Source organism: Anomaloglossus baeobatrachus, chromosome 11, assembly GCF_048569485.1.
Source record: "Anomaloglossus baeobatrachus isolate aAnoBae1 chromosome 11, aAnoBae1.hap1, whole genome shotgun sequence".
Taxonomy (NCBI): Eukaryota; Metazoa; Chordata; class Amphibia; order Anura; family Aromobatidae; genus Anomaloglossus; species Anomaloglossus baeobatrachus.
The window spans coordinates 19,902,475-20,046,653 of NC_134363.1; the positions used below are offsets into that span (position 1 = coordinate 19,902,475).

Here is a 144,179-nt window from a genome sequence, read left to right on the forward strand (position 1 = left end):
GCCTGGAGACAATGAGCAGAACATGAGGCCGGGGTCACAGAATCCCAATATATTGGATTATTCCATAATTGTGAGAATATTTTTACCCTGACAGATGAGGAGAAGATAAATCTGCTTCATAGGGTCCATTCTGGATTAGGATTATCTGGAAATCTGAGACACCGAGAAGATGGAAAACACAATAATGTGTTACTGTCATTAGAACGTTCTATTTGTATGTATTTACCTGATCATTCCGTTACACAAATACTCTGCTCTATGAGGGAATTATTATCCGCTCTGTGCCGCAATACCAATAGCTGCTCAGAATTTTGCAGCATATCCTCCATAGATGCTGATTAGTCGGTCACGTGACCCTATATATCCCGATAAACAAACAGATATAGTCAAACCTAATAACTAGGGATGAAGGAACCCGTACAGTAAAGTTCAGGGTTTGTACCGGACATCGAGTATCCGGGGCTCGGACCCCAATTTGGATTTTTTTTTTTAAAAGTTCATGTCCAACCTCGGTGGTGCTGTTTGTACAGTAATAAAATTTGTTGATAGACTGTAGTACCATAGATTTGGCTGCAACCTCATAGATTTGATAGACTTCATGGGTCATTACTCTGGATTACGTTGAAATTACCAGGGTTTATTTTTCATTAATAACTTCCTTAACCCCTTCACAACCGGACGATTTTTCGCTTTCCATTTTTTTTTTTCACCATTCTTTTTCTGAGAGACGTAACTTTTTTATTTTTCAGTCAATATGGTCATGTGAGGGCTCATTTTTTGCGGAACGAGCTGTACTTTTAAATGAATCCATCAGTTTTACCATATAGTGTACTAGAAAACGGCAAAAAATTCCAAATGCAGAAAAATTGCAAAAAAAGTGCAATAGCACTATGGTTTTTGAGATATTTTATTCACTGTGTTCCCTATATGGTAAAACTGATGTATTGGTGTGATGCCTCAGGTCCGTGCGAGTTCGTAGACACCAAACATGTATAGGTTTACTTTTATATAAAGGGTTAAAAAAAATCGGACGTTTGTCCGAAAAAAGTGGCGCACGTTTTACGCCATATTCCGTGACCTGTAGCGTTCTCATTTTTCGGGATCTATGGCTCAATGATGGCTTATTTTTTGCGTCTCGAGCTGGCATTTTTAATGGTACCATTTTAGTGCAGATGCTACGTTTTGATCGCTTCTTATTGCATTTTGTGCGAAAGTTGTGGTGACAAAAAAACATCGTTTTGGCGTTTGGAATTTTTTTGCCGCTACGCCGTATACTGATAAGATTAATTGATTTTATATTTTGATAGATCGGGCGTTTCTGAACGCGGCGATACCAAATGTGTGTATATTTTTTATTTTTTTAACCCTTTAATTTTCAATAGGGTGAATGGGGGGTGATTTGAACTTTTAGGTTTTTTGTTTTTTTTAATTTTTTAAAACTTTTTTTAACTTTTTTTTTTTATTTTACTAGTCCCCCTAGGGGGCTATTGCGATCATCATTCCGATCGCTCCACAGTATCTGCTGATCACAGCTACAAGGCTGTAAACAGCAGATACGCTCTCTTTCTCTTTTGCTGTGCCGCTGGCACAGCGAAAGTGAAAGCAAGTCAGGTGTAGTACAGGAGTCATCTCATGACCCTGTGCTACCATGACAACTATCGGGAGTCACGTGATCACGTCACTTGACTTCCGGTATCGGGCGGTAAGTAAATGTTTACCGCGATCGCGCTTATAATGGCGCTGTCACATATTGACAGCGCCATATAAGGGGTTAAACGGCATGAGCAGATAACGATTCTGCTCGTGCCTAGCAGGCACACATCTCAGCTGTGAAAATCAGCTGAGATGTGTGCCGATCGCAGCATGATGCTGCCGGCAGACCGCGGGCAGTAAGATTATGACCGCAAGGACGTAATTTTACGGCCCGCGGTCGTTAAGGGGTTAATGAAGCATGTGGAGGAGTGTTTATTCAAATACATTTTTTTCCTGTATTTTTTTTTTTTTAATTTATACTTACTGGGTTAGTAATGGAGGTGTCGGATAGATGTGTACCCATTACTAACTCATGAGCTTGATGTCAGTGTCAATTCACTGCTGACATCAACCCCAAAAGTATTACCCCAAATGCTACCGCACCAGCGCAATAAGGAAGAAACGAGCAAAGAGCCAGATTTGGCCATCTAATGGGTACGCCACTCCTGGGGTGTCTGCGGGCAACCAAATAATCATGGGCCTTCCCACAATGGTAATATATACCTCAGCTGTCTGCTTCAACTTCTCTAGTTATCAAAAATAGCAGGGACCCTATGTCTTTTTTCATTATTTTTTCCTATCTGCATTGTTTACATGGCAATCGCACCCGTTATTCTTCCTTTTGCAGCCTTCTGGCCCTTACTACAAACATTTTACAGCCATTTTAACACTAGAGGTCCCAGAGAGGGGTCATTTTACATTTCTACTATTGGATCCCTATGGAGTTTGACATTTCTGGGACTTCTAGTGTTAAAGAACGCAAACATGTTGGTGTCCAGGGTTACGTTTGGGTGAAGTTCAGGTCCCAGGCTGAACATTTATTTAAAATCCAACCGAACTCAACAAACCTGAACTTGCACTAATCCGCTCAGCAGTATCAATAATATATTATGATTGTTATAAAACTTTCTACAACTTTCTCTTAGTCTAACTTATCAATTTGAGGAATTTATACAATTACAGTTATTTATTTATTTTCATTTCACAATTTTTAACTTTGTAGTGCTGGGGTCCCTGCACTCCTCTGCTGCCACACCCATCTGCCTGGCTTTAACTTGGCTGGCAATCAAAATACAGGGAAGCACATTATTTTTTTTAATTATTTAAGAAAAAAATTTAAAAAAAATGTGTGGGCTCCCACCGCATTTTGATCGCCAGCCAGGTAAAACCAGGCAGCTGGGTTCTAGAATTCTCAGCGTGGGAAGGCCAAAGCATTTTGGGCCCACCATGCTAAAAACTGCAACCTGCAGCCGCCACTGAAAAGCTCGCAATGTTTCTTAGTGAGATTTCCAAGCGCTTTACCTGGCTCATCCAGCGACCCTGATGGTGGTGGCACGCTGGGTAATAAAGGGGTTAGGGCCAGCTTTGTATTAGCAGCTGGAACTAAGCCCGAAATTCATGTAGTTACACCAAATTAAACATGGCTACCATGAATTTCTAGTGAACAGTAAAAAAAAACCACATAAAAAAAATTATTACAAATAAAACAAAACAAAGCAAACATTTAGAGACTCCATCTTTATTATAAAAAAATCCTTAGTCCGATGTGGTCCAGAAGGAGGGCAATGTCAGCTCTGCTTCATTGCTCTGTACAGACAAGCGTCTCTATGAAGCAAGAAACAGGCTGAGGCCAGAGTTCCACTTGCGTATGACTTATGCGAGTCTCGCATCGGTATCAGCCTGCACAATCTCTAGATATGAGCGCCTCAGCTTCATGGAAATACATGCAGCCGACCCGCTCCTGGCAGGAGAGTGTGCAGCTGTGCCAGGTGATACCAATGCGAGACTCGTACGAGTCATATGCAAGGGGAACCGTACCCTGAGGGTATGATTCCACTTGAATATGACTCGTGCGATACTTGCATCGGTATCACCTGGCATGGCGCACACTCTCCACTCTGCTGACAGGAGCACTTCAACTGCATGGAAATACATACAGCCGACTCGTTCCTCTCAGGAGATTGTGCGGCATGCCAGGTGATACCGATGTGAAACTCGCATGAGACATATGCAAGTGGAGTCATACCCTGACAGTGATAGTCAAAGTTCAATCGAGTCCATGGCTAAACCATGGACTCGGGTGAACCCTGATGTGACCGTGAACTTGGCCAAAAAAAGTCGAAGACTGCTGAGTGACGAGCACTGTATTGAATTCCCCCGGAAGATAATGATCGGACCCGGAAGCAAAATCAGCTGGGAGACAGCAGGTCTGCAAGATGTGTTGCTGGGACCAGTAAGTATAATCATAATGTTTTTTAATAATGTGCTTATTTTTACAGCCTCTGGACCCGAACTGTAACACAAGCTTCCCAGGAAAACTCATGTTCGGGACCTTGTGCATGAACATTATGTGTTCGGTACGAACCCAGAACTTTACAGTTCGGGATCGACAATCACTATTGTCTAACTCTGCCTCAACAGACATTGACTCAATCAACTACTGGATATATTTTATGCTTTATTTATTTTTGTAACGGCTATTCAGTAACTAGATAATGATAGCAAAGCACCTTCTGTAACTATTGTGGCTACCCAGATATTTCAGCAGATCTTACCTTGTATATGATTTACTGTTGTGCTAGCAATATTATATTTACTGTATCTGTACAGGATATTAAATATGTTCTTGGGGTTTGCTGATGCACCTTCACAACCCTGTGTGGTTACTTTTAAGTGTTTTTCATGTTATCATTTGGGTGTTAATAAAGATTATTGTAAATATTTTCCCTATGTGGTTGTGCTAGCACTATTAAATGCGGATGTTTTTTCTCTCCTATACAATTCATTGGGTTTTTTTAATCCGCATTGGTTATAGCACTCTAATTAATTATTTTTCTCATGCGGTATGCCTATTTAATCTTGTCATCTTTCTGTACTATCTGCCTCAACCGCCAGGGCTGCAATTGTTTGTACTAGGGACTTTGTCTGCCTTTCTTGGCCATACCACCTTCCTCAGCCATCAACATTGCACTTGTTGGCCTTAGAGACTTTGCCTGTCTGTACCTGTACCCGTTCTTGCCCAGGGTGTCAGCTGCCATGGTCCCGATCACTGTCCTAGGAGTTGTACCTGGCGCCTGCCTTGGGGCAGATGCTTAGTCAAGCCCTCCTACTATTGGTTAAGCCTTGGTCCCCCATGTGGTCCAGTAGGTCAACTCCAACTCATCGCCTCAACATCACCGAGGCAAGCATAACAGATTACTTAGGACATGGAATCTGCTGTCTATGACTTTCCAGTCTACGCTACTATTGGGTAAGCCTTGGTCCCCCATGTGGTCCAGTAGGTCAACTCCCACTCATCGCCTCAACATCACCGGCGGCGAGCATAACAGATTGCTTAGGACATGGAATCCGCTGTCTATGACTTTCCAGTCTACATTACAAATCAGCGGCACATATATAAGATTGTCTCAGCACTGGAGCATTTTATATAACATCCAAGTATGGAAATTATTATTATTCCAAGATCTACTCACTATAATAAACTTTGTTCTTGTTAAAACCCTTTAAATATTGGTACATTGTATCCTCTCTGTATTATACTATGATGGTCTTCTATGGGTTGGTAACAATAGTGCTTAGTTGACAGTCGCGGGGGCTTCCTGCTGCAATAGGCGCCCATTGTATTTGTTACTGGTAATTGTGCTGCATCGGCGATTGATCGGCACTTTGCATCGGCGATTGATCCATTTAAAAGACTATGTCAGTGACTGACATTCACACATAAATGGTTAAAGAGCAGCAAGGGACGGTATTTCTGGACTATGTTGTTACAGACAGATGCTGTCTGTAAATCATACAGTTTTGAGGATGAGTATTTTTAGATTTTTTAGTTGAATGTTTTTATGGCCACTAAAATACAATTATAAACATTTCATAAGTGTTTAAACTTTATTGTCAAATATACAAATATATATATATATATATATATATATATATATATATATATATATATATATATATATATATATATATATATATATATATATACAGTGCCTACAAGTAGTATTCAACCCCCTGCAGATTTAGCAGGTTTGATAAGATGCAAATAAGTTATAGCCTGCAAACTTCAAACAAGAGCAGGATTTATTAACAGATGCATAAATCTTACAAACCAACAAGTTATGTTGCTCAGTTACATTTTAATAAATTTTCAACATAAAAGTGTGGGTCAATTATTATTCAACCCCTAGGTTTAATATTTTGTGGAATAACCCTTGTTTGCAATTACAGCTAATAATCGTCTTTTATAAGACCTGATCAGGCCGGCACAGGTCTCTGGAGTTATCTTGGCCCACTCCTCCATGCAGATCTTCTCCAAGTTATCTAGGTTCTTTGGGTGTCTCATGTGGACTTTAATCTTGAGCTCCTTCCACAAGTTTTCAATTGGGTTAAGGTCAGGAGACTGACTAGGCCACTGCAACACCTTGATTTTTTCCCTCTTGAACCAGGCCTTGGTTTTCTTGGCTGTGTGCTTTGGGTCGTTGTCTTGTTGGAAGATGAAATGACGACCCATCTTAAGATCCTTGATGGAGGAGCGCAGGTTCTTGGCCAAAATCTCCTATTAGGCCATGCTATCCATCTTCCCATGGATGCGGACCAGATGGCCAGGCCCCTTGGCTGAGAAACAGCCCCACAGCATGATGCTGCCACCACCATGCTTGACTGTAGGGATGGTATTCTTGGGGTCGTATGCAGTGCCATCCAGTCTCCAAACGTCACGTGTGTGGTTGGCACCAAAGATCTCGATCTTGGTCTCATCAGATCAGAGAACTTTGAACCAGTCTGTCTCAGAGTCCTCCAAGTGATCATGAGCAAACTGTAGACGAGCCTTGACATGACGCTTTGAAAGTAAAGGTACCTTACGGGCTCGTCTGGAACGGAGACCATTGCGGTGGAGTACGTTACTTTTGGTATTGACTGAAACCAATGTCCCCACTGCCATGAGATCTTCCCGGAGCTCTCTCCTTGTTGTCCTTGGGTTAGCCTTGACTCTTCGGACAAGCCTGGCCTCGGGACGGGTGGAAACTTTCAAAGTCTGTTCAGGCCGTGGAAGACTAACAGTAGTTCCATAAGCCTTGCACTTCCGGATGATGCTCCCAACAGTGGAGACAGGTAGGCCCAACTCCTTGGAAAGGGTTTTGTACCCCTTGCCAGCCTTGTGACCCTCCACGATCTTGTCTCTGATGGCCTTGGAATGCTCCTTTGTCTTTCCCATGTTGACCAAGTATGAGTGCTGTTCACAAGTTTGGGGAGGGTCTTAATTAGCCAGAAAAGGCTGGAAAAAGAGATAATTAATCCAAACATGTGAAGCTCATTGTTCTTTGTGCCTGAAATACTTCTTAATGCTTTAGGGGAACCAAACAGAATTCTTGTGGTTTGAGGGGTTGAATAATAAATGACCCTCTGAATAAACTTTTCACAATTTAAAAAAAAAAATAAAAAAGAAATAACATTCTTTTTTGCTGCATTTCACACTTCTAGGCTGATCTACAGTCCAAATGTCACAATGCCAAGTTAATTCCGAATGTGTAAACCTGCTAAATCTGCAGGGGGTTGAATACTACTTGTAGGCACTGTATATACAAATATATATAAATATATCATCATATCATCTGGACATCAGATTCTGGCTCAATCCCTGATAAACTAATATAAAGAAATTGTGATAAACTCACAGCACTGATGAGACAAGAATGGTCTGTCGGTCAGGATTTGGCTCAGAAGCTGATATATAGCCATCAGGACGAAGCGCAGAAGTCTTAAAAAATAAGGGTCAACTTTGCAAACTTGAGTCTTTACATAAACTTGATGTACTACTTAATAAAAGGTTAAAAACTTATGAAGTATTTATAATTGTACTTCAGTAACCATAGAAAAAGATCTGGTGGACATTTGTACAGTCAGCATGCTAATTACACACTCCCTCAATATGTGCGACATCAGTGGCATTGTACTGTGTAATAAAACTGCACATGTGCAATGAGTGGTCTTTTATTATGGCCATACTAAGGCACACCTGTGCAATAATCATGCTAGCCAGCCTAAGGCACACCTGTATACTATATGACACTCTATACAATATATGCATTTTCCTTTTTGTATTGAATTGCTGAAACAAATTAACTTTTTGATGATATTCTAATTTATTGAGATGCACTTGTATTAGTGTTAGTGACCTTGTACAGTGGAATGGCTTTAATCAAAATAATGTATTACTATTTATTTCATTATTTATTTACTGTAGGATATTTTCTTCATGTCTTTATTCTAGGTTTTAAATTAAGCTGTTAAGACAATTAAAACAAATCTAAATATGGAGAATTAATCTATTAAATTTAATTTTAAAAGAATATAACAATTTAACAATATTTTAAGTTCCCCTTACTTTACTGTTTTAAACAATGTACACATTAGTGTCATGTTGTAATTTTTCCTTCTATTTCTACTTTGTTTTATACTGTAGTCAAGCCACCTAAAATATATATATATATATATATATATATATATAAATATATATATATATATATATATATATATAGACGATATATATTTTTTGTAATTCACAAATACTTTTGCTTGACACATTGTGTCCAATTTCTAAACAAAACGGAATATTGATGCAACATTAGTTACAAATCTACCAGATAGCACAATAAGCTTTACTGATTGATCTGAATCAAAGCAATACATTTTTGGCAACACTTAGTGAATGAACACTTACATGCCGAGTCCCGGGTGCAATGTGGCACAGCTCTGCTGTCTGCGGCTGGCATTTGCGGGAGGGAGTGACTTGGATATTTCCCAGTAAATGCAACTTCCTCTATTGTAGAGTATTTCATAGCTAAGATGACGCATGAAGAAGAGCGCAGCATTTTCTTGCCTCTTGTAAACCTTTGTGTGAACGAATATAAAGGAGTTGTCTCAGACTGGACATTGAGCTCCACTAATGTGTCGATCTAAGAGATGTCCACTTCCTAAGAAAGTTAGAAGAAAAATGTAACAACCGCCAAGTAGACATCGGTGGTCACTGCTAGATACTTGGCTCAAATATTATTTCCCCACTTTATAACCAAGGAATACACTCCTATTACAACATTGTTTTATTTTTATTTATTTGTTTATTTAATTATTTATTGATATTTGTTTTGTTCAATAGAGCACCATCAATGACCATTTGTGCTGATTGATTTCGTTGCTCATACTTATCTCAGCACTGACTTAATTTTCCTTTTTTTCACGACACCTATGAATTAAGTGTCCCTTACTTTATTTTTTGTTGGGTTTTTTTAGCAAATATGTTTTTCTTTTTGTCTATTCTTTATAGCACCCGGAATAAACTATATATTTTGCATTTATGTCTATATTATTTTTATCTATTTTTTTTCCTTTTGTATACTAGTGCATCGCAATAAATTAGAATATCATCAAAAGTTAATTTATTTTAGTAATTCAATGGAAACAGAGAAACACATATATTATATAGAGTCATTATACACAGAGGGATCTATTCCTATATATTACAGTCATATGAAAAAGTTTGGGCACCCCTATTAATGTTAACCTTTTTTCTTTATAACAATTTGGGGTTTTGCTATTTCAGTTTCATATATCTAATAACTGATGGACTGAGTAATATTTATGGATTGAAATGAGGTTTATTGTACTAACAGAAAATGTGCAATCCGCATTTAAACCAAATTTGACCAGTGCAAAAGTATGGGCACCCTTATCAATTTCTTGATTTGAACACTCCTAACTACTTTTTACTGACTTACTAAAGCACTATATTGGTTTTGTAACCTCATAGAGCTTTGAACTTCATAGGCAGGTGTATCCAATCATGACTTAATTGACACTCAGCTGAACAACTCTTTGCGTATAATATCTGGTGCTATTAGACCTACACCTGGTCACTGGTTATCTGTGCTGAGTCATATCGCACCCGCAAATCTAAGAAGACAAAAGCTCCTACTTAAAGAATACACTAAAGTAGGGAATAATGAAAAACTTTCAATACACCAAAATATCAGAGATGTTACAATACAACGATTGAAATCAAGACACCAACCCATCCGAACTGCAATCACCTTGCATGAACAAGACTTCAATTTAGAGGAGAAATGGTGAGAACCTTGGGTCAATGTAGTAGACGGTGATCCCCAAATGTTCCCTAATTTACAAAACCCTCCACCAGGCTTCAATCTACCAAGGAAAACATGGGTTACTCTAAATCGTATCAGAACAAACTTTGGCGTCTGTGCAGATTTTATGTATAAGTGGGGAAAATATGACTCTCCGACCTGTGACTGTGGAGCAGATCATCAAACTATCCAGCACATTGTTGAGGAGTGCCCCCTGAGATCCTACCATGATGACAAGAAGGATTTCTATAGTGTAAATGATAACGCTATTGCATATATAGAAAATCTTGATATTCAAATTTGATTTTTATGATTTTGATATTTTTCAATCACTGTCTATTGTCTGGTGTTTATTTTTATATGATGGTAAGATATACATTCATACGATTAAATAAAATCCAATCATGAGAAAAGGTATTTAAGGTGGCCACTTGCAAGTTGTTCTCCTATTTGAATCTCCTATGAAGAGTGGCATCATGGGCTCCTCAAAACAACTCTCAAATTATCTGAAAACAAAGATTATTCAACATAGTTGTTCAGGGGAAGGTACAAAAAGTTGTCCCAGAGATTTAAACTGTCAGTTTCCACTGTGAGGAACATAGTAAGGAAATGGGAGAACACAGGTACAGTTCTTGTTCAGCCCAGAAGTGGCAGGCCAAGAAAAATATCAGAAAGACAAAGAAGAAGAATGGTGAGAACAGTCAAGAACAATCCACAGACCACCTCCAAAGACCTGCAGCATCATCTTGCTGCAGATGGTGTCAATGTGCATCGGTCAACAATACAGCGCACGTTGCACAAGGAGAACCTGTATGGGAGAGTGATGCGAAAAAAGCCATTTCTGCAAGCACGCCACAAACACTCGCCTGAGGTATGCAAAAGCACATTTGGACAAGCCAGTTACATTTTGGACGAAGGTTCTGTGGACTGATGAAACAAAGATTGAGTTGTTTGGTCATACAAAAAGGCGTTATGCATGGAGGCAAAAAAACATGGCATTCCAAGAAAAGCACTTGCTACCCACAGTAAAATTTGGTGGAGGTTCCATCATGCTTTGGGGCTGTGTGGCCAATGCCGGCACCGGGAATCTTCCTAAAGTTGAGGGTCGCATGAATTCAACTCAGTATCAGCAGATTCTGGACAATAATGTGCAAGAATCAGTAACGAAGTTGAAGTTACGCAGGGGATGGATATTTCAGCAAGACCATGATCCAAAACACCGCTCCAAATCTACTCAGGCATTCATGCACAGGAACAATTACAATGTTCTGGAATGGCCATCCCAGTCCCCAGACCTGAATATCATTGAACATCTGTGGGATGATTTGAAGCCTCTGTACATGCTCGGCGACCATCAAACTTAACTGAACTGGAATTGTTTTGTAAACAGGAATGGTCAAATATACCTTCATCCAGGATCCAGGAACTCATTAAAAGCTACAGGAAGCGACTAGAGGCTGTGATTTCTGCAAAAGGAGGATCTACAAAATATTAATGTCACTTTTATATTGAGGTGAAATGAAATAGCTGTTGCAAAGATTATTAATTATTATATAATTATTTAAAAATTTTAGAAAAGCCACATGTGGTTCCTCCTATTATGATACACAGCCAAGATAAGAGCATGGCTGTTGGCTGCAGCCTGTAGCCATGGGCTTTATCTGTGCTGGTATCAGTAGATGGGGGATCTTACGTCAATTGTTTTTATTTTTTTATTTTATACCACGATAGACCCGCAGACTGCTCCTGTGATTCCAATCAATCACTGATGCTGTCTGTGGGCGTGGTCTGACTGCAGGCAATCAGTGACACTGGTGAATGGAAAAAGCAGTGAATAAGTATTAGAAATAATTATCGGACCCGGAGGTAGCGCTGCAGCCGGGGGATAATTGGTAATTACGTACTGCTTTAACCCTTTTCCTTCCTTTTTTATTTTTACAGTAGCCAATTACAGCCATGCCAATACTTAACATGACTGTTATGGGCAGGGAGAGGATGGTTTTTGCCATCCGATCATTTACCAATCCTTGGCAAGATCACCGACTTTTGCAGTAAAAGATTGAATGTCTGATCCCGATCCGACCAAGGATCATACAATTTTAACATTTTCCAATCGTTGCCAATCAGGATTGCTCATTTCTAGCCAGGATGCAAGACAACAGCGCTAACCACTGAGCCACAAAGTCTATCAGAATGAATAGTCCGAACTAAACGTCTCCACTGAGATATTTATTTTAGAATGAGACATTAGTTACATTCATGATCACATGACTACATTAAGACTTGTTGATTTTGGTCTCAAAATCACCCATCATTTGGCCCATAGTTTTCACTTGACGGTCCCTCTTAGGTGATAGAGGCATGTGTGAAATATGGGTCATCCCTTTATAAGAATGTTTGTATTTATATTTATATTTGTGCTTTATAACAGGTCACAGAGGATACAATGAGAAAACCAAGAAACATACATTTATGATAGCAAAAGCCGAGGCAGATACATTTTTTATGTTATAAAAAGAAACTATTGGCCTCCATGAATATCGATGATGATTTTATTGTCATTTTCATTGTTTTGTTAATGGACATTTTCATAATCGTGATTTGTTTTTACTTCATTTTCTACAGGAGCGGAGTCTGCAGGGGTCACAGGCTGTAAAATAAAAATATACAGTCAATAATACAATATAAGTATAAATATATAATAAAAAACTATTAAAAAAATATTAAATTACTAGTAAACAATATAATTATCTACACAGAAAAGTAATTCTTATTAGTAATATATATATATATATATATATATATATACACACATTAAATCTCAGCATGAGATTATCTACCAGCTGAGCAGTAAATGCAGCCGCTATGTCTAGGTTTGGGTTTAGGATAATCACGGCCTCCTCATGTTCTTTGTCAAATTCTTCCTGAAGACCTAAGACTAATTGCTAAGGAAAGCTCATCAGACATCCCTATATAAAGTCTTTGGCTTTGCTCCATCAAACTGTTTTCACTAATTGCTTGAAACTGCTCAAAATATCTAGGCAACTTTGAGTTGTTACAAAATCCAAAAGGATATCCATTTTCCATAATCAATTTTTAATTTCCTCACCCTAGCTGTGCCATGATCATTTACTAGATATTGAATATACTTCTTTGACCTCCGAGCACCCACTATTCCAATAGTTGAGCCAGACCTAACCTTATTGCTACAAAATCAAAAAGGATATCCATTCTCCATAATCAATTTTTAATTTCGTCACCCTAGCTGAGCCATGATCATTTACAATAAATTGGAGATATTTCTTACTCCTCCGAGCACCCTCTATTCCAATAGTTGAGCGAGACCGAACCTTATTGCTACAACATCTTAAAGGATATCCATTCTGCATCATCATTTTTTTAATTTCCTCACCGTATGTGTGCCATGATCATTTACTATAATTGGACATATTTCTTTGACCTCTAAGCACCCACTCTTCCAATAGTTTAGTCAGACTGAACCTTATTGCTACAACATCTTAAAGCATATCCATTCTCCATCATTTTTGGAATTTCCTCACCCTAGGTGTGCCATGATCTTTTACTAGATATTGGACATACTTCTTTGACCTCTGAGCACCCACTATTCCAATAATTGAGCGAGACCGAACCTTATTGCTACAACATCTTAAAGGATATCTATTCTCCATCATCATTTTTGGAATTTCCTCACCCTCGGTGTGCCGTGGTCATTTGCAATATATTGGACATATTTCTTTGACCTCCAAACACCCTCTATTCCAACAGTTGAGCCAGACCGAACCTTACTGCTACACAGTTTTGTGACATTCATCATTCTTACACCAGGTCTGGCCAAGTTTTTTTTATTTTTTACTTAATGGGTGGAGATTTACATGGTGGGGGCGTGGCCAACTATAGTCAGGAAATTCATCATTATTTATACCACAAAAATAGCAATAATTATAATGGAAATATATTCCAGTCTGTGACTGGTGCACATTTCATGCGGTGGTCAGATGTACCAAATTCATTGCAAGGCCTCTTAATAAATTTAGCGCATTTTATGCCAATTCACCATTCATCAATAATGGAATATAAAATATTAATAATGGAATATAAAATGGCAGTCTTGTTGAATTGGGAACAATGTCTGTAATTTCCAAAAAATAGACTTTTAGAAGGGACTGAGCCGATCAGTTGTCCAGAAACAAATTGCCATTCAGTAAAGTAGAAAATGCTAGATCTAAACAGAACTACTTTATCAGAGGACATTATATTAATCTTGTTACCTTCAATTGATCGTATGTTTCTGTAATCTCTGATCTCCTCAGGTCGGTATATGTGGCTTCAGTCTGCAGGAACAAAAAGTATTTAAAAAAAAAATCTTCAGTTAAAGGGGCTGTCCACTATTCAGAGAAACCCTTGTTTTTCCTAATTTTTGGCCTTATTAAAATTAAAAAAAAGCTTACGCTTGCCTCCTGTGCCAGTGCATTTCCAGCAGTGCCAGTGATCGCGTTCCTGGGGCTCAGATAAGGCTGTTGCATCATGCCAGCGCTGAGCCCAATCATTGCCGGCATCCCTTTTCTGTCTTCAGATGTATAAGTCATCAACAGGAAGTGAGATCTCTAGCTGCCGCCCACTTCCTGTTGATTACTCATATGTTCGGGGGCAGCAAAAGGGATCCCGGCAGTGATTGGGCCCATGGCTCACATGATGACCCAACATGATGTGAGCCCCAGGTGAGTGAATGCTGACACTACTGACATGATACCGGCAAGGGAGGCGAGTATAAGCTTTTTTTTTAATAGAACAAAACATGGTGACTGAGAAGGGATTGTCCTAGTAGTGGACAACACCTTTAAGAGAATTATTAAGACAACTTGAGAACTTTAGATAAAGGAAAGTCTACTATGTTAGATTGAAGAACATATAGTGGACCTCTTGTAGCCTCAATTTGTAGTATTCATACAGGAATCTTTTCAATAAGCTGAGAAAACCAATCTTATATATTTAATGTGGATCCTCAATGTCTTCTTTTAAAGATCCAACAAGGGTTGGACAACAAATCTACAATTGGGTCCTTTTTTAGTCTGTACTTTACTTACCTTAATGTGTTAATCCTGAACGTCCAATCTTCCGCATGTAAAAACATGGCCCTTCATGTTATACCCAGCATGGAACACATTATCAAGGGTAGCTCTTTACCGGTGGATCTCCATTAATGTTTATCAATGAGAAACCTCCGCTTTATACAGAATAATGTCTATATACAGTTTCACTTACCTCTGTTCTCTCCTGTTTCTTGAGTTTATTTCTTTGAAAACAAAATATGAAGAATGTTATATCTATATATTTATATTCAAACCTATCGAAGTACAAAAAGATTAGAAATGGGATTCTACTAAATCCAAAAATTGGTGAATTTCATATCAAATTGGATTTGCTTAGAATAGATGTTTCATCTAAAGTTCCTCGTCTTCCAGAGGAAGCAACTGTCATTGTAATTGGTCTTCGCTATAACTCCGAGTGTCCTAAGAGACTTCATAGGGGTAGAAATATGTGGTATGAGGTAAAACATTTGCAGCATTAAATAAATATTGATCAATAATATACTTTACCTCCAACAAACGTACACAAGCAGGACAAGTAGAAGAAGGCAAATTGTCACAATGGTTGTTGGAATGATAATGTGTCCGTAACTGCTGGAAACTGAATATGTAGGTGATTGAACAATTCATTAAAATTTCAACTAAAAGAGGAAATAATTCAATCAATATTAATGATTATAAATATGGCTATATTGTGCTGTAAAACCTATTATTTTTTCGTTTAGTAAAAAAAAACCCTGCAACTTCAACTGTTTGTCAAATAAACCAAAAAACCAATTTTATGATCCCCAACTAAAGAAATATTCGCAAAGCGTTTCCTGTAGGAGATGATGAGTAGAGCTGATGTTTTTTAACCAATTATATGGACTTATGTTTGATTTACAGATTAGATAATTTGGCCTATCCTAACACCTAGCCAAAAGAGACAATAGGCACCTTACAGGGTTGATAGATGGAAGAAAGAAAAATGCAAAAGACTGAGATGATGAGTGGAGGACTAGCAGAATATGGACAGATACAACTAGGGCCAAATGGGGGAAAGTTAAGCGCTTCATTGATAAATAAATTTGCATGAAACAAATGTGATGCATGTTGAATTTTCTCCCAAAATTGAGCGAATCTGACTAAATTGAATTTTGAGAAATTGTCTCAACTCCAGCTTATATACAGTTCATTTGCTGTGGTTTATCATTTGAAGTGGTGAATAAAGTGCACAATATAGTAGGTCTATCCAGCCAGTATTGTCAGGACCAGCCAACCATCTAGAGTTTATTTTAGCCTCATTGTGATGACCAGTCAACCATCTAGAGTTCATGGTTGCGTCATTGTCAGGACCAGCCAATCATCTACAGTTCATGTTAGCCTCATTGCAAGCCAGCCAGCCATCTAGAGTTCATTTTAGCCTTATTATCATGACCAGTCAACCATCTAGAGTTCATGATAGCCTCATTTTCAGGACCTGACAACCATATAGAGTTCATGGTGGCCTCATTGTCAGGACAAGCCAACCATCTAGAGTTCATGGTGGCCTCATTGTCAGGACCAGCCAACCATCTAGAGTTTATGATGGTCTCATTGTCAGGACCAGCCAACCATCTAGAGTTTATGATAGTCTCATTGTCAGGACCAGTTAACCATCTAGAATTCATTGTGGCCTCATTGTCAGGCCAGCCAATCATCTAGAATTCATGGTGGTCTCGTTGTCAGGACAAACCGACCATCTAGAGTTCATGGTGGCCTCCTTGTCAGGACCAGTCAACCATCTAGAGTTCATGGTGGCCTCATTGTCAGGACAAGCCAACGATCTAGAGTTCATGGTGGCCTCATTGTCACAACAAACTAACCGTCTAGAGTTCATGGTGGCTTCATGACTTTATCCTTACAGAGAATGTTTGAATAAAAAATCCTATTCCTTTTATTCGCTTGGGAGAAAGGAACTTCTGATGCCACGTTTTTTCCCCACAAACCCAATGAAAACACCTGAACACTTAGCAGAGCCTAATGTCTAATCTTATTGTTAGGGTAAGACAGGTACTGTAACATCTGTTGAAATGTGTGAGTAGTTTTAGGTCATGGCTGGATTTACTGTGAAGCCAATGGCCCCCAGGAAGAACTATTAATCTGACTGATTTTTACAAAATTTCTTATTAATAGGAAATGAGTCAAGGAAAATAAAATAAATTATTTGAGGTTTTTTTGTAAATTGGAAATATTTGATCAACTTTGAGAAGGAATTGATTTTAAGCAATTTCTGGTTCCAGATCATTTACCTGTATGGTAGACAACTTCAGAGGAGGAATCCCCAGCGATGTTGTGCGTGATACATGAATATTGTCCGGAGTTCTCTACATTGTCGTCTATGGTCAGAGTCTTCCCTGTCTGATCCTGTAATATGGATCCATCCTTCATCCAGGTGTAGTGAGCTACATCAGGTCGGCTGCTTAGGAAATCACAGATCAGTTTAGTGAATTCACCTTCATTCTTCACGGTGATGTGAACTCCAGTAGCTGCATCTACAGAAAGAGGAAAATTAAAAAATCCCAATGATGATGAAGAACATATATTTATCTAGTTATAAAATTTAGAAAACAAAAAAATGTATAAATGAACCACAGTAGTGCGGCCATCAAAAGAGAATAGAAAATTTTGTAATTTTTAACACAACTCAAAGTTGCTCATTTTGCTACTTTTGGCATTGCTAGCTGTGTTCCCATATTGAGTATTTGGTGAGTTTTTGATGTTGGTGAACCTCTGCAAAATTTGTTTTCCTATTGTGCACCGTATTTTTTGGATTATAAAACGCACATTTCCTCCCAAACATTTGAGAGGAAAATGAGGGGTGTGCCTTATAATCCGAATGCACCTTAATGGGAGCTGGTGGAGAGATTACAGGAGGCAGGCACTGTGCTGCAGCCTGCGGGGTGCTGTGTTGGGGCCTGTGGGGAGCTGTGCTGGGGCCTGCGGGGCACTGTTCTGGGGCCTGCGGGGCACTATGCCTGGGCCTGCGGGGCATTGTGCGGTGATGCTGTGGGCTGGTGCGCTGCTGTGCTGCCATCTGTGAGGCAGGTGCATCCTGAAAATGTCGGCAGTGCAGGCTTCAAATAATGGAGCCTGGAGGTGGCACATGAGCAGATGGAGCTTTCGGCTTAAGCTCTCATCTGCTCAGGCGCGGGGTCCAGCCCATTGATCTCCAAGCAGCAGACTTAAGGAAAATGGCACTCAGAGGTGGAGCATGTGCAGATGAGATCTCGGTTTGTCTTTGAGCCAAGAGCTCAATCTGCGCACGTGCAGTCTCCAGGTGCCATTTCTGTGAAGCCTTCACAGCCAACAGTTTCTGAAAGTTGCCTACTCACAGCATCTGGGAGACCTACTGGCCACACTGACCACACCATCCACAGCATCGAACTGCTCCGTCACTGCTCCTGCCTCCTGTGACTCTGCTCCACCACTGCTGCCATCTCCCGCTGTAAGAAACCATCGGATTGTAAGCCTGATGCCTCTTTTTTTTCTTTGTTACCTTTTTTTTACTCTAAATCTGGGATGCGTCTTATAATCCAAACCAAAAAATTTGTTAAATTGCATGTTTTAATTTCTTATTTCACAGGCTCCCGGGGACGGTGTTGTGCAGCCTGGTGTTGAGCCCTCCATGGGTAGGGGGTGATGGTCCCGGGGCCCGATAATTGCGAGGTTCGGGCGTGTTAGTGCGGTGCGGTGCGCAGCCCGATGGCACTGTTGCACTTACTTTAACAGATACACCGGAGTCTCTGGTAAACCAAAAAGGATGGTGATCGGTGCCCGCAGCCGGCTGCGTCTGGTCCCCCCTCCAGGTTGGTGGTTCACGCCTTTCTCCTGCACCTCTTTTTGTAGAATTTGACTGCCTATGCTTCAGCAACGGTAGTCCGCTCCCCAGCTTTATGTGTGTCAGGGAACCCGTTTGCCCGCAGGCGCTGGCCCGTGGGATCTCTCTGCCTGTGCGGTGGCTTTCTATCCCCCTGTATGGGCTGTTGCTGTCTTTCGGGTCTTGGGACGGGAAATGACCTAAGGTCCAGACCTCAATCAGTAAATTCGACGTGGTCCATGGTTTCTGGACCTCGTTCTAGGTCTGAGTACCCCTCGGGGTGCTCCGGTTTCCAGTTGGTTCCCCGGTTTGGTACCGGTGGACCACTACCCTGTCCAGGTCCCTTACGGTTCCACCAGCCATCTTCCCGGCTCCTGCAGGCAGGAACCACCATCTGCCTCCTGGCCACAGGGTATCTGGGGTACGACCCAGACCCCTGACAGACGTTTACTACTTTCCAACTACTCCACTCTCCTCTTCTAAGAGATCTGTTGTGTTTTCCCGCCTCAGGCTTTCCGAACTCCTCAGTGAGCGTGGCCAACCGCCTGACTCCACCCTCTGGTGTGAACGTGGGTTTTTTGGACGAGGGGTGACTCAGGGTTTTTAGGTTGGCTGCTGTTACCTTGTTAGTGGAACTGGTGTTTGTGCAAGGGCCTACCTGTGACTACCTGGCTAGTCCAGGGCGTCACACTGCACTGTTGCTCCAGATTGTATACTTACATAGCACAGGAATCTCCATCAGGGCTGATTCTCCTCTTCCCCCATCATTTATTACAGCGCAGGAATATGGCTCCACGTCTCTGGTCACATTCCTCACTGTGATCTCTCGTCTTGTTTCTGGTAATTTGGTTTTGTCCTTCCCTTTGTACCATTCATACTTATTCACTGTAGTCTTGGCGATACTGTTGCATTCTAAATTCACATCAGTTCCTTCCATCCCTTTACGCATCCCGAGGAAAATTACAGTCACATTTTTTGGTGCATCTGTAAAAAATAAAAATGTATATATTGAATAACTGTCACCATCAGGGTATTGTTTGCAGCAAATTACTAATTAATAGACATGAGTGAATATATTGGGCACTGTTCGTTATTTGCATGAATATTAAGGTATTTGGGATATTCGTTACTCATTAATTATTTTAGTATTTGCCTCATGTGTTTCGACTCTCCTCACTACATGTATGGTGCCTCATTTTCAGCCACTAAACATGCAGGGATTACCAGCCAACCACAGTAATACTATAGCCATCTTAGCTGCTGGCATTACTTTGATCGGCAAGAGCAGTGAAAAAAAATTACTGCTGTGCTGCCGTGACCCTCAAACCAACAGTTCGGCAATCTGGCAGTCAGGTCACCGGATTTCACACTTGGAGGCTCCCCCCTGTTGTCAGTGAACTCAATTGAATCTGCTGCCGTATTGCCAGACTGTCAAATTGCTAGAAACAGCCACAAGGCAGTCTGGCAATCAGACAGCGTTTTCAACTGAATGTCAACCTAAGTTCCCACGATATCAAGTATGACCACTGGTGACCTAGCTGACGGTTTTCTGGATTACTGTGCTGCCGTGTCCCGTAATCTAGCAGCCCGGCAGCAGGTTCACCGGGGGTCACATTTGGTGCTGTGGGAACTTACAGATTATGCAATGAGAGGGTCTCATGGACATCTCTCCATTGCTAACCCAAGTCTTATTAAAAGCTGTGATTTTTAACAAATCACAGCTAATATCAACTCCAAATATGACCCCCAAATGCCATCGCTCCAGCGCAATCGGAATGAGCCAGGTAAATGGATGCGCCAATTGTGGGGCAGCTGCAGGCTGCTATTTTTAGGCTCGGGAGAGCCCAATAACCATGGACCTTCCCAACCTGAGTATACCAACCCCCAGATGTCTGCTTTATCTGCTCTGGGTAACAAAAACTGGCAGGAGCCAAAAAATTTTTTTAATCATTTATTGGTATTGGAAATACTGTGATTGGCCGGCCTCTTCACATCATAGGGTCTTACATAAGATGCTCACTGTTCTCTTGAATCAGTTCAGAGAGAATTTATCAAGGAGGGAGAGTTCAGATTATAGCAGGCATATAGGCAGGGTTTATTGCCTCACAGTCCTTCTATACATAAACTTACATAAATAAACTTCTGCTGCAACCTAAAAACAAAAGTGCTTTTCAGGGCTACATACTGTCCTTTCTTTAGTAAAACTACTGTTACTTTAACTCTCTGTAGGGATAGCTGGCGGAGGAGGGATAGTTTGGATTAGAGTCATATAGGCGGGGTTTATTGCCTTACAATCAATATATACTTATACTGCTGCTGCATCCTAAAAACAAAAAATGTTTGTCAGGGCTACATATTTTCTTTTTCCTGTTAATATTGGAAAGTTTGCCAATTTATATAAACCTAATTTTAAATGCAGAAGGATTGCTGTATGGGACAGGGAAGTAGACGTGTTGCTGATGGTGCATGCAGAAGCCGAGGCCGTGGACTAGGTGAAACTATGCCTGCTGCTGGAGCACAACAAACATGCTCATCCATGAGACCTAGCTTCCTATCCCACTTTGCAGGGGGTTAGGTAAACCACTCCTGAAGCTATAACAGTGTAAACAAGTGATCAGCTGGATGGCAGATGCTTCCAGTATGTTTCCAGGCACCACCCTGTCTTCCACATGGTTCAGCCTTTCCAGCCAAGTGTCTAGACTACATAAACCTCACCCTGATCCTCCTTCATCCCACTTCAGTGAGTCCCAGGAGACAAGTGATCCCAAAGTTGAAAACTCACAGGAGCTCTTTACATTTCGACTTATTGATTCTGGCCTCTCACCCTGCACATTTCAAGAAGGACATGAGGAGATTGTGTGTAATGATGCACAAATATTGCAGGAGCCACGGTCAGAAAAAGACGACTCTGGGAAAAGCCAATTGATAGTGTCTGAAGCAGTACATGGTGATGAGACACAGTTATCAACAAGTGATGATGTTATGTCAGTAAGTCAAAAGAACCAAAGTGCAGATGTGGAAGACAAGGTGGTGGACGATGAATTAATTGACCCAATCTGGGAAGTTTCTATGTAGAGCGAGGACAGCAGTGAAGAGGGGGAGGAATCTGCAGCACTGCAGAAAGAGGAAGTTGGGTGGCCAGGGGGAGAAGGTGGGCAACTGGTATGTGTTGCTCTAATATGGTTCTGCTTTTAATTAATTTAGGAGGACGCATGGCACAATGAAATATAAAATATAGAGTAGGACCCCCCTTATTGAGATTTGCTGTGGCGTGGCAGGGGTGGCTCAAAACAATTGATCAATTATTTGCTAAAAATCTCATTTTGTATTATGTATTGTACAGTTAGAATAAATCTGTGTATTTACACTTTTCTATGATGCATGCCACTCTCAGATCATGCTGGCTCCTTTTTCTCTGTTATAATTGTAGTTATGCTACATTAATCTGGGGTCTGACCACTATCACGCCATGCACGCATGATGTTGGTTTGCAAACATTCCTCCTGTGGGTGGCTATTCACATTCAGCCACCTCGCCCTTGTTAATTAAGCACCATACTTGGGTCTGGTCCACCTTTATTTATGGTTGCTGGTCTGGCACTGTGAAGGTCAGTTCTGACATTGTCCTAGTGTGTGTGGCGTCTGCTGTACATGCTGGGACCTGGGCTGCCTTTTGCCCTAGTTGCCTCTTTTTGCGACATGGAAGTGTTACATAAAGGTCACAGGTATGTGTTGCTCTAATATGGGTCTGCTTTTAATTAATTTAGTAGGCCACATGGCACAATAAAACATAAAATATAGAGTAGGACCCCCTATTGAGATTTGCCGTGATGTGGCAGGGGTGGCTCAAAAAAAATGATCAATTATTTGCTAAAAATCTAATTTTGTATTATGTATTTTACAGTTAGAATAAATCTGTGTATTTACACTTTTATATGATGCATGCCACTCTCAGATTGTGCTGGCTCCCCTCTCTTTATGCTTAGGAACATGTCATGAAAGCACCCAACAAGGTGGGCTAAGTGCCTCAGTCCTCAATCAGTGTCTGCGGGTGAAAACACTGCCTCTTCCACTGTGCTATGTGCTTGCCAATCCCCTGTCCAGGACGCAGGTGCGAATACCTCCAGACCTGCATCTAAGGTTGCAAATTTTTATTCACCACCACATTAATTTTTTTGTACCAGTGCAGCGTTCATGTGTCTCAACTCCATGCTTCAGATATTTGGGTTTGTCAGGTCCAGTCAGACTAAAAAAAAAGACCAGTTCCAGACTGGACATGACCCAAGCTTAAGATGGGATGGCTGCCGATTTATTGAATATTTTTGGAAGATCATTTCTTGAGATGTAAAGGTACAAAGATATGTAGAGTGACAGAGTAAAAGTGGATAATACGTACAGTTGATATTCAGATTTACTAATTTATCAAATCTTTGTCCATTAGGATATGTAGCCGTGCACCGAACAGGCGTCCCATCATCCAAATATGAAGGAATATAAGTAAGAATTGATTCTTCTCTCCAGGATCCTCCAGGAATCTCCACTGACTGATTCAGAACTTGACCCGGTTTATTCCATTTTAGAGAAGGAGGACTGGAGCGGCACGTGTGCTCTACCGTACATCGCAACGTGGTGGCTTCTCCTTCGGTCAGCTGCTTAGGCACATAAAGCTGAAGGTTTATTGTATCTGTGGAAATATTTTAAGTCAGACACCATGGCTCTCTCTGTTAGAAAAATTTGCATAGACAGAGAAAATCATTAATAAGACCCATCAAAGATTTTTTAGTAATCTTCTAGTGCCTCAACAGCTTGAACAATCCTGAGGTCCTCAAAGATGCTTTCTATCTCCAATGTTTAGGTATGGTAAACATGACCTGGCAATATGACCTGACCTGGCAAGATTCTCTGGATAAGTATCAGTACCCAGATACCAAACATGTATAGTTTTTTTTGTCATTTATCACTAAAAGTCCCAGAAATTTCAAGCTCCCCCCTGAAGTCCCGAAAGAGGGTCAAATGACCCTTAGTCCAAACTGAATAGAACTAACTAGAAACTAAATGGCTAAACTCAATGGAAAACAACAACCTCCTGTGGTGCGACAGTAATGGCCTTAATTACAGAACAAAAGACGGTGATTATAGGAAGTTAGCTAAAATCCTTCAGGTCATTCGACCCGTCTCTGGGCTCCAAAGGTACAAATGTTAAATGACCCCTCTCTAGGACTTCTAGTGTTAAGTAGTAATGGAAATTTGAGAACATTTTTTTTTTGCTTTTGTCGATATTTTTCAAGATCTGTAATGTTTTCATTTTTTCACAATTTTGGGCTGTGAGAGCTTGTTTTTTTTGGCCCTGAGTGGATTTCTTTACTGATACAATTTTTGGGTAGATCAAATTTTTTGATCGCCTGTTATTGCATTTTATTGCAATGTTGCTGCAGCCAAAAAACATAATTCTGACGTTTTGATTTTTTTTGTTACTCTGTTTAACAATCGCATTAATTTATTTTAGATTTTCAGAGAGCGGAATTTAACAAACGCAGAGATGCCAAATATGTGTATTATTAAATTGTTTTCATTTTTAATTAGGCAAAATGGGTGATATAAGCTTTTGTTTGTTTTTTTTTACATTTTTTTTTTCACTTTTTACTGTATTTAATAGACCTCTTAGAGGACATGAAGCTGCAGTCATCTGATTGCTTGTCCTATGCATAGCAATGCATCAGCACTGCATTGTATAGCTAAAATCACAATCTCCTATGAACCCCAGATAAACATCCAGAAATTGGCAGAAATTGACTCTGCCGATAGCTGTAAAGTCACATGATGGCTGATTAAATCATCTGTCATGTTTGGGCAATGATTTGGGCTTGGAACTTGACATTTGACATAACTGTCCATCATATATTGTGAACAGATTAAGGGGAAATTAACACTCTGCAAATTTTTGAAGAGTGAATTCAGTCTATTTAACAGAGTAGACAAAAGAAGCTAAAAGGGTTCTTTGGTCAAATGATATCGGTAACCTATCCTTGGTCTTCAATATCAGATTGGTAGGGTATTTACTATCCACACCTCAACTGATCAGCTTTTTAAACCCAATATCCCCCCATGATGGACTTTTCCATGCCTGGTCACTACAGGCAGTATGAAGGAGCTGATCCTGTATTACAGCAGACAGACGCTGGATGCGTTATATAGACGACTTCTGCCTTTAGATACAGCGAGCAAAGCCAGCTCCAATCACTGCAGTTTAATCCTTATAATACTGCTATGAATTTATCCATCTATTTTTCTCAAGGTTTACACTTCAGAACCGAAATGTTACCATTATTGGCTGATAGTCCACTTATTGTGTCTCCAGTTGTTGATTTTAATATGGATTGTTTGGTTTGTGCAGGAAGGCATTCCACCCATATTGCTCTGCTGCTGCTCCTGCTATTATCTATTTATCTCTCCATCTGTTCATCCATCTATCTATCTATCTGTCAATCTATCCATTCATCTATCCATCTATCTATCTATTTATCTATCTATCCATCTATCTATCCATCTATCCCTCTATCTATCCCTCTCTCTATCCATCCCTCTATCTAGCTATCTATCTATCTATCCATCTATCCCTCTATCTATCTATCTATTTATCTTTCTATCATATCATCTAATCCAGTGATGACTTTCTCTGGATTATATTGTCATGAAGCCTTGATGTCTGTATCCAGCTTCTACAGGGTCCTGTGTTGCTTTCAATTTTTATATTTCTTTCTATCTAAAAATATAAAAAATGAAGCAGCGCTAGTATAACGTTTCCATGAATACTAAGACCCCCTAAATAACTAACCAAAGAAAAGGAGGACAGAACTCCAGTAGTCCAAATGGAAAAAAGACATAGAAGGACTCTTTATTAGCCCAATGCAACTTTTGTAATATTTAGGCTCATTCACACTGAGCTTTTCTCTGTACGCAGCATCCAGGGTGACCCCTGTGCTTCTTTCAGTTTCTATCTATTTTTCTATCTGTTGTCTATATGGTCCTCAATGACAAGATTGGCAGAACTAACTGTTTTTATTCAACATGTTTTCATGTATTCTGCCCAAGTTACCAGCCGCGTGTGTCCATTATAATCTATCTGTAGCCTAACCTGCTCTTGGATTATTTGCACACATCCATCTCACTTCTTACATTTATATATAAACACATAACAAACATTAGTAGAACACATCATAACAATAGACTGATACAATGATAGTATACAAGCGGTAGGATTTCCAGTGGTTCCTGATATTAGTTATATACTGTACATATATATATATATATATATATATATATATATATATATATATACCTGTGACATCAACTGTAACTGATTTTGAATGTAGATTATACGCATTTATTTCTCCTTCTTGGATGATATCTGTTTTTATCTTCTGGTACCACAGAGTTTATCCTCAGGGTGCAGCTGTTATTTCCCGGTACCAGTGAGGTCCGATCTTTATAAAACTCAATTACTGAAGATGAGTTCTTAGTGTTTAAGATCTCTGGATCAGTATGAAAAAGAGTGAATAAGTACCAGACAGTGCTGGACGCTCCTGATCTCCCGTCAGGATGATATGTACAAGGAATCTCCACACAGGAACCAATAAGAGCACGAATTTTAGAAGGGAACGTCCACCGCTGACATAGAGAACCCAGATAGAAGCCTGGAGACAATGAGCAGAACATGAGGCCGGGGTCACAGAATCCCATTATATCAGATTATTCTGTAATTGTGAGAATATTTACCCTGACACTTTATAATGGCTGAGTGTTATGGCTGGGTATCAAAATTGGGGGGATCACATGGCATTTATTAAAACGTTTTTATTTAAATAATTTTTAAAAAGCCGCATGTGGTTCCTCCTATTTTGATGCACAGCTAGGGTAAGCACATGGCTGGAGGCTGCAGCCTATAGCCATGGGTTTTATCTGTGCTGGTCTCAATAAATGGGGGATCCTATGCCAATTGTTTTTATTTTTTTATTTTATACCACAATAGACCCGCAGACAGTGCCTGTGATTCCAATCAATCACTGATGCTGTCTGAGGGAGTGGTCTGACTGCAGGCAATCAGTGACACCGATGAATAGGAAAAGCAGTGAATATGCATTACAGATAATTATCGGACCCGGAAGTAGCTCTGCCACCGTGGGATAATTGGTAAGTATGTACTGCTTTAACCCTTTTGCCTCCTTTTTTATTTTTACAGTGGCCAATCACAGCAATGCCAATACTTGACATGACTGTTATGGGCAGAGAGAGGATGGCTTTTGCCATCCGATCATTTAACAATCCTTGGCAAGATCGATGATTTTTGCAGTAAAAGATTGAATGTCTGATCCCGATCCGACCAAAGATCGTACAATTTTAACATTTTCCGATCTTTGCCAATCAGGATCACTCATCTCTTCCCAGGATGAAAGACAACAGTGCTAACCACTGAGCCACAATGTCTATCAGAATGAATAGTCCAAACTAAACGTCTCCACTGAGATATTTATTCTAGAATTACACATACGCTACATCCATGATCCCGCCTAGGTCATAGAGGCATCTGTGAAATATGGATCATCCCCTTATTAGAATATATATATATGTCTAAAAGTTTGGACACACCTCCTCATTCAAAGAGTTTTCTTTATTTTCATGACTCTAAATATTGTAGATTCACATTAAAAGCATCTAAACTATGAATTAAAACATGTGGAATGAAATACTTAAAAAAGTGTGAAACAACTGAAAATATGTCTTATGTTCTAGGTTTTTCAAAGCAGTCACCTTTTGCTTTGATCACTGCTTTGCACACTCTTGGCATTCTCTTGATGAGCTTCAAGAGGTAGTCACCGGAAATGGTTTTCCAACAGTCTTGAAGGAGTTCCCAGAAATGCTTAGCACTTGTTGGCCCTTTTGCCTTCACTCTGTGGTCCAGCTCACCCCAAACCATCTCGATTGGGTTGAGGTCTGGTGACTGTGGAGGCCAGGTCATCTGGCGTAGCACCCCATCACTCTCCTTCTTAGTCAAATAGCTCTTATACAGCCTGGAGGTGTGTTTGGGGTCATTGTCCTGTTGAAAAATAAATTATGGTCCAACTAAACGCAAACCGGATGGAATAGCACGCCGCTGCAAGATGCTGTGGTAGCCATGCTGGTTCTGTATGCCTTCAATTTTGAATAAATCCCCAACAGTGTCAGCAGCAAAGCACCCCCACACCATCACACCTCCTCCTCCATGCTTCACGGTGGGAACCAGGTATGTAGAGTCCATCCGTTCACCTTTTCTACAAAGACACGGTGGTTGGATCCAAAGATCTCAAATTTGGACTCATCAGACCAAAGCTCAGATTTCCACTGGTCTAATGTCCATTCCTTATGTTCTTTAGCCCAAACAAGTCTCTTCTGCTTGTTGCCTGTCCTTAGCAGTGATTTCCTAGCAGCTATTTTACCATGAAGGCCTGCTACACAAAGTCTCCTCTTAATAGTTGTTCTAGAGATGAGAAGGTGTGTCCAAACCTTTGGTCTGTACTGTATATATTTGTTCTTTATAACAGGTCACAAAAGATGCAATGAGAAAACCAAGAAATATACATTTATGATACCAAAGGCCAAGGCAGATACATTTTTTATGTTCTAAAAAGAAACCATTGGCCTCCATGAATATCGATGATGATTTTATTGTCATTTTCATCATTTTGTTAATGGACATTTTCATAATCGAGATTTGTTTTTACTTCAGATCCTACAGGAGTGGAGTCTGCAGGGGTCACAGGCTGTAAAATAAAAATATACAGTCAATGATGCAATATAAGTATGAATATATAATGGGAATATATAAAAAAACAAAATAATTAAATTACCAGTAAACAATATAATTATGTTGTACACAAAAAAAGACGTTCGTACTATTAATATATATACATAAATCATAGCATGAGATTATCTACCAGATAGGCAGTAAAGGCAGCAATTATCTAGGCTTGGCTTTGGTATAATCACGGCTACCTCATCTTCTTTGTCCAATGCTTTCTGAAGACCTAAGACTAATTGCTAAAGAAAACTCATAAGACATCCTTATATAAAGTCTTTGGCTTTGCTTCATCAAACTGTTTTCACCAATTGCTTGAAATGGCTCAAAATTTCTGGGCAACTTTGAGTTGTTACAAAATCCAAAAGGATATACATTCTCCATCATTAATTTTTTCAATTTCTTCACCCTAGGTGTGCCGTGGTCATTTACTATATATTGGATATATTTCTTTGACCTCCAAGCACCCACTATTCCAATTCTTGAGCCAGACCAAACCTTATTGCTACAACATCTTAAAGGCTATCCATTCTCGATCATCATTTTTTTAATTTCCTCACCCTAGGTGTGCCATGATCATTTACTATATATTGTATATATTTCTTTGACCTCCAAGCACCCACTATTCCAATACTTGAGCCAGACCGAACCTTATTGCTACAACATCTTAAAGGATATCCATTCTCCATCATTATTTTTTTAATTTCCTCACCCTATGTGTTCAGTGGTCATTTGCTATATAATGGAAATATTTCTTTGACCTCCGAGCATCCACTATTCCAACAGTTGAGCCAGACCTAACCTTATTGCTACAAAATGTTGTGACATTCTTCATTCTTACACCGGTCCTGGCCAAGTTTTTTTTTTAATGGGTGGAGCTTCACATGGAGGGGGCGTGACCAAGTATAGTCAGCAAATTTAGCATTATTTACTCCACAAAGATAGCATTATATATGAAATATATTGTAGTCCGTGACTGGTGCACATTACATGTAGTGGTGCAGTGCACTGGAAAGAAGGACTACATTCATTGCAAGGCTTTTTAATAAATTTAATGCATCTTTTCCAATTCACCATTCATCAATAATGTAATATAAAATGCTACTCTTGGTAAAATGGGGACAATGTCTGTAATTTCCAAAAAATAGACTTTTACACAGGATTGAGTCGATCAGTTGTCCAAACACAAATTACCATTCAGTAAAGTAGAAAATGGTAGATCTAGGCAGAACTACTTTATCAGATGTCATTATATCAATCTTGTTACCTTCAATTGATCATATGTTTCTGTAATCTCTGATCTCCTCAGGTCGGTATATGTGGCTTCAGTCTGTGGGAAGAAAAAGTTGCAAATATTTTTTTCTTCAGTTAAAGGGGCTTTCCACTGCTCAGATAATGTGATGCTCGACACTATGTGGCATAATGTAATGCTTGTTACTAGGTGGTGCTAGGTACCACTTGCATGCAGTGTGAACAGAGAGGTAGTCAAACAAGCCAGGATCGGGAACCAGGAGGACATGACAAGACACAGGGAGGAGGCAGAGATGACATCAAGATACAGGCCAAGGGTCAGGATACCAGGGGAGTACATTTAGTATACAGGGAGCAGGAGGAGACGTGGTCAGGAGAAGGTCCGAGGTCAGAAGCCAGGAGGTAACGCCAAAGTCTGGGGGGCGGGCAGAGCAGAGTCAAATGCAGTCCAGGGTTGAGAAACCAAGATCAAATAACTGTACACAACAGAAGCCAAGAGCACTCACTGTGGAACCAGGAAATACGACTGGTGAAATTTCTGACGAGTTTGCTCCCTAATAAAGAAGAGTAATCACAAGACTGAGCCGATAAGTTGTCCAGACACAAATTACCAAACTTAGCTCCTACTACCATTTAGTAGAATATGCTAGATCTAGGCAGAACTACTTTATCAGATGTCATTCTATCAATCTTGTTACCTTCAATTGATCATATGTTTCTGTAATCTTTGATATATCCAGGTCGGTATATGTGGCTTCAGTCTGCAGGAACAAAAGTATTTAAAAAAAATTCTTCAGTTAAAGGGGCTGTCCACTACTCAGTCAAACCCTTGTCTTTCCCCATTTTTGGCCCTATTAAAATAAAAAAAAGCTTATGCTCACCTCCTGTGCCAAGCCATTTTTTGCAGTGCCAGTGATCGCGTTCCTGGGGCTCACATGAGGCTGTTACATTATGTGAGCGCTGAGCCCAATCATTGCCGGCATCCCTCTCTCTGCCTTCAGATGTATGAGTCATCAACAGGAAGTGAAAGATCCAGCTGCCGCCCACTTCCTGTTGATTACTCATATGTTCGGGGGCAGAAATAGGGATACCGGCAGTGATTGGGCTCATGGCTCACATGATGACCCAACATCATGTGAGCCCCCGAAGAGTAAGTGCCGACTCCACTAGCAGGATAACGGTACGGGAGTTGAGTATAAGTTTTTTTATTTTATTGGAGCAAAAAAATGGGGACTGAGAAGGGATAGTCCTAGTAGTGGACAACACCTTTAAGAGAAATAGTTACACAACATGAGAACTTTAGATAAAGGAAAGTCTACTGTGTTAGATTGAAGAACATGTAGTGAGCTCTTGTAGTCTCAACTTGTAGTATTCTTAAAGGAAACGTTTCACCTATCTGAGAAAACCAATCTTATATATTTAATCTGCATGTTAAATGTCTTCTTTGAGAGGTCCAACCTCTAATCAACCATTTTTAATCAACTTTTGGGTGTTTTTTTTCTCATTCAGAGAGTTTGTAGTTTATTACCTTCACGTGTTAATCCCCGAACATCTTATCTATCACATGTAAGAAAGTGGCCCTCCATGTTATTATATCCATCATGGAAGACAATATCAAGAGCCGGTCTATAGTTATGGATCGCCATTACTTTTTATAGATGAGAACCTGTGCTTTCTACAGTATAATACCTATATGTCACTTACCTCTGTTTTCTCCTGTTTCTTCTGCTTGTTTCTTCGGAAACAGAAAATATGAAGACTTGTTAGTGCTGGTGACTAAATGTTAAATAATGAAGTAAATAAAACTAAATATATATATTTTTATTATTTTTTTTCTACTCACTTAATTGGGCACAATTTGTTAGGGGTGTACTCAGTTTTGCTGTTGGCGGTATAGACATTAATGGCTGTGTGTTCGGTTCTGAAGATGGCACCAAATTTACACTTTATACAAGCTTGGCACTGACTACTGTACATTGTATCACAGGGTCAGAGCTTCAGTGTTGTCACAGGAAAAGATATAAAATATTTACAAAATGTGAGGGGTGTACTGATTTTGTCATATACTAGACATATCTATATATATAAGAGCCGTTTTGATTACTCGTGGTTACTCACTAATCCCTCCTCTCCATGTGACGTCATCACAGCAGAGCCATCCCACACATCTACTCGTATGCACCGCCACCGCCTCCTCCTCTCCTGCCATGCCTCCTCTCCTGTGGATCTGCCCGCCTGCTCCTGGCCACGTTCCAGAGCTTCGTGTACCCGATGCCTGCCGTGCACCCGCTGGGAAACCCACCAATATTCAAGGCTACAGTGTAGTGTAACGCTGATTAGCCAATCACGGTGATTAACCCTTACACCGCCAGCCTGCCAGGAAAGTCGCCAAAATTCAAGGCTGCAGTGGAGTCACAGTGATTAACCCTTACACCGCCAGCCCACTGGGAAACCCAATATTCATGGCTGCAGTATAGTGCCACGGGGATTAACCCCCACACCCCCAACCCACCGGGAAACCCGCCAATATTCAACTCTGCAGTGTAGTGCCACAGTGATTAACCCTTAAACCCCCAGCTGTATAAAGCTAGCTGTATAGAGATCGGAGCACTGTATACCCTTGACCAGGGATGTGAGCTGTATACCCTTGGGGGAAAGCTGTATACCCTTGGGGAAGTGTAGCTGTATAGCCTTGGGAGAGGGGAGCTGTATACGCTTGGAGGGAGGGGAGCTGTATACCCTTGAAGGGAGGGGAGCTGTATACCCTTGAAGGGAGGGGAGCGGTATACCCTTGAAGGGAGAGCTGTATACCATTTGGGGAAGGACAGCTGTACACCCTTGGGGGAGGACAGCTTTATACTTTAGGAGGAAGCTATATACAAGGGAGCTTAGCTGTATACCCTTGGGGGAGGAGAGCTTTATACCCTTGAAGATGACAGCTGTATACCTTAGGGGAGAGCTATATACTAGGGAGGTGAGCTGTATACCCTTGGGGAGAGCTGTATAACCTTGGGGGAGAGCTGTATACCAGGGAGATGAACTGTATACCCTTGTGGGGGAAAAGAGCTGTTGCCCTTACAGAGAAGAGCTGTATACCCTTGAGGTGAGGGAGCCTGTATACCCTTGGGGGAAAGCTGTATACTCTTGAGGGAGGGGAGCTGTTTGCTCTTCGGGGGAAGGTAGCTGTATACCCTTGGGGGGAAGGGAGCTGTTTATCCTTGAGAGGAGAGCTGTATACCCTTTGGGGGAAGGACAGCTGTATAGCCTTGGGGGAGGAGGACAGCTATATACCTTTGGGGGAGCTATATACCAGGGAGATGAGCTGTATACCCTTGGGGAGAGGAGAGCTGTATACCCTTTAGCCAAGTGTTAGCTGGCTGAGCACAGCTAGTATATATATATATATATATATATATATATATATATATTGTGAGGTAGCACGGTCGGCTGCGCAGCAGAAGACACGGGATCCAGGCATTAAGGTTCACAGCACACGGTTTTAATGTCCAAACAAAAGTCCACAACAATATACATGTGCCTCTCCAGCAGAGAACTCAGGGAGTTGTGTTCACTTCCTCACACCCGGCACACCTGCCCTTGTTCCTGTTTCCATTTAACCCTTCCTTCAGCCTGTAGGGAAACAGCATTAACCCTAGAGTGGATTCACTTTCTATCATGGAGTGAGCACAACCGAGGCGAGACATACCGGCCGTCATAGATAACCCCGGTCACAGTCTCACATACCCCCCCTCAGTTCAAGCGTGCGGGGTTGAACTCCCGCCATCAAACATGGGCCACGGGACAAGGCATCGGCGTTGCCCTGCAACCTACCGGCCCTATGTTCAACCGTAAACCGGAAGTTCTGCCGAGAAAGGAACCACCGGGTAACCCGGGCATTCCGTTCCTTGGCGGACCTCATCCAGACCAGTGGAGAGTGATCCGTCACCAAGCGAAACTGCCGTCCCAGCAGGTAATAGCGTAGGGACTCCAAGGCCCACTTGATCGCCAGGCACTCCTTCTCCACTACGCTATAATTCCGCTCGGGAGGGGTGAGCTTCCTACTTAAGAAGGTGACGGGGTGTTCCTCCCCCTGAACCACCTGAGACAGCACTGCCCCCAGGCCGACCTCCGAGGCGTCAGTCTGTACTATGAACTCCTTCCGTAAATCAGGGTGTACAAGAACGGGCTGTCCGCACAGGACCCCCTTCAGGGCCCCGAAGGAGTCCTCGGCCTGCGGAGTCCAGCGCACCATGACGGACTTCTTGCCTTTGAGAAGGTCCGTCAAGGGGGCTGATAGTCCCGCAAAATCCTTTACAAACCTCCTGTAGTATCCCACGATACCCAAGAAGGCCCTAACCTGCTTCGTGGTCAGGGGTCTAGGCCACTTCTGGATCGCCTCAACCTTGTTAACTTGAGGCTTAATCACTCCTTGGCCTATCACGTAGCTCAAGTAGCGGGCTTCCGTGAGTCCCAACGCACATTTCTTGGGATTGGCTGTCAATCCAGCTGTTCGAAGCGCGTCCACCACCGCTTGTACCTGTTCCAAGTGGGTCTGCCACTCGGAGCTGTAAATAATGATGTCATCAAGGTACGCTGATGCATACGCCTGGTGGGGTTCCAGCACTAAGTCCATCAACCTCTGGAATGTGGCCGGAGCGCCATGTAACCCAAAAGGCAAGACAACATAGTGGAAGAGACCCTCTGGCGTAACAAAAGCGGTTTTCTCCTTGGCGGACTCCGTCAGTGGCACCTGCCAGTACCCCTTGGTCAGGTCGAGCGTGGTAAAATATCGCGCCTGTCCCAGCCTATCAATCAGCTCATCCACCCGGGGCATGGGGTAGAGATCGAACTTGGATATTTCGTTCAATCCCCTAAAGTCATTGCAGAACCTTAAGGAGCCATCGGGTTTTGGTATTAGGACAATCGGACTAGCCCATTCACTTCGGGATTTTTCGATGACCCCCAGGCGTAACATTGTCTTTACTTCCTCCGATATGGCTTGTCGTCGAGCCTCCGGTACCCGGTATGACTTCAGGCGTACCTTCAGGTGGGGCTTGGTGACAATATCATGTCGTATCAGACTGGTCCTACCGGGCAGCTCGGAGAAGACATCGGGGTTCTGCTGAACCAACCGTCTGGCCTCTCGCCTCTGTTGCTTGGTGAGGGCTTCTCCAATCCTTACTTCCGGTTCGTCCTCTCCGGAGGCCGCTGGAGCCGGATGTGAACGACCCGAAGAGGAGGGAGATGGGGAAAAAACAGCCATCAGGCTTTCCCGTTCCTGCCAAGGTTTTAATAGGTTGACATGGTATATTTGTTCAGGTTTCCGCCTACCGGGCTGCAATACTTTATAGTTAACCACCCCGACTCTCTCCTTTATCTCGTAGGGGCCTTGCCACTGAGCCAGGAATTTACTCTCCACCGTGGGGATTAATACCAACACCCGATCCCCGGGTTTAAAGGTCCGCACGGTGGCTTGTCTATTGTAGCGGCCACTTTGCGCGGCCTGAGCCTCCTGTAAATGCTCCTTCACAATTGGCATGACCACGCTTATGCGGTTCTGCATACCCAAAATGTGTTCAATCACACTTTTATGGGGGGTGGGCTCTTGCTCCCATGTTTCCTTTGCCAGGTCCAACAATCCCCGGGGATGTCGCCCGTATAACAATTCAAAAGGCGAAAACCCCGTGGATGCCTGTGGCACCTCACGGATGGCAAACATCAAATAGGGAAGCATCATATCCCAGTCTTTCCCGTCTTTTGAAATCACCCTTTTTAGCATGGTTTTCAGAGTTTTATTGAAACGCTCGACTAAACCGTCCGTTTGAGGATGATACACAGACGTACGCAACTGCTTGATCTGGAGTAGCCGGCATAGCTCTTTGGTCACTTTAGACATGAATGGGGTCCCCTGATCCGTCAGGATCGCCTTGGGCAACCCCACCCGGCAGAACACCGCAAACAACTCCCGAGCTATAAGCTTGGCTGCAGTATGTCTGAGAGGTATCGCCTCGGGATACCGGGTGGCATAGTCAACGATCACTAGGATGTGTTGGTGCCCTCGAGCGGACTTTACGAGGGGCCCCACCAGATCCATCCCTATCCGTTCAAAAGGGACTTCTATAATGGGTAACGGTACCAACGGACTGCGAAAATGGGTCAGGGGTGCGGTAAGCTGACACTCCGGGCAGGTTTCGCAGAACCGTTTTACCTCCCCAAAGACCCCGGGCCAATAGAACCTTTGCAATATTCGCTCCTGCGTTTTCTTGACCCCTAGGTGGCCACTCATCAGGTGTTTATGAGCCAAGTCGAGGACCCGCCGGCGATACGGCTGGGGCACCACCAACTGTTCTACCCCCACGCCCCGTATTTCATCTACCCGGTAGAGTAAATCTTGCTTAAGAGCGAAATGGGGGTACCTTACCTGGGCACCGGGCAGCTGTGCCACCCCGTCAACTATTGTCACCCGACTCCGGGCATGTATTAACGTAGGGTCCTGGAGTTGGGCTGTCCCAAACGTATCCGGGGACGCCTCCAACTCCGGGATGGGCTCGACCATCTCAGCCTCTCCTGCCAATACCTCTAGGGGTGACCTATCGGGTTCACACTCTGTCCCTATCATGGTGACCCCTACGGCAGGCGTCCCGGATTCAGGATTGTAGGGCTCAGGTCCCGGACTGACCAATATCTGAGGGGACTTAGGGGGTCCCCTCCATAAAGTCCAAAAATAGGGCAGATCCCTTCCTAGGATCACGTCATAAGGAAGAGTGTTAAGAAGTCCCACCTCATGTTGCACCTGACCGCAAGGTGCTGTGATGGTGACAATCCCCGTGGGATAGTCTCGGCGGTCCCCATGTATGCAAACCACCCCCACGGTACGTCCTGTGGCCTTTACTTTAGCCCTCAAGGTGGATCGCACAAGGGTCACTAAGCTTCCGGAATCCAACAATCCTGTAACCGGACATCCATTCACCTGTATTTGGCACAAGTGGGGCTCCGTCTCTGGGGAGACCAGGTCAGCGGTACACACCACCTGAGCATACATTGAACCCCGCCGGGTAACCCCACAATCCATGGGCTCCGTGGTGAGGGGACACTGGGCTTCCATATGTCCCACCCGCTGGCACCGCCAACATCTAATGGGGACGGAAACCCCCTTGACGGGTTGTCGTTTAGGGTACAGAACCTTCCGGACCTTAGGAATGGCGGCCGCGGCCTCAGACGGGGCGGTAGGGGACTCCTGCACCGTTGTCAGCGGTGGGTCCTTGGCCCTAGGCTTGGAGGGGCCGGACCGACGGGCGGTACGCAAAGTCTCAGTGTCCCGTATCAAGTCCTGCGTAGCCACATGCCGCTCTACCAGGGACACTAATTGGTCCAGGGTACTCGGGTCACCCTGTCCTACCCACCGTTGAACGGTGACGGGTAAAGTGCGCACAAAACGATCCACTACTACCCTTTCCACCATTTGCGCCGGGCTCAGAGTGTCAGGCTGCAACCACTTTTTTACAAGATGCAACAAGTCATAGGCCTGGGAGCAGACGGGTTTGGCTTCCTCATAGAACCACTGATTTACCCTCTGAGCCCGTACATAGGTATTCACCCCCAACCGAGCCAGTATTTCGGCTTTTAGGGGCACATAGTCAATGGCGTCCTCGGTACAGAGGTCCAGGTACGCTTTTTGGGGTTCCCCCGTCAGATAGGGCGACAATACCTCAGCCCACTGGGGGGTCGGTAGCTTTTCCCGCTCGGCCACCCGCTCAAACACCGCCAGGAACGCTTCCACATCATCCCCCGGGGTCATCTTTTGCAATGCTTGTCTCACCGCTTTCCGGACGCTGCCGTTGTCACCCGGTCCCGGGGTTGTTGCTGCTGGTCCGGCACGGATCGACTTGGCCAGGAGAACCATCTGTTCTTGGTGCCTTTTTTCCTGCGCTTGCAAGGATTGCTGCTGACGTTCCAACGCCCGGAGCAGGTGTGCATTGGTCTGTTGTTGCTGTGCATTAGCCTGTTGTTGCTGTGCATTAGCCTGAGCCAGCTGCTGTAGTATGTCCTCCATGGCGTCACCGGGTTTGGGCTGTAGTATAGCCGCTCGAATCCAGGACATGTGCTACTGGGTCACCAGGGATGGATGCTACACCTCACCGGCTGGTATGCCCGCATTCTCCACCATATGTGAGGTAGCACGGTCGGCTGCGCAGCAGAAGACACGGGATCCAGGCATTAAGGTTCACAGCACACGGTTTTAATGTCCAAACAAAAGTCCACAACAATATACATGTGCCTCTCCAGCAGAGAACTCAGGGAGTTGTGTTCACTCCCTCACACCCGGCACACCTGCCCTTGTTCCTGTTTCCATTTAACCCTTCCTTCAGCCTGTAGGGAAACAGCATTAACCCTAGAGTGGATTCACTTTCTATCATGGAGTGAGCACAACCGAGGCGAGACATACCGGCCGTCATAGATAACCCCGGTCACAGTCTCACAATATATATATATATATATATATATATATATATATATATATATATATATATGCTGTAGTGTGTTGTAATCACAGTCACCGCTGTGACTGCAACACAAGATAGAAGAGCATGGACTTGGTTAAGATATTTGACCAAGTATTTTTGTTTAAAGGGAACCTGTCAGTTCCCATATGCCTTGTAAGCTACAAGAATGGTGATGTGTAGAGTTGAGCGCGGTTCGTGGTTCGTGGTTCTCCAGTTCGCGGCTCGAGTGATTTTGGGGCATGTTCTAGATCGAACTAGAACTCGAGCTTTTTGCAAAAGCTCGGTAGTTCTAGAAACGTTCGAGAACGGTTCTAGCAGCCAAAAAACAGCTAAATCATAGCTTGGTTTCTGCTGTAATAGTGTAAGTCACTCTGTGAATCAAACTATTATCACATTTCAGTGTATAGTGTGCGTGAACAGCGCCTTCAGATCACTGCTGTTTCTATAATGGCGATCGCCATTTTTTTTTTTTTTTTTTTCTTGTCTTCCTTCCCTAAGCGCGCGCGTCTTGTGGGGCGGGCCAGCATGTCAGCCAATCCCAGACACACACACAGCTAAGTGGACTTTGAGCCAGAGAAGCAACGGCATGTGTGATAGGATCTGCATGTCACATGTCCCTGCATTATAAAACCGGACATTTTCTTCACGGACGCCATTATCTGCCTTCTGCGTCTTTGGTGTCAGACATCACTGTCGCAGCTCCGTCTTCCTGAGTCCTATAGCCGATACAGCTGTATGCGCTGCATACACAGCGTTAGACAGCTTAGGGAGAGCACTTTATAGCAGTCCTTTTAAGGGCTCCAACCGGCAGGGTCAGAGAGCCATAGGTGACAGGTCCTGCAAACAGCAACAGCGTCTGTGTAGCCCAGGTCAGGGATTTCCTACCTGCATTTCACCATTAGGAGGGAATAGAAAGGCAGGCTTCCATTCCTCTACCCAGAGCACCACAATCCTGCCACTGTACCCTCTTGTCCTCTGCACACTCCAACTGATAACTAAGCCATTATACTAGCAAACACTCAGTGTACCTAGTGGCATCCTATACGTGGCTATTGGACTTTGCTATAGTCCCACTAGTGCAAAGACATTTGCAGAGCGCGTCTGCCTGCATTGCACACTACAACTCATTCTAACCAAGCCATTATACTAGCAAACACTCAGTGTACCTAGTGGCATCCTATACGTGGCTATTGGACTTTGCTATAGTCCCACTAGTGCAAAGACATTTGCAGAGCGCGTCTGCCTGCATTGCACACTACAACTCATTCTAACCAAGCCATTATACTAGCAAACACTCAGTGTACCTAGTGGCATCCTATACGTGGCTATTGGACTTTGCTATAGTCCCACTAGTGCAAAGACATTTGCAGAGCGCGTCTGCCTGCGTTGCACACTACAACTCATTCTAACCAAGCCATTATACTAGCAAACACTCAGTGTACCTAGTGGCATCCTATACGTGGCTATTGGACTTTGCTATAGTCCCACTAGTGCAAAGACATTTGCAGAGCGCGTCTGCCTGCATTGCACACTACAACTCATTCTAACCAAGCCATTATACTAGCAAACACTCAGTGTACCTAGTGGCATCCTATACGTGGCTATTGGACTTTGCTATAGTCCCACTAGTGCAAAGACATTTGCAGAGCGCGTCTGCCTGCGTTGCACACTACAACTCATTCTAACCAAGCCATTATACTAGCAAACACTCAGTGTACCTAGTGGCATCCTATACGTGGCTATTGGACTTTGCTATAGTCCCACTAGTGCAAAGACATTTGCAGAGCGCGTCTGCCTGCGTTGCACACTACAACTCATTCTAACCAAGCCATTATACTAGCAAACACTCAGTGTACCTAGTGGCATCCTATACGTGGCTATTGGACTTTGCTATAGTCCCACTAGTGCAAAGACATTTGCAGAGCGCGTCTGCCTGCGTTGCACACTCCAACTCATTCTAACCAAGCCATTATACTAGCAAACACTCAGTGTACCTAGTGGCATCCTATACGTGGCTATTGGACTTTGCTATAGTCCCACTAGTGCAAAGACATTTGCAGAGCGCGTCTGCCTGCGTTGCACACTACAACTCATTCTAACCAAGCCATTATACTAGCAAACACTCAGTGTACCTAGTGGCATCCTATACGTGGCTATTGGACTTTGCTATAGTCCCACTAGTGCAAAGACATTTGCAGAGCGCGTCTGCCTGCGTTGCACACTACAACTCATTCTAACCAAGCCATTATACTAGCAAACACTCAGTGTACCTAGTGGCATCCTATACGTGGCTATTGGACTTTGCTATAGTCCCACTAGTGCAAAGACATTTGCAGAGCGCGTCTGCCTGCGTTGCACACTACAACTCATTCTAACCAAGCCATTATACTAGCAAACACTCAGTGTACCTAGTGGCATCCTATACCTGGCTATTGGACTTTGCTATAGTCCCACTAGTGCAAAGACATTTGCAGAGCGCGTCTGCCTGCGTTGCACACTACAACTCATTCTAACCAAGCCATTATACTAGCAAACACTCAGTGTACCTAGTGGCATCCTATACGTGGCTATTGGACTTTGCTATAGTCCCACTAGTGCAAAGACATTTGCAGAGCGCGTCTGCCTGCGTTGCACACTACAACTCATTCTAACCAAGCCATTATACTAGCAAACACTCAGTGTACCTAGTGGCATCCTATACGTGGCTATTGGACTTTGCTATAGTCCCACTAGTGCAAAGACATTTGCAGAGCGCGTCTGCCTGCGTTGCACACTACAACTCATTCTAACCAAGCCATTATACTAGCAAACACTCAGTGTACCTAGTGGCATCCTATACGTGGCTATTGGACTTTGCTATAGTCCCACTAGTGCAAAGACATTTGCAGAGCGCGTCTGCCTGCGTTGCACACTACAACTCATTCTAACCAAGCCATTATACTAGCAAACACTCAGTGTACCTAGTGGCATCCTATACCTGGCTATTGGACTTTGCTATAGTCCCACTAGTGCAAAGACATTTGCAGAGCGCGTCTGCCTGCGTTGCACACTACAACTCATTCTAACCAAGCCATTATACTAGCAAACACTCAGTGTACCTAGTGGCATCCTATACGTGGCTATTGGACTTTGCTATAGTCCCACTAGTGCAAAGACATTTGCAGAGCGCGTCTGCCTGCGTTGCACACTACAACTCATTCTAACCAAGCCATTATACTAGCAAACACTCAGTGTACCTAGTGGCATCCTATACGTGGCTATTGGACTTTGCTATAGTCCCACTAGTGCAAAGACATTTGCAGAGCGCGTCTGCCTGCGTTGCACACTACAACTCATTCTAACCAAGCCATTATACTAGCAAACACTCAGTGTACCTAGTGGCATCCTATACGTGGCTATTGGACTTTGCTATAGTCCCACTAGTGCAAAGACATTTGCAGAGCGCGTCTGCCTGCGTTGCACACTACAACTCATTCTAACCAAGCCATTATACTAGCAAACACTCAGTGTACCTAGTGGCATCCTATACGTGGCTATTGGACTTTGCTATAGTCCCACTAGTGCAAAGACATTTGCAGAGCGCGTCTGCCTGCGTTGCACACTCCAACTCATTCTAACCAAGCCATTATACTAGCAAACACTCAGTGTACCTAGTGGCATCCTATACGTGGCTATTGGACTTTGCTATAGTCCCACTAGTGCAAAGACATTTGCAGAGCGCGTCTGCCTGCGTTGCACACTACAACTCATTCTAACCAAGCCATTATACTAGCAAACACTCAGTGTACCTAGTGGCATCCTATACGTGGCTATTGGACTTTGCTATAGTCCCACTAGTGCAAAGACATTTGCAGAGCGCGTCTGCCTGCGTTGCACACTACAACTCATTCTAACCAAGCCATTATACTAGCAAACACTCAGTGTACCTAGTGGCATCCTATACGTGGCTATTGGACTTTGCTATAGTCCCACTAGTGCAAAGACATTTGCAGAGCGCGTCTGCCTGCGTTGCACACTACAACTCATTCTAACCAAGCCATTATACTAGCAAACACTCAGTGTACCTAGTGGCATCCTATACGTGGCTATTGGACTTTGCTATAGTCCCACTAGTGCAAAGACATTTGCAGAGCGCGTCTGCCTGCGTTGCACACTACAACTCATTCTAACCAAGCCATTATACTAGCAAACACTCAGTGTACCTAGTGGCATCCTATACGTGGCTATTGGACTTTGCTATAGTCCCACTAGTGCAAAGACATTTGCAGAGCGCGTCTGCCTGCGTTGCACACTACAACTCATTCTAACCAAGCCATTATACTAGCAAACACTCAGTGTACCTAGTGGCATCCTATACCTGGCTATTGGACTTTGCTATAGTCCCACTAGTGCAAAGACATTTGCAGAGCGCGTCTGCCTGCGTTGCACACTACAACTCATTCTAACCAAGCCATTATACTAGCAAACACTCAGTGTACCTAGTGGCATCCTATACGTGGCTATTGGACTTTGCTATAGTCCCACTAGTGCAAAGACATTTGCAGAGCGCGTCTGCCTGCGTTGCACACTACAACTCATTCTAACCAAGCCATTATACTAGCAAACACTCAGTGTACCTAGTGGCATCCTATACGTGGCTATTGGACTTTGCTATAGTCCCACTAGTGCAAAGACATTTGCAGAGCGCGTCTGCCTGCGTTGCACACTACAACTCATTCTAACCAAGCCATTATACTAGCAAACACTCAGTGTACCTAGTGGCATCCTATACGTGGCTATTGGACTTTGCTATAGTCCCACTAGTGCAAAGACATTTGCAGAGCGCGTCTGCCTGCGTTGCACACTACAACTCATTCTAACCAAGCCATTATACTAGCAAACACTCAGTGTACCTAGTGGCATCCTATACGTGGCTATTGGACTTTGCTATAGTCCCACTAGTGCAAAGACATTTGCAGAGCGCGTCTGCCTGCGTTGCACACTACAACTCATTCTAACCAAGCCATTATACTAGCAAACACTCAGTGTACCTAGTGGCATCCTATACGTGGCTATTGGACTTTGCTATAGTCCCACTAGTGCAAAGACATTTGCAGAGCGCGTCTGCCTGCGTTGCACACTACAACTCATTCTAACCAAGCCATTATACTAGCAAACACTCAGTGTACCTAGTGGCATCCTATACGTGGCTATTGGACTTTGCTATAGTCCCACTAGTGCAAAGACATTTGCAGAGCGCGTCTGCCTGCGTTGCACACTACAACTCATTCTAACCAAGCCATTATACTAGCAAACACTCAGTGTACCTAGTGGCATCCTATACGTGGCTATTGGACTTTGCTATAGTCCCACTAGTGCAAAGACATTTGCAGAGCGCGTCTGCCTGCGTTGCACACTACAACTCATTCTAACCAAGCCATTATACTAGCAAACACTCAGTGTACCTAGTGGCATCCTATACGTGGCTATTGGACTTTGCTATAGTCCCACTAGTGCAAAGACATTTGCAGAGCGCGTCTGCCTGCGTTGCACACTACAACTCATTCTAACCAAGCCATTATACTAGCAAACACTCAGTGTACCTAGTGGCATCCTATACGTGGCTATTGGACTTTGCTATAGTCCCACTAGTGCAAAGACATTTGCAGCACGTCTGCCTGCGTTGCACACTCCAACTAATTATAACTAAGTTGCATTGTCAGGGATATTTATTCTTTATTATTCTGCTGTTAATAAAGCTAGACCACCACTGCAATCTTCACCACCTCTCAATTTTTACTACCACATTTTCAGTCCACAATCTTGTCGCAATCAACATGAGTGGCAAAATGACAGATGCTGGTGGAAAGGGGAAGAGGCGTGGTGGAAAAGGCAAAAAAGGTTTTGTCCGTGGGGAAGGTGGCAAAGCTCCATTATCATCTGCTGAAGATAGACCATCTACCAGCAAAAGTAAGATGTCTACTACTTACCGTGGACAATCCGATGTGCTCCCTTTGTTACGGACACGAACAACAGGAACAAAGGTAGATGATGGGCAAAAAAGGAAAATGCTTGAATGGATCTCAAGTGGTCCAACAAGTGCCCTCTCTGCCACTTCAAGTACCGCATCCAAAAAACACCAGTCCTCTGAGTTGTCATCCCAATCAAACTTGCTTTCTCCCAGCTCTGAAGTCTCCATCAGCCCTGCACAGTATGGTGGAACTGAGATGGCTGAGTCTGCAGAGCTGTTCAGTCACACTATAGCCTGGGAATCAGAGGTCTGCTCCCAAGCTACAGTGAGTACAGAACAGGAAATGGTCTGCAGTGATGCCCAGAACCTTTGTGACTCAGATTCAGGCCGTGAGGACCAAGTTTCTGAGCATAATGTTGACCCTTTGTCACAAACTGTAACACCTGTGGTTATAGACAATGAGGAACATACTGATGAAGATGAGACGCAGATACCCGATTGGGATGACAACTTAAATATTCGGTCAGGGCAAGAAGAGGCTCGGTCTGAGGGGGAGGGGAGTGCAAACACAACAATTGATGATGACGTTCTAGATCCCACCTACTGTCAACCCCCAGTCAGGCACTCGAGGAGGTCAACAGAGGCGGTGGAGGAGGATGCAACCGACGACGAAGTTACCTTGCGCCTTCCTGGACAGAGTCGGAGCACTGGTAGCACGTCTACAACTGCATCCTCAGCCACCACTCTGCCTATGAGCATTATTCGGGGTGGATCAACAGGTCGCATGGCCTCTAAGCCTTGCCTAGCCTGGTCCTTTTTTCACATCGAAAAAGATCGCCCAACTCATGTGATATGTAACATTTGTCATGATTCTGTTAGTAGAGGTCAAAACCTCAGCAGTTTGACAACTTCTTCCATGAATCGTCACATGACTAAATATCATAAGTCCCGGTGGGAAGCTCACCGTGCTGCAATGCGGCCTAGTGGAGCGAACCATCCACCGCCCGCCCCTTCCACTGCATCCGCGCGCTCTTCATCTTCTAGGACTGTGGGGACAGCTGCCACACCTGTTTTTCCACGCAAAACTTCCACCACTGTAACCGCAACAGGCAGTTTGCTTGTAAGGTCGTCAGTTGGTTTGGAAGGGGAAACAAGTGAGTGTGTACAGCTCTCTCAGACATCGATAGCACCAACGTTGGATGAAGGCAACATCATGTCTCCGCCTGCACTTTCCTCACAAACCTGCATTTTTCAAGGGACACCCTACTCAACACCGTCTACACACAGCAGCCAGATCTCTGTCCCTCAGATGTGGTCAAATAAAAGGCCACTTCCTCCGACCCATGACAAAGCTAAGAGGTTGACTCTATCCCTCTGTAAGCTGTTGGCTACCGAAATGCTGCCTTTCCGCCTAGTGGACACACAGGATTTTAGAGACCTTATGTCTGTCGCTGTGCCCCAGTACCAGATGCCTAGTCGCCACTACTTCTCTAAGAAAGGTGTGCCCGCGCTACACCAGCATGTCGCACACAACATCACCGCTTCCTTGAGAAACTCTGTGTGTGAACGGGTGCATTTCACCACCGATACTTGGACCAGTAAGCATGGACAGGGACGTTACATGTCGCTGACTGGGCACTGGGTAACTATGGTGATAGATGGTGAAGGGTCTGCTGCACAAGTCTTGCCGTCCCCACGACTTGTGTGTCAATCCTCTGTCTGTCCAAGTTCCGCCACTGCTTCTGCATCCTCCACCTCATCTGGGTCCTCCACCTCCGCCCCAAGCCTGCCTGGTCAGGCCACCAGCGTTCTCACTGCGCAGAAGGAATCACGCACCCCTCATTACTATGCTGGCAGCAGAGCGCAACGGCATCAGGCGGTCTTTAGCTTGACATGTCTTGGTAATAAGAGTCACACAGCTGAGGAGTTGTGGTCAGCTTTGCGGTCCGAGTTTAATAAATGGTTGTCTCCACTCAAACTGCAGCCTGGTAAGGCCGTGTGCGACAATGCTGCAAACCTGGGTGCGGCACTTCGCCTGGGCAAGGTGACACACGTACCTTGTATGGCTCACGTGTTGAACCTTGTCGTGCAGCAATTTTTAACACACTATCCCGGCCTAGATGGCCTTCTGAACAGGGCACGAAAACTGTCAGCTCACTTCCGCCGTTCAAGCGCCGCAGCAGAGCGACTTGCATCGCTCCAGAAGTCTTTCGGCCTGCCGGTTCATCGCCTGAAATGCGATGTGGCGACACGCTGGAATTCAACTCTCCACATGTTACAGCGACTGTGGCAGCACCGCAGAGCCCTGGTGCAATACGTCATGACGTATAGCCTGGGCCAACGAGATGCAGAGGTGGGGCAGATCACCCTGATGGAGTGGTCTCAGATCAAGGACCTATGCACCCTTCTGCACAGTTTCGACATGGCGACGAATATGTTTAGCTCTGACAATGCCATTATCAGCATGACGATTCCAGTCATTTACATGCTGGAGCACACGCTAAACACTATTCGGAGTCAGGGGGTGGGACAACATGAAGGGGAGGAACTACAGGAGGATTCATATGCGCAAGGGACAACAACATCACGAAGGTCCAGACGTTCATCATCACCAACGCAGCAGGCATGGGACCATGGGGGACAGGGATCGACAAGGGCGCATAGTAGCAGGCGAAATGTTGAGCAAGGTGCAGGAGAACATGAAGAAATGGAGGACGAACTGTCCATGGACATGGAAGACTCAGCGGATGAGGGAGACCTTGGTCAAATTTCAGTTGAAAGAGGTTGGGGTCAGATGTCAGAGGAAGAAAGAACGGGTAGCACCTCTATGCCACAAACACAGCATGGACTTGGTCCGCATGGCTGCGCAAGACACATGAGTGCCTTTTTGTTGCACTACCTCCAACATGACAGTCGTATTGTCAAAATTAGAAGTGATGATGACTACTGGATTGCCACACTATTAGATCCCCGGTACAAGTCCAAATTTTGTGACATAATTCCAGCCATAGAAAGGGACGCACGTATGCAGGAGTATCAGCAGAAGCTGTTACTAGATCTTAGCTCGGCTTTTCCACCAAACAACCGTGCAGGTGCAGGGAGTGAATCTCCCAGTTGTAACTTGACAAACATGGGACGGTCTCGTCATCTTCAACAGTCTACCCGTACCAGTAGGACCTTTTCTGGTGCCGGTAACAGCAATTTTATGGAATCTTTTCATAATTTTTTTAGACCCTCTTTTGCAAGGCCACCAGAGACAACAAGTCTGACACATAGTCAACGGCTGGAGAGGATGATACAGGAGTATCTCCAAATGAACATCGATGCCATGACTGTGCAACTGGAGCCTTGCTCCTTTTGGGCTTCAAACCTACAAAAATGGCCAGAGCTCGCAACTTACGCCTTGGAGATTTTGTCGTGTCCAGCTGCCAGCGTTGTCTCTGAACGTGTATTCAGTGCTGCTGGGTGTGTGCTGACAGATAAGCGCACGCGTCTGTCCAGTGACAATGTGGACAGACTGACGTTCATCAAAATGAACAAGTCATGGATCCAGAAGGAATTTACTACCCCTGTGTCATCCTGGGGAGAGTAAATGCTTGTGGATTTGGAATGTGCTTGATGCAAATCAAAACATCCTGTTTGCAACTAGGGCCCAAGTGCTGCCACTGATGGGGTGGGTGTCTGTGTGGCCCAATTTTTGGAAAAAAGGGAGACTCCGCTTGGAGTAACCCTTGCTTGCTGTGTTTTTAAAAGAAGCCAAGATGAACAGAGCTGGGATCAGGAAAGACTTTGCTACCTACCCCGGTGTCATCCTGGGGACGGCTAAGAATAGCGTATTTTTGAATGTGCTTGATGCAAATCAAAACATCCTGTTTGCAACTAGGGCCCAAGTGCTGCCACTGATGGGGTGGGTGTCTGTGTGGCCCAATTTTTGGAAAAAAGGGAGACTCCGCTTGGAGTAACCCTTGCTTGCTGTGTTTTTAAAAGAAGCCAAGATGAACAGAGCTGGGATCAGGAAAGACTTTGCTACCTACCCCGGTGTCATCCTGGGGACGGCTAAGAATAGCGTATTTTTGAATGTGCTTGATGCAAATCAAAACATCCTGTTTGCAACTAGGGCCCAAGTGCTGCCACTGATGGGGTGGGTGTCTGTGTGGCCCAATTTTTGGAAAAAAGGGAGACTCCGCTTGGAGTAACCCTTGCTTGCTGTGTTTTTAAAAGAAGCCAAGATGAACAGAGCTGGGATCAGGAAAGACTTTGCTACCTACCCCGGTGTCATCCTGGGGACGGCTAAGAATAGCGTATTTTTGAATGTGCTTGATGCAAATCAAAACATCCTGTTTGCAACTAGGGCCCAAGTGCTGCCACTGATGGGGTGGGTGTCTGTGTGGCCCAATTTTTGGAAAAAAGGGAGACTCCGCTTGGAGTAACCCTTGCTTGCTGTGTTTTTAAAAGAAGCCAAGATGAACAGAGCTGGGATCAGGAAAGACTTTGCTACCTACCCCGGTGTCATCCTGGGGACGGCTAAGAATAGCGTATTTTTGAATGTGCTTGATGCAAATCTAGCTGTGAAGTGTACAACTGGGGCACAACTGCTGCCACTGAAGGGGTGGGTGTGTGTGGGGCCCAATTTTTGGAAAAAAGGGAGACTCCGCTTGGAGTAACCCTTGCTTGCTGTGTTTTTAAAAGAAGCCAAGATGAACAGAGCTGGGATCAGGAAAGACTTTGCTACCTACCCCGGTGTCATCCTGGGGACGGATAAGAATGGCGTATTTTTGAATGTGCTTGATGCAAATCTAGCTGTGAAGTGTACAACTGGGGCACAACTGCTGCCACTGAATGGGTGGGTGTGTGTGGGGCCCAATTTTTGGAAAAAAGGGGAGACTCCGCTTGGAGTAACCCTTGCTTACATTGTTTTTAAAAGAAGCCAAGATGAACAAGTCATGGGTCAGCAAAGACTTTGCTACCTACCCCAGTGTCATCCTGGGGACGGCTAAGAATAGCGTATTTTTGAATGTGCTTGATGCAAATCAAAACATCCTGTTTGCAACTAGGGCCCAAGTGCTGCCACTGATGGGGTGGGTGTCTGTGTGGCCCAATTTTTGGAAAAAAGGGAGACTCCGCTTGGAGTAACCCTTGCTTGCTGTGTTTTTAAAAGAAGCCAAGATGAACAGAGCTGGGATCAGGAAAGACTTTGCTACCTACCCCGGTGTCATCCTGGGGACGGTTAAGAATAGCGTATTTTTGAATGTGCTTGATGCAAATCTAGCTGTGAAGTGTACAACTGGGGCACAACTGCTGCCACTGAAGGGGTGGGTGTGTGTGGGGCCCAATTTTTGGAAAAAAGGGAGACTCCGCTTGGAGTAACCCTTGCTTGCTGTGTTTTTAAAAGAAGCCAAGATGAACAGAGCTGGGATCAGGAAAGACTTTGCTACCTACCCCGGTGTCATCCTGGGGACGGATAAGAATGGCGTATTTTTGAATGTGCTTGATGCAAATCTAGCTGTGAAGTGTACAACTGGGGCACAACTGCTGCCACTGAAGGGGTGGGTGTGTGGGGCCCAATTTTTGGAAAAAAGGGAGACTCCGCTTGGAGTCACCTTGCGGTGTTTTACATGACTTTAGAAGGGCGTGCCATGCCTATATCTGTGTGTCCTCCTCTTTTTCCTTGTCCAGCTGTTTTGTTTTCGCATGAGTACATGTCCTTGTCACTTTCCCATGTGTTTGTGTTGTGTTGTGAGTTGTTTGTCACCTTTTGGACACCTTTGAGGGTGTTTTCTAGGTGTTTTACTGTGTTTGTGATTGCCTGCCATTGTTTCCTATGGGCTCGAGTTCGGTTCGTCGAACGTTCGACGAGCCGAACTCGAGCCAGACCCCCCGTTCGGCGAACCGCCTCGAGCCGAACCGGGACCGGTTCGCTCATCTCTAGTGATGTGTGGCATAAAAACCTTTTCCTACCCATCTCTGTGTTGTAATATTGTGTAAAATGAATTTATAAAAAAAAAAAATTATAAGTTACATGTTCCCTATGTAAATGAGCAGAGGTACTCGTTCCTTAACGTTGCTTTGTCTGGTTTGACTTCTTTGCGTTGCATCGCCCCTGTGGGTGTGATACCATTGATTTACATGAGTGAAGTCCCCGACAGGTCCTGTAATACCCGCGTGTGCGCACTTCTCATTTCCGCAGCCTTCTTAGGCGGGTGTTTGCTTGCTGGCTTTAGATGCGCACTGCGCATGATCGGAACTGCAGGAATCTTCAGATCACGCGCAGTGTGCTTATGAAGCCGACAAAGGTACACCCGGCTAAGAAGGCTGTGCGAATGAGAATTGGGCACGTGCAGAATTTTCAGGAGCTGACAGGGATGTCGCTAATGTAAATCCATGGTATCAAACCCACAGGGGCGTGAAACCATTGAAAGAGGGGAAACTAGACGGGATGAAGCGACACCCAGGGGACTAGTCCCTCTCCTCATTTACATAGGAAACATGTAAGTAAACGATTTTTGTTTTTTTTTATAAATTAATTTTACACAATATTATGACACAGGGATGTGTAGGAAGGGTTTTTTAGGCCACACATCATCCTGCTTGTAGGTTACAAGACATATGGGAACTGACAGGTTCCCTTTAATTAAACCAGTTTGGGCTTTTATTTTTGGAGAGTTCTGTAGGTTTGGTAGTGGGATGAAACTCTCCCTCCAGCCTGGGTTTTTTAATATGCTCATGTCCGGGGAAACACATTCTGGGGGATATATAGAGACATTCATAAATGACACCTGTCACTGTATATATATATTCAAACCTATTGAAGTACAATGAAATTGGAAATGGGATTCAACTAAATTCAAAATATGGTGAAATTCATATGAAATATAATTTGTTTTAAATTGATTTTTTAATGTAAAGTGCCTGGTCCTCCATAGAAAGAACCTGTCATTGTAATTGTCAGAGTGCCCTAAGAGAGTTTATAGGGGTAGAATGATGTGCAATTAGTAGTGATGGGCGGACTCAAAGATACCCGGGATTGGGGGGTCCAACATGATTTGAAAAAAAACCTTGTTCCAGCTCAAAATTGATCCCAGATATCTGACTGGATGCTAGTCCACATATGAGTCGATGGGGATCAGGATCCTGTACTTTAACATGGTGGTAGAAGGTATCAGGGAATTGGAGCAAGCTTGTTATACTTACCGAGTAGTCTGTGCAGCTGTAATGCAACTTCCGGGGCTGCTTATTAACTTCATACATATGCATTGCTTCCCATGCCCACTGGCAGTCCCTACATCTCTGATTGGTTGCAGTCAGATGCGCCCCCCACTCTATGTGACAGTGTGTCTGACTGCAACCAATCAGAGGCATCATGTGTGCATCTCTTTTGGTTTAAAAATAAATATAAAATTGGCCTTAAGTCCTCCCATATTATTATAGCCAGCACAGATAAAATATATGGCTACAGGCTGCAGCCCCCAGCCATGTGCTTATCTTGTCTGTGCATCAAAATAAAAGGGACCGCATGAAGCTTTTTTATTATTTAAATAATTAATAAAAAATTCGGCATGCAGTCCCTCCCAATTTTGATACCCAGCAATGATAAAGCCTGACAGCTAGGAGCTGGTATTATCAGGCTTAGGAGACCCATGCTTATTGGGCCCCCCCAGCCTAAAAATAGCAGCCTGCAGCCACCCAGGATTGTTCATCAATCAGATGCGAAAATTCTGGAACTTTACTTGGCTCATCCCAATTGCCCTGGTGTGGTGGCAATCAGAGTAAGGAGTTAATGACAATTCACAGCTGCCACTAAGCCTTAGATTAGTAATGGAAGGGTCTATGAGACCCTCCATTATTAATACTGGAATTGAAAAGAAGATAACACAAACAACAAAAAAATCTTTTATTTGAAATAAAATACAAAAAATACCCTCTTTCACCCCTTTATTAACCCCCCAAAAACCCAGGACCAACTTAATCCACACAAGGTCCCATGACAATTACAGCTCTCCAGCTCTGCTACGTTTCTGAAGGCACAGCATGAGGACATAGAACATAACCACCCACTTTGAGCTTCAGGCAGAGACTGAGCTGCAGCGATGAGCGGTGACATCACTCAGGTCATTTCCAGTCACAGCTATAGGTTCCTATGGTCCTCCACCTATCATCACAGGTGGTAACCTGACCTCACGTGACCTCACTGAAGTCAGTGACCTCACCTCGGGTGAGGTCACTGAGTTCACAGACTTGCATTTCCTGGCAGAAAAATGCATTTTTTTTCAAGAGATGCAGATTTGGTGCTGAAATTTCAAAAGCATATTCCTGCAACCAAGCTACATCTCGTGGCAAAAAAACTGCACCTGCAGGAAAAAGGTGTAAAAGTTTAATCACTAAATTTGCATCTTTAGGCATAAAAATGCCAAAAAATGGTTTTCATGCAATTTCGGTGCAGTTCTCTGACAGAAGGTGCAATTTTGGTGCTTCGTCATGTTTGGTCATGTTCTATGTCTACACTCTGGGCTTTCAGTAATGTAGCAGAGCTGGAAACATCGTGGGACCTCTTGTGGATCATGTCAGACCTGGGTGTTTTGGAGGTAATAAAGAGGTGAAAAATGGTGTTTTGTATTTTATTTCAAATAAAGGATTTTTTGGATGTTTGTGTTAATTTATTTTCCCTCACAGTCTAGTAATGGGGGTCTTATAGTCCCTCTTCATTACTAATCTAGGGCTTAGTGGCAGCTGTGAGCTGCAATTAACCTCTTATTACCCTGACTGCCATCACATCAGAGCAATCGGTATGAGGAAGGTAAAGTTCCAGGATTATCACATCTAATGGATGCAATAATCCTCGGCAGCTGCAGGCTGCTATTTTTAGGCTGGGAATGGCCCAATAAGCATGGGTCTCCCCCAGCCTGGGAATACCAACCCCCAACTATCAGCTTTATCATGGCTAGTATTAAAATTGGGGGGACGGCACCCCGTTTTTTAAACTCATGTATTTAAAAAAAAAATTAAAAACCCACATTCGAGGACAACCCATCACTAGGAATGAGTTCAAAATTTGCAGCAATAAATAAATATTGATCAATAATATACTTTACCTCCAACAAGCATACACAAGCAGTACAAGCAGTAGAAGGCAAATTGTCACAATGGTTGTTGGAATGATAATGTGTCCGTAACTGTTGGAAACTGAATATTAGATGATTAAACAATTGATTAAAATTTCAACTATGACAGGAAATAATTCAATCAATATTAATGATTATAAATATGAGCTTTTATTTATGTGCAGAAAATACTATTTTTTTTTCATTTTGTAAAAAAAAATGCAACTTCCACTGTTTGTCAATTAAATCCAAAACCAATTTTTTTATTTCAAAATAAGGAAATATTCGCAAAGTGTTTCCTGTAAGAGATGATGAGTAGATCTGATGTTGTTTTACCAACTTTAGGGACACATATTTAATTTACCGATTGGCTCAGTTGGCCTTTCCTAGAATACAGAAGACCAAGCCGGAAGAGCCCCTAACAAGATTGGAAGATGGAAGAAAGGAAAATACAAAAGACAGAGGGGATGATCGGAGGACTAGAAGCATATGGACAGGCACAGCAAGGGCCAAAGGGGTATAGTTAACCTCTACATGGTCAATTAATTTTGCATGAAATATATGTGATACACTTCAAATTTTCTTACAGAGTTGAGCAAATTTGCCCAAATCAAATTATGGGTGATTGTCTCAACCCCAGGTTAAGTACGGTTCATTGGCTGTGGTTTATCAGTTGAACTGGTTGGAAGAGGGCACAATAAAGTAGGTCTAGCCAGCCAGTATTGTCAGGACCAGCCAACTATTTAAAGTTCATGGTTGCCTTATTGTCAGGACCAGCCATTCAGCTAGAGTTCATGGTGGCCTCATTGTCAGGACAATAAAACCATCTTGAGTTAATGGAGGTCTCATTGTTAGAACCAGTCAACCAACTAGAATCCATGGTGGCCTCATTGTCAGGTCCAGGAAAACATCTAGAATTCATGGTGGCCTCATTATCAGGACCAGCCAACCATCTAGACTTCATGGTGGCCTCATTGTCAAGACCAACCATCGAGAGTTCATCATGGCCTCATTTGCAGGACCAGCCAACCATCTAGAGTTCATGGTGGCCTCATTGTCAGGACCAACCATCTAGACTTCATGGTGGCCTCATTGTCAAGACCTATCGTCTAGAATTCATGATGGTCTCATTGTCAGGACCAGCCAACCATCTAGAGCTCATGGTGGCCTCATTGTCAGGACTAGCCAACCATTTTGAGTTCATGGTGGTTCATGACTTTATCCTTAAAGAGAATGTTTGAATACAAAGTCATGTTCCTTTTGTTACAAAAACCAAAAGGGTTATATAGAGGTAGTCATAAACAGTAAACCACCACTAAACTACTCTCATAAAAATATTTTATTAATAAATATTAAAAAAGAACATATGTAGTGTTCTTATCTTACAATTTCGTACATCAAATAGACATATATATACAAGTGCAGGTGTAAAACATGGTTAACCCACGCCTAAGCACAGTTGTAGACAGTGGTTTATAGAGAGGGGGACAGATGTTAGTACGTCTCTGTCCAGCTAGTAGTCGTTTTAATGTACACTGTGCCTACCTCCTTGTTTGTAGATGTATATGTTGCTTATACTCCACTACAAAGATATCTAACTCTCGCTGTCCTTGTCAGCCTCCAGCAGGGATAACCACCACCAGACAAGTGAAAAAAGTGCAAACAGATGAACCATAGACAAACAAACAGTGGCAATGCGTTAGCTGTCCAGGGTTCTCATATTAGGCATAAATTCCCTAATTAGGATTGCTGGATAATATTAGGTAGGAGCCTGGAGTTCCACTAGGCTAATGGATCCCCCTGCTCTCCTGACGCGTTTCTCCCCCCCTAACGCAGTAAAAAGGGGATCATCAGAGGATTTTTTGTGAGTCACTTCTCAAGAAAGGACACCTAAAGGGATGAACGAAAAAATATTGTAAGTATATAGATAATCACACGACTGCATTGTTTTAGGCACATATAGCTATATAGGTACACTTACAAGGGACCAGTTCTCTTAATTAGAGTGCTAATAGGTGTTCCCTCTTAGTATGTAGTTGTATGAGCGGACCGTTCAAATGCCCAGGATAAGGATGAAGCTTATTCAATAGTTGGTCCCTGTAGAAATGTGTAGGAAAAGGTGGGCGGGTAATTTCATATTATTCGTGTACTCAGGCAAAATTTCTCATACACATAACGTCTGGAGTTCTACCTGTATATATAGAGATGTAGTGGTATACACTCTTTTAATCAATATATAGGCCGGTTTTTTCTCCACTACAATTCACCAGGAGACGTATGGTCATATAATTATCATAGGTTATGTATTCGTCCCTCCTGTAGGGATAATAAGATATATGATTATACATGTCCTCTATTTGGGATATACTGTAGAGCGACACACATTTCCTGTATTTTGTATTAGATTACCTCTTGGTGGGACCAGAGTGGGTTTCTCAACCTTCAAATTACTCCGTGAATTGAATAAATAGGTGACCTCTTTTCAGGCAACAGTATAAGGTATGACAGACAGTATGTCCTGTAAGGGAATAGCATCATTGAATTACCACCTTTGTTGTAGACCATACATATGTGTGACTTACTGGTACTGAGGGGTATACCTGCAAGGGCTATCAGCGGTGTGTAGGTACAAACACCCCCTACCACAGGGATATAAAATGATGAATCGCTTCCTGCATTTCCTGCAATAAAACAACATAACGGATACATGTAGTTCTGGTTTCACTATCAGCCCAAGAAAGCATATTAGTACCATTATCCCGTCTTATGTGTCTATATATATATATATGACAGATATATTATAGTCACTGTCAAAATAGTAATAGTTTACTCCTCCTCTCTCGTATTGACATGATAATGGACAATTGCAGCTACCAATTGTGGCAGAGGTCCCAAAATATTCTTACGTATATACGTCTATTTAAATATATGAGAGGTTAGTTTACCTTGCCTTTAGGAGGGAATTTCTCTATGGCATAGTATTCCCATGCATTCCCATATCATTGTCTCACAGAGGTGTATACCTTCTGTGAGACTGCACGCAATAATGTCCAGTGCCACAAAGGCTATTTTGTTCATGCAGATGTATGGCTTCTAATTGTAGGGGCCACTGTCTGCAGCAGAAGGGTATCAGTGTACTAAGATAAACCCCCTATGACTGGTTAGAAAGCATACCTTGTTCTTGGAGCTCTACCAGTAAGGACTGTGAGTCCCGAGTGAAGCACACTCTAGCACACTGGGAGCTCACACTTGATCCCTGCCGTCTCAGTCTGTGCCTGCTGTCTGGACTGCTGCCCTGCACGCTCTGCGGGCCTTTTATTAAAGGGGTCCCGGAGGTGAGTTTGCTCCGTCCGAAAACCGGAAGTAGCGCGTGGCCGGAAGTGATGTAACGGAACTTTCACGTTCCCATGTCACAAGCTAGATCATGTGATCCAAACTGGGCGGGATTTAGGGAAACAACTTCCTCCAGTCCTATCTGTAGTGTGGAACGCATATGCGTTCCACAGGCACAGCAGTGTTGAAAATATGGCGATATTACTGTAGAACTTACGTACAATAGGCAATGCGTAGCGCTGCTTGTAGGAGTAAAATCCCCATAGATGATGTATATATATATAGATAAACAGTTAGTTTTTGCTTATATCACAGAATAGATCACGTGATCTGTGATAAATAAATGCAAATGATGTGTCATCCTTGTTGGTATGCCAAGCATATATATGGGGTTTTCAGAGGAGGACTTGTAATATATATATGTGTTAGTGCTAGCTCTATTAGGGGCATGCTTATGATGTCATTCTTGGTGGTATGACATACACATATAGACAGAGGAGGGCTTGTGCTCTAAATGGTGTTGGCAATATCCGTATTCGGGACATAATAGTGTTTGCCATATCCAGGGATTCACTCCTATTTATATCTTATAGGAGGCACCAGTTTCGTGGTGCTAATAGCTATCTTAAGGATTTCTATGCACTGTTCTTTGTAGACCACATTCCTCCTGAGGGTAAAGGGGTGAAGAGCGCATATATGTATATATATACACCCATTGCTGAAAAAAGGGTTACATTCTTGCCAATTTCCACATACCAACGTATAAGCGTAGATCCAACTACATATATGTGCTATTCCACTAGTGCAGTCTCAAAAAAGTATATGTTAAATATGGTAAAAATGACCATGTGCGGGGCATATCGTATATGCACAAAGCTTATGCCTATCATTATCAATCTGAACGACCCTAGGAAATAAGGGGGGGGGGGGGATTTATGGGGTATAGTAATGGGCCCTGGACGAAAGGGCTGGACTAAAAGCTAAATGAAGCTATGAAAGCTTATGATCTCATTGAGACCGTCAGGGGAGACCGAATCTAGGAGGAAAGTCCATCTCGCCTCCCGCTGCAGTATTTTCCTATCCCAGTCTCCCTTCCTAGAAGGTTTAGGTATAACCTCTAAAGCCTGAAAAGAGATACTTTTTAGATCCCCGCCATGGGTATTGTTGACATGTCTGGCTATCGCTGTATCCCTTTTGTGCCGGATATCTCCTACGTGTTCTCCAATCCTGGTTCGTAATTGTCTTTTGGTCTTTCCCACATATCCCATGGGGCAAGTGCAGGTACAAAGATAGACCACTCCTTCAGTTTTGCAGTTTGCAAAGTCTCTAAGTCTGAATATTCTGTTGGTTTTATGGTTCAGGAAGGTTTTTGACTGATTAATATAGGGGCAGTAGGTACACCTCCCACATCTAAAAGTACCTACTGGTCTTCTTTCCAGCCAGGTACCTGTGCCTTTTGGCACTGTAAAGTGACTGTGGGTTAAATGATCCCTAATGGACTTTCCCCTCCTAAAGGTGACACTTGGGTAATCAGAGATTAGTTCACATATGTCAGGGTCGGCTTTCAGTATGGACCAATGCCGTCTTATGATTTCCATCACTCTCCCATTTTGATCATCGTATGTGGCTATCAGTCTCGTGATATCTCTCTTGTCCTCTTTTGGTTTGTGTTTGAGCAAATCTCTTCTATTTATGTCCTTGGCATGGTGGTATGCCTGTTCTATGGTGACAGCTGGATAGCCTCTGTTATGGAAACGCTCTTTCATATTCAGAGCCTGTATCTCAAATTCTCCAAGTGATGAGCAATTGCGTCTCAGGCGTAGAAATTGCCCTTTAGGAATGCCTTTCTTGAGTGGTATCGGGTGGTGGCTTTCCCATCTGAGGAGACTATTTGTCGCTGTCGGTTTTCTATAAATGGATGTACTCAAAGTTCCATCTCTGTTCTTTATTATTTTCACATCCAAGAATGCTAAACTGTCCCCCCCTATCTCATATGTGAACTTAAGTCCTAAATCGTTGTTGTTAAGATATCCCATGAATTCTAGGAAGAGGGAGACCCCCCCTGTCCACAAAATAAGGACATCGTCTATATACCGACTCCATAGATTAATGTGGGGACCATAGGTAGCATCCTCTTCTTTAAAGACATACCTATCCTCCCACCATCCAAGGAAAATATTTGCATACGTGGGGGCACAGGGGCTCCCCATGGCTGTACCCCTTATCTGATGATAGAACTTACCCCCAAACAGGAAGTAATTGTGCGTTAGTACAAATTGTAACATTTCAATCACAAACTTATTGTGCAAGTTGAGGTGATTACCCCTTGTCGATAGGTAATGCCAGACAGCTTCCAGGCCTCTATCATGAGGGATGCTACTGTACAGTTGTTCTATATCTATAGATATCAGTATGGTCTCAGGTTCCAAGACGATTCCCTCTAGTTTTGCTATTAAGTCATTGGTATCTCTGATATATGATGGTAGACTTACCATGAATGGGCGGAGGATTTGGTCTAAGTAGATGCTCGCATTTTGGCCTAGTGCGTCTATCCCAGAGACTATGGGACGACCTTTTAGGGGTGACAGGCCCTTGTGAATTTTTGGGGTCGCATAGAAGGTGGCAATTACTGGGAATTTAGGGAGAAGAAAGTCTGATTCTTTCTCCGAAATCAGCCTCAAATCTAGAGCTCTCTCCACGATGTTTCTCAACACATCTAGGTATTCATTTGTAGGGTCTACAGGTAATGTCTCATAGGTGGTCATGTCCGACAATATCCTATGACACATGATGGGGTAGGTGTCTGTGTCCATTATTACTATATTCCCACCTTTATCTGATGGTTTAATCGTGAGACTGTTATTTTTTTCCAATCCCATAAGTGCTTCCCATTCCCCTCGTGTTAGGTTTGGTTTGGTGGATCTTATTTTGGGTTGAATGGCACACAGATCTTGGGTAACAAGTTTTGAAAAGATATCAAGACTGCTGCAGTCTGTCACCGGGGGCATCCTAGTGCTTTTAGGTTTTAGGTTAGTAAATGGGCCTTTACCTGTATGGTTACTATCTTCTGTGGATAGGTCTGCCAGCAATCTGACATCCTCTAACATTTCCACAGGTATCCCCAATCTTGCACATTCTGCCTTATCGTTATGTTTAAAGAACTTCTTCCATCTAAGTTTCCTTAGAAATAACTCCACATCTTTTACCCAATTAAACGGATCAAACCTAGTTGATCCCCTTTTTACTGCGTTAGGGGGGGAGAAACGCGTCAGGAGAGCAGGGGGATCCATTAGCCTAGTGGAACTCCAGGCTCCTACCTAATATTATCCAGCAATCCTAATTAGGGAATTTATGCCTAATATGAGAACCCTGGACAGCTAACGCATTGCCACTGTTTGTTTGTCTATGGTTCATCTGTTTGCACTTTTTTCACTTTTCTGGTGGTGGTTATCCCTGCTGGAGGCTGACAAGGACAGCGAGAGTTAGATATCTTTGTAGTGGAGTATAAGCAACATATACATCTACAAACAAGGAGGTAGGCACAGTGTACATTAAAACGACTACTAGCTGGACAGAGACGTACTAACATCTGTCCCCCTCTCTATAAACCACTGTCTACAACTGTGCTTAGGCGTGGGTTAACCATGTTTTACACCTGCACTTGTATATATATGTCTATTTGATGTACGAAATTGTAAGATAAGAACACTACATATGTTCTTTTTTAATATTTATTAATAAAATATTTTTATGAGAGTAGTTTAGTGGTGGTTTACTGTTTATGACTACCTCTATATAACCCTTTTGGTTTTTGTGAGAATCTATATGGCGGGCTTCCTATCAGGACCCCTTAATACAACGAAATGGCTGGACAATGCGGATGAGGTTTTCTCAGAAAGGACACCAGCAGGACTAGATAGTACTAGAAACACCTTGAGAAATATTTTTTCGGACCTCCTGTTAGCGTATAAACTAAACATCAAATCGTGGTGGGAGGTGCAGTCGCTTGAACAATACGTCAAACAGAGAATTGTTCCTAGAGGACTTAGGATCAATTTGATCCCTGCTGAACGGTCTAGGACAGATAGTCTAATTAAAAAGTGGGAAGAGGAACTGACCAACTCGTCTATAAGACTAATGACCATTCTGGTGGAGGAGGAGAAAATTACCCTAGAGAAGTCTTCAAAAGACCTCCAGGCACTTAGGGAGGAAGCCCTGAAATTTAAGGGAGACCCTGATTTTGATAACAAAGAAATAGCCCTTCAGCTGGCAGTTGACAAATATCAACAGAATCTTAAAACAAGAAAACATAAACACTTCTTGAGAGATCTGGGAGATTTCTCAGGCAGTAATAAAAACTCAGTGGCACCCATAGGTAGGTTGTCAGCTGACCTCTCCTCATCAGACTTATCTGACGCGGAACTCCAAGGCCAGCAGAATAGAAGTAGGAGTAGAGGTAGGAAAAACTTTAGAAATAGGAATAATTGGAACAGATCCAACTATAAACCCAGATCATGGAATCAAGAGCAGCCTCGATCTACCTTACCCTCATTCTTTGGATTGCCGGCACAGGGGACTGGTCAGCAGACTGCACCAACATACCAAACTGGCCCCACTGCCCCTTTATTACCTCCAACACCGTCACTAGCTCCTCCAGTACCATCATCCTCTTTTTTAGGGGACAGAGACCCATACAATCTAAGGAATCAGATACAACGAAACCAAAAGAGAAGATAGCCCCATTGGAACCTGCGGGACACCAGGTAATTAACCTGTCACACTATGTACTTACGGATACAGAAAAACGTGTATTAAGCTATGGTTTATCCTTCGTACCAACAACTAGGTTTGATCCGTTTAATTGGGTAAAAGATGTGGAGTTATTTCTAAGGAAACTTAGATGGAAGAAGTTCTTTAAACATAACGATAAGGCAGAATGTGCAAGATTGGGGATACCTGTGGAAATGTTAGAGGATGTCAGATTGCTGGCAGACCTATCCACAGAAGATAGTAACCATACAGGTAAAGGCCCATTTACTAACCTAAAACCTAAAAGCACTAGGATGCCCCCGGTGACAGACTGCAGCAGTCTTGATATCTTTTCAAAACTTGTTACCCAAGATCTGTGTGCCATTCAACCCAAAATAAGATCCACCAAACCAAACCTAACACGAGGGGAATGGGAAGCACTTATGGGATTGGAAAAAATAACAGTCTCACGATTAAACCATCAGATAAAGGTGGGAATATAGTAATAATGGACACAGACACCTACCCCATCATGTGTCATAGGATATTGTCGGACATGACCACCTATGAGACATTACCTGTAGACCCTACAAATGAATACCTAGATGTGTTGAGAAACATCGTGGAGAGAGCTCTAGATTTGAGGCTGATTTCGGAGAAAGAATCAGACTTTCTTCTCCCTAAATTCCCAGTAATTGCCACCTTCTATGCGACCCCAAAAATTCACAAGGGCCTGTCACCCCTAAAAGGTCGTCCCATAGTCTCTGGGATAGACGCACTAGGCCAAAATGCGAGCATCTACTTAGACCAAATCCTCCGCCCATTCGTGGTAAGTCTACCATCATATATCAGAGATACCAATGACTTAATAGCAAAACTAGAGGGAATCGTCTTGGAACCTGAGACCATACTGATATCTATAGATATAGAACAACTGTACAGTAGCATCCCTCATGATAGAGGCCTGGGAGCTGTCTGGCATTACCTATCGACAAGGGGTAATCACCTCAACTTGCACAATAAGTTTGTGATTGAAATGTTACAATTTGTACTAACGCACAATTACTTCCTGTTTGGGGGTAAGTTCTATCATCAGATAAGGGGTAAAGCCATGGGGAGCCCCTGTGCCCCCACGTATGCAAATATTTTCCTTGGATGGTGGGAGGATAGGTATGTCTTTAAAGAAGAGGATGCTACCTATGGTCCCCACATTAATCTATGGAGTCGGTATATAGACGATGTCCTTATTTTGTGGACAGGGGGGGTCTCCCTCTTCCTAGAATTCATGGGATATCTTAACAACAACGATTTAGGACTTAAGTTCACATATGAGATAGGGGGGGACAGTTTAGCATTCTTGGATGTGAAAATAATAAAGAACAGAGATGGAACTTTGAGTACATCCATTTATAGAAAACCGACAGCGACAAATAGTCTCCTCAGATGGGAAAGCCACCACCCGATACCACTCAAGAAAGGCATTCCTAAAGGGCAATTTCTACGCCTGAGACGCAATTGCTCATCACTTGGAGAATTTGAGATACAGGCTCTGAATATGAAAGAGCGTTTCCATAACAGAGGCTATCCAGCTGTCACCATAGAACAGGCATACCACCATGCCAAGGACATAAATAGAAGAGATTTGCTCAAACACAAACCAAAAGAGGACAAGAGAGATATCACGAGACTGATAGCCACATACGATGATCAAAATGGGAGAGTGATGGAAATCATAAGACGGCATTGGTCCATACTGAAAGCCGACCCTGACATATGTGAACTAATCTCTGATTACCCAAGTGTCACCTTTAGGAGGGGAAAGTCCATTAGGGATCATTTAACCCACAGTCACTTTACAGTGCCAAAAGGCACAGGTACCTGGCTGGAAAGAAGACCAGTAGGTACTTTTAGATGTGGGAGGTGTACCTACTGCCCCTATATTAATCAGTCAAAAACCTTCCTGAACCATAAAACCAACAGAATATTCAGACTTAGAGACTTTGCAAACTGCAAAACTGAAGGAGTGGTCTATCTTTGTACCTGCACTTGCCCCATGGGATATGTGGGAAAGACCAAAAGACAATTACGAACCAGGATTGGAGAACACGTAGGAGATATCCGGCACAAAAGGGATACAGCGATAGCCAGACATGTCAACAATACCCATGGCGGGGATCTAAAAAGTATCTCTTTTCAGGCTTTAGAGGTTATACCTAAACCTTCTAGGAAGGGAGACTGGGATAGGAAAATACTGCAGCGGGAGGCGAGATGGACTTTCCTCCTAGATTCGGTCTCCCCTGACGGTCTCAATGAGATCATAAGCTTTCATAGCTTCATTTAGCTTTTAGTCCAGCCCTTTCGTCCAGGGCCCATTACTATACCCCATAAATCCCCCCCCCCCCTTATTTCCTAGGGTCGTTCAGATTGATAATGATAGGCATAAGCTTTGTGCATATACGATATGCCCCGCACATGGTCATTTTTACCATATTTAACATATACTTTTTTGAGACTGCACTAGTGGAATAGCACATATATGTAGTTGGATCTACGCTTATACGTTGGTATGTGGAAATTGGCAAGAATGTAACCCTTTTTTCAGCAATGGGTGTATATATATACATATATGCGCTCTTCACCCCTTTACCCTCAGGAGGAATGTGGTCTACAAAGAACAGTGCATAGAAATCCTTAAGATAGCTATTAGCACCACGAAACTGGTGCCTCCTATAAGATATAAATAGGAGTGAATCCCTGGATATGGCAAACACTATTATGTCCCGAATACGGATATTGCCAACACCATTTAGAGCACAAGCCCTCCTCTGTCTATATGTGTATGTCATACCACCAAGAATGACATCATAAGCATGCCCCTAATAGAGCTAGCACTAACACATATATATATTACAAGTCCTCCTCTGAAAACCCCATATATATGCTTGGCATACCAACAAGGATGACACATCATTTGCATTTATTTATCACAGATCACGTGATCTATTCTGTGATATAAGCAAAAACTAACTGTTTATCTATATATATATACATCATCTATGGGGATTTTACTCCTACAAGCAGCGCTACGCATTGCCTATTGTACGTAAGTTCTACAGTAATATCGCCATATTTTCAACACTGCTGTGCCTGTGGAACGCATATGCGTTCCACACTACAGATAGGACTGGAGGAAGTTGTTTCCCTAAATCCCGCCCAGTTTGGATCACATGATCTAGCTTGTGACATGGGAACGTGAAAGTTCCGTTACATCACTTCCGGCCACGCGCTACTTCCGGTTTTCGGACGGAGCAAACTCACCTCCGGGACCCCTTTAATAAAAGGCCCGCAGAGCGTGCAGGGCAGCAGTCCAGACAGCAGGCACAGACTGAGACGGCAGGGATCAAGTGTGAGCTCCCAGTGTGCTAGAGTGTGCTTCACTCGGGACTCACAGTCCTTACTGGTAGAGCTCCAAGAACAAGGTATGCTTTCTAACCAGTCATAGGGGGTTTATCTTAGTACACTGATACCCTTCTGCTGCAGACAGTGGCCCCTACAATTAGAAGCCATACATCTGCATGAACAAAATAGCCTTTGTGGCACTGGACATTATTGCGTGCAGTCTCACAGAAGGTATACACCTCTGTGAGACAATGATATGGGAATGCATGGGAATACTATGCCATAGAGAAATTCCCTCCTAAAGGCAAGGTAAACTAACCTCTCATATATTTAAATAGACGTATATACGTAAGAATATTTTGGGACCTCTGCCACAATTGGTAGCTGCAATTGTCCATTATCATGTCAATACGAGAGAGGAGGAGTAAACTATTACTATTTTGACAGTGACTATAATATATCTGTCATATATATATAGACACATAAGACGGGATAATGGTACTAATATGCTTTCTTGGGCTGATAGTGAAACCAGAACTACATGTATCCGTTATGTTGTTTTATTGCAGGAAATGCAGGAAGCGATTCATCATTTTATATCCCTGTGGTAGGGGGTGTTTGTACCTACACACCGCTGATAGCCCTTGCAGGTATACCCCTCAGTACCAGTAAGTCACACATATGTATGGTCTACAACAAAGGTGGTAATTCAATGATGCTATTCCCTTACAGGACATACTGTCTGTCATACCTTATACTGTTGCCTGAAAAGAGGTCACCTATTTATTCAATTCACGGAGTAATTTGAAGGTTGAGAAACCCACTCTGGTCCCACCAAGAGGTAATCTAATACAAAATACAGGAAATGTGTGTCGCTCTACAGTATATCCCAAATAGAGGACATGTATAATCATATATCTTATTATCCCTACAGGAGGGACGAATACATAACCTATGATAATTATATGACCATACGTCTCCTGGTGAATTGTAGTGGAGAAAAAACCGGCCTATATATTGATTAAAAGAGTGTATACCACTACATCTCTATATATACAGGTAGAACTCCAGACGTTATGTGTATGAGAAATTTTGCCTGAGTACACGAATAATATGAAATTACCCGCCCACCTTTTCCTACACATTTCTACAGGGACCAACTATTGAATAAGCTTCATCCTTATCCTGGGCATTTGAACGGTCCGCTCATACAACTACATACTAAGAGGGAACACCTATTAGCACTCTAATTAAGAGAACTGGTCCCTTGTAAGTGTACCTATATAGCTATATGTGCCTAAAACAATGCAGTCGTGTGATTATCTATATACTTACAATATTTTTTCGTTCATCCCTTTAGGTGTCCTTTCTTGAGAAGTGACTCACAAAAAATCCTCTGATGATCCCCTTTTTACTGCGTTAGGGGGGGAGAAACGCGTCAGGAGAGCAGGGGGATCCATTAGCCTAGTGGAACTCCAGGCTCCTACCTAATATTATCCAGCAATCCTAATTAGGGAATTTATGCCTAATATGAGAACCCTGGACAGCTAACGCATTGCCACTGTTTGTTTGTCTATGGTTCATCTGTTTGCACTTTTTTCACTTTTCTGGTGGTGGTTATCCCTGCTGGAGGCTGACAAGGACAGCGAGAGTTAGATATCTTTGTAGTGGAGTATAAGCAACATATACATCTACAAACAAGGAGGTAGGCACAGTGTACATTAAAACGACTACTAGCTGGACAGAGACGTACTAACATCTGTCCCCCTCTCTATAAACCACTGTCTACAACTGTGCTTAGGCGTGGGTTAACCATGTTTTACACCTGCACTTGTATATATATGTCTATTTGATGTACGAAATTGTAAGATAAGAACACTACATATGTTCTTTTTTAATATTTATTAATAAAATATTTTTATGAGAGTATGTTCCTTTTGTTCTCTTGAGAGAAAGGAAACTTCTTATACCACTTTTTTCTGACAAACCCAATAACAATACCTAAACACTTAGTAAAGTCAAATGTTTAATCTTATTGCTAAGGGTAGACAGATAACACCTGTTGAAGTGTGTGACTAGTTTTAAGCCTATGGTCCACAGGAAAAACTATTAATTTCACTAATTTTTAAACATTTCTTATTAAAATGAGCAATTGAAAAAAAATAAATTGTTTGGACTTTTTTTTGTTATAAAAAGGACATATTTGATCAACTTTGAGCAGGAATTGATTTCAAGTCATTTCTGGTTCCAGATCATTTACCTGTATGGTTGATGTCTTCAGAGGAGGAATTCCCGACACTGTTGTGAGCGATACATGAATATTGCCCGGAGTTCTCTACATTATTGTCTATGGTCAGAGTCTTCCCTGTCTGATCCTGTAATATGAATCCATCCTTCTTCCAAGTGTAATGAGTTACATCAGGTCGGCTGCTTAGGAAATCACAGATCAATTTACTGGATCCACCTTCATTCTTCACGGTGATGTGAACTCCAGTAGCTGCATCTACAGAAAGAGGAAAATTAAATAATCCCACTGATGATGAAGAACATATATTTATCTAGTACTAAAAATTAGAAAACTAAAAAAATTGAAAAATGAACCACAGTAGTGCGGATACCAAAGGAGAAGAAAAGAAAATCATTTTAAACAATTCTAAATTGCTTTAAAAATTCCCATTTTAGCTTTCAATATTTGGTCTTTTAATTTTTGGAGAACATTTTTTTGTTTTAATTCTACATGTCAACTTTTCAAATTTTGGTTGCATTTTTAGAGTTAAGAGGGTGTTACACGCAGCGATATTGCTTGCGATATCGCTAGCGAGTGTACCCGCCCCCGTCGTTTGTGCGTCACGGGCAAATCGCTGCCCGTGGCGCACAATATCGTTAGGAGCCGTCACACGGAGTTACCTTTGTAAGGGGGTGGTTCGTGCGGCGTCACAGCAGCGTCACTAAGCGGCCGCCCAATAGAAGCGGAGGGGCGGAGATGAGCGGCTGTAACATCCTGCCCTCCTCCTTCCTTCCTCATTGCCGTCGGCCGCAGGTAAGCTGTAGTTCGTTGTTCCCAAGCTGTCACACGTAGCGATGTGTGCTGCCTCGGGAATGACGAACAACCTGCGTCCTCTACAATCAATGATTTTATGAAAATGAATGACGTGTCAACGATGGACAATTTGGTGAATATTTTCCATTGTTAACGGTCGTTCGTGCGTGTCACACGCAACGACATCACTAACGATACCAGATGTGCATCACGGAATCCGTGACCCCGGCGATATATCGTTAGATCTGTCATTGCGTGTAACAGGGCCTTTACAGGGAAGATACAGGTTACATTATTATTTTTTTTTTCTTTTTGGATCCAATGTATAAAGAATTGTCACCAGAAATCTGAGTAAAACAGGAGAATACTTTATAAATTTTAACACAACTCGAGGTTGCACAATTTGCGACTTTTGCCAGTGTAAGCTGCATTACTACAATCAGTATTTGGTGAGGTTTTGATGTTGCAGAACTTCTGCAGCATTTGTTCCCCTATTGCAAAAATGAAGTTACTTGTGTTTTTAGATTGTGATTTTTCATGTGTTTTTATAGCATTCTTGATGCCGTGGTTTTCGTCTCTTTTATTTTATGTAACTCTTAAATAAGGCTTCTTTGTTTTTCACAAGGGGAAGATGAAGACCAGCAACCTGATTGCTTGATACTGTTAAGGAAATGGCAGAGCGGACCTTGGTGGACCTATCTAGGCAGAGAAGACCCTGGTGGACCTATCTAGGCGGAGAAGACCCTGGTGGACCTATCTTGGCGTAGAAGACCCTTGTGGACTTATCTAAGCTACACAAGATTGATCTTCCTACAAAGCATCCATTCATCAAGTCGCCATGGCTTCATATTGATCTGAAGGCCGTTAAATGAAAATAAACTTTTTTGATACTTCCTGGTATTTAGCATTGACAAAACTTTATTGTTGTAGTCATGCACAGATTACATGTATTTTTGGTGTTTGGAAAAGCTTAAAATGCAAATCTGTTTTTACCTGTGAATTTTCTGCATATAATGCAATACTAGTGAGAAAATCGGCACAAAAATATGAATGTACCCACAAGAGAAATTGACATTTTGAAAATTCGAAACATGCACAATCAGTTTTCACTGAGTTAAAAAGAAGCACAGTGGGCACGAGATTCCTATAAATCCCATCCACTTTACGCTGTACTTTTGCTCCAGGTTGTATACTTACATAGCACAGGAATCTCCATCAGGGCTGGTTCTCCTCTCCCATCATCATTTATTGCAGCGCAGGAATATGGCTCCATGTCTCTGGTCACTTTCCTCACGGTGATCTCTCGTCCTATATCTGGTAATTTGGTTTTATCCTTCCCTTCGTACCATTCATACTTATTCACTTTAGTCTTGGAGATGCAGTTACATTGTAAAGTCACGTCACTCCCTTCCATCACTTCATCTTTTCCAAGGACAATGACAGTCACATTTTTTAGTGTTCCTGTTAAACAAATTTATATACTGAATAAGTGTTTTCATCAGTGCTTTGTATGCAACAAATGACTAATTCATTCTATTTCTTATAAATCACAGAAATGTTCAAGAAAAGCCCCCTTACCTACACCCAAGGAAGTATTGTTAAATATCTATATATATATATATATATATATATATATATACAGCAATGCTAAAAATAAACATGAGTGCAGGGCTTCAAAGAACAATAAAACCAAGCTGGGGCAAAGAAGGTAATGCCGAAACGCACGTCGGGGTGGGTGTCACAGTTACAGACCTGGTGCTTCTGTTGTGCTTAGGTAAAATGTTTTTTGGTTCTCTATGCTACCACTGCATGCCTTTATATACATCTTGAATGGTTGTGTTATTGTACAAACGTTAATGTCCCTTATGGTGTATACTGCCACTACGTACCTCTATATACAATTTAAGTGGTTTCTGTTGTTGGACAGAAGTTAATGTCCTTTGCCTTGTCTACTGCCACTGTGTGTCTTTACATATACCTTGAGTGATTTCAGCTGCTATGCAGAGGTTAATGTCCTCTATCTGTATACTGTTACTACATATCTGGATATTAATCCTATGTATTGTATATAGATCTGTTTTTTTGGTACCATGTGTCCGCTCATGTAGTTCACATGGCATAGATAGTAGCACCTTTTTTTTGTTTTTGATGTATCGTGCACCTTGGGTGATTGCACCTTTACTGTTTAACTTCGTCATATATATAATCATGCACATACTATTAGTGATAATCTTATAACTACCTCATTGCGCTTTATATTTATTACTATGTATTTATATACCGGTTTTTGATTAGTCAGGTTTGTTTTGTATTTACCGTAATTCTTCACTTTTGCCTTTACTGCGTTTTATATAAACAGCACCAGTCAATACTATAAATTGGTTTATCCAGGCTGTACGCAATTTTCTGTGACACCCGATTTTTTTCCAGAAAACTGTTATGTCTTATATGTATATAATAAAGTTTATAATCATTTAGACCTTTTAGTTCTTATAAATGTCTATTAGTTAAATCCATAACATTTTCTGTTTCCATGCTTTTCTTTTGGTTTGTAATTAAATAGTGTAATTGGCTTTAAATGGAGTTTTATTTTTTTAAAGTCCTAGATTATTTCCTTTTCCAAGTTCAAAAGAGCTTTAATGGTGCCACAAAAAAGTGCTCAAGTATCTTTCAGCCCTCGTCAAAAGGAGAAGGATTCCCAATAATCCTTTCCCTATCTCTAGGCTACAGGAAGAGTGAGGGATCGGTGGTGTCTCCTCATCAAAGCTTAACGAGAGGAGTAGTGTTTGTGTAACTGACTACTCAGTCTAGATTGTATCTCCTCATGAAGGAGAAGATGGAAGACATAGGTGGAAGTGGAACCTCTTAGACACACATCCTCCACTCCAATCCCATCACAATCGGAAGGTAACCCACAAAGGAAAGGAGCATCAAACCAAAACAAATTTTGTGATGGACATTGGTGCATGATGAAAATGAAGTGAAATATATTGCGAAAGTGTAATAATGACAGAATCATCATCAGAAACTGTCTAAAATTTGCCACCTTAGCCAAAAGGCCAAAGTGCATAAGTGTCATGGAAAACAGTTGGTGTCTTACACCAAATTTATGAACCAGAGGGACATTACTCCTGAGGAGGCAATTCTTCACCTCAAGCTTTGCAATTTAAGCCAGCTTTAGTTGGCTTCAGTCTTGGGGGGGGGAGTCGAAGTCACCTAAGAAGATGACTATATACAACACCTAGCATTCACCCAAAACCTTCCACGGAATGGGCATTAATGTATCGATCTAGTCTACTAATAATAACCCCTGAATTATCAAGCCACTGATACTTGATCTTAGTCAAATGGTTTTGCATGGACCTATGATATATTGCAAACTGCACTATAATCACATGATACAGAGCAAAGACGGAATGTAGTGCTGGAGGATCCTCGGGTCGGTCATGGTTCTACCACATCAAAGATGATAACCTAATGTAATAAGCTCATGTAGGAGGATAAGCTAAAAAGCTGACCGGGAAACCATCGCACTCTATACTGTGGACAAGTCATGTATAAAAGAAACTTTATATCATGATATGATGAAGAGGATAGACTGATAAAAATTGGATTTTCTACAATCTGATTGTATTGACACGTTATCACGTGACATGACGCAACCGGATATTATGGAATGGCTGCTGATTTATTGAACATTTTTCTAAGATCATTCATTGAGATGTTTACGTATAGAGATATATAGAGGGACAGAGTAATAGAGGACAATAAAGGTTATGACATATTGTACCAGTCATATATAGTACGTACTGGTGATGTTTAGCGTTCCTAATTCATGAAAACTTTGTCCATTAGGATATGTAGCCGTGCACTGGATATTGGTCCCATCATCCAGATATGAAGGGATATAAGTAAGCTCTGATTCTTCTCTCCAGGATCCTTCATAAATCTCCACTGATTGATGATGAACTTGTCCCGGTTTGTTCCATTGTAGAGATGGAGGACTGGAGCGGCACGTGTGCTCTACCGTACATCGTATAGTGGTGGCTTCTCCTTCAGTCATACGGCTAGACAAATAAAGTTGAATGTACTCTCGATCTGTCGAATAAAATATTTTACGTCAGACTCCATTCTTTAATGGTGTTTCTCTATTAGGAATCATGCATCAACAGAGATTGTGATTACTAAAACTCTACAAAGAATTAATAGTAGCAATGAGTGAACTGTAAAGTTTGGGGTTCATACCGATCATAGGTCTCCGGTGCTCGAACACAGACTTCTCATAAAGTTTGAATGCTGTTTGTATTCTAATAAATTTTGTTTGCAATCAACAAGGTTTTCAGCTGTGAGCACTTCCGCAGCCATGCCGAGTACTGGCCACACCGCATCATCAGGTCTATATAGGACCTGGTAAAGCAATGCTCGGCACATGGAAGTTGACAAAAGCAAAGTTCCCTCCTTACATATTGTACACTTGCATTCTTTAGTGCCTTCCAAGGGGCACTAAAGGGTGTTTTTAGCCTTTTTTAACTAACAAATAATTTAAAAAAAACGGAGTGGGATCCTTTTAATGTTTGATAACTAACCAAGATAAAGCAGAAAGCTGCAGGCTAGTATTATCAGGCTTGGGAGGGCCATGTTATAAGGCCTTTCCCAGCTTAATTATAGCAGCCCACAGCTGCCCCAGAAGTGGCACATCCATTAGATCCCCCCAATTTTGACTTTTTCTGATTGCCCTGGTGCGGTGGTAATCAGGGTAATATTTTGGGGGTTGATGTCAGCTGTGAATTGACAGCTGGCATCAAGTCCAGGAGATAGTAATGGAGAGGCATCTATCAGACACCCCCATTACTAACCCAGGAAGTATAAAGTTAAAAAAAACACAAACTGGAAAAATTAGTTTATTTGAATAAAAACTCCCTTCATGCAGTCTCGCATTGGCATCACCCGACACAGCCGCACACTCTCCGGACAGGGGCGGCTTAGCTGCATGGAAATACATGCAGCCGACCTGCTCCTGTCAGGAGATTGTGTGCTGTGCCAGGTGATACCAATGCGACACTCGAACAGTGACAGTCACAGTTCACTCGAGTCCATGGCAGCCATGGACTCGGGTGAACTATGACATCACCGCGAACACGGCCGAAAACAGCTGATGACTGCAGAGTGTCAGCAGTCCAGCAGTGCAGTGAATACCGCCAGAAGTTAATGATCAGACCCGGAAGAAGAAGGGAGACAGAGTCTGCAGGATATGTCGCAGGATCTGTAAGCATAATCATAATCTATATATATAATTGCCATATTCTGTCTGTCTGTTTTGGTCCAAAATGATGTCATTACAGTGACAACCGTCGCATTGGCCGCTCGGCTCAGCCTGGGCTCGCCCCCTGCACGGATTGGCCACTTGCACTGCCCACCGCATGCATTGGCCGCTTGGCCAAGTCCCGCCCCCGCATGAATTGGCCGCTTGGCCCGGCCCTCTGCACGCATTGGCCGCTCGGCCAGGCCCTGCCCCTCTCATGCATTGGACGCTAAGCATGGCCACGCCCCCCACACGCATTTCCCAAACGCACATGGAGCCCCGACCCCCAGGTGACTGATGCACTCCCGGGAGCCCACACCGGCAATCCAGCCGAGACATACCCTTGCGTTGCTGGGATCGTGTCGGAGCCGGCGTACGCTGGTAACCATGGTACACATCGGGTAACCATGGAAACCACTTTGCTTAATTACCAGATTGTGTACCTTTGTTACCAGCTCCCTGCCCATTCAAATCGTTGGTCTCCTGCTCTCAAAAACGCCGATGCGTGTTCCACAGCAGGAGACCAGCAAATAAAAAATAAACCAGCACTGTCGCTTTCAATAGTTACCTGATGTGTACCATGCTTACTAGCTTACCCCGTCTCCCTGCACACACGTGCCATAGCCAGCATACGCCGGTAACCATGGTACACATCGGGTAACTATGGAAACCGCTTTGCATAGTTACCCGAGCCCCGCCCCCACACACTATGCCAACTCCGCCACGCCCCCCGCACACTGGCCATGCTTGGCCACGCCCCCCTTACACGATGCCCGCTCGGCCATGCCCCCCATACACTATGCCCAATCGGCCACGCCCCCTGCACACTATGCCCGCTTGGCCACCCCCCCTCGCACATTATGCCCACTCGGCCATGCCCCCCCACATTATGCCCACTCGGCCACGCCCCCACACATTATGCCCACTCAGCCACGCCCCCCACACACTGTGCCTTCTTGGCCATGCCCCCTCACATTATGCCCACTCGGCCATGCCCCCGCACTGTGCCCGCTCGGCCACGCCCCTCTCACATTTTGATTGCTCGGCCATGCCCCCTCACACATTGGGCACCTATACACCTACCCCCCAGGACTACTCCTCCTATTAGACACCTCCCCCAAGGACTACTCCACCTATTAGACACCTCCCCCAGGACTACTCCACCTATTAGACACCTCCCCTCAAAGACTACTCCACCTATTAGACACCTCCCCCCAAAGACTACTCCACCTATTAGACACCTCCCCCCAAGGACTACTCCACCTATTATACACCTCCCCCCAAGGACTACTCCACCTATTAGACACCTACACCCCGGGACTACTCCACCAATTACACACCTCCCCCCAGGACTACTCCTCCTATTAGACTCCTCCTCCCCAGGACTACTCCTACTATTAGACTCCTCCCCCTCCAGGACTACTCCTAATATACTCCTCCCCCAGGACTACTCCTCCTATTAGACTCCTCTCCCCCAGGACTACTCCTCCTATTAGGCTCCTCCCCCCAGGACTACTCCTCTTAGTAGACTCCTCTCCCCCCAGGACTACTCCTCCTATTAGACTCCTCCCCCAGGACTACTCCTCCTATTATACTCCTCTCTTCCCATGACTACTTCTCCTATTATCCTCCTCTCCCCCCAGGACTACTCCTCCTATTATCCTCCTCTCCCCCCAGGACTACTCCTCCTATTATCCTGCTCTCCCCCGAGGACTACTCCTCCTATTATACTCCTCCCCCCCAGGACTACTCTTCTTATTATCCTCATCTCTCCCCAGGACTACTCCTCCTATTATACTCCTCTTCCCCCAGGACTACTCCTCCTATTATCCTCCTTTCTCCCAAGGTCTACTCCTCCTATTAGACTACTCTCCCCCCAGGACTACTACTCCTATTATCCTCCTCTCTCCCCAGGACTACTCCTGCTATTATACTCCTCTCTCCCCAGGACTTCTCCTTTTATTATACTCCTCTCTCCCCAGGACTTCTCCTCCTATTATACTCCTCTTCTCCCAGGACTCCTCCTCCTATTATCCTCCTCTCCCCCAGGACTACTCCTCCTATTATCCTCCTCTCTCCCCAGGACTTCTCCTCCTATTATACTCCTATCTCCCCAGGACTACTCCTCCTATTATCCTCCTCTCTCCCCAGGACTACTCCTCCTATTATCCTCCTCTCTCCCAAGGACTACTCCTCCTATTAGACTCCTCTCCCCCCAGGAATACTCCTCCTATTATACTCCTCTTCTCCCAGGACTACTCCTTCTATTATCCTCCTCTGCACCAGGACTACTCCTCTAATGAGACTCCTCACCCCCCCAGGACTACTCCTCCTATTATACTCCTCTCTCCCCAGGACTACTCCTCCAACACACACACTGCACAAAACATACCTCCCCCAAAACACACACACACCCACACAAACCGTGCAACACACACAGCACCACACACACACACACAACACTGCAGATACACAGCGCTCCAAAAAAAATGCAACACACACAACGCAACACACAAAGAACACCGCTCTCACCCCCCCTACACCCAGAGAACACCCAGAACATTTACAGCCCCTGCACAAACACTTTTCAACTACACACAACAACATCTATATATATATAACAAAAATCATACATTAACTACACAATAAATTCTAGAATACCCGATGCGTTAGAATCCGGCCACCTTCTAGAATTTTTCAATAATGTGCTTGTTTTACAGCCCCTGGACCCAAATTGGACCCGCAGTGTAATACGAGCTTCCCAGGAAAGCTCGTGTTCGGGATCGTGTGCATGAAAACTATGTGTTCGGTATAGACCCCGACCTTTAGAGTTCGGGTTCACCCATCATTAGCTGTTGCACAAGGTGGTGGCGCGGTTTGATTGCAACCAATTAGAGATGGCGGGGCTGCCAGTGGGTGGGGAAAAGCAGAGAATATGTATGTGGGTAATGAGCAGCCCTGGAAGTAATGATACCGCCTCGTGGGGGACTCGGTAAGTACAGCGCACCTGCTTTAATCCCGACCTTGCTTTTCTACCACTATTTTAAAGTGCATGATTTGTGTCCCCATAGACTTATATGGGGATCTGCATCCGGGTAGACATTCAGAATAACTTGCTTTGGTTTTTTTAAATCCAGTTGGACGCGCTGATTCCGGATATCTGTGGGCTCGACCATCACTATTAACCAAAATGTTGCCACATGGCCTAATAAAGTCCACTTTTTTCTATTTTTCTATTTTGGAGGGCTGACTTTGTTTTTTTTCAACTATTATTTGCTTTGGATACAGCCACTTTGGCGGCTTTACACCCAATATAACACATTTCTCTGCTCTTCCAGTTTTATTCTTCTATCTCTTCTCTATGTAGTCCTCTATGTCCAGCCAATATACATTCATGACATATTTCCTCCCATCCACCCCATTCATGAATATGTAACACAACACACACTATAAAACTCATCATATACATTGTTTTTTTAGGAATAATTGTATTATTAATTAATATAATGAGACAAGATAAGTAAGAAGATTTCTACTGGTTCCTGGAATATTGGATATTTTCTATAGTTACCTGTGACAGAGAGAAGAACAAAACTATTCTGTTTATAATCTGCATTTATTGTTCTGTCTTCTGCGATCCCTGGATTATAATATTTGTCCCCATCTTCTCTCCTCACAGGGTCTATCCGCAGGGTGCAGCTGTTATTTCCCGGTACCAGTGAGGTCCGATCTTTGTATTCCTCCATTACTGTAGATGAGTCCTTGGTGTTTAGGATTTCTGGATAGCCCCTGCTAGCATATAAGTACCAGACAGTGCTGGATGCTCCTGATCTCCCATCAGGATGATATGTACAAGGAATCTCCACACAGGAATCAAGAAGAGCATAAATTCTAGAAGGGAACGTCCATCGCTGACCTAGAGAACCCAGATAGAAGCCTGGAGACAATGAGCAGAACATGAGGCCGGGGTCACAGAATCCCATTATATCAGATTATTCTGTAATTGTGAGAATATTTACCCTGACAGATGAGGAGAAGATAAATCTGCTTCATAGGGTCCATTCTGGATTAGGATTATCTGGAAATCTGATCATAGACACCGAGAAGATGGAAAACACAAGAATGTGTTACTGTCATTAGAACGTTCTATTTGTATGTATTTACCGGAACATTCCGTTACACAAATGCTCTGCTCTTTCTATGTATTTACCTGTTATACATATATTCTGCTCTATGAGGGGATTATTATACAATACTGTGGGCTGATGATGATACTTCCCAGCACTGACCCAATATATAGAACTTTGCTGCACATCCTTCATAAAGACTAATTAGTCTGTGATGTGACCCCGTAAATCCGGATAAATGAACAAATAAAAGTGAAAGCTCAAACTTGAAAAAATTGTTATGATTGTGATTATGATTATTTATCTTATTTCTTTATTTTTAACCCCTTCCTGACATGTGGCATAATATTATATCACATTATTGGGTCTCGAGAAGACACAGTCATTTTATGTAGCTAACATTCACTATATAACGCTGGACGCGTCCTGAGTGCAGGGTCTTCGTGATGGCGGTGCTGTGTGGTGTCTCAGCGCAGGACCCCCATGCAGCAGGAGGTGGAGCAGCTGCTGAAGGCAGTAAAGCAGTATAGAGGCCGGCCAACATCACTGCACCAACCACACTGCTGCTCGCTGTTATCTACCAATACACAATCATATATACATATGCGGCCAGAGAAAAAAAAAACCAAATAAATGTATTGTTCATATAAAGCTGCAGTAAACGTGTTAGAACCCTAGGAGAAAAGATGAAAATAAAAAAGATGGACGTGCACGGTTTGCTATAGCTGATTTGGAATATAATTTGGTAAAGTGGTGCAGGTGGAAAATATTATTTCTATAGGGATTAGTCAATGTGAACGATCAAATGTGAATGAACATTGAAAAAAATGATATGTGGCACCCCTGAGGCTCCAGTCGCCATAGGGTATTGCAGCTCATTTAAGCTGCAGTATTCAACTCTGGTAAGAAGGGGGTTAATCACTGCTGTTCCACATTCATACCTTACATAAAGCTTAGGAGCCTTCTCACTGGGGAGCTGGACTAGGGTAGGCAGGGGGTTGGTCAATACGAAGCTTGGACTATCCCGGTCACTAGGACAGCCTTCTGAGGGGGGGATTCCACTTGGGGTAGAAATAGGAGCAAACTCACACATACCTCATACAATTGACCTGGGACACCAGTTCTGGGACAAGACACTACTTTCTTTTCTTCTCGGGGCCTGCGGCTTTGAGCGGAGCGCTCATCTAGGTTCCTCCCGGCTGGAAGGGCAACTCTAAAAAAGGACTTTCTTCTTTAAAACACCGGTGACTGCTTCTAAATTATCCAAGGTCAATGGGGCACATCACAGCGGGAGACCGGTACTACCCGGGCGATCGTCACAAAGAGTGAGTAAAGACAACTGGAACCGCAGCAACTGTCTCGAACTCTCAATACCGGCACCGCCGCCCCGCGCCTCAGCACCAAGGGCCATCACCATCACTACTCCGCTCATCATCCTCCATAGAGCCCACTCCATCTATGGGAAACTATACCATCTTCAGCTGCTATTAGTATCTGCCCCGGAGGACAGCGACAGCAGCGGTGGCTAATCCCTGGCCGTATACAACAGGTGGCGTCACAACAATCATCCTACTATAACCCCCATCATCCTCCCTCCTTATTTGTGTACACCTCGGGAAATTAAGCCGCGCATTCCACCGCGACATCCCAGACCATCACCCTGGCCCGGTGACGAGTAACTCAGGTACGAGACCCTGTGCCTGAACCCCCCCTGCCCCCTGGGTGCAACATATATATATATATATATATATATATATATATATATATATATATATATAATGAAGACATACCGTATATGTTGATGACAATTATTAAAGGAATAATAAAAAAGGAGCATAAAAATGTGTACTAAGGGTGAAAATAAAAATTCATGGTGTAAAAGTGGTAAAAAAGGATAAAAAAAGGACAGATTATCAACTATATGAGAGTTTATGTACTGTTAGTTTAACAGTAAAAAACAGTTGAAAAATACTAACCAGTAGCTGGATCATGGAGAATAAACAAGTTCAAACTGGCTGGAGAAGTATTGGGGTTTCATGGACCCCTGAAAAAGTGTGGGTACCTGTATCACCGGGGTTACCCACATGTTTAAAGAATATGTGTTGTTTGGAGTGAAGATCGGCAGGCTACAGGGAGAGCTTAAAGAGGTCAGGTTCTTGCATGACCATATGTATAGCAAGAGGTGTGCGGACCTGGCAGCCTGGGTACAGGAGCTAAAAGAGGAATAGGTGGCAGTGGGGGCACTCCATGAGGGGATCCTGAGGAAGAAGTTTCAGAATTGTCAGCGTTTTGTAGCCATGGTGGGGTAAATCTCCGACTGTGGGGAGCAGCCAGTTGGTTGGGGTTGCTGCGACCTGTAGTGGGCGGGCTGATGTAGCCATGCCTAGTGCTGGCCCAGTGGCAGGGTGTTCAGTCTGTGGATGCTGTGGGGGGTGGGGCCCCTCGGGTCCCCTCCAGGTGAGTCATGCCGGGTTGTGGCACACCGGCACCGGCATCACCCCAATTAGGTGATGGTGCCCAAGTCGGGGGTGGTACCAAAGTGACCAAGTATTGGCTGTGCCACACCTGGAAGAGATCTGGTCCCTTACCCTGCACCTGGATGATCGCCACTGGGGATGTGGGTAGCATGATGTGGAGACATGCCATGTGCCTCAAGGGGATCGATGGTACAGGAGGCTGGTGAGTGCCCTCTTGTGCAAATGAGGGGACAGAGTGCCAGCCCCCTTGACAATTTTGATAAAGTGGACAGTGTGGCTCTTAATGTTAAGGGTCCGGGCACGACAGCTGCTGAGCCTGGAGAGTAGAGTGCCCAGACTGCTGATAAGAACTGTGCGGGGGCCCAGGAGTGAAGATGGAGGTTAGAGGGTCTGCAGACATAACAATACCAAATACTGAAGCAGTGGTAGTTACAAATATACAAGATATCACAATAAGCTTTACTTATAGATCCTATAGTAGTATAAAATCAATAAATTTATGGAGACATAATAAATCATTACTTACATGTCGAGTCTCTGCGTTCAAGAGGACAGAGCTCTATCTTCTCCGGCTTGACTATGAGGGAGGGTGTTACTTGTTTATTTCCTAAAATATACAACTTCCTCTATTGCAGATGATTTCATAAATGTTTTTTACACAGAATCTGCTGAATTTTGTTGCTTCTTTTAAACCTTGGTGCGAACAAAAATGAGGTTGTCCACTAATTTGTCGTTGCCACCAATGTCCAATCAATGGGGATTTTCCGTCTGTAATCTGACAGATGTCAACTAGGAAAGCCAAAATAAAAATTGAACAACAACCAATTAGACATTGGTGTCATATATTTTGCTACCATATTAACTTCCTTCCAATTTTGCCTAGATAACTCCTTTGTTATTTGAAGATACCGGCAATCTAACTTATTTGAGAAATCTTTTCGAGACTTTACTCTCTAAAAAATGTCTGAAAAATGTTTCAAAAATTGTTCCTATTTATTTCTATTGTAAAAAGACTTAATATTCATTTATATAGGTTTTTTTTGCATTATTTTTTCAACTTCAGGTGATTAAAATGCCTAGAGCGAGGATTGAGTGTGCATGTTTCTTTTTTAAGACATCTTATGATGGAAAATGCACCAAACTAGGAACAGTTCAATGAAACATCTCTATAAAATTGCTGCAGGGAAAAAAAAATTAAAATTGCTTGCAAAATTTTACACAATTATTTCAGGAAATGAAAAATGTCTCAAAAAAATGAGAGGAGCAAACACCCAGCAGATGAGCAAACACCCAGCAGACAGAGATGAGCAAACACATGCTAGCGAATATTTAACAAGCCAAACTTCAAACTTTTATCGAATCTTTCCAAAACCCATTGGATTTAATGGAAAGCCAAATATGAGGCTCAGAAAATACCTTTGGAGGGATCAAAAAGCTTCCAAATCAGCAAAAAACATTTTTACAGTTTAGCACCACTGTTTTGGCATAGCCATTATCTTCCTAGACTTTTGACAGAAGAAATATAGCGGTGGATGAGAGACAGGTGTAGGACTGGTGCTCCCATACCTCTGCTAGTACAGACAAGACACAACTTGGAGACCTATGTAGTAGTCTCAACATTAAAATCCTTCCAGGGATACAGTGGTACAATAGCATCAACTGCCTCCTCTACATACTACAGCGACCTGTGTAGGCCTCTTGATCACAGAATCCTGGCACTACCCACAGAACATCAGTTTCACCCCAATTTTAGGTTCTGGACATTAAAAATCCTTCCAGCGACACAATGGTATGATAACATCAATTGCCACCTCCCCATATGGCGTTAAAATAGCAGGGAGGTACGGTCCATGCAACATACAGGCTTGTGGTCTGGCATTAGAATTACAAAAAGGAAGACACGTTATAGTGACCGGTCTAGGCCTCTTGATCACAGAATCCTGGCCCTACCCACAAGACATAAGTTTCACACCCATTTTGTAGTCTGGACATTAAAAGTCCTTTCAGGGACACAGCAGTACAGTAACATCAATTGCCCACCTCCCCATAGGGCATGAAAAGAGCAGGGAAAAGGGTCCATGCAACACACAGGCTGTGGGCTGGTTTTTTATATATAAAAATGTTCATCAGTCACAGGCTTAGGCCTCTCTTTTCAGTATTTTTATTTTTTAAATCTAGACATGCATCAGTCACAGGCATAGGCCACTCTTTCCAAGAATACGGGTAGTAAACTCTACACAACATTTGGAGACACATGTTGTAGTGTCTGCCTTCAAAAACAGCAGTACAGTAGCATCAATTGCCTCCTTCCCATAGGGCCTCAAAAAACACCAGGGAGTTACAGTCCATTCAACACACAAGCTGTGGACCGGTATTTTTTGAAAAAAATTTTTTAAATCAAGACATACATTAGTGGCAGGCATAGGCCTCTCTTTCCAAGAACACTGGCACTAACCTCTACACAGCATTTGGCGACACATCTTGTAGTCTCTGCCTTTAAAAACAGCAGCACTGTAGCATCAATTGCCCACTCCCCACAAGGCCTAAAACACCAGGGAGTTATAGTCCATGCAACACAGAGGGTGTGGGCTGACATTTTTTTTTTTAAATAGTGAAGACATGCATTACACTATTGTCCACTAATGAAGAATGTTGGGTAATGATCACAGAATTTTGGTAGTCCTAAGTTCTTGGTAAAACCTCATTAATGGCAACTTTGACTGGGACACCCAACTGCTGGGCTCAAGAGGGGTTGAGCACAAAAGAAGGAAGCATCAGATGCAGTTGACTTGGTGGCCGATGGTTGGGTGGGCATGGTAGTCTGCATTTCAACGCAGTGAGATTAGCATGGTAATGCATATTGCTTGCGCTTGTACCGGTTCATGCATGTAGTACTCAAATTTACTGAATTTTTGCCTCTACTGAGTAGTTTTTCACAATGTTGGCAGATAGGAAAGAAAACATTGAGGTGCATGACAGACAGGTGTAGGACTGGTGCTCCCATACCCATGCCACGACAGACAAGACCCATCTTGGAGCTTCGACATTCAAAAACCTTTCAGGCAGATAACAGCAGTACAGTAGCATCAATTGCCCTTTTCCCATAAGGCCTTAAAGCACCAGTGAGTTACAGTCCATGCAACACACAAGCTGTGGGCTGAAATTTTAATTTTAAAAAATGAGCACACAGCAACTGAGACTTCTTCAGAACCACATCCAGAACATAATACTGCCATAGAAATTGCAGTAAAATCCGGTTGATTCGTGCAGTGCATATGTGAGGTCACCGAGACGCACCTGTAGTGCCACCACTAGGTTTGCACCCTAATCATGCATGGCCTTCCCAGGCTCCAGGGTCTATGGAGCCAGCCATTTTCAAACTAAAGTATCAAGAGAGGAGCACTTGGATGTTCATGATGACATATTCACTCCTATAGTATATATGGAAAGGAAGGAGAAAAATTCATGGCTATACCCAGAGCGGTGTTTTAACATTTTCTAAAGGCAATTTTAATTGCCAAGATGCAGTGTATAGATACTGCAGTAACAATAACTATAAATGTGATGGCCTGTGTAATCTGGAGCAGGCAGAAATATCGATTTGGATGCCTCACTGACAACTGTTTTTCAGGCACTACTAGTATCTCCAATCCCTACTTCTATGATGTAATATGCCGACTTGTACATCAACATCTCTCCCTACACTGCATGTCCCTATTCTAAACTATTGCTGACCTATCTAGCTACAATAAACTTCATTAAACCCCTAATATCACTGTCTAGTGTCGAGGGCGGGGGCCAGTTCCCCGTCGTGGGGGCTGCTCGGGGAAATCGCGCTCGGATCCGGTGCCTTCTCCTCGGTGTCTCGAGCAGGGCCGGACCCGGAGCTCGAGCAGCGCTCCTCGCCCACGAGTAAAAATGGGATTTGGGATTGGTTTTTGGGATGGATAGAGTTTGTGACGCCACCCACGGGTTGTGGTGATGGTGGGCACCACCGCTGCTGGTGACGGGGTTCCCGGGAGTGATGGCGGGGAACAGCTAGGTGTTTACCGCTCCGTGGGTAGGGGCTGTTGGTCCCGGGGCCCGGTGACAGGTTGGATTCCGTAGGATGGGGCTCGCAGAGTGCAGGGTCGCGGTGCAAAGCGGCGCGGTGCCGGATGGCACTAGTGTACTCACTCAGACACAGATGAACACAGTCTCTGGTAAACCAAATGGCTGGATGGACAGGGCCCGCAGCTGGCTGCAGTGTTTCCCTGGATGGGTTGATGGTGGCTGTCGTTTCCCTGCACCTGTGTTTGTATGTTGACTCCAATGCCTGTGCACCGGTAGTCCGCTCCCCGACGTATAGGTGCCGGAGGAGCCCCTTTGCACGCAGACGCTGGCCCTTTGGATCTCTGGCCTGGAGGAGGAGTTACAGTCACACACATGAACAGAAAGTGAAACACTTCAGACCATCAAAGGCGAGCAGTACAGATGGTCACTGAAAGAGAGCTGTCTCATTTAGCTCTCCCAGGACCAGGTGCAGTAAGCAGGAGATCGGGGTCCTAGACTGTTGGGGGCTAAAGCCCCATCAGTGAAGCCCAAAGAGCAGGAGATTTCAAGTCCCCTGGCCCACATGAACAACCAAAGGCGACCCAGCATGATAGAGCCTGGGGCCGCGGCTACACAGGCGTACCGCGACTGTGACCGGCTCAAGCTGCGCGCTATAATGGAAAGGACAAACAACAACTAGGAAGAGGGTCACTGTGGTTCGGCTCCAAGCCACAGAGACTCAAACACTTAGCGCAACAAGGAAGTCCTCCAACCCACCTGGCAACGTGAATCCCTTCATTGCTACCAGGCTGACCGGACCCTCATTATCTTCTGGACCAGACTCCCGGGCCTGTAATAACAACTGCCAAGTAAAGGTAAAGGAAACCATAGCCCCTGCGTTGTCCAGTTATTATCGGCGTCCTCAGTTCTGCACCCCAAATCACAAAGACTACCACTCCCATCCTCCTTGGGGTCTAAGCTCTTCTTGTGGAGAGCTGCAACACCCAAACGGCAGCACCATCTGCCTCAGTGGACACCTCACGCAGTGGTGGCCCCTAAATTGGCTACATACCACAGGTGGCGTCACGAATACAAACCCTCTCCCCTGTAAATATTCCCTTCCCTCCATCTTTTATTGACACTGTCGGGGTCACGGAACCAGGCCTGTCCTCTGTGACATCCCTCTCCTACATCGGCTCGGTGACAAATAACCCCCAAGATCCTGTGGGTGCGTCACTTGCAATAACATCAATATTAGACAAATTTATTGGCCAAATTTCTGCTGAATTTTAATCTCAATAGAGTCTTTCATTTCTGATACATATACATAAAGACGTAGCTGATCAGAACTGCTGCAGAACAGCGTGCTGCTTGGCATCCCATTGAATTGAAGTTTTCTGGGTGAGTGCCACAGACTTTTTTCTACTAGATTGAATTCCATTTTAAGGGCTATGTTCACACATTGTGTTTTTGCTGGGGGGGGGTGCAGCATTTTTTCATGATTTTCATACAAATCAAAAGCTGTATATTACAGTACCAGCAAAACCTATGAGACTCCAGAAATCTCATGCACACAATTGTTTTTTTTTCTGGAATGAAATGGAAAAAATGTTCCGTTTTTTAAAGAAGCAGCATGTCAAGTGTCTCACTGTTTTTCCACCATTTTTTTGATTGACAGCAGATGCCAATCAGCTGATAACTGAGGTGGGGTTTCATAGTGATTCCCGCCCCCTCCCTGTTCTTCTCCTATCTGTTATTTATGCTAATTCCTTTATAGAGGCATTTTACTAAGGTTGTGTCTGAATCCCAGTGGCTAGAAGGACCTTGGGTGTGGCCGGCTTGGATAGTGGGCTTAGTCAGCTTCGTTTGTGGGCGTGATGAGGTTTCTTCTCATCCATTATAATCATGAACCCCCCAATCTGGGGATTTTACCGCCAGACCCCTGCTTCTATTATAATCAACTCTATGCCCATGTGGACTTAGAAAAAAAGTATTGCTTCCTGGTAGCAGCAATACTGTTGGAGGCCTCACTCTTTCTCTTCCCATGGGCATGACATCAGCAGAGGTCTCTCTGACCACTGGGATTTAGATGTTACCATTTTACTAATGGTTGTGGCTATAAATCATGGTGACTAGAAGGACCTTGCTGATGTCATACCCATGTGACCAGAAGGGGCAGGGGCCTCAGCCAACACAGCTGATACCCAGAAGCAGCATTATTTTTCCCTTGGCTGAGGCCCCGACCCTTCCGGTCACATGGGTATGACATCAGCAAGGTCCTTCTAGCCACTCTGATTTATAGCCACAACCTTCTATAATAGAATTAGCATAAATAATAGATGGGGTATGGACAGGGACAGGGGCATAAATCACTATCAAATCCCACCCCAGCTTTTAGCTATCATAATGCTGTTTATTTTACAAACTTTACTTGCTTGATTTTCAAAACCTTTACATCCTAGCTGACCAGTAAAGGTATATATAGAATCAGCCTGATAGTGCCAGTATAGCACTGGCTTTAGGTTATATGGGAAAATCCTGGTGATTGGTGCACTTTAAACATGTGCTATAGCCAAATCATACACCAAAAACGCATAGAAAAAATACAAAAAAAGCAAGAAAAACACAGCAAGACCTAAAAGTGTTCACAAATATAATAAAGCACTTGCAATTTTGCCATGGTTGCCAAATATTTATCTCTTACACATTATGGCTAATTTTAGTTCAATGTCTTATGCATTTAGTATAGAATGAGGAACACATACTATAGGGCATCAGAGGATTGCTCTGCTCTATATGCACTTGATAGATTTATAGTTGTAAATTATGAAAAATGACTTAAGGGGGCTTTACACGCTGCGAAATCGCTAATGCGGAGTCGTTGGGGTCACGGAATTTGTGACGCACATCCGGCCGCATTAGCGATGCCGTTGCGTGTGACACCGATAAGCGATTTTGCATCGTTGCAAAAACGTGCAAAATCGCTAATCAGCGACATGGGGGTCCATTCTTAAAAATCGTTACTGCAGCAGTAACGAAGTTGTTCCTCGTTCCTGCGGCAGCACACATCGCTGCGTGTGACGCAGCAGGAACGAGGAGGCTCCCCTTACCTGCCTCCCGGCTACTATGCAGAAGGAAGGAGGTGGGCGGGATGTTACGTCCCGCTCATCTCCGCCCCTCCGCTGCTATTGGGCGGCGGTTCAGTGACGCTTCAGTGACGTCGCTGTGACGCCACACGGACCGCCCCCTTAGAAAGGAGGCGGTTCGCCGGTCACAGCGACGTCGCCGGACAGGTAAGTATGTGTGACGGCTCTGGGCGATGTTGTGCGGCACGGGCAGCGATATGCCCGTGTCGCGCAACAGATGGGGGCGGGTACCCACACTAGCGATATCGGGACCGATATCGCAGTGTGTAAAGTAGCCTTTACATGCTGAATCCTCCAAGAACAATGAGAGACAACTCTATTGTCTGCAAATAACTTAGCACTTTCCTTACATATTTAACTTTTGCTTGGTTTTGTAGACACTTACCAGGAAACTGTAGAGGAAGTAAGGTAAGTAAGGACATCGCGGTCATTTTCACATAACCTGAGAATAAAGTGCTAAAAAAGAAGATCATGGCTGATAAAGAATCTTTTATAAAATACAGATGTACAAATATTAATTAAGTATGTAGGTATAAATCAATACTTACATGTTGAATCCCAGCTTGTAAATAGACAGAGCTCTATCGTCTCCGGCTTGAATATGAGGAAGGGAGTGACTTGGTTATTTCCTAAAATATACAACTTCCTCAATTGTAGATGATTTCACAAATTTTATTTTATACAGAATCTGATAAGATTTCATAGATAAGATGACGCATCAAGGAAGAGCACTGAATTCTGTTGCCTCTTTTAAACCATTATGTGAACAAATAAAAAGGAGTTGTCTCAGACTGGAGATTGATCTCCACTAATTTGTCATTGCCCCCAATGTCCAATCAGTACGGGGGGGTTTCCGTCTGTAATCTGACAGATGACAACTTGCTAGGAAACCAAGAATAAAAATTGAACAATCACCATATAGACTTTTGTGCCATTTTAACCACTTCCTTTTCTTAGATAACACCTTTGCCATTTAAAGATCCCGGCACTCTAAGTTATTCGAGCAATCATTTTGAGACGTTACTCTCTAAAAAATGTCTGAGAAATGTTTTAAAAATTGTTCCTATTTATTTCTATTCTAAAAAGACTTCCTATTCATTTATATAGTGGTTTGTCTACATTATTTTTTCAACTTCAGGTTATTAAAATGGGTCTTCCTCTTTTAGAAAGCAACAGTAACTCCGCGAAACGCGTGTTGGTGGTGATCCTGCATCTGATGGGTTATTTGTACTGATGTTGTGACGGCGCCCTGGTTTCCCCTATGACTGCACTTGCACTTTAGGCAACTTTAAGTAACTTTTTGACCTCCTATCTAGGTATGGTTATGTTGGGGATCCTTCCCAGTGGTGCGTACTTGCACTTCTGAATTATGTGGCAGATCTCTATAAATTTCTGTTTTGTTCCCTGTTTCCCTTCTCACCCTTTCATTCCAAACCTAAACTTTGAGGTTTAGTTTAACATCTATGCATCTGATTTTTGGATGATTGGAGGTAAATAGGAAACTTCATATTAATTACTATTTATCTGCCTACTCATCATGTACTCCTACTGATCTCATGGTAGTTTTTTATTTTATCTTGTGATATTGTGTCATGTTGTATGTGATCTTCATTAAAAAAAGTTTTGTAATTTGCACATTTACTCATTTTCCTCCTGTGTTATTGTTATTATTAAAATGCCTGGTAGGAAACATGTTTTTTTCTTTAAGGCATTTGATGATAGAAAATGCTACAAACTAGGAACATGTCAATGAAATGTCTGTAAAAAAATTGCTAATATAGATAAAGGGTGGGGGTGGGGTTCGGTTCTGCCGGTGCAGCCGGACTTTTGAAAAGTTTAGTTTGGGACCTGGACCTGACCTGAACCCTAATGGAAGTCACTAATTGGGCAGCTTTGGTCTCCGCCCACATGCAGTCAGCAATAAACAGATCATTTACGGGGGAAGGCAGGCAGAGGTTTTTCATTTCTTTTTTCGGTAAACACTACATTCGATCCTGATGTTGTTTCCCCCAGTGCAAGCGGCTCACACCGGACTGAGCACAGTGATGCTTGCGTGAGTAGTTTCCATACGTGAATCATCCGATCTCCAAACTTGAAACATGTTTTTTTTTTAAAGTCTGTGTTATTTACAACCGCCGAACACCGAACCTCTGGTTCTTTCATCTCTAGTAATCATCTATTAGATTGGATCCATTGGCAGGAAAGTCATGCAAACACAACTTTTTTGTCCTTTTTAAAAAGAAAATAGGATTAATTTTTTAATATGGGAGTCTATAGCTGTGTAATCACTAGTATTTTGAAAAGAGCGCTCAGAATTGTCCATATTTGTGCGACTGCCAATGATTTCAAGAATCTGCCAAAGAGTGTGTAAGCAAAGCAAAAAGGCTCAAACTTAAGAAAAAAGGAAAAAAGGAAATCGCAGCTTACCACTAGATGAGGAGACCCGGTATATAATAGTTCCACTTGTAGCTCAGGAACAGATCAGTACAATTAAAGTCTATGAATGCACCTACCTTTGTGGCTGATTTCTCTGCCGCTAGCCTCTTGTCTCCGCGTCCAGCGTCTCTCCCTGTGATGGCTCCGCTCCCCGGCTGCAGAGTGTTAGGTGACACTGACTTACTACAGAGACCGGGCCCTGCAGTTTCGACGCCATGAATCATTCAGCAGCTTGAACCATAAATACTTGATTAACCCCTTTTTCCCTCTCTATGATTATTATTTTCCATTAGTAGCACACTGTCTGTTTTTATTATTTTATCAGGGAATTATAGCATATTGTTAGTATCACCTCATACCACTGTATTTGCCCTGCTACCTGGTTCTGACCCATACCCTCCTACGTTCGTCCGTCTGTCCCGGTCTCTGACTACCCGCTACTGTCTACTGTGTACCCTTCTCTGTCTGTCTTATCCCAGTCCTGACCTGTTTGTCCTCTCTTGTTTGTACTTGAACGTCCCGGCCTCTGACCTGTATCCACGTTCCTGACTCCGATCACCATCTCCCTTCGGCTGCATCTGTGACTTCCCGGCTTCTGACTCTCGGCTATCACCTGACCACAATTTGTCTATCCTTGTGCTATTGACGAGATCTCCTGCTGCTGACCCGGTATTCTGATTACTCTACTGCCCTCTGGTGGTTTACCTGCTAACTGCACTCTGAAGTTACAATGCTTGTAACATCAGCTTCTCCTAGTGCAGCGTGACAGCCGTAACTTTGTGTTCAGTGTTTCACGAATGACACATCTGAGCACTCACGATACTCAGCGGAGCACTGAGCGTACTCGAGCACCCCGATACTTGAACAAGTATAGAACAGTGTCAAGCAGGCTCGCTCATCACTAATCATTAACAGTGCACAACTGTTACGGAAGTATACATTTGTTCCACATTTTTACGTGATTTGCAGGGCAATTCATCCATGATTTTTTGATAAATTTCTGGTAAGAAATGGTTTGAAAATTTGCAACTTTTTCGCACAATGAGCGCTTGAGCAATTTTTTTAATTTTCTCAATTTTACATCATTCTTGCCATAGCTCTGATAAAGTGGGTGGAGTAGGGGTGAAACGTTGATGGGTATAATCAGAAATAGACAAAGACAGATGAATGGCCCTGTGCATGAACAATACACTGGCCCTCTAAAGTCTCATCATAATGCACAATTTCCTCTATTTTGCACAGATTGTTCCAATAGAATGTCCATCCCTGTTTATATATATACCTGAACTATGTTTAGGACATGCATTAAGTAAGTTTTAGAAATGACCTGTATTTTCTGGAGATAATCACATTAATTTAAGAAAAATTTAAATTAACTTAAATTTTACAAATACTTCTTAATACAAAATTTTTGCTTCATGCAATTGCAGGAAAATGGTGATAATTATTGTCTGAATCAATAGTGAGACGTGGCAGGGTATAAAGTTGTCCATTGAGTCAGGAGAGGAACCCTGCATTTTTAAATAGCGGTTGATGTGATGCACCATTGGTTGGGGGAATGTTGAGTGTTTAGACCAGTGGTTCGCAAACTCCAGTCCTCATGACCCCCAACAGGTCATGTTTTCAGGATTTTCTTAAAATAGCACCGGTGATGCCTTTATAATGATTCCATCACCTGTTCAATACGAAAACCTGAAAACATGACCTGTTGGGGGCCATGAGGACTGGAGTTTGGGAAACCCTGGTTTAGACAATCCCCAATGTCTTATCTCCAATGTATATGTGCTACTATTGATGTAAAATGTATTGACCAATCAAGATAGATGGATGACATATTTGCTGCAGGCATAGAAAGATATATGAAACTTTGACTGATGGCGCAGTATGTAGAAGACTGGAGTGGAAACTGACAGATTGTACGTTTGTTGGGATCTTGGTGCATTTATAGCTTTATTGGTAGTGGTTGGTTATTTTCTGCCCATTTTACTATCCAGGAAAAAGTGCAGGCAGAGAGGCAGATAATATTGGATGTACCCTAACCATGAAAATTATTATATAATTTTTAGTAGGTTCTTGGTATGCCAGTTTGTGCAATTATTGTGACTATGGGACACTATAACAGTAGACCCTAGCGCTAGTGAGGGAGAAGATGGGACACCTCCTGCTCTCATCTGCAGCTGTACCTTGCACTACTAGCCTGTCCTTATACAGGCTCCGTACCTGTTACCGAACAGGATACCTAAGACCCTGTAACAAGCCTGGCTAGTGAGCTGGCAGACTAGGGACGTTAGTCCCCACAGCTGCACTAATACAACACTAAGGAAAGGAAAGTCAGGCAGGGGATAACAACAAACAATAAAGGTACAACACACAGCTGCAGTCAGAACCAGGACTGCAACCTACTTAGCAACTTGCAATAAGGGCTCCACCACCTCCTTCCACCTCAAGGCCCAGCTTCCTAATGGTTCAGGAACTCCATTTTTATTTTCAAATTTCATTAAATTAATATATCTATTTATTTTACTCACAGCTATTTACAGACATCATCATCACTCTACCCATTGGGGCTCACAATCTAAATTCAATATCAGCATGTCTTGAAGTGTAGGAAGAAACCTATCGAGAACATGGAAACTTTTTGAAGTTATTACTTTTGGTGGAATTTAAACCCCAGATGCAAGAAACAGCGACAACTATTTAGCCTCTGGATGTATTATCCAATACATATATTGTCCAAACTAAATGTCTTAACTGATATAATTGGTTTTAGAATGACACATTAGTTACATTCACGATCATATGACTACATTAAGAGTTTTTGAGTTTGGTCTCAAAATCATCCATCACTTGGCCCGTAATTTTTACTTGACGGTCCCTCCTAGATCAAAGAAGCATCTGTGAAATATGGGTCATCTCTTTATTAGAATATATATATATATATATATATATATGTGTGTGTATATAAATATATATACACACACACACACACACACATATATATATATTTGTGCTTTATAACCGGTCTCAGAGGATACAATAAGAAAATCAAGAAAGATGCATTTATTATTCCAAAAGCCGAGGCACATGCATTTTATATCTTATAAAGAGAAACCATTGGCCTCCATGAATATCGATGATGATTTTATTGTCATTTTAATAACTTTGTTTATGGAAATTTTCATATACATTATTTGCTTCTACTTCAGATCCTACAGGAGCGGAGTCTGCAGGGGTCACAGGCTGTAAGATAAAAATCTACAGTCAATGATAAAATATAAGTATGAATATATAATGAAAAATATATAAAAAAATACAAAATAATTAAATTACCAGTAAACAACATAATGTATATACATATATCATAGCATTATATTATCAACCAGCTGAGCAGTAAAAGCAGCCACTCAGTCTAGGTTTGGGTTTAAGATAATCACTTCCTCATCTTCTTTGTCCAATTCTTCCTGAAGACATGAGACTAATTGCTTAGGAAAACTCCTAAGACATGCCTGTATAAAGTCTTTGGCTTTGCTCCATCCAACTTTTTTCAACAATTGGTTGAAATGGCTCAAAATTTCTGTACAACTTCGAGTTGCTAAAAAGTCCAAAAGGATATCCCTTCTCCGTCATCATTTTTTTATTTCCTCACCCTAGGTGTGGCTTGGTCATTTACTATATATTGGAGATATTTCTTTGACCTTTGAGCACCCACTATTCCAACAGTTGAGCCAGACCGAACCTTACTGCTACACAATTTTAGGCCATTCTTCATTGTTACACCAGGTCTGGCCATTTTTTTTTTTAATAAAAATGGGTGGAGCTTCAGATGGAGGGGATGTGGTCAAGTATAATTCGCAAATTTACCATTATTTAGACCACGAAGATAGGATTAATTATGGCGGAAATATATTCTAGTCCATGACTGGTGCACATTTCATGCAGTGGTGACGACACTGTACCAAATTCATTGCAAGGCCTCTTAATAAATTTAGTGCATCTTATGCCAATTCACTATTCATCAATAATGGAATATAAAATGCCAGTCTTGGGGATTTGGGGCCAACGTCTGTAATTTCCATAAAATGAACTGTAAGACAGGAATGAGCCGATCAGTTGTGCAGACACAAATCACCATTTACCAAAGTAGAATATACTAGATCTAGGCAAAACTACTTAATGTCATTCATTATATCAATCTCGTTACCTTCAATTGTTCATATGTTTCAGTAATCTCTGATCTCCTCAGGTCGGTATATGTGGCTTCAGTCTGCAGGAATAAGAAGCATAAAAAAAATTCTTCAGTTATAGGTGTTTCCTCTACTCAGACAAACCCTTCTCTTTCCCCATTTTTCACCCAATTAAAATAGAAAAAGCTTACACTCACCTCCTGTGCCCGTGCACGTCCAGTGATCGTGTTCCTGGGGCTCGCGTGAGGGTGTTACATCATACAAGCACTAAGCCAAGTCACTTTCAGCATCTCATTTTCCACCTTCAGATTATGAGTCATCAACAGGAAGTGAGAACTTTAGCTGCCGCTGACTTCCTGTTGATTACTCATATGTTCATAGGCGGAGAGAGGGATGCCGGCAGTGATTGGGCTCAACGCTCACATGATGACCCAACATCGCTCACATGATGACCCAACATCGCTCACATGATGACCCAACATTATGTGAACCCCAGGAGAGTGCGTGCCAATACCACTGGCAAGATACCGGTATGGGAGGCGAGTATAAGCTTTTATTTAATAGAACAAAACATGGGGACTGAGAAGGGATAGTCCTAATAGTGGGCAACATCTTTAAGAGAATTAGTAACACAAAATGAGAACTTTAGAAAAAGAAATGTCTACAGTGCTAGATTGAAGAACACATAGTGACCTCCTGTAGCCTCAACTTGTAGTATTCATACAGGAAACCTTTCACCTGTCTGAGAAAATCAATCTTATACTTTTAATCTGCATCCTCAATGTCTTCTTTGAGAGGTCCAACCTCTAATCAACCATTTTTAATCTACTTTTGGGTGTTTCTTTGATTCAGAGAGTTTGTTGTCCTTTAATTACCTTGACGTGTTAATCCCGAACATCTTATCTGTCACACGTAAGAAACTGGCCCTCCATGTTATACCCAGCATGGAACACAATATCTAGAGCCGGTCTATACCGGTGGATCTCCATTACTTTTTATAGATGAGAAACCTGTGCCTTCTATACGTCACTTACCTCGGTTCTTTCCTGTTTCTTCTGTTTTTTTCTTTGGAAACAGAAAATATGAAGAATTTTTAGTGCTGGTGACTAAATGTTAAATAATTAAGTAAATAAAATTAAATATATTCATTTTTATTATTTATATTTCCTACTCGCTTAATTGGGCACAATGTGTTGGGGTACACTCAGTTTTACTGCCATCAGTTTAGATATTAATGGATGTGTATTGAGTTACTAAGACAGCACCAAATTCACACTGCTATACAAGCTGCGCACTGACACTGTACATTGCATTACAGGGTCAGATCTCCTGTTCTGTCCCATAAAAAAAATAATAAAATACTTACAAATGTGTGAGGGGTCTTTTTTTATATATATAAATATATATATATATATATATATATATATATATATATATATATATATATATATATATATATATATATATACATACATATATATTCAAACCTATTGAAGTACAAAGAAATTGTGAAATTCATATCCAATGTATTTCGGTTTGAATTGATTTTTTCATCTAAAGGAATCAAGTGTCATTGTAATTGGCTTTCACTCTAAAGGGTGCTTTACACGAGACGAGCTATCGTGCGATGCATCGTCGGGGTCACGGTTTTCGTGACGCACATCCGGCATCATACATGACGTTGTTTCGTGTGAAACCTCTGAGCGACGCAGTATCGCTCACAAATCATGAGTCGTGTACTCGTCGCTCAGTTTCATAATATTGTTTATTTTTCCTGCTGCAGGTTGTTCATTGTTCCCGTGGCAGCACACGGCGCTCCGTGTGACACCCCGGGAACGATAAACACAGCTTACCTGCGTCCCGCGGCTCCCGCCGGCAGTGCAGAAAGAAAGAAGTGGGCGGGATGTTTACATCCCGCTCATCTCCGCCCCTCCGCTTCTATTGGCCGGCGGCTGTGTGACGTCGCTGTGACGCCGAACGTCCCTCCCCATTCAGGAAGTGGACGTTCGCCGCCCACAGTGCGGTCGCTCAGCAGGTAAGTACATGTGACGGGGGTTTCATGACTTTGTGCGATTTGCAGCGATTTGCCTGTGACGCACAAACGACGGGGGCGGGTATGATCGATTGTGAAATCGCACAATCAGTCGTCCCGTGTAAAGCAGGCTTAAGCAAGAGGGACCTAAGAGATTTTATAGGGGTAGAATGATGTGTAATCAGTAGTGATGAGTGGACTCACAAATACTCGGGATTGTCAGGTCCAACAGGGTTAAAAAAAAAAACTGGTTCCGGCTGGACACTGGTCCACATAGGAGTTTATGGGAACCAGAATCCTGTGCATTAAAATGGTGATAGAAGGGATAGGGGGATTGGAGCAAGTTCACAATACTTAGCGAGTATCCCATACAACAGTAATGCAATTTCCAGGGTTGCTTATTAACTTCATACATTTTCACTGCAAAGGATTTTTTGGGTGTTTGTGTTTATTTCTTTTCACTTACAGACTAGTAATGGTGGTGTCTCGTAGACCCTCCTCATTACAAATCTAGGGCTTAGTAGGAGCTGTGAGCTGTCATTAACCCCTTATTACCTCAATTGCCACCACACCAGAGCAATCAGGATGAGCCGGGTAAAGTTTCAGGATTATCACATCTGATGGATTCGACAATCCTGGGCAGCTGCAGGCTGCTATTGTTAGGCTGGCAGTGGCCCAATAAGCATGGGTCTCCCCAGCGTGAGATTACCAGCCCCAAGCTATCAGCTTTATAATGGCTGGGTATCAAAATTGGGGGGACAGCACTCCGTTTTCTTAAACATATTTATTTAAATCATTTTTTTTAAAAAAGCCTCATGAAGAACCTCTTATCTTGATACACAGTGAAGATAAACACACAGCTGGGGGCTGCAGCCTGTAGTCGTATGCTTTCTCTGTGCTGGGTTTCATAATACAAAAGGAACCCTAGACCATTTTCTTTATTTATTTTACACTAATAGAGATTCACACACAGCTCCTCTGATTGAAATCAGTTAGACACATTGCCACACAGGTTGGGGGCACATCTGACTGCAGCCAATCAGAGATGCAAGGACCACCCATCAATAGGAATGAGTTCAAAATTTGCAGCATTAAATAAATATTGATCAATAATATACTTTACCTCCAACAAGCGTACACAAGCAGTACAAGCAGAAGAAGGCAAATTGTCACAATGGTTGTTGGAATGATAATGTGTCCGTAACTGCTGGAAACTGCATATACAGACGATTAAACAATTGATTAAAATTTCAACTTTGACAGGAAATAATTCAATCAATATTAATGATTATAAACATGGGATTTTATGTTTGTCGAATAAATCCAAAACCGATTTTTTGATTCCCAAATAAAGAAATATTCGCTAAGTGTTTCCTGTAAGAGATGATGAGTAGAACTGATGTTGTTTTACCAACTACATGGACATAAGTTTAATTTACAAATTAGATAATTTGACCTTTCCTAGTATACAGAAGACATAGATTGAAGAGACCCCTAACAAGATTAGAAGATGGAAGAAAGAAAAATACATAAGACAGAGGGGATGATTGGAGGACTAGCAGCATATGGACAGGTAGAGCAAGGGCCAAAGGGGGGCGATAACCTCTTCCTGGCAAATTAAATTTGTATAAATACATTTGATACATATTGAATTTTCTTTCAGAGTTGAGCGAATGTGCCCAAACCTAATTTTGAGAGATGGCCCCATCTTCATTAGCTGTGGTTTATCAGTTGAAGTAGCGGCTAAAAGGCACAATAAAGTAGGTCCAGTCAGCCAGTATTATCAGGACCAGCAAGCCATCTAGAGCTCATGGAGGCCTTACTGTCAGGACCAGCCAACTGTCTAGGGTTCATGGTGGCCTCAGTTTCAGGCTCAGACAAATATCTAGAGTTCATGGTGGCCTAATTGTCAGGACAAACAAACCATCTTAAGTTCATGGTGGTCTCACTATCATGAACAGCCAACCATCTAGAATTCATGGTGGCCTCATTGTCAAGTCCAGGAAACCATCTAGAGTTCATGGTGGCCTCATTATCAGAACCAGCAAACATCTAGAGTTCATGGTGGCATCATTGTCAGGACAAGCCAACCATCTTGAGTTTATGGTGGTCTCACTGTCACTGTCATAACCAGACAACCATCTAGAATTCATGGTGGCCTCATTGTCAGGTCCAGGAAAACATCTAGAGTTCATTGTGTCCTCATTATCAGGACCAGCTAACCATCTAGAGCTCATGGTGGTCTCATTGTCAGGACCAGCTAACCATCTAGAGTTCATGGTGGTCTCTTTGTCAGGATCAGCCAACCATATAGACGTCATGGTGGTCTCATTGTCAGGACCAGCTAACCATCTAGAGTTCATGGTGGTCTCACTGTCAGGACCAGCCAACCATCTAGAGTTCATGGTGGCTTCATGACTGTATCCCTACAGAGAATGTTTGAATAAAAAAATCCTGTTTCTTTTGTTCTCTTGGGAGAAAAGAAACTTCTGATAACACTTGTTTTCTACAAAAACCCAATGAAAACACCTGAAAACTCAGCTGAAGAATGTTAAATCTTATCGCTAAGGTTAGACAGAAAACACCTCGATCAACTTTGTGCAGGAATTGATCTCAAGTCATTTCTGGTTCCAGATAACATTTTGTGACTATTGGCGTTATCAGCTGCACTCCTACAATGAGTATTTGGTGAGTTTTTGATGTTGTAGAACTTCTGTAAAATTTATTCACCTATGATATAAATTGCATTTTTTCTTTGCGGGTTTTTTTTACATGCGCTTTTATCTCTTTTTCATTCTGCAGATTTTTTATCTTTTATTGTATGTAACTCTTTAATTAAATCTGCTTTGTGTTTGACACTTCTTGGTATTTGGCTTTGACAAAACTGTATTGTTGGAGTCATGCACGGATTATTTTTGGTGCCTGGAAAAGCGCTAAAAATGAAAATGTGTTTTTACCTATGGATTTTCTGCATCTACTGTAATTCTATGGGGAAAATCGGCACATAAATGTCAGTGTACTTACAAATTTTGCACATTCGAGACACAAAACGCAGATCAGTTCACACTGTATTGTCCCTTTCACAGGGGAGTGAGGAACTAAACACTGAGAGATGCAGAAAATGGGTTATGCACTAGGTGGCACCAGGGATACTAGAGACTGAGGGAAATCAGGCAGGCCGGGGTCAGAACTGAGAGGAAATGCAGAAACTAAGGGATCAGACAGGACTGAGGGCGTGAAGCAAGCTGAGGTTCAGGTAACCAGGAGAGTATGTACAGACACAATGCACAGGCAAAAGAGTAAAAAGGCAAAAGCCGAAGTCGGGAGCAAGACGGGAATGGAAAAGTCAGGGGCTGCAGGCATAGACAAGTCAGAGGTCAGTCTGGGGTCGAGTAAAAAGATCAATCGCTGTAACCAGTAGCCGGGTGCTTACCACAACTTAACCAGAGAATACAACTGGCGCTGCTCCGGGCACAAACACTCCCAGATAAAGCAGAGCAATTTCCTGAAAGCAGCGCGTGTAAGTAAGCCCCTCTCACTGCTGGCGAATGACCCATCATAGGGAAAAGAATAACATGATGTCTGCACGCAAGAGGACACAACAGAAGGTCCCAGCGTGACGCCCCGGCCTATCAGGTCATCACAGGGTATTGTGAAATCTGCCCTTCAGCATGATATCCGATCCTCCTTGGTTACGGATCCCTGTTCTTTGGTGTTACTGAGATCAAAGCCAGTCAAAATCCTGGGAACACTTCACACCACACCCACCAGACACACCATTGGGGGGCCTGAAGGGAATCGGTCCACCCACTTGGGTGGTTGGTAAGGGGAAGTGAGAAGTGTCAAAAGTAGAGAGTTGTAAGGTGACTCTTGAGAGCAGAGGTCACAGGTGGGAGCTGGGCTCCTGAGTCCTAGGTAGGAGATGTTGGTCTGGGCCTGGTAGGAGCTGGAACCCCGGTCGCTGGGGATCGTGTCAAGGGGCACGGATCTGCCGAGGAGGGCAGCCAGCGGCCTTGAGCCATCTCCGGGGAGGGGCCAGGGCACGACAGGGTACGTGGACCCTAGGCCAGGAAGTAGCTTCAAGCGTCCTGGTGATTTACCCGACGGGGGTTAAGCCTTCAAAATTCATCCCTCACCCACTCCAAAATTGGGGTACTAGCGCACCGATGGGATAGGACTTTCCCACATACAGTCCAGAAAATCACGAGTGTGAACCCTGAGAGCAAGCTCACTCTGATAGCCATAGGGTGAGCAGGACCTGACTAGTTCTATGCTATAGGGTCCAAACAGAGAAAAAGGTGCCAAGGAAAAGGCCACGGGCTAACAAGTAACACCAAGTACACGGCTCAAAGCGTGCTCCCTCCTCGCTGCAGAGGTACTCAGAATTAGTTTACAAGCTGTCTGTGTCATTATTCCGGAACTGAGTGAGTACGCAGAACACCCTTTCCTCCCGAATGGCACCCCTTCACTACTACCATCACCGGGCCCCGGGGCACAAACCCCCTACCCATGGAGGGGTTAAACATCTTGCCGCCATACCGCCGCCACCGGGCTCCATATCAGCAGCGGTGGTACCTTACTCCTTATTATGCACCGTGGGTGGCGTCACGAACTTTCAAAATCCCTTGTACATACTCCCCCACTCCTTTTAATTCAAGTGTCCGCGTGAACCCCCGGGTCCGGAGACCCCTCGAGCCACCGCAGTTCTGGATCTGAGCGGCTCAGCCGCTGCTACGGGGGCGGTACACCAGCACAGTATCCGCAATTCAAGTCAGGGCCGTGACACGCGCTGAGTAAAAAAGAAGCACAGTTGGCACGAAATTCCTATAAATCCCATCCACTTTACTGGAACTGTAAGATGCTGCGCTATTGCTCCAGGTTGTATACTTACATAGCACAGGAATCTCCATCAGGGCTGATTCTCCTCTTCCCCCATCATTTATTACAGCGCAGGAATATGGCTCCACGTCTCTGGTCACTTTCCTCACTGTGATCTCTCGTCCTGTTTCTGGTAATTTGGCTTTGTCCTTCCCTTTGTACCATTCATACTTATTCACTTTACTCTTGGAGATGCTGTTACATTGTAAAGTCACATCACTTCTTTCCATCACTTCACCTATTCCGAGGACAGCGACAGTCACATTTTTTGGTGCACCTGATAAAGAAAATGTAATATATAAAATCACCAGTGATTGTTGCAGAAAATGACTTATTCATCTAGTTCTTATAAATTTCTATTGGTCACATCCATTAATTTTCTATTTCCACGCATGCAGCTTTTCTAATGTTTCGTAATTAAATAATATAAAATAGGCTTTGAATACAGTTTTATTTTTTTAAAGCCCTAAATTATTTCCTTTACCAAGTTCAAACAAAAGTTAATTGTGCCACAAAAAATTGCACAAGTATCTTGCAGCCCCCTTCAAATGGAGGATTCCCAATATTTTTTCCCTATCTCTAGGACAAGAAGGCTACAGCAAGAGGGAGGGATCGGTGGTGTGCCCTCATCAAAGCTTAACGAGAGGGGTTGTGTTTGTGTAGCTAAAAGCACAGTCTAGAATGTCTCTCCTCATGAAGAAGAAGATGGAAGATGTAGGTAGACGTGGAACCTCTTAGAAACACATCCTCCCTTTCAGGTCTAGTGATTCTGTACCTTAGTGGGTCCGTCATGCTTCTTCATGTGCTCTGGCTCAACGAGGGGTCACCCATCACCCTTTGCTGGCCATGAGGGGTGGGGTGTTACCGCCGGGGGCAGAGCTTGCATGAGTGCCTATTCTGACCAAGCATGTCATACCCTGGGGTTACTGGGACGTGGGATGCTGCTGCTTCCAGCATTGGTGTTACTTGGGACCCTGTGATGCCAGATTCCCTTGTGTGACCTGTTGCCAGTGGATATGGGACGCTGTATCCTCTGACACAGTCAGATTGTGAGTAGTTCCCTCGATTCCACCCTCTTCCTCTCCTTCCGATGTTCTATGGACAGAGGGTGTGGAATAGGCGTTGCCTCATAGAGTCACATGAGTTCTAGGAGGAAGATTTAAACCTGCCATCTACCTTCCTTAGTTCCTGATAAATTCAGTTGTATGGGTGGTTTGGTTGGGTTTGCTTGTGCTGGTTCTCTGAGGTTTTCCTCGTGCCTCTCCTGGTGTAGGTTCAGCTTTCCTTTCTGTACAGCTGGATCCAGCTTCCTTTTTGTTTCTGCTGTAGTATCAGCCTAAGGTTTGCTCCCTTTTTCCATTTAGTTATTTTCTCGGTGTGATTGTCCCACCTGCCACTGTGTGACCGGTCACCAGCCGCTGCACTGTTTACTGCCTGAGAAAAGCTCTGTTAAAGTCCCCCTTCTCCAGGATGGGCAGGCAGGTGAAGGATATCCCAGGCCCTTAAGGGTGTGCAGCAGTGCGATGGTTAGCGCCTAGTGCGACCGACACATTGCTAGCGTGCAACGAGTCTGGTCCCATCATCCCGCATTACACTCCCCTCCTCCACTCCGATCTCATCACAATCAGAAGGTAGACCACAAAGGAAAGGGACACCAAACCAAAACAAATTTTGTGATGGACATTTGTACAAAAAGTGACACATGATGAAAATGAAGTAAAATATATTATGAAAGTGTTTCCAGTGTAAAAATTACAGAGCCATCCATCAGAAAATGTCCAAATTTTGTCACCTTAGCCAAAAGGCCAAAAATAAGAAAATGTTGTATATAAGTGTCATAGAAAACAGTCAGTGTCTTACAGCAAATGTATGCACCAGAGGGACATTACCCCTGAGGAGGCAACTCTGCATGTGAAGCTTTCCAATTTAAGCCAGCTTTAGTTGGCTTCAATTCTAGTAGGGGTCAAAATCACCAAAGAGGATGACTATATAAGACCCCTGACATTTACCCAAAACATTCCACTCTATGGGCATTAACGTATCGATGTTATCTACTAATAATAACCCCTGAATTATCAAGCCATTGATACTTGATCTCAGCCAAAAGGTTTTGCTTGGACTTATGATATTTTTCAAAATGCACTATAATGACATGATTCAGAGCAAAGACGGAAAGTAATACTGGAAGATCATAGGGTCGGTCATGGTCTACCACATGAAAGATAACCTAATATAATAAGCTCAAGTAGATGGATAAGATATAAAGCTGACCGGGAAACCATCGCACTCTATACTGTGGACAAGTCATGTATAAGGGCAGATTTCTATCATCATATGATGAAGAGGATGGACTGATAAAAATTGGATTTTCTACAATCTGACTCTATTCACATGTTAATTATCATGTGACACAACCAGATATTATGGGATGGCTGCTGATTCATTGAATATTTTTCTAAGATCATTCATTGGGATTTTTTAGTACTGATATATAGAGGGACAGAGTAATAGAGGACAATAAAGGTTACCGCATATTGTACCAGTCATATATATAGTACTCACTGATGATGTTCAGTGTTCCTAACTCATGAAAACTTTGTCCATTGGGATATGTAGCCGTGCACTGGATATTGGTCCCATCATCTATATATGAAGGTATAAAGGTAAGATTTGATTCTTGTCTCCAGGATCCACCAGGAATCTCCACTGATTGATGATGAACTTGTCCCGGTTTGTTCCATTGTAGAGATGGAGGACTGGAGCGGCACTTGTGCTCTACCGTACATCGTATAGTGGTGGCTTCTCCTTCAACCAGAGGCTTAGGCACATAAAGCTGAATGTACTCTCGATCTGTAGAAAAAAAATGTTTTAAGTCAGACTCCATCCTTTAATGGTATTTCTCTATTAGGAATCGTGCATCAACAGAGATTGTGTTTACTAAAACTCTACAAAGGCTTATTAGTAGCAATGAGTGAACCCAAACTGTAAAGTTTGGGGTTCATACCGATCATAGGTGTCCGATGCTCGAGCACAGACTTCTCATAAAGTTTGAATGCTGTTCATATTCTAATAAATGTTGTTTGCAATTAACAAGGTTTTCAGCTGTGGGCACTTCCGCAGCCATGCCGAGTACTGGCCACATTGCATCATTGGGTCTATATAAGACCTGGGTAAGCAATGCTCGGCACATGCTGACTTCTGGAAGTTGACAAAAGCAAAGTCCCCTCCTTACATATTGTACACTTGCACTCTTTACTGCCTTCCAAGGGGCACCAAAGGGTGTTTTTAGCCTTGTTTAACTAACAAATAATAAAAAAAACGTAGTGGGATCCTTTTAATGTTTGATAACTGACCAAGATAAAGCAGAAAGCTGCAGGCTGGTATTATCAGGCTTGGGAGGGCCATGTTATTTGGCCTTTACCAGCTTAATTATTGCAGCCCGCAGCTGCCCCAGAAGTGGCCCATCCATTAGATCCCCCAATTTTGACTTTTTCTGATTTCCATGGTGTGTTGGTAATCAGGGTAATATTTTGGGGGTTGATGTCAGCTGTGAATTGACAGCTGGCATCAAGTCCAGGAGATAGTAATAGAGAGGCATCTATCAGGCACCCCCATTACTAACCCAGTAAGTATAAAGTTAAAAAAAACACAAACTGGAAAAATTAGTTTATTTGTATAAAAAAACTCCCTTTGTGCAGTCTCGCATCGGCATCACCCGACAGAGCCGAACACTCTCCGGATAGGGGCGGCTCAGCTGCATGGAAATACATGCAGCCAACACGCTCCTGTCAGGAGATTGTGTGCTGTGCCAGGTGATACCAATGCAAGACTCGCACAATGACAGTCACAGCTCAATCGAGTCCATGGCAGCCATGGACTTAGGTGAACCATGATATCACTGCGAACACGTCCGAAAACAGAAGATGACTGCATAGTAACAGCAGTGCAGTGAATACCGCTGGAAGTTAATGATCGGACCTGGAAGCAGAAAGGAGACAGAGTCTGCAGGACGCATGGCAGGATCTGTAAGTATAATCATAATGTTTTTTAATAATGTGCTTGTTTTACAGCCCCTGAACCCAAACTGGACCCAAACTGTAACACGAGCTACCCAGGAAAGCTCGTGTTCGGGATCGTGTGTATGAAAACTATGTGTTCAGTATGGACCCCGACCTTTAGAGTTCGGTTACGTCCATCATTAGCTGTCGCACAAGGTGGTGGCACGGTTTGATTGCAACCAATTAGAGATGGCGAGGCTGCTAGTGGGTGGGGAAAAACAGAGAATATGTATGAGGGTAATGAGTGGCCCTGGAAGTATTGATACCGCCTCGTGGGGGACTCAGTAAGTACGGCGCACCTGCTTTAATCCCCCTAGCCCTTTCTACCACCATTTTAAAGTGCATGATTTGGGTCCCCAAAGTCTTATAAGAGGATCTGCGTCCAGGCAGATATCCGGAATAACTTGTTTGTTTGTTTTTTAAAAAAAACCAGTAGGACACGCTGATTCCGGATTTTTGCAGGTTTGACCATCACTATTAACAACCAAAATATTGCCACATGGGTTAATAAAGTCCATTTTTTTCTATTTTGGAGGGATGCCTTCTTTTTTTTTTTTCAACTATTGCACGCACTATGTCCCATTTTTCTGGGCTCTTCCAGCTTTTTACTTCTATCTTTTCTCTGTGTCCTCTATGTCCAGCCAATATACATTCATGACATATTTCCTCCCATCCATCACATGTATGAATATATAACAGAACACACACTGGAAAACTCATTACATATATTATTTTTCATAGAACTAAATGTAATATTAGTTAATATAATGATGCAAGATAAGAAGATTTTTTCTGGTTCCTGGTATATTGGTTATTTTCTATATTTACCTGTGACAGAGAGACGAACATATGTATTCTGTAAACCACCTGCAATTATTGTTCTGTCTTCTGCGATCCCTGGATAATAATATTTGCCCCCATCTTCTCCCCTCACAGGGTCTATCCGCAGGGTGCAGCTGTTATTTCCCGGTACCAGTGAGGTCCGATCTCTGTATTCCCCTAATACTGTAGATGGATCCTTGGTGTTTAGGATCTCTGGATCATCACCCTCAATGGCCCAGTACCAGACAGTGCTGGACGCTCCTGATCTCCGGCCAGGATGATATGTACAAGGAATCTCCACACAGGAACCAAGAAGAGCAGTAATGTCATATGGTAATGTCCACCACTGACATACAGAACCCAGATAGAAGCCTGGAGACAATGAGCAGAACATGAGGCCGGGGTCACAGAATCCCATTATATCAGATTATTCTGTAATTGTGAGAATATTTACCCTGACAGATGAGGAGAAGATAAATCTGCTTCATAGGGTCCATTCTGGATTAGGATTATCTGGAAATCTGAGACACCGAGAAGATGGAAAACACAATAATGTGTTACTATCATTAGAACGTTCTATTTGTATGTATTTACCGGAACATTCCGTTACACAAATGCTCTGCTCTTTGTATGTATTTACCTGTTATACATATATTCTGCTCTAGGAGGGGATTATTATCACCTGTGTACCCCAATAAAAATTCCTACTGATGATACATCCCACCTCAGACCCGGTATATAGAACTCTACAGAATATGCCCCATAAGGAGTAATTCGTCCGTGATGTGACCCCATAAATCCGGATACACGAGCAAATATAAGTGAAAGCTTAAACTTGACAAATTCTTATGATTCTGATTACGATTATTCATTTATGTTGTTATTTCTTTATTTTTAACCCCTTCCTGACATGTAACATAATAATACATCACATTATCAGGTCCCGAGAAGATGGCAGTCATTTTCTATAGCTAACATTCACTATACAACACTGGACCAATCCTGAATGTAGGGTCTCCATGATGGTGGTGCTGTGGGGTGTCTCAGCGCAGGACGGCCGTGCTGAAGCCTTTAAAGCAGTTAAACATCACTGCACCAATGACGCTGCTGCTCGCTGTTATCTGTCAATACACAATCATATATATACATATGTGCTTCCCAGTTAGGTGATAGTGCCCAAGCTGGGGGTGGTCCCGAAGTGACCAAGCATGGATGCAGCCCACCTGGAAGAGATCCGGTCCCTTCCCCTGCACCTGGGTGATTGCTACTGGGGGTGTGAGTAGCATGATGAGGAGACATGCTATGTGCCTCAAGGGGATCGATGGTGCAGGAGGCTGGCGGGTGCCCTCTTATGCAAATGAGGGGGAAGAGTGCAAGCCCCCTTGACAATTTTGGTAAAGTGGACAGTGTTGATCTTGGGGCTAAGGGTGCCGGCATGACAGCCACTGTGCCTGGAGATCAGAGTGCACAGACTGCTGATAAGAACTGTGAGGGGGCCCAGAAGTGAAGATGGAGGTTAGAGGGTCTGCAGCCATAACAATACCAAATACTGAAGCAACGGTAGTTACAAATATACCAGATACCACAATAAGCTTTATTTATAGATCTTACAGTATGAAACCAATAAATTTATGGAGACACTTAATAAATCATTACTTACATGTCGAGTCTCTACGTATAGGAGGACAGAGCTCTATCGTCTCCGGCTTGAATATGAGGAGGGTGTGACTTGGTTATTTCTTAAAATATACAACTTCCTCTATTGTAGATGATTTCATAAATGTTATTTTATACAGAATCTGATAAGATTTCAGAGCTAAGATGACGCATCAAGGAAAAGCACTAAATTCTGTTGCATCTTTTAAACCTTAAAAAGGAGTTGTCTCAGACTGGACATTGATCTCCACTAATTTGTCATTGTCACCAATGTCCAATCAATAGTGGTTTTCCATCTGTAACCTAACACATGTCAACTCGGAAAGCCAGAATAAAAATTGAATAATCACCAGTTAGACATTGGTGTCATGCACTTTGCTACTATTTTAACCACTTCCAACTTTGCTTATATACCGCCCCACGCTCGGCTGCAGCCGAGCCGCTCGGATCCGGGCTCGTTTGTAAGTGGCTCGAGCGCCTCGGGGGTCACTTCGCTCTGAAAGGGGCTGCCGCTTTGAAGGGGGTTTAGGGTTACGGCCGGGGTCGTGGTTTGTTTGTTAGAGTTCGTGACGCCACCCACGGGTTTTGGTGAATGAGGATACCACCGCTGCTGTTTACTAGGTGCCCGGGGAAGATGGTGCGCAGCCAAGGTGTTAACCCCTCCGTGGGCAGGGGTGATGGTCCCGAGGCCCGTTGGGGATGGTGTATTGGTGCTTGGCGGTGCGGGGCTATGCGTGGCCTGAGGGCACAGTGGTACTCACTATTAAAGATTCACAATAGTCTCTGGTAAACCAAAAAGATGGTGGTCGGTGCCCGCAGCTGGCTATGTCTTGTCCCCCACTAGGGTTGGTGGTCTCCGCCTTTCTCCTGCACCTTCTGTGTAGCTGTGGGCAACCCGTGCTTCAGCAACGGGAGCCCCGCTCCCTGGCGTTGTGTGTCGGGAGAGCCCGTTTGCCCGCAGATGCTGGCCCGTGGAATCTCTAAGCCTGAGCGGTGGCGTTTATCCCCCTCGGTGGGCTGTTGTCTTCAGTCGGGACTTGGGTGGGAAATGACCTAAAGTCCAGACCTCAATCAGTTAATTAACTTAGTACGGTAGTTTCGGGACCAAGTTTCAGGGTCTGAGTACCCCCCTTTGTGCTCCGGTTTCCGGTTGGTTCCCCGGTTCGGTACCGGCAGGCTACTACCCTGTCCCAGTCCCTTACGGTTCCACTGAGCCATCTTCCCGGCTCCTGCAGGCTGAGGCCACCGTATGCCTCCTAGCTAGAGGTGACTGGGCTCCGCCCCAGACACCTGGTGTTAGACTGTGGCAGACCTGGGCACAGGTCTGCCTCTGCACTTCACTCCTTCACTCCAAAACTTATCTAACTGGATTTTCCTGCCTCAGGGCCTGTGAACTGCTCGGTGGGCGTGTCCAACCGCCTGGGCACGCCCCTTGGTGTGAACATCAAACCCTGCGGGAGGTGACTAGGGTTTTAAGGGTGGCTGCTGTTACCCTTTTTAGGGGACGGGTGTTTGTGCAAGGGCCTACCTGTGACTACCTGGCTAGTCCAGGGCGTCACACTTAGACAACACCTTCGCCACTTAAAGATATCGACACTCTTCAGTTATTTGAGAAGTCTGTTCGAAACGTTACTCTCTAAAAAATGTCTGAGAATATTTTTAAAATTGTTCTTAGTTATTTCTATTGTAAAAAGACTTCCTTTTCATTTATATAGTGTTTTTTTTGCATTATTTTTTTCAATTTCAGCTTATTAAAAAGCCTGGTGGGATGAAGCAATGTGCATGTTTCTTCTTTAAGGCATTTGATGATAGAAAATGCTCCAAACTTGGAACAGTTCAATGAAACGTCTGTACAATAAAATGTAAAAGTGAAAAAAAATGCAAAATTGGTTGCAAAATTATTAGGGATGATCGAGTAGCTCAATTATTCGGCTTCACGAATATTTTCTGAATAGGTCGCCGCTATTCGACTATTCGCGAATATTCGATGTGCAATGTAAGTCTATGGGAAACACGAATAACAACTATTCGGAACTATTCGGGCTTCCCATAGACTTACATTGTGCATCGAATATTCGCATAGCGGCGACCTGTTCGTTGAATATTCGCAAAAACGAATAATTGAGGTATTCGATCATCCCTAAAAATTATCTCAGGAAATGAAAAACGTCTCAAAGGAATCATTTCCTGAAGTGTTTTCTATGAGAAAACTAATTATTTTTGACCACCACCAAATTTCATCAGTCAGATATATTTTGCAGGACTATTTTATTTGTTCAATCTGAACTCTACTATTTAAAACTGAAAACTTTCAGAAAAAGGTGTAATGTTTAAATGACCAAAATTGTTTTTTAACAGTCCAAAAGACTCAAGAAAGTGATCTTATGACTTAAGGCTACTTTACACACTGCGATATCGGTCCCGATATCGCTAGTGTGGGTACCCGCCCCCATCTGTTGCGCGACACGGGCATATCGCTGCCCGTGCCGCACAACATCGCCCACTGCCGTCACACATACTTACCTGTCCGGCGACGTCGCTGTGACCGGCGAACCGCCTCCTTTCTAAGGGGGCGGTCCATGCGGCGTCACAGCGACGTCACAGAAACGTCACTGAACCGCCGCCCAATAGCAGCGGAGGGGCGGAGATGAGCGGGACGTAACATCCCGCCCACCTCCTTCCTTCCGCATAGCGGCCGGGAGGCAGGTAAGGGGAGCTTCCTCGTTCCTGCGGCGTCACACGCAGCGATGTGTGCTGCCACAGGAACGAGGAACAACCTCGTTACTGCTGCAGTAACGAGATTTGAGAATGGACCCTCGTGTCGCCGATTAGCGATTTTGCACGTTTTTGCAACGATGCAAAATCGCTTATCGGTGTCACACGCAACAGCATCGCTAATGCGGCCGGATGTGCGTCACGAATTCCGTGACCCCAACGACTCCGCATTAGCGATGTCGTAGCGTGTAAAGCCCGCTTTAGGCTACATTCACACGTCCAGTAACCATTATAAATGAGCGGACCTGTGGGGGTTCAGTTCGGCCGCTGTAGCCAGACTTTTGAAAAGTTCAGTTTGGGACCTGGCCCTGACGTGAACCCTAATGAAAGTCACTAATCGGGCAGTTTTGGTCTTCGTCCACATGCAGCCAGGCATAAACAGATCACTTCTGGGGGAAGGCGGGCAGAGGTTTTTCATTTCTTTTTTATGTGCACACTACATTTGATCCTGATGTTGTTACCCCCAGTGCAAGCTGCTCACACCGGGCTGAGTTCACTGATGTTCCACGAGTGGTTTGCAAAAGTGAATCATCCAATCTACAAACTTGAAACCTGTTGTTTTTCAAAGTCTGTGCTGTTTACAACCACCGAACACCGAACCTCTGGTTCCCTCATCTCTAGTAATCATGCATTAGAATGGATCCGTTGGCAAACACAACTTTTTTCCCATTTTTAAAAAATTGGATTCATTTTTTCATGGGAGTCTATGGCTGTGTAATCACCAGTATTTTGAATAGAACGCTCAGAATTGTGCATAATATTTGTGCGACTGCAAAATGGTTTAAAAAATGTTGCAAAAAGTGTGTAACCAAGGCAAAAAGGCTCAAAGCAAAAGAAGAAAAAAGGAAAATAGCAGCTTATGGCTTGATGATATAATATATAAAATATAATAGTTCCACTTGTAGCTCAGGAGCGAATCAGTACAATTAAAGTCTATGAATACACTTACCTTTGTGGCTGATTTCTCTGCCGCTATCCTCTTGCCTCCGCGTCCAGCGTCTCTCCCTGTGATGGCTCCGCTCCCCGGCTGCAGAGTGTTAGGTGACACTGACTTACTACAGAGACCGGGCTGTGCCGCTGCGATGCCGTGAATCATTCAGCAGCTGGAATCATAAATACTTGATTAACCCCTTCTTCCCTATTTATGATTATTATTTTCCATTAGTACAGATTGTTTTTATAATTTTTTCAGGGAATTCTAGCATATTATTAGTATCACCTCATACCACTGTATTTGCCCTCTCAATTCAATCATGGACCAGTTTCTTATATTTTCTCATACATATTACGTATATTACATATTCTATCATCATATTTTTACAACTCTACAATATCTATGGTTCATCATTTTTTCCACACAATATATAACAGTAACGGCTAAAGGGATTTTATTTACTTTTTTGTTTTATCCAGATTGTCTGCTGGCCCCTTTATTTGCTTCTATTCAAAATCACTGCATGCTAAAATATTGAATATATTCAGCCCAGACCATAACCAGCTTACAGGGGCTAAAATCACTGGAAAAGGACATCATGGTCGGAAGAATAGAAGTAACAAGACAAAAAGAAGACGTGCATGCCAATGGCTTGATGCTATCAAAATAACAGTGAAGAAGACCCTGGTGGACCTATCTAGGTGGGGAAGACCTTGGTAGACCTATCTAGGTGAAGACTCTGGTGGACCTATCTCAGCTGAGAAGACCTTTGTGGACCTATCTAGGCTGAGAAGACCCTTTGTGGACCTATCTAGGCTGAGAAGACCCTGGTGGACCTATCTAGGCTGAGAAGACCCTGGTGGACTTATCTAGGCCGAGAAGACCCTGGCAGACCTATCTAGGTGGAGAAGAACCTGGTGGACCTATCTAGGCAGAAAAGACCCTGGTGGACCTATCTAGGCAGAGAAGACCCTGGTGGACCTATCTAGGCGGAGAAGACCCAGGTGGACCTATCTAGGCTGAGAAGACCCAGGTTGACCTATCCAGGCTGCCCAAGATCCATCTCCTACAAAATGTTCATCTATCAAGTGGCCATGGCTTCAGATCAAGATGAAGGCCATCAAAAAACTAAATAAATAAATAAACAACTACTTCACTATTAATAAGAGGGTTAGGTATATACAATGAAGATGCTCAGTCAGAGATTCTACCAAAACATATAGGCAACAAAGCAGGCATGAGATCCTTATGATCCTCAATGTTTGTCACAAAGTGGTTGACAAAGCCACGGTGACTCCACAAAGCTTGCCTATGCCTCACCACTAAAGATCAGTTTATGCTTTCACATTTTACTCCAAAAACTTAGCCAAATTTTCCCCAAAAATTGGATTCCAAGATATATAAATTAAAATGTTCTTTATTCTTGGGATAACCCTTTAAATAAAATGGGGAACCCCAGATTGATGATGGATACATCAGGTGCCCTCTATTATTGACCAAATCTCCTGGCTGACAAGTGTCTCTCGTTTCACTTCAGACTTCTATGCTCTTTTTACGTTGCGTCTTCTTCAGCTGTGAAGCCACTGATTTGCAACCAGCCACCGAGCTGGCGCTCCAACAATATAATGACTTTTCTACAACAGAGCGCCATGTTGACTTTTTCCTACTCTTCTTGTATTTATATAAAGATTTCCTCAATGGCAGCTGCTGCTTTGCTCTTTGACCAATGTATATTTCTTTTAAAAAATTACATTCAGTCAGCGGAAAATGTCTGAGGCACTCAACCTGGTATAATGATTTTTCTTTTATTAGTAGGGATGAGCGAGTACTACCATGCTTGGTAGGTCTTAATGAGGCAAGATGAGCGTACACTACGATGTTCGAGTGCTCTTTACTGAAGTTGAGCAGGTGAGATGCTCTGATGGCTCAATTCAAGTAATGAGTATATTAGAAGTCAATGTTTGGGCAGTTCGGCTCTCTGTCCACATACAGCTAGCCTAAAAGGGAGAAAGGGGTTTATTTTGGACACACCATATCCAAAAATGTTGGTTTTACCCTCAGTAACAGCCATTCAGAGACTGCAAGTGTCTCATACTGAGGTGCCAGCTCCCATCATTCACTGAAGCGAACCGGAACGTTGTGTTCAATGTTTCATGAATGATACATCTGAGCAATCGCGATACTCAGCTGAGCACTGAGCATTCCCGAGCACCTCGATATTTGAAGAAGTATCGGACAGTGTATGAGAGGGCTCACGGATCCCTATTAATTAGCAGTGCACAACTGTTATGGAAGTATACATTTGGTCCACATTTTTAGATGATTTGCAGGGCAATTCATCAAAGCTTTTTTGCAACATTTCTGGAAAAAAAGGTTTGAAAAGGTGCACACTTTTTGCACAATGAGAGGTTTAGCAAAACATTTTTGACTTTTGTCAGTTTTGCATGATTCTAACCACAGCTCGGACAAAATAGGTGAGATGTTGATGGGTAAAATCAGAAATGGACAAAAACAGAAGAATGACCCTGTGCATGAACAACATACAGGCTCCAAAAGCTCATCATAATGCACAATTTAACATATTTTGCACAGGGGGCTCCAACAGAATGTGCGTCACTGACATATATATATATATATATGTCTGAACTATGTTTATCATGTGCAGTAAGTCAGTTCTATAAAATGTATAAACACATTAATTTAAGGAATATTCAATTTAACTTGAATTTTACAAATACTTTTTAATACAAAATTTGTGCTTTATGCAATTGCAGCAAAATGGTTGTTAGGTGGGTAATAATTATTGTCTGATTCAACAGTGTATAAAGTTTTCCATTGAGTCATGATTGGATCCCTTCATTTTTGAACATTGACCGATGTGACGCACCATTGGTTATAGGAATATTGAGTGTTTGGACAGTACGCAATGCCTTACCTCCAATGTCAATGTTATACAATTGTCAACAAATTCATTGATTAATCATGAAAGGTGATTTATTTGCTGCACGTACAGTATAGAAGGATATATGAAACATTGACTGATTTATATAGAAGACTGGAGTGGAAATTCACATATTACATATTTGTTGGGACCTTGGTGCATTCATAGCTTTATTGGCAATGGTTGGGTATTTTTTGCCTGTATTGCTATCAAGGAAAAAATGCTGGCACTGAGGCAGATAATATGGGACATACCCTAACCATGAAATTTATATAGGATTTTTAGTGTGTCTCAGTAGGTCACTTCGTACAATTCTTGTGATGTAGTGACTATGGGAAGTCTGGTGTACAGCGCAACGCACAACAAAACAAGGAGTACACCGGGGACACTATAACACCAGTGGACCCCAACGCTAATGAGGAAGAAGATGGAATACCTCCTGCTCTCACCTACAGCTGTACCTGTCGCCAAACAGGATACCTAAGACCCTAAAAGACCCTGTAACAACCCTGGCTAGTGAGCTGGCAGGAGAAGGACATTAAGGGGGCTTTACATGCAACGATATCACTAACGATATGTGTCGTGGTCACGGAATTCGTGACCCACATCCGACATTGTTAGCGACGTTGTTGCGTGTGACAGCTACAAACAGCCATTAACGATCAAAAATACTCACCTAATCGTTGATTGTTGACACGTCATTCCTTTCCCAAATATCATTGCTGGTGCTGGATGCAGGTTGTTCATCGTTCCTGAGGCAGCACACATCGCTACGTGTGACACCCCAGCAATGACGAACAACACCGTACCTGCATCCTCCGGCAATGAGGTGGGCGTGACTTTCATTCGGCTGCTCTCCTCCCCTCCACTTATATTGGACGCCTGCCGTGTGACGTCGCTGTGACGCCACACGAAGTGCCCCTTTACAAAAGAGGTTGTTCGCCGGCCACAGCGACGTCGCTAGGCAGGTAAGTACGTGTGACGGGTCCTAGCGATATTGTAGTGATTTGCCCCTGATGCACAAACGACGGGGACGGGGGCTTTCACGAGCGACATTGCTAGCGATGTCGCTGCGTGTAAAGCAGCCTTTTGTCCCGACCACTGCGCTAATACAACACCATGGAAAGAAATGACAGACAGGGGATAACAACAAACGATAAAGGTACAACACAGAACAGAAGTCAGAACCTGGGCTGCAACCTACTCAGCAACTTGCAATAAAGGCTCCACCAGCTCCATCCACCTCAAGGCCCAGCTTCCAAATGGTTCAGAACCTCCATTTTTAAATTCAGATTTCATTAAATGAATATGTTTATTTATTTTACTCACAGCTATTTACAGACATCATCATCACTGTATCCATTGGGGGAGCTTAGAATCTAAATTCCATAACAGCATGTCTTAAAGTGTAGGAAGAAACCTATCGAGAGCATGGAAACTCTTTGCAGTTGTTACTTTTGGTGGAACTTGAACCCCGGATGCAAGACAACACCGACAACTATTGAGTCACCGGATATAATGTCCAAACTAAATGTCTCCACTGATATAATTGGTTTTAGAATGACACATTAGTTACATTCATGATCATATGGCTACATTAAATCTTTTTGAGTTTGGTGTCAAAGTTACTCATCACTTGGCCCATAGTTTTCACTTGATGGTCTCTCCTAGGTCATAGAGGCAACTGTAAAGGCCCCGTTACACGCAACAACATATTTAACGATATGTCGTCTGGGTCACGGAATTCGTGATGCACATCCGGCATCGTTAGAGATGTCGTTGCGTGTGACACCTGCGAATGACTGACTGTTAACGAGCAAAAATACTCCCCTTATCGTTGCTCGTTGACACGTCATTCATTTTCAGAATGTCGTTCCTCCTTCTGCACGTAGGTTGTTCGTCGTTCCTGAGGCAGCACATATCGCTACGTGTGACACCCCGGGAACGACGAACACAGCTTACTTGCGTCCCGCCGGCAACGAGGAAGGAAGGAGGTGGGTGGGATGTTCCGGCTGCTCATCTCCGCCGCGCTGTGTCACGTCGCTATGACGCCGAACGCCCCTCCCCCTTCAGGAAGAGGATGTTCGCCGCCCACAGCGAGGTTGTTAGGGAGGTAAGTACGTGTGACGGGGGTTACCGACATTGTGCGCCACGGGCAACGATTTGCCCGTGATGCACAAACGACGGGGGCGGGTACTATCGCTCACGATATCGCTTGTGATATCGTAGCGTGTAACAGGGCCTTAAAATATGGGTCATCCCTTCATAAGAATGTTTATATATATTTACATTTGTGTTTTGTAACAGGTCCCAGAGGATTCAATGAGAAAACCAAGAGAGATACATTTATGATACCAAAAGCAAAGGCAGATACATTTTTTATCTTATAAAAAGAAACCATTGGCCTCCATGAATATCGATGATGATTTTATTGTCATTTTAATAATTTTATTAATGGAGAATTTCATATATGTTATTTGTTTCTACTTCAGATCTCACAGGAGCGGAGTCTGCAGGGGTCACAGGCTGTAAGATAAAAATATTCAGTCAATGTTACAATATAAGTATGAATATATAATGAAAAAATGTAAAGAAATACAAAATAATTAAATTACCAGTAAACAATATAATTATCTACACAGAAATGAAGTTCCTATTATTAATATACATATATCCTAGTGTGATATTATCGACCAGCGGGGCAGTAAAAGCAGCCATTATCTAGACTTGGCTTTGGTATAATCGCGGCCTCCTCATCTTTTCTTTGTCCATTTCTTCCTGAAGACTTAAGACTAATTGCTTAGCAATACTCATCAGACATCCTTGTATAAAGTCTTTGGCTTTGCTCCATCGAACTGCTTTCACCAATTGTTTGAAATGGCTCAAAATTTCTTGGCAACTTAGAGTTGCTACAAAATCTAAAAGGATATCCATTCTCCATTATCATGTTTTGAATTTCCTCACCCTAGCTGTTTAGTGGTTATTTACTATATATTGGAGATATTTCTTTGACCTTCGAGCACCCACTATTCCAACAGTTGAGCCAGACCGAACCTTACTGCTACACAATTTTGTGACATTTTTCATTCTTACACCAGGTCTGGCCATTTTTTTAAATGGGTGAGGCTTCACAAGAAGGGGGCGTGGTTAAGTATAGTCAGCAAATTCAACATAATTTACTCCACGAAGATAGCATTATATATGGCGGAAATATATTCCAGTCCGTGACTGCTGCACATTTCATGCAGTGGTGCACGGCACGGGAAAGATGTACCAAATTAATTTAAAGGCGTTTTAATAAATTAAGTGCATCTTATGCCAATTCATTAATCATCAATATTGGAATATAAAATTCCAGTTTTGGGGATTTGGGGCTCTGATTTCCAAAAAATAAACTTTTAGACAAGACTGAGTCGATCAGTTGTGCTAACACAAATTACCATTTACCAAAGTAGAATATGCTAGATCTAGGCAGAACTACTTTATCAGATGTCATTATATCAATCTTGTTACCTTCAAATGATCATATGTTTCTGTAATCTGTGATCTCCTCAGGTCGGTATATGTGGCTTCAGTCTGCAGGAACAAAAAGTATAAAAAAATATCTTCAGTAATAGCGGGTATCCACTATTCAGACAAACCGTTCTCCGTCCACACTCACCTCCAGTGCCAGCGCATTTCCAGTGGTGCCAGTGATCGCATTTCTGGGGCTCACATGGAGCTGTTACATCACATGAGCCCTGAGCCCAATTATTGCCGGAATCCCACTCTCCACCTTCAGATGTATGAGTCATCAGCAGGAAGTGAGATCATTAGCTGCCGCTCACTTCCTGTTAATTACTCATATGTTTGTAGGCAGTGAGAGGTTCAAGGCTCACGTGATGACCCAACCTCATGTGACCCCGGAAGTGTGCGTGCTGACACCACTGGCAGGATGCCGATATGGGAGGTGAGTAAAAGCTTTATTATTTTATGGAGCAAAACATGTGGATAAAAAAGGGATTGTCCTAGTAGGGGACACCACCTTTAAGAGAAATAGTAAGACAACTTGAGAACTTTAGAAAAAGGAAAGTCTAAAGTGTTAGATTGAAGAACATATAGTGGACATCCTGTAGCCTCAACTTGTAGTATTCTTATAGTAATCTGTTCACCTGTCTGAGAAAACCAATCTTATATACAGTGCCTTGCGAAAGTATTCAGCCCCATTGAATTTTTCAACCTTTTCCCACATTTCAGGCTTCAAACATATATCGATTGGGTTCAGGTCTGGACTGTGACTTGGCCATTCTAACACCTGGATACGTTTATTTGTGAACCATTCCATTGTAGATTTTGCTTTATGTTTGGGATCATTGCCTTGTTGAAAGCCAAATCTCCGTTCCAGTCTCAGGTCTTTTGCAGACTCCAACAGGTTTTCTTCAAGAATGGTCCTGTATTTGGCTCCATCCATCTTCCCATCAATTTTAACCATCTTCCCTGTCCCTGCTGAAGAAAAGCAGGTCCAAACCATGATGCTGCCTCCACCATGTTTGACAGTGTGGATGCTGTTTTCAGGGTGATGAGCTGTGTTGCTTTTACGCCAAACATATCGTTTGGCATTGTGCCCAAATAGTTTGATTTTGGTTTCATCTGACCAGAGCACCCTCTTCCACATGTTTGGTGTCTCTCAGATGGCTTGTGGCAAACTTAAAACAACACTTTTTATGAATATATTTGAGAAATGGCTTTCTTCTTGCCACTCTTCCATAAAGGCCAGATTTGTGCAGTGTATGACTGATTGTTGTCCTATGGAAAGACTCTCCCACCTCAGCTGTAGATCTCTGCAGATCCTCCAGAGTGATCATGGGCCTCTTGGCTGCATCTCTGATCAGTCTTCTCCTTGTTTGAGATGAAAGTTTGTATAGACGGATGGGTTTTGGTAGATTTGCAGTGGTATGATTCTCCTTCCAGTTCAATATGATCGCTTGCACAGTGCTCCTTGGGATGTTTTAAGTTTTGGAAATCTTTTTGTAACCAAACCCGGCTTTAATCTTCTCCACAACAGTATCACGGACCTGCCTGTTGTGTTCCTTGGCCTTTATGATGCTCTTTGTGCTTTACACAGAACCCTGAGACTATCACAGAGCAGGGGCATTTATACAGAGACTTGACTACACACAGGGGCTTATATTTATCATCATCAGTCATTTAGAACAACATTGGATCATTCACAGATCCTCAATCAACTTCTGGAGTGAGTTTGCTGCACTGAAAGTAAAGGGGATGAATAATATTGCACGCCCCAATTTTCAGGGGTTTTTTTTTACAAAAATTTAAAATAAGCAATAAATTTCATTCAGCTTCACAATTGTGTCCCACTTGTTGTTGATTCTTCACCAGAGCATTACAATTTTTATTTTTATGTTTGAAGCCTGAAATGTGGGAAAAGGTTGAAAAATTCAAGGGGGCCAAATACTTTTGCAAGGCACTGTATTTAATGTGCATCCTTAATGTCTTCTTTGAGAGGTCCAACCCCTAATCAACTGTTTTTAATCACCTTTTGGGTGTTTTTTTTCATTCAGAGAGTTTGTAGTTTACTTATCTTGGCGTGTTAATCCTGAACATCTAATCTGCCGCTTGTAAAAAAGAAATGGCCCTCCATGTTATACCCAGCATGGAACACAATATCTAGAGCCGGTCTATAGTTATGGATCTCCATTACTTTTTATAGATGAGATCTCTGCTTTCTACAGTATAATACCTATATGTCACTTACCTCGGTTCTCTCCTGTTTCTTGTGTTGATTTCTTTGAAAACAGAAAATATGATAAAATTTTAGTGCCGGTGACTAAATGTTAAATAATTAAGCAACTAAAATTAAAAATATAATTTTTTATGTTTTCTACCTTCTTAAGTGGGCTCCATTTTTTAGGGGTGTACTCACTTTTACTGCCAACAATTTAGACAATAATGGATGTGTATTGAGTTATTAAGATGGCGCCAAATTCACACTGTTATACAAGCTGCGCACTGACACTGTATATTGTATCACAGGGTCAAATCGGGTCAGATCTCCAGTGCTGTCCCATGAAAAATTATAATAATATATTTACAAATGTGTGAGGGCTGTACTCATTTTTGTGATATACCGTATATATATTCAAACCTATTGAAATACAAAGAAATTGGAAATTCCAAAATTTGGTGAAATTCATAATAACTTTAATTTGCTTTGAATTGATTTTTTCATCTAAAGTGCCTGGTCCTCCAGAGGAAGCGACTGTCATTGTAATTGGCTTTCGCTCTAAGGCGGGCTTTGCACACTGCAACATCGCAGGTGCGATGTCGGTGGGGTCAAATTGAAAATGACGTACTTCCAGCATCGCATGCGACATCGCAGTGTGTAAAGTCTCGATGATACGATTAACGAGCGCAAAATCGTCGTAATCGTATCATCGGTGCAGCGTCAGCGTAATTCATAATTACGCTGACGCGACAGTCTGATGTTGTTCCTCGCTCCTGCGGCAGCACACATCGCTGTGTGTGAAGCCGCAGGAGCGAGGAACATCTCCTACCGGCGTCACTGCGGCTTCCGTAGGATATGCGGAAGGAAGGAGATGGGCGGGATGTTTACATCCTGCTCATCTCCGCCCCTCCGCTCCGATTGGCCGCCTGCCGTGTGACGTCGCAGTGACGCCGCACGACCCGCCCCCTTAACAAGGAGGCGGGTCGCCGGCCACAGGGACGTCGCATGGCAGGTGAGTGTGTGTGTGAAGCTGGCGTAGCGATAATTTTCGCTACGCCAGCTATCACCACATATCGCTGCTGCGACGGGGGCGGGCACTATCGCACTCGGCATCGCAGCATCGGCCTGCGATGTCGTAGTGTGCAAAGCCCGCCTAAGTCAGAGGAACCTAAGAGATTTTATAGGGGTAGAATGATGTGTAATTAGTAGTGATGAGCGAGTACTAAAAAGCTCGGGTGCTCGAGGCTCGGGACCGAGCATCCCAAGATACTCGTGTACTCGGCCCGAGCACCGAGCCCAATGTTATCCTATGGGAGACCCGAGTATTTTTGTGAAATGACCCCCGGCAGCAAGTAGAAACCCTAAAAATGGCACAAAAGTCTCAGAAGAGTGCTCAAATGACATGGCAACAGCATGGGGAAGACCCCTTGAAGCATTTATCACTCAAAAGTCACAGCTGTGAACAATTTTGTCCGCGTTTTACGTCATTTTTACGGACTCACCAGAAAACCTTCCAAAATGACACCAAAATGAATTTTCATGGCGGAAATGTTAAGGGCACATACCCAATAGTGAGATAGAGCTAATGTATGTTACTTTTTGAGATCAATACATGAAAGATTTTACGTAAAACATTGTGTGGCACTCCGATGTCCCTGAGAAGAGACGTACATAAAGGCCTCTGAGTCTAATGTGCCCATTTTGAGGAACTGAGTCTTTGCAGTATTTTCCTTTGCCAGGGCAGTCCAAAATTGTGAGGTTCACCAATGACCCTGCATACAGACGTGCATGAGGGCCTGTAAACCTGAAGTGCCTATTGGAAGGAAGTGGGTCTATTGTAGTATAGCCCTTTGGCAGGGCAGCCAAAAATTGGGAGGCTCCACGTTGTCCCTGGATAGAGACGTGCATGAGGGCCTGTAAACCTGAAGTGCCCATTGGAAGGAAGTGGGTCTATTGTAGTATAGCCCTTAGGCAGGGCAGCCAAAAATTGGGAGGCTCCACATTGTCCCTGGATAGAGACGTGCATGAGGGCCTGTAAACCTGAAGTGCCCATTGGAAGGAAGTGGGTCTATTGTAGTATAGCCCTTAGGCAGGGCAGCCAAAAATTGGGAGGCTCCACGTTGTCCCTGGATAGAGACGTGCATGAGGGCCTGTAAACCTGAAGTGCCCATTGGAAGGAAGTGGGTCTATTGTAGTATAGCCCTTAGGCAGGGCAGCCAAAAATTGGGAGGCTCCACGTTGTCCCTGGATAGAGACGTGCATGAGGGCCTGTAAACCTGAAGTGCCCATTGGAAGGAAGTGGGTCTATTGTAGTATAGCCCTTAGGCAGGGCAGCCAAAAATTGGGAGGCTCCACGTTGTCCCTGGATAGAGACGTGCATGAGGGCCTGTAAACCTGAAGTGCCCATTGGAAGGAAGTGGGTCTATTGTAGTATAGCCCTTAGACAGGGCAGCCAAAAATTGGGAGGCTCCACGTTGTCCCTGGATAGAGACGTGCATGAGGGCCTGTAAACCTGAAGTGCACATTGGAAGGAAGTGGGTCTATTGTAGTATAGCCCTTAGGCAGGGCAGCCAAAAATTGGGAGGCTCCACGTTGTCCCTGGATAGAGACCTGTTAGGTTCTTAGTGCCTCCGTGCTTGCATTTAAAAACCTCACGTGTGTGCCTGTTGGTGGCAGCTTTCCGCTGCACTTGTGTGCGTTTTGCAAAAACTTGGATATAACGCACAAGTCTAGTGAATACACATCAGCACAGCATTGCAAAATGCGCAAGGGCGTTGGCAACGAACAAGGAAGTGGACGTGATGGTGGTGCAGGCAGAGACCGAGGTCGTGTGCAAGCTCTAATTTCGCCACAACAAAGGGCCACATCTACTCGCTCGCACGTCCTGTCCCAAATTCTTGGGGACCGCAGCAGTACACCGCTCTTGAACCAAGACCAGTGTCAACAGGTTGTTAGTTGGATAGCGGATAATGCTTCCAGTCAGATTGGCACCACCACAAACACTCTGTCTTCCACACGGTCAAGTGTCAGTAGCCGTGATACTGCACCGCACATTTCAGAACCTGATCCTCCTTCCTACCACAAGGCCGAGTACACATCCACGGACATTACTGATCCCACACTTGGACACTCGGAAGAGCTGTTCGTTCACGTTTCCATTCACACATTCTGGCCTCTCGCCAGCTCCTGTTGAAGTGGGCCATGACGAGATTGTATGTACAGATGCCCAAATATTTGAGCAGCCACGTTCTCACGAAGTTGGCAACGTGTCTCAACAAGGGGTGGACGATGATGAGACACAATTGTCAGGAAGTCAGGAGGAGGAGCAGGGTGCGGAAGAGGAAGATGACGTGGTGGATGATCCAGTAACTGACCCAACCGGGAAGGAGGATATGCAGAGCGAGGACAGCAGTGCACAGGGGGAGGGAGGCGTAGCATCCCAACAGGCAGTAAGAAGCAGAGTGGTGGCCCCAGGCAGACGTCAGGCAACTGTTCCCCGGAACAACACGACACAAGGTGCCTGTACAAATGTTAGGTCTTCCTGAGTCTGGCAGTTTTTTAAGTTGGCTCCAGATGATTCTAAAAAGGCCATTTGCAACACCTGCCATGCCAGCATCAGCAGGGGTACCAAAACTAGCAGCCTGACCACCACCAGCATGATCAGGCACATGTCAGCCAAGCACCCGACTTTGTGGGAAGTACAACAGAGTCGAGGAGCAGTGCTTGCTGATGTCACTGCTACGTCTTCGCTGGTTGTGCATGCGAGCCAATCCCCTGTCCATGCTGCCTGCGAACAAGCCTCCTCCGGCCCTGCACCTGCAGTTACCCACGCAGAAATAACACCATCATCAAGCACGTCCTTGTCCCAGCGCAGCGTTCAGTTATCCATTCAGCAAACCTTTGAACGCAGGTGCAAATACACTGCCAACGCCCCACATGCCACATTTCTAAATGCTAACTTTTCACGACTGCTTGCGCTGGAAATGTTGCCTTTTAGGCTGGTTGAGACAGAAGCATTCCGCGACCTGATGGTGGCAGCTGTCCCACGTTACTCGGTCCCCAGCCGCCACTATTTCTCCCGGTGTGCCGTCCCCGCATTGCATAACCACGTGTCACAAAACATCACACGTGCCCTGAACAACGCTGTTTCAGCCAAAGTCCACCTAACCACAGACACGTGGACAAGTGCATGTGGGCAAGGCCACTACATCTCGTTGACGTCACACTGGGTTAATATTGTGGAAGCTGGGACCCAGTCTGAGCGAGGGACGGAACACGTCCTTCACACACCAAGTTTTGCAGGCCCTACCTCAGTCAGGGTTTCACCCACACTCTACAGCTCCGGAATGTCATGCTCCTCAGCCTCCTCCTCCTCCTGCGCATCCTCATCCACTTTACCCTCCACACCAGTCCCAAGCTGGAAGTGTCGCGGGTGGAGGAGGGGACGGTGCGCTCTCCCACTGCTCGTGTCCGGCTGCCGCTGCTCTACGGCTGCTGCTGCTGCTCGTTGGCTCGAGCGATGGCCGGATCCCGGGGACTCGAGCGGCGCTACTCGCCCATGAGTGAAAAGGGGTGGTTTGGGTTTTGGGGATATTGTCCGTGACGCCACCCACGGTTGTGGTGATTGTGTGGACACCACCGCTGCTCTGGACGGGGATCCCGGGAGCCTGTGACAGGGAGCAGCTTTGTTGTTATTTCTCCCCTCCGTGGGTAGGGGGGTTGGTTGTCCCGGGGCCCGGTGATGGGGTAGAGATGGATGACAGGCGGGTTGCGGGCCTGATGAGGTGCAGGGTCGCAGGGGCAGCGCTGTGCCGCACGGCACAGAGGTACTCACTCAGCCCAATGATGATGACACAGTTCACGGTAAAACAAGTGGCTGGATGGACGGGTCCCTCGGACGGCTGCGGTTGTTCCTCCCTGCAGGTTAGTGATGACTGTCTCTCCCTGCACCTAAGTTAAGTGTTGGTAGTGATGGTTTCCCACCGGTAACCCGCTCCCCGACCTGGATATGGGACGGAGGAGCCCCTTTTGCCCACAGGCGCTGGCCCTGGGAGACGGTTGCCCTTGGCGGTGGCGGTGTCTCCCCTTCACGGTTGGACGGTTGCCTTCTATCGGGACTTGGTTGTTTGGAAACCCTGAGGTCCCCTTCACTAACGGATTTGGCAAATTCACGGCGACACCAAGCCTTGCCGGGATCCGAAAGTCCTCTGCCAATGGTGCTTGCTTCTCTTTGTATACCGGTCCGGTACGGCCGGGTCACCACCCGTCCACGGTCCTTACGGCAGACTCCAATCGGCCTCCACTGCAGACGGTCACCACATCCTGCCAACCTTGCTGTCCTGTCCGGGCCACACACCCGGACCAACTTCAGGCTCTTTGCTGTCACTTTTCTCCTCTCTACTACTTTCCTCCTTCCACTTCCTTAGCTTAACTCTCACTGCCTGTGTTTTCCCTCCTCCTTGGTGGGTGGAGACCAACCGCCTGGCTCCACACCCTGGTGTGGACAACAGCCCCTGGGGAAGGCAACAAGGATTTTGTGTTTTGACTATGATATGCCTGCAGGGAGTGTGGGGTGTTTAAGTGTTGTGCTCTGTGGCCCCTGGCTTGTCCAGGGCGACACAGAAGCACTGCAGCACTGCCTCGGCGAAGCGGCAACAGGCAGTGCTGAAGCTAATCTGCATAGGTGACAAACCCCACAATGCAGAAGAGGTGTGGACAGCTCTGAAACAGCAGGCAGATGACTGGCTCACAACTCTGAACCTAAAGCCAGGAAAAGTCGTGTGTGACAATGGCCGGAACCTGGTGGCGGCTTTGAGGCGAGGCCAGCTGACACATGTTCCATGCGTGGCCCATGTGCTCAACCTCGTGGTTCAGCGGTTTCTAAAGTCATACCCAGAGCTGTCTGATCTGCTGGTAAAAGTTCGCCGCCTGTCTGCACATTTTCGAAAGTCACCTACTGCTTCAGCCGGCCTTGCCGGCTTTCAGCGCCGTTTGCATCTTCCGGCTCACAGACTGGTGTGTGATGTCCCCACGCGTTGGAATTCAACTCTGCACATGTTGGTCAGGATATGTGAGCAGAAGAGGGCAGTTGTTGAGTACCTGCATCACCTAAGCCGTCGGGAAATGGGTCAAACTCCACACATAACACCTGAGGAGTGGAGATGGATGTCCGACCTATGTACCATCCGCCAAAACTTTGAGGACTCCACCAAGATGGTGAGCGGCGATGACGACATTATTAGCGTCACCATACCGCTTCTCTGCCTTCTAAAATGGTCTCTGCTCAAAAAACAACCATGATGCATTGCAGGCGGAGCGCGATGAGTTTGAGCAAGAAACAGTAGTGGGTGTGGGTGATAACACACAGCCCAGCCTCGTCTCATCACAACGTGCAGTGGAGGACTATGACGAGGAGGAGGATGAAGACATGGAGCAACTCTCTGGCCAAATTGAGGATATGACATGCAGTCATATCCTCGGTTCAGCGTGGCTGGCCAGAGGACAGGGTAGATGATGAGGAGGAGGAGGAGGAGGAGGAGGACAGCATGTTCAGTCATCGTGTTGGTCAGGATACTGAAGTGATGGCTGTGAAGAGTCTGGCACACATGGCTGACTTTATGGTAAGCTGCCTGTCTCGTGATCCTCGCGTTAAGAACATCTTGGCCGACAATCATTACTGGTTGGTAACACTGTTAGACCCACGCTAAAAGGAGAACTTTATGTCTCTTATTCCCGAGGCGGAGAGGTCAGGCAAAATGCAGCAGTTCCAGAAGGCCATAGTCACGGAAGTAGGCAAAGCATTCCCCTCACAAAACGCTAGCGGCATAGCTCAGGAATCAGTGGACAACCAAGGCGTACAGCCGAGAGGGGCACAAGTCCAATCCGCCAGAGGTAGGGGAACAGTCTTTAAGACGTGGGACAGTTTTCTCAGCCCCTCACATGCCACAGCCCCTGAGGTGAGGGGTAGTGCCACAAGAAATCCTAAGTTTGCCCAGATGCTCAAGGAGTACCTTGCAGATCAAACAACTGTACTCCGACATTCCTCTGTGCCTTACAATTAATGGGTATCCAAGCTGGACAGACACGTGGCATGAATTGGCTCTTTACGCTTTGGAAGTCCTGGCCTGCCCTGCCGCTAGCGTTTTGTCAGAGCGTGTTTTTAGTGCCGCAGGTGGAATCATTACAGATAAACGCACCCGCCTGTCAACTGTAAATGCTGACAGGCTGACTCTGATCAAGATGAACAAGGGTTGGATTGGGCCAGACTTCACCACACCACCAGCAAATGACAGCGGAATTTAAAGTTTGCAACGGGAATTTGCCATGTACCTCCACTCAACCATGGTAACACACTTCTGGACTTTGGCTAATGGCTGGACTGCTCCTCCTTCTCCTCATGCGCCATCATGATGACCGTTACAATAGTTAGGCCGTTGTTTCAGGTATACCCCCAGTGGTAAATTTTTTCGCCCATTCTTTCAGAATGGGCATTACAACGACAGGAGACCCGCTCCTTTGCAATGGTAACAATGTTTTGAGGCCCTCATGCACATCTCTATCCAGGGACAATGTGGAGCCTCCAAATTTTTGGCTGCCCTGCCTAAGGGCTATACTACAATAGACCCACTGCCTTACAATGGGCACTTCAGGTCTACAGGCCATCATGCACGTCTCTATCCAGGGACAATATGGAGCCTGACGCTGCCACCGACAGGCACACACGTGTGGTTTTTAAATGCAAGCACGGACGCACTAAGAACCTAACAGGTTTTTAGGAGCGACAATTACTGAGAAGTCTGACACTATCAGACACTGCTGACTGACATGTATTATTCACTAGACTTGTGCGTTATATAATAGTTTGTGAAAAACGCACACAAGTGCACCTGTACGCTGCCACCGACAGGCACACACGTGCGGTTTTTAAATGCAAGCACGGACGCACTAAGAACCTAACAGCTTTTTAGGAGCGACAATTACTGAGAAGTCTGACACTATCAGGACTGTTTTAGACTGTGTACACCAGCCCCAGATATGATGAAGGCTGGTATACGGTCACCACTAGGAATGGCTATATACCCTGCCTGCCTGCCTGCCTGCCTGTATACTGCTACAATAGTCCTGACAAGGACTCTTCTGGTCACTAGCCTGTACTCCGACCTGGCTATACCCTGCCTGTATACAGCAACAATAGTCCTGAGAAGGACTCTGCTACTGTACTCCGACCTGGCTATACCCTGCCTGCCTGTATACAACTTATTGTATGTCCTGAGAAGGACTTCTGGTCACACTGTTTGCAGCCCTGCTCCGGAACTAACTATAAAGGGCCGCAAACCTTTCCCTGAAGCAGCAACACTCTCCCTGCACTGACTGTCTGGATGGCTGTGAGCAGAGCACAGCGCGCCCGCCGGTATAAAGGCTCGGTCACGCTGTGCAGGCCGGCCAATCACTGCAATTCCACAACTAACAGGGCTGTGGCATTGCAGTGGTCTGCCAGCCAATCCCTGCATGAGGGCTGGCTCTCAAAAGAGCGCCAACATGCAGAAATGAAGACCACGAGTACAGCACGAGTATCGCGAGATTACTCGGTCCCCGCCGAGTAGCCGGAGTACAGTGATACTCGTGCGAGTACCGAGTAGTAACAAGCATACTCGCTCATCACTAGTAATTAGTAGTGATGGGTGGACTCACGAATACTCAGGATTGTCAGGTCCAACAGGGTTAAAAAAAAAATGGTTCTGGCTGGACACTGGTCCACATAGAAATCTATGGGAACCAGAATCCTCTGCATTAAAATGGTGGTAGAAGGGATAGGGGTATTGGAGCAAGCTCATTATACTTAGCCAGTATACCGTACAGCTGTAATGCTACCTCCGGGACTGCTTATTAACTACATACATTTGCACTGCAAAGGATTTTTTGGGTGTTTGTGTTTAATTATTTACACTTACAGATTAGTAATGAAGGGGTCTCATAGACCCTCCTCATTACAAATCTAGGGCTTAGTGGCAGCTGTAAGCTGTCATTAACCCCTTATTACCTTGACTGCCACCACACCAGAGTAATCGGGATGAGCCGGGTAAAGTTCCAAGATTATCGCATCTAATGGATGTGACAATCCCGGGCAGCTGCAGGCTGCTATTTTTAGGCTGGCAGTGGCCCAATAAGCATGGGTCTCCCCAGCCTTAGAATACCAGCCCCAAGCTATCAGCTTTATAATGGCTGGGTATCAAAATTGGGGGGGACAGCACTCTGTTTTCTTAAACTTATTTATTTAAATATTTTTTTTTAAAAAAGCCTCATGAAGATCCTCTTATTTTGATACACAACAAAGATAAACACACAACTGGGGGCTGCAGCCTGAAGTTGAATGCTTTATCTGTGCTGGGTTTCATAATACAAAGGAACCCTAAATCATTTTTTTTTATTTATTTTTACACCAATAGAGATGCACACACAGCTTCTCTGATTGAAATCAGTCAGACACACTGCCACACAGGGTGGGGGCACATCTGACTGCAACCAATCAGAGGTGCCAGGACCTCCCATCACTAGGAATGAGTTCAATATTTGCAGCATTAAATAAATATAGATCAATAATATACTTTACCTCCAACAAGTGTAAACAAGCAGGACAAGCAGTAGAAGGCAAATTGTCACAATTGTTGGAATGATAATGTGTCCGTAACTGCTGGAAACTGAATATGTAGATGGTTAAACAATGTATTAATATTTCAACTATGACAAGAAATAATTCAGTCAATATTAAGGATTATACATTTGGGTTTTTATGTGCAGTAAATACTATTAATTTTACATTTTGTTAAAAAAGAAGATGCAACTTCCACTGTTTGTCAAATAAATCCAAAACCAAGTTTTTGATTTCCAAATAAAGAAATATTCGCAAAGTGCTTCCTGTAGGAGATGATGAGTAGAGCTGATGTTGTTTTACCAACTACATGGACATAAGTTTACTTTACAGATTACATAATGTGACCTTTCCTAATATACAGAAGACATAGATTGAAGAGACCCCTAACAAGATTAGAAGATGGAAGAAAAGAAAATACATAAGACAGAGGGAGTGTAATATTAGACATTATCCTTGTCCTTAATATACTGTCCTGAGGAAGGGGGCGGAGACCCCTGAAACGCATAGACCTGTATATGTGCTTACACTAAACGACTTGGATCAATATTTTTGACTATCGGCATGGGTGACAAGTGTGGCGGTGATCCCTGTTTATTTCCATGTGAAAAGTTCATCATTCAGCTGGCAGTCATCCTGCCTGACTCTCCCATACAGTATAGACAGGTGCCCCATCATTCAGCTGGCAGCTATCTCCCTGACTCTCCCAAACACTATACACAGGTGTCCCATACACAGGTGTCCCATCATTCAGCTGGCAGCTATTTCCCTGACTCTCCTATACACTATACACAGCTGTCCCATCTTTCGGCTGACAGCCATCTCCCTGACTTTCCCTTACACTATACACAGGTGTCCCCTCATTCGGCTGGTAGCCATCTCCCTGACTATCCCATACACTATACACAGGTGTCCCATCATAAGGCTGGCAGCTATCTCCCTAACTCTCCCATACACTATAAACAGGTGTCCCATCATTCAGCTGGCAGTCATCCTTCTTGATTCTCCCATACACTGTAGACAGCTTTCCCATCTTTCGGCTGACAGCTATCTCCCTGACTTTCCCATACACTATACACAGGTGTCCCATCATTCGGCTGGTAGCCATCTCCCTGACTATCCCATATGCTATACACAGGTGTCCCATCATTCGGCTGGCAGCTGTCTCCCTGACTGTCCCATACACTATAAACAGGTGTCCCATCATTCAGCTGGCAGCTATCTTACTGACTCTCCCATAAACTATAGATTGATGTCCCATCTTTCGACTGGCAGCTGTCTCCCTGACTGTCCCATACACTATAAACAGGTGTCCCATCATTCAGCTGGCAGCTATCTTACTGACTCTCCCATACACTATAGATTGATGTCCCATCATTCGGCTGGCAGCTGTCTCCTTGACTCCTATACTCTATAAACAGGTGTCCCATCATTTGGCTGGCAGCTGTCTCCCTGACTCTCCTATACACTATAAACAGGTGTCCCATCCTTTGGCTGGCAGCTATCTCCCTAACTCTCCCATACACTATACACAGGTGTCCCATCATTCGGCTGGCAGCTATCTCCCTGACTATCCCATATGCTATACACAGGTGTCCCATTATTTGGCTGGCAGCTGTCTCCCTGACTCTCCTATACACTATACACAGGTGTCCCATCATTCGGCTGGCAGCTGTCTCCCTGACTCTCTCATACACTATACACAGGTGTCCCATCATTTGGCTGGCAGCTGTCTCCCTGACTCTCCCATACACTAAACACAGGTGTCCCATCATTTGGCTGGCAGCTATCTCCCTAACTCTCCCATACACTATAAACAGGTGTCCCATCATTTGGCTGGCAGCTATCTCCCTAACTCTCCCATACACTATACACAGGTGTCCCATCATTCGGCTGGCAGCTGTCTCCCTGACTCTCTCATACACTATACACAGGTGTCCCATCATTTGGCTGGCAGCTGTCTCCCTGACTCTCCCATACGCTATACACAGGTGTCCCATTATTTGGCTGGCAGCTGTCTCCCTGACTCTCCCATACACTATAAACAGGTGTCCCATCATTCGGCTGGCAGCTATCTTACTGACTCTCCCATACACTATAAACAGGTGTCCCATCATTTGGCTGGCAGCTATCTCCCTAACTCTCCCATACACTATAAACAGGTGTCCCATCATTCGGCTGGCAGCTGTCTCACTGACTCTCATGCACAGAAGCACTCACTTTGTTGAGTGATCTTTTGTTCTCTATGAGACAGACACTACTAGACATTTCTGGCGGTGGCTCACCTCTTAGAGAAAAAAGGATGCACAGAAATTGTACCTGCTGAGCCATTACTCCTCTGACAATCAGACTGTCGGCTGAGCCTGTTTATCTCCGGGTTCAGCCAACTGTAGTCTGTGTACGAGCACCTTAACTACTATATCTAAAGTGTATGTTAATGATTAGGCTATGTGCTCACCATGGCCTTTACACATCTGTGAATCTATTGAGGTTTTCAGGCGGAGGACAGGATGGGAAACATTGGCATCTTTTTTAACTTGAAATAGTATTAAGTGCTAGTCAGCAGCTTCCTGGTGGTAACAGCATGAAAAATGGTTGAGTCACCTGGTTTAACCACTTAGTATCTTTGAAAACCTGAAGCTGTTAAAAGAAGCTAAATAAAACTGAAGGTGTGCGCAGCAAGTGCAGATCTTCATTCTTATAGTCTTTAATACTTTTCAAGTGAGTTATAGAGTAGATCCGTCTTAAATAGATGTCGTGTGCACAAAATCATGGTTTTACATTGTCAATAAGGAGCCCTGTTGTGGATACATTTGAATTAGATTCCAGTTTGGGGCTCCCTCTTGTGGTCAGTGCTGGTAGTGCAGTTGACTTGCTGAGTGAGAAACAGACAGCTGAGGAGGATTGGCAATCTGGGCATTCGGATTGGGCCTATATAACTGAGTAGTTTCCTCCTGTTCCTTTCCGATGCTCAATGTATCTCCTGTGTGCTAAGGACATTCTGAAACCAGCCCTGTACTCTGTCTACCAGAACGCCTCTCAGTTAAGTAGGTCTTTGTACCTCTGCTTATGGTTTTCACTTTCTTGTTATTTTGCCTGTATGGAGTTCTTGGTGAAGTTGGATCATTCCCTCCTGAGAGTATCTATGTACCTTGCTCCATGTTCTGCTATGTATTGTGTTTTGTCATGCTTGGTACTAAATTCAGTCCCTCCTCTATATCAGTGCTTTTCTTGGATCCCAGTAACACCACAGTACTGATATAGTGGGGGAGAGCCTGTATAGGTTCAGTATTTTTCCACATCAGGCGTGCTGGTATTTACTAGGGTTTTTATGGCTGCAGTCAGTGCTCTTTCCTATCCTTTCCTATGCAGATAGTTTGGGCCTCATCTTTGCTGAATCTATTCTCTAGCTATGTATTGTGTTTTCCTATATCACCGTAGACTTTACATGTGGGGGGCTATCTATATATTTGGGGACTGCTAAGAGGCAGATTAGCTTTTCTAATATTTCTCTCTGTAAAAATATTTAGTTCTCCGGCTGTGCTAAGGCGACCAGGTCATTGTAGGCACACCCCACGGCTACTTCTAGTTGTGTGTCCGTATTAGGTCTGAACAATAGGATAAAGAGTTGCACACAAGTCCCAATGTATAGGGGAATAATGAAAAGCTGAACTGCTATGGGAATATTAGACTGAAAAATACAATGGACTATCTGAAAAAAGGGAAAAACATGAAAATGGTAAATGCATAACTGCTATGAATAATAGGAATGAGAGATGTTTAGCCATTGTATTGATCAATGCAGAGGAGCCCCAAAACCAAACACCAAGGTAATCTCTTTTTTTGGGGTCCCTAACCTACGTGTAACCTCACCTGCAGTTATAAAACTTGCTCTGTATGGGAAGCAAAGGACCAAGACAGTATACAGCCAGGCCCCTTTCTGTTGGGCCTTGCATTGTAGAGTGTCTGTCCATGCAAGATAAACAGATGGAGTATGGCTTGGCAGCCCGTCTGATCTAATAGTATGGGTGTCACTTAATAGGCTGCAGGTTTGTGACTGTGTTATCTGCATGTGTGAACAGCACTCTATGCAAGTCACTAGTGTGCAGTTTTATCATCTAGCAATCTCCCCCCTCCATTCCATGGAGGTGTGTGTATGATTCGCTTCTCCTGCACCTGTGATGCTTCCACTCTAGTGGGGGTTTAGCTGTATCCTGGTAGAGTACTAGTTTTTGGCCTGGGCGATGTACACACTGCAGCCCATCTTGCTGTAAGTAATACTTAATTTTTGGAGGATATTTTCCTCTTTTTTCTGCTGTTTTTATATGTGGCACCAGGGATTCTAGATACTGAGGGAAATCAGGCAGGCCGGGGTCAGAACTGAGAGAACACGCACAGATTGAGGGAGCAGACAGGAGCAAGGTAGTGAAGCAAGCCGTGGTTCAGGTAACCAGAAGAGTAAGTACAAACACAAGGGACAGGCAAAAGAGTAGTCACGGGAGAAGCCGAAGTCGGGAGCCAGACGGGAATGGAAAAGTCAGCGGTTGCAGGCAGAGACAAGTCAAAGGTCAGTCCGGGGTCGAGTACCAAGATCAATCGCTGTAACCAGAGCCTGGAGCTTACCGCAACTTAACCAAAGAATACATCCGACGCCTCTCAGCACATAAACACTACAAGATAAAGCAGAGCAATTGCTCGGAAGTGGCATGTGTAAGAACCTCTCACGGTCAGCGAACAACCAAGTGCAGGGAATGGCCCGTCACAGGGCAAAGAATAACATGATGGCCACACGCAAGAAGACACAACAGAAGGTCCCAGCACAGTAGCCGCACCGCAAGTCAGGGCCGTGACACACGCTAAGTAAAAAAGAAGCACAGTGGGAGCGAGATACCTATAAATCCCATCCACTTTACTGGTCCTGTAAGACGCTGCACTATTGCTCCAGGTTGTATACTTACATAGCACAGGAATCTCCATCAGGGCTGATTCTCCTCTTCCCCCATCATTTATTGCAGCGCAGGAATATGGCTCCACGTCTCTGGTCACTTTCCTCACTGTGATCTCTCGTCCTGTTTCTGGTAATTTGGCTTTGTCCTTCCCTTTGTACCATTCATAAATTTTCACTTTACTCTTGGAGATGCTGTTACATTGTAAAGTCACATCAGTTCCTTCCATCACTTCACCTATTCCGAGGACAGCGACAGTCACATTTCTTGGTGCACCTGATAAAGAAAATGTAATATATTGAATCACTGTCATCACCAATGCATTGTTTGTAGCAAATGACTTATTCATCCTAATTTTTAGAAATGTCTAGCGGTTACATCGACTACATTTTCTGTTTCCATGCATGCACCAGCCTTTTCTTTTGATTCATAGTTAGCTTTGAAAGCAGTTTTATTTTTTTAAAGCCCTAGATTATTTTCTTTACCAAGTTCAAAAGAAAGGTAATGATTCTGTGACGCCTGGCCTATCAGGTCGTCACAGGGCATTGTGCAATCTGCCCTTCTGCACAGTATCCACCCGGTTACGGGTCCTGGTCCTTTGGTGTTGCTAACAGCTTAAGCCAATCAAAATCCTAGGATCACTGCCCACTTTAATCTAATCTACCAGACACACCATTGGGGGGGCCTGAAGGGAATAGGGCTGCCCACATGGGGGGTTGGTGAGGGGAAAGTGAGGAAAGTGACAGTTGAGTTGAGTTGAGACAGTGGAGTGGAGAGGAGTAGTGGTGGCTCTCGTGAGGAGAGGCCACGGAGGAGAGCTCATGTGTACTAGGTGGCAGACGTTGGTCTGGGCCTGGTAGGAGCTGGAACCCCGGTCGCAGGGGACAGTGTCAAGGGGCACAAACTGCCAAGGAGGGCAGACGGCGGCCTTCAGCTATCAACGGGCAGGGGCCAGGGCACGACGGGGTACGTGGACCCCAGGCCAGAATGTAGCTTCACGCGTTCAGGTAATTTACCCGACGGGGGTGAAGACTTCAAGTGTCATCCCCAACCCGCTCCAAAATCAGAGTACTAGCGCACCGATGGGATAGGACTTTTCCACTACAGTCCAAAGAAATCCTACGCGTGAACCCTGAGAGCAAGCTCACACCGTTAGCCATACGGGTGAGTGGGACCCAAAGAGTTTTATACCCACGGGTCCAACAGAGTCGAAGGTGCCAAGGACAGGACCACAGACTAACAGCAACACCAAGGGCATGGATACAGTCATGCTCCCTGCAGGCTACAGTGGCGCTCAGAATTCTGGTTTACAAGCTGTTGGTGTAGTTATTCCGGGACTGAGTGAGTACATTGGAAACCCCTGTTCCTATCCCTAACGGCACCCAAACACCATCCTATCACCAACGGGCCCCGGGACACAAACCCCCTACCCACGGAGGGGTTAAACATCAGGTTGCCGCACCATCGTCATCGGGTTCCTCAACGGCAGCGGTGGTCCCTCACATTACCATACACCTTAGGTGGCGTCACGAACTTTCCAAAAACCCCTCTGTACATATCCCCCCTTTTTAATCGAGTGTCCGCGCGGACCCCCCGGATCCTGAGACCCCTCGAGCCACCGCGGCTCCAGATCGGAGCGGCTCGGCCGCTGGTGTGGGGGCGGTACAGTTCCACAAAAAAGTGCTCAAGTATCTTGCAGCCCCCTTCAAAGGAGAAGGATTCCCAATAGTCCTTTCCCTATTTCTCCATACAAAAAGGCTAGAGCAAGAGTGAGGGATCGGAGGTGTCTCCTCATCAAAGCTTAACAAGAGGAGTAGTGTTTGTGTAACTGGCTACTCAGTCTAGATTGTATCTCCTCATGAAGGAGAAGATGGAAGATGGAGGTGGAAGTAGAACCTCTTAGACACACATCGTCCCTTCCCCCATTCGGATGCCATCACAATAGGAAGGTAACTCCTATTGTAACAGGACACAAAACCAAAACAAATTTTGTGATGGACATTTGTACAAAAAGTGACACATGATGAAAATGAAGTAATATGTATTGTGAAGCTATTCTCAGTGAAAGAATGACAGAACCATCCATCAGAAACTGCCTACAATTTGCCACCTTAGCCAAAAGGCCAAAGATAAGAAAAGTGCTGTGCACGTGTCATTAAAAACAGTTTGTGTCTGACATCAAATTTATGCACCAGACGGACATTACTCCTGAGGAGGCCATTCTGCATCTCAAGTTTTCAAATTTAAGCCAGCTTTAGTTGGCTTCAATCTTAGGGGGGGTCAAAGTCACCAAAGAGGATGACTATATCAGACACCTAACATTCAACCAAAACCTTCTATTAGTGATGAGCGAATGTATTCGTTACTATTCACAGAATAGTACGGTACTTGGGATGTTCGTTATACTGTGAGTAATAAGGGTACTTTACATGCTGCGATATCGGTACCGATATCGCTAGCGAGCGTACCCGCCCCCATCGTTTGTGCGACATGGGCAAATCGCTGCCTGTGGCATACAACATCGCTAACACCCGTCACACGGACTTACCTTCCATGCGACGTCGCTCTGGCCGGGGATCCGCCTCCTTTCTAAGGAGGCGAATCGTGCAGCGTCACAGCGACGTCACACGGCAGCCGTCCAATAGCAGAGGAGGGGCGGAGATGAGCGGCCGGAACATGCCACCCACCTCCTTCCTTCTTCATTGCCGGTGGACGCAGGTAAAGAGATGTTCCTTGTTCCTGCGGTGTCACACATAGCGATGTGTGCTGCCGCAGGAACGACGAAAAACATCGTACCTGCAGCAGCAACGATATTATGAAAAAGAGCGACATGTTAACGAGCAACGATTTTTCACGTTTTTGTGCTCGTTGATCTACACTCCTTGGTGTTTCACGCTGCGATGCCGGTAACGGCGCGGGATGTGCGTCACTAACGACGTGACCCCGATGATATATCGTTACCGATGTCGCAGCATGTAAAGCACCAAATAGTGTATCCGCCTCGCTATTTTCAGATGTCCCGCCCAGCTATTTTGGCACCTGATTTGCAGCCAATAAACAAGCTGGGCTTCTTAACCAATCACAGTAATGTCACAGCCATCTTTGTTGTGGCATTACTGTTATTGGCTGCTATTCGGCGTCATAGAGTCTATAAAAGACCTTCCGCCACCATTTTGCGCACATTGCATCTGAAGCCTGCATTGTATCAGCGTAGGGATAGAGCAAGCAGCTGCTAGGGAGAGTGTAGGCCTCTTAATAACACAAAATTCCCTTTTCAGAGCTATCTGCAGTGTAGGTCAGTGTAGCTTTCAGAGGGACAGATTTCTGAGCAAGGACAGTGTTTAAAGCAGTGTGTTTCACACTACCTCCATTGTGCTGTCCAGAAACAAGAATACAATAGCTCTTTTAAGAGCTGATAGCACTGAAAAAATTCACAGCAGGGAGGGAGAGATTGTGGATTAGGTAGGGAATCGGGACCTGTTTCCACAATATTTAAGGGTTCATAGGCTACCTTGTGCAATCCAGATAACCCACATTAATACGGTGCTATTGGCTTAAAGATGAGCGAACCTTTGTAGGTTCGGTTCACTGGCAGCAAATGAACCAAACTTACCAGTGTCCGAACCTAGCCCGAGAAGGTTCGGAAACATTAATTTGCAGTTTCAGTTTCCTCCTACATGCAGCCAGCCATACGCAGATCCCTTCCGGGGGAGGATGGGTGGGCATTTTCAAATTTATATCCGATCACTCTATTGTTACCCCCAGTGCGATCCGTTCAAACACTTTCACTGGGCTGTGCACCGAGCATACCCAAGCACAGCGATGCTCATGTGAGTTAAGTTCACTTGTAAAGCATTTGAACCTTGAACTCGAGTTCTGTTTTTTAAATTAGTGTTTGGTTTGAAAACCAAACCTCAGGATCGTTCATCTCTATTTAATATCATGTGACACAACTGGAAATTATGGGATGGCTTCTGATTTATTTATTATTTTTCTAAGATCATTCACTGAGATGTTTAAAGGGAACCTGTCACCATCGGGCTCTTATACACAGCATTCTATCATGCTGTATATAAGAGCCCAGGCTGCTGTGTAGAACATAAAAATCACTTTGTAATACTCACCTAAACCGTTCGCTCCGGTGCGCAACAGTCAGATGGGTGGCGCCGTTCTCCGGGACCGGCACCTTTTCTTTCGGCTATCTTGGTCTTCCTCCTTCTGAAGTCTGTGTGCATGGCGCGTCCTACGTCATACAAATAGGCCGGTATTGAGGTCCTGTGCAGGCGCACATTGATTTGACCTGAGCAAGGCAGATCAAAGTAATGTAGTGCGCCTGCACGGTACCGGAGAGTGTGTATCACGTAGGATGCGTCATGCACACAGGCTTCAGAAGGAGGATGAAAATGTCTGAAAGAGGAGGCGCCGGCACCGTACAACCAAGAGACACCCATCCGAGCCAAATCCACCGTAACGTGACCGTTAGGTCAGTATTATAAAGTGTTTTTTATGTTCTACACAGCGGCCTGGGCTCTTATATATAGCATGTTAGAATGCTGTATATAAGATGCCACTGGTGGTGGCCGCAGCTTATAGGCCAAAAAACTGATGACAGATTCCCTTTAAGTACTGAGATATATAGACGGGCAGAGTAAAAGCGGACAATAAAGGTTACCATAAATTGTACTTAGTCATATATAGTACGCACTGTTGATTCGCAGAGTTCCTAATTCATCAAATCTTTGTCCATTAGGATATGTAGCCATGCACTGAACAGGCGTCCCATCATCCACATATGAAGGGATATAAGTAAGATTTGATTCTTCTCTCCAGGATCCTTCAGAAATCTTCACTGACTGATATTGAACTTGACCCGGTTTGTTCCATTGTAGAGAAGGAGGACTGGAGCGGCACGTGTGGTCTACCGTACATCGTAGAGTGGTGGCTTCTCCTTCAATCAGATGGATAGGCACGTAAAGCTGAATCTTTGCTTCATCTGTAGAAGAACAAATTAAGGTCAGACACCATTCTTGATTGTTATTTCTCTATAAGGAAAAGTGCGCCAACAGGGATTGTTATTAGTAAGAAACCCCAAAAGGGCCCAGCCACATCTGGTGGAAAATTGTGTCCTGTGTGTCAATGCAATTATATAGTGCTGGACAGCTCACCTGATCTAATAGAAGAGCGTCATTAATAGGCTGCAAGCCAGACTCTGTGCATTACACATCCCTGTGTGACTGGCGCCCTATGCAAACCTCATCCGTGTGCATGTTTAATACCAGCAACCACCCCCTCCATGAGTTGGTAGGCTGTGAATGGTTTTCTCATTGGTATTCTGCACCTGTGTTACCTCCACCTTTTTATAGGGGTCGGCTGCATCCTGCGAGTGCATTTGCCCCTTTCACCTGTGTTGGCTGTTGTTTTTTTTCTGGTGAGTTTTTTTTAATTTTTTTTCCTACGCTGAAGACGAAATGCCCTTGAAATGGGTGTTTCAACAACACAATGACCTTAAACACACCAGGAAATGAGCAAAATCTTGGTTCCTGTCCAGCAAAATTGAGGTTGTGGAGTGGCCAGTCCAATCCCTGGACCATGATCCAATAGACATTTGTGGGGTGACATAAAAAATGCTATTTCTGAGGCAAAGCCAATAAATAAAAATACATTGTGGAGTGTAGTCAAAGCATCTAGGACAAGAATAAAGGGAGTGTTACACGCAGCAATATCGCTGATGAACGCACCCACCCCCGTCATTTGTGCGTCACGGGCAAATCGCTGCCCGTGGCACACAAAATCATTAGGAGCCGTCACACATACTTACCTGCCTAGAGATGTTGCTGTTTCCGGCGAACCACCTCCTTTCTTAGGGGGCAATTCGTGTGGCGTCACAGTGGCGTAACTAAGCGGCCGCCCAATAGAAGCGAAGGGGCGGAAATGAGCGGGCCGAACATCCCGCCCACCTCCTTCCTTCCTCATTTCCGGCAACCACAGGTAAGCTGTAGTTCGTCGTTCCCGAGGTGTCACACGTAGCGATGTGTGCTGCCTCGGGAACGACGAACAATCTGCGTCCTGCAACAATCAACGATTTTTTTAAAATGAACGACGTGTCAACGATCAACGATACGGTGAGTATTTTTGATCACTAACGGCCGTTCCTTGCTGTCACATGCAATGACGTCGCTAACGATGCCGGATGTGCATCACGGAATCCGTGGCCCCAGCGATATATCGTTAATACGTCGTTGTGTGTAACGGGGCCTTAAGAGTTGATAGGTGCCAGAAGTTGGTTGACTCTATGCAACATAAATGTGAAGCAGTTCTAAAAGCTGGGGTGATACAACTAAATATTAGGGTAGTAATTCACAGGAATGCTAAATCCTAAATAAAAAGAGGACACATTTTGAGTATGTAAAGACAAATGCAGACACTGCTATTTATAGGAGCAGCCCAATGTTCAATTTTTTATATTTTCTGTAGTTAAGTAGTTAAAAGTTTTATAACTTTCTCTGAATGTTTTTATTTAGAAAACAGTTTGCAATGTTCCCAATGAATGGAAATACAAACTATTATAAAGATTTTGGGCTTAACTCATGTTTTTGTACACACTGCTATTATTTTGAACACAACTGTACATATTGTACACTTGCACCAAAAAAATGGAGTGGGATCCTCTTAATTTTGATAACTGACCAATGTAAAGCAGAAAGCTGCAGGCTCGTATTATCAGGCTTGGAAGGGCCATGGTTATTTGGCCCTTCCCAGCCTAATTATAGCAGCATGCAGCCACCCCAGAAATGGCACATCTATTAGATGCACCAATTTTGGCTTATTCGATTGCCCTGGTGCGGTGGTAATCAGGGTAATATTTTGGAGTTTGATGTCAGCAGTGAAATAACAGCTGTCATCAAGCCCAGGTGTTTGTGATGGAGGCATTCCTATTACTAACCCAGTAAAGAGTTAAAAAAAAATGTACTGGAAAAATTATTTTGTTTGAATAAAACCTCCCCCACACTCCCTCATTCACCAATATATTAATTGAAAAAAATTGAAGCTCCAATGTAATGTAATGGTGAATGAAGACTCCCCACATGCCCTCAAACCCCCAAAATTATTGATTTTTAAAAATCCTCAATGTTCCGACATAATCCAATGGTTTAATGTCCTGTGACATCCATCAACTCCTATGGAGACTCATTCTGAGAACGAGGCTGCATAGGTCACTCGAAGTCAGTGACAGGTACAAAATTTCCCATAAGCAAGGCTCCGTAGGATTCGATCAACGTCGTGGGATATTACACCATTGGATTATATCAGAACTTTGAGGATTTTTTTGTTAATAAATTGGTGAATAAGGGAGAGTGATGGAGTCTTTATTCCAATAAACAATATTTTCTAGTGTGTGTGTTTTTTAACTATACATTTACCGGGTTAATAATGAGGGTGTCTGATGCCTCTTCATTACTAACTCCTGGTCTTGGTGCCAGATCTCAATTCACAGCTGACATCAACCCCCAAAATATTACTTCAATTGCCACCACACCAAAGTCATCAATAAGACCAGACCAAAGCACCAGAATTAGTGTATCCAATGGATGTGTCACTACTGGGGTGGCTGCAAGCTGCTATCTTTAGGCTGGGTATAGCCAAATAACCATGGACCATCCCAGTCTGATAATACCAGCCCACAAATGTCTGCTTTACCTTGAATAGTTATCAAAAATAAGGAGGCCCCATGCTGTTTTTTTTAAATAGGAGTCACCTTTATTTTTTATAACCAGCCAATGTAAAACAGACAGATTAGGATCTACCTTGACTGATTATCAAAAATCGGAGCGACCGCACATCATTATTTTATTTAATTTATGCACTATCCACATTTGTTCGCAGGAAAATTGTTCTGCTTATATCCCCATCTTGTTTCAATTTCAGCCCCCTTTCCCTTAATACAAGCATTCTGAAGCCATTTTACAGCACCAAAATTTAGATCCCTATTGATTTGTATGAGGCTCAGTGTCCAGGGGCAAGTTCGGGTACCAATCCAAACTTTTAATTAAAGTCTGGCTGAACGCGGCGAACAAGAACATGCACAGGTGAACTCATCCCTACTTATCTGAAACCTTCGGAAAGGTAATCTATCAGTAGGGTAAACTCTACTGTTTAGAAGAAGACCAGCATCCGCAGATCGTATACTAAAACCTTTGCTTTATTCTTCCAAAAGTTAAAACATAGACACTGTCCGGTGTACGCATTTCGAGCAAAAATGTTTTTAATCATGGTGTCAAACCGGTTGGGGTGAAGTTTGCTGGCCAAACCCGTTTTTTTTCTAGTCCGTGCTCCTTTCGGTGAACCTGGACATTCACGGGTTTGCTCATGACTACTCAAGAGTTGTTCCTGACAAATTCGAAAGAAGTTTTTCTGGCAGTAGACTTAGGCGGGCTTTGCACACTATGACATCGCAGGTGCGATGTCGGTGGGGTCAAATTGAAAATGACGTACTTCCGGCATCGCATGCGACATCGTAGTGTGTAAAGGTTCGATGATACCGTTAACGAGCGCAAAAGCGTCGTAATCGTATCATCGGTGCAGCGTCGGCGTAATCCATAATTACGCTGATGCGACGGTCCGATGTTGTTCCTCGCTCCTGCGGCAGCACATTTCGCTGTGTGTGAAGCCGCAGGAGTGAGGAACATCTCCTAGCGGCGTCACCGCGGCTTCCGTAGGATATGCGGAAGGAAGGAGGTGGGCGGGATGTTTACATCCCGCTCATCTCCGCCCTTCCGCACCTATTGGCCGCCTGCCATGTGACGTCGCAGTGATGCCGTACGACCCGCCCCCTTAATAAGGAGGCGGGTCACCGGCCAGAGCGACGTCCCAGGACAGGTGAGTCCATGTGAAGCTGCCGTAGCGATAATGTTCGCTACGGCAGCTATCACAAGGATATCACAGCTGCGACGGGGGCGGGGACTATCGCGCTCGGCATCGCAGCATCGGCTTGCGATGTCGCAGCGTGCAAAGTACCCCTTAAAGGTGGCAAACTGACTTTAGAGCGGCACAGACCAGGCAATTCTAAGTTACCCTTTTTTTTGCTTGACAATCTGCGCTGTGTCTGTATGAAGAGGCGCCAAGGACTATACAAGGTAGAACCAGCGGCAGAGGAACCCGGAAAGGTGGTAAGGTGAGCATCTTTTTCCTTAACCTTTTCCCATCCACTATGTTGTAGCAAAATTGTAGCCAGCTGGTCACTCGCAGAGAGAAAGTCTACATTCTAGAGGAAACAGATTTTTTTGTCAAATTCATGTAGAATTCAATTCTACATAAATTCCTAGAACTTTAGGAAGAAATATCTCCGGAGGTGTAGACTTTAGTTCATATCTTTTTTTATTAGAGTATGGTGCCCAAAAAGATGTAATATAGTTTCCATTTATTGACCCTTCAGTATCCAAGACCAACTATTCTTTTAAGGGGAAATAAATGATCTACAAATTGTTAAACGGTGAAAATGTTTAATTGATGATCTTACATATAAAGGAGATATTAACCTTAAATTGCTTCTGTGAAAGTATTTTTTAGGTTTAACAATCCGTTCAATGGAATGGCAAAAAAACCTAAAAAGGGATATCTGGTCATATGATATTGATGACCTATACTTGGGGTAAGACATCAATGTTTGATCGGAAGAGTAATTACAATCTGCACCCCCATCAATCAGCTGTTTTAATCCCGTAACATTCCATAGAATAACAATAAACTTGATATTCAATTGTAAAGAGAATGGCACTCATCAGATTTTTGCTGTATAAAATCGTGTTTATTCGGGTTTGGAGGTCACATGTGCAGGTCAGGTAGGTGGGGAGGGAGAGCTATACACATCCGACGACGGCCGTTTCGCACTTGCAGAGTGCTTCAGCTGGTCTGGATGAACATGACATCATGTCCGTTTTTAACCACATAAACCATGTGGCTGATGTCAGACAATTAAAGTGAGTTAAAAACATTACATATCAACATATCTTAGGAATGCAGCAGTAGAATAATACAAATATACCTTTCTGTAATAGAAAGATTACA

The 144,179-nt window shown here is 43.8% G+C and overlaps 3 protein-coding genes and 1 pseudogene across 6 annotated transcripts in view; all 4 read right to left on the reverse strand.

Annotated features, from left to right (window-relative positions):
* Positions 1–12,468: 12,468 nt before the first annotated feature.
* LOC142255720 (B-cell receptor CD22-like) lies at positions 12,469–26,578 on the reverse strand (annotated as a pseudogene).
* An 813-nt stretch (positions 26,579–27,391) lies between these two features.
* On the reverse strand, positions 27,392–80,670 carry LOC142257222 (B-cell receptor CD22-like). Of its 3 annotated transcripts, none has more exons than XM_075329370.1 (12): positions 80,427–80,670; positions 77,316–77,382; positions 76,868–77,233; positions 71,805–72,092; positions 69,192–69,455; positions 67,215–67,457; positions 53,465–53,555; positions 31,626–31,656; positions 30,620–30,682; positions 30,428–30,475; positions 29,938–30,000; positions 27,392–28,635 (listed from the first exon to the last, which is right to left on the reverse strand). In XM_075329370.1, exons 2-12 carry the CDS (start codon positions 77,356–77,358, stop codon positions 28,561–28,563), a joined length of 1,575 nt encoding a protein of 524 aa, XP_075185485.1. In that variant the 5' UTR covers positions 77,359–77,382; positions 80,427–80,670; the 3' UTR covers positions 27,392–28,560. The 3 variants fall into 3 exon arrangements, 2 of the variants coding, with proteins under 2 accessions (XP_075185485.1, XP_075185486.1); XM_075329371.1 differs by lacking the exon at positions 80,427–80,670 and adding an exon at positions 77,824–77,907; XR_012727599.1 differs by lacking the exons at positions 27,392–28,635; positions 53,465–53,555 and having other exon boundaries at positions 29,961–30,000.
* Positions 80,671–92,657: 11,987 nt separating this feature from the next.
* Positions 92,658–106,213, reverse strand: LOC142257224 (Schwann cell myelin protein-like). 2 transcript variants are annotated; one of them, XM_075329372.1, is made up of 9 exons: positions 106,129–106,213; positions 105,943–106,009; positions 105,495–105,860; positions 103,171–103,458; positions 100,622–100,885; positions 96,854–96,944; positions 94,733–94,763; positions 93,716–93,778; positions 92,658–92,754 (listed from the first exon to the last, which is right to left on the reverse strand). In XM_075329372.1, the coding sequence occupies exons 2-9, from the start codon at positions 105,983–105,985 to the stop codon at positions 92,668–92,670; spliced, it is 1,233 nt and encodes a 410-aa protein (XP_075185487.1). In that variant the 5' UTR covers positions 105,986–106,009; positions 106,129–106,213; the 3' UTR covers positions 92,658–92,667. The 2 variants fall into 2 exon arrangements, with proteins under 2 accessions (XP_075185487.1, XP_075185488.1); XM_075329373.1 differs by lacking the exon at positions 92,658–92,754 and adding an exon at positions 93,301–93,598.
* A 10,032-nt stretch (positions 106,214–116,245) lies between these two features.
* The window catches only part of LOC142255721 (Schwann cell myelin protein-like), a 37,221-nt gene continuing 9,287 nt past the window's right edge, over positions 116,246–144,179 (reverse strand). The window contains exons 3-8 of the mRNA XM_075327178.1: positions 138,820–139,107; positions 134,127–134,390; positions 129,130–129,217; positions 119,550–119,580; positions 117,308–117,370; positions 116,246–116,320 (exon numbers count right to left, since the gene is read on the reverse strand). Coding sequence (XP_075183293.1) covers positions 116,246–116,320; positions 117,308–117,370; positions 119,550–119,580; positions 129,130–129,217; positions 134,127–134,390; positions 138,820–139,107 — 809 coding nt within the window. The remainder of the gene's footprint in view (positions 116,321–117,307; positions 117,371–119,549; positions 119,581–129,129; positions 129,218–134,126; positions 134,391–138,819; positions 139,108–144,179) is intronic.

Bases quoted from the DNA above. Each gene is read 5' to 3' on its own strand.
- LOC142257222 (XM_075329370.1), bottom strand. From the start codon at position 77,358: ATGGACCCTATGAAGCAGATTTATCTTCTCCTCATCTGTCAGG. The intron at 77,234-77,315 runs GTAAATATTCTC...CATTGTCTCCAG, and splicing joins TCTTCTCCTCATCTGTCAGG to GCTTCTATCTGGGTTCTCTA. The intron at 67,458-69,191 runs GTAAGTATACAA...CTCTTTCTGTAG, and splicing joins GATGGAGATTCCTGTGCTAT to ATGCAGCTACTGGAGTTCAC.
- LOC142257224 (XM_075329372.1), bottom strand. From the start codon at position 105,985: ATGGACCCTATGAAGCAGATTTATCTTCTCCTCATCTGTCAGG. The intron at 103,459-105,494 runs GTAAATATAGAA...TTTTTTCTACAG, and splicing joins TGTTCGTCTCTCTGTCACAG to ATCGAGAGTACATTCAGCTT. The intron at 94,764-96,853 runs GTAAAGTATATT...CTGTTTCCAAAG, and splicing joins CTTGTGTACGCTTGTTGGAG to AAAAAAACAGAAGAAACAGG.